Source organism: Monodon monoceros, unplaced genomic scaffold (assembly GCF_005190385.1).
Source record: "Monodon monoceros isolate NGI ecotype Baffin Bay Population unplaced genomic scaffold, NGI_Narwhal_1 Super_Scaffold_7, whole genome shotgun sequence".
Taxonomy (NCBI): Eukaryota; Metazoa; Chordata; class Mammalia; order Artiodactyla; family Monodontidae; genus Monodon; species Monodon monoceros.
In genome coordinates this window covers 45,474,180-45,618,358 of record NW_021703784.1, presented here as the reverse complement: position 1 = coordinate 45,618,358, position 144,179 = coordinate 45,474,180, and the positions used below count along the sequence as shown (strand labels likewise).

At 41.2% G+C, this 144,179-nt stretch overlaps 5 protein-coding genes across 22 annotated transcripts in view; 1 reads left to right on the top strand and 4 right to left on the bottom strand.

Annotated features, from left to right (window-relative positions):
* Nucleotides 1-1,593, top strand: part of TMEM126A (transmembrane protein 126A) — a 7,908-nt gene extending 6,315 nt beyond the window's left edge. For all 3 annotated transcript variants that reach the window (XM_029209641.1, XM_029209642.1, XM_029209640.1), the window contains 2 exons: nucleotides 617-731; nucleotides 1,354-1,593. In XM_029209641.1, the coding sequence (XP_029065474.1) occupies nucleotides 617-731; nucleotides 1,354-1,546 (308 nt within the window). In that variant the 3' untranslated portion in view covers nucleotides 1,547-1,593. The remainder of the gene's footprint in view (nucleotides 1-616; nucleotides 732-1,353) is intronic.
* Nucleotides 1,594-5,477: 3,884 nt separating this feature from the next.
* On the bottom strand, nucleotides 5,478-10,991 carry CREBZF (CREB/ATF bZIP transcription factor). Of its 3 annotated transcripts, XR_003791536.1 has the most exons (4): nucleotides 9,782-10,991; nucleotides 9,494-9,571; nucleotides 8,348-8,416; nucleotides 5,478-6,596 (listed from the first exon to the last, which is right to left on the bottom strand). XR_003791536.1 is itself a non-coding variant. In XM_029208996.1 (2 exons), the coding sequence occupies exons 1-2, from the start codon at nucleotides 10,837-10,839 to the stop codon at nucleotides 9,556-9,558; spliced, it is 1,074 nt and encodes a 357-aa protein (XP_029064829.1). In that variant the 5' UTR covers nucleotides 10,840-10,991; the 3' UTR covers nucleotides 5,478-9,555. The 3 variants fall into 3 exon arrangements, 1 of the variants encoding a protein (XP_029064829.1); XR_003791535.1 differs by having other exon boundaries at nucleotides 5,478-8,416; XM_029208996.1 differs by having other exon boundaries at nucleotides 5,478-9,571.
* A 14,772-nt stretch (nucleotides 10,992-25,763) lies between these two features.
* Nucleotides 25,764-27,159, bottom strand: CCDC89 (coiled-coil domain containing 89). Its single transcript, XM_029207330.1, has one exon. The coding sequence runs from the start codon at nucleotides 27,083-27,085 to the stop codon at nucleotides 25,970-25,972; it is 1,116 nt and encodes a 371-aa protein (XP_029063163.1). The 5' UTR covers nucleotides 27,086-27,159; the 3' UTR covers nucleotides 25,764-25,969.
* Nucleotides 27,160-27,375: 216 nt separating this feature from the next.
* Nucleotides 27,376-132,091, bottom strand: SYTL2 (synaptotagmin like 2). 14 transcript variants are annotated; one of them, XR_003791374.1, is made up of 22 exons: nucleotides 131,951-132,091; nucleotides 89,719-90,216; nucleotides 79,226-79,377; nucleotides 76,561-76,696; nucleotides 69,330-69,411; nucleotides 67,980-68,094; nucleotides 66,062-66,865; nucleotides 60,408-62,849; nucleotides 56,052-56,153; nucleotides 54,040-54,093; nucleotides 52,744-52,791; nucleotides 49,203-49,297; nucleotides 46,204-46,323; nucleotides 44,732-44,901; nucleotides 43,519-43,621; nucleotides 41,342-41,512; nucleotides 39,275-39,353; nucleotides 37,442-37,541; nucleotides 35,544-35,749; nucleotides 34,636-34,706; nucleotides 31,653-32,514; nucleotides 27,376-27,496 (listed from the first exon to the last, which is right to left on the bottom strand). XR_003791374.1 is itself a non-coding variant. In XM_029207321.1 (21 exons), the coding sequence occupies exons 2-21, from the start codon at nucleotides 89,817-89,819 to the stop codon at nucleotides 32,500-32,502; spliced, it is 5,166 nt and encodes a 1,721-aa protein (XP_029063154.1). In that variant the 5' UTR covers nucleotides 89,820-90,216; nucleotides 131,951-132,091; the 3' UTR covers nucleotides 31,234-32,499. The 14 variants fall into 14 exon arrangements, 11 of the variants coding, with proteins under 11 accessions (XP_029063154.1, XP_029063152.1, XP_029063151.1 ...); XR_003791375.1 differs by lacking the exon at nucleotides 27,376-27,496 and adding an exon at nucleotides 27,809-27,860; XR_003791376.1 differs by lacking the exon at nucleotides 27,376-27,496 and adding an exon at nucleotides 29,764-29,782.
* On the bottom strand, nucleotides 59,022-60,357 carry LOC114886618. The gene has a single exon (XM_029207331.1). The coding sequence runs from the start codon at nucleotides 60,005-60,007 to the stop codon at nucleotides 59,336-59,338; it is 672 nt and encodes a 223-aa protein (XP_029063164.1). The 5' UTR covers nucleotides 60,008-60,357; the 3' UTR covers nucleotides 59,022-59,335.
* Nucleotides 132,092-144,179: the final 12,088 nt, after the last annotated feature.

The window sequence follows — 144,179 nt, the reverse complement described above, 5'->3', positions numbered from 1 at the left end:
TACCATAGGTGGTAGTAGGGAGGCAGTCCATTTAAATTCTCTTAAGTGCTACTTCAGATTTGTTTAAATTAGATGAGTATTTGCTTGAATCCCCAAGATCAGTGTGGAAAGAATTTTTATGTGCAGGGAAACCTATTGCACAACAAACTGAACAGAATGAGTGAAAACATACGTTAGCATAGCTTTCTATTTTTAATACCTTGTACTAATCTGGAAATGAATAAACAATTTTATAAAAATGAAATCACACTGCATAATGTAAAAATGTAAGATAAATCAAATTGTTAAATTTACCATGGGTTTAAAAAGTTTCTTAAAGACAAAAATATTAGCTCAGGTTTGTTAACACATGCGCAAAAAGCTAGAAGCAGTGCAAACTGAGTATTATATTCAAGTTCAAAACAAATTAGGGAATTTTTCCTAAGATGGTTTTATCAGTTATTCCTGGCTGTTTTAGATTATCCATATGTGTAATTATACCTTTTAACATGCCTTGTAGAAATGCATTTGCTGTATTACTGCCTGAAAATTGAGTATCTGTGATACATAAAAGGGGACCTTGCATTCTTTAAATGTTTGCTTGACTATCCATTTGCAGAACTAATTTATTTCCTAGGTGATTTACATTGTGAAACCTGTACCATAACACGAGGTGGACTGGTTGGTCTTGTTTTTGGTGGCCTGTACCCTGTTTTCTTGGCTATCCCTGTGAATGGTGGCCTAGCAGCCAGGTAGGATTGCTTTCCATAATTATCGAAAAACTTTAGTAATATATATAAATGATTGCCTAGAAAATGCAAACTTTAAAACAGCAAGTACATTTTCTATTTTTAAGGCAATGTTACCTGTTTGACTTGAAAGAGTTAACAAGACTTGTTTTTTCTGGGTAATCAAAGAATACTTCTCAAGAATTTGAAAACACTTCTAGAAATTTATCACACTACCTCTTGGGTGTGTAGTTCAGGTTCTTAGCTTTATATATTGAATACTAGCTACAAAGCTACAAAAAGTACTGTGACTAGCATGAAAACTACATTATATGCATAATGTTCTTAGGGTTTGAGTACTTCCTCTAAAAGAAAATTCCATCAGAAAATGTCTCGCTATAAGCCAAAATAATTCATTTATTCTCTGATGAACTCTTGTACCAAGCAATCTATACTATATGAGCTTCCAGAGGTGAAACGGAGAAAAGGACAGTTTTTATGACTAATAGACATCGAAGAGAATAGCATTACCTCAGTCTTTACCTAAGCTAGTTTTAAGACTTCTGGAATTAATATGTATTGTACACAGATTTGCCACTTGATACAACTGTCTTTTCTAGTGAACTGTCTCAATGTTTTCTTACAGGTATAACTCAGCCCTGCTACCCGAGAAAGGAAACATCTTAAATTACTGGATTAGGATTTCTAAGCCTGTCTTTAGAAAGATGTTATTTCCCATTTTGCTCCAGACTGGGTTTGCAGCATACCTTGGGTCTAGACAATATAAACTACTTATAAAGGCTCTTCAGTTACCTGAACCTGACCTAGAAATTCAGTGATGGTTAAGCAAATCTGTACACAAAAATAAAACTGTAAAAATAACCTACATCTAAGTATGAATAAATAAGACTTGTAATTTATCACATGAGGTACAATTCTGGGATCTACAACAAAAGGCTGAATGAATTATTCAACACTACCCACTTAGCCAAGAGCCTACTTCTCTAGTGTTCCCAATACCGTCTCTCCCACATTGCTTGCTCTACTCCTTTACATTAGGCAGTTTGGTCTGTAACAGGGAGAAAACCACACAGCAGTTTTCACTGAAAACCTCAAAGAATCCAAACAGGAATGAAAATGGCAGGGGCCAGGGTGGGGAGTATCAATACACTACAGAAACGTTACACTTCATTTTCTCAATTCACTGTTTCCACAGGTATTATTCTTTCATAGAATCTTAGAACATATTTAAAAACATTCCTTACAGAGGGATCAATTCCCAGTATTCTTCACAGATGATTATTCAGGCTCAGCTTGAGCTGTCCTAATGATAGAGTTACCTACTTCAAAAGTCATCTTATTTATATCATTGGAAAGCTATACTCATAAGATTAAGGTAAATTCTATCTTTGAAGCTTTCATCTAGTGTGGTATAGTTCTTTAGAAGCACATAGACCTGAGCCATTTTTTTTGGCTGTATGATGCTAAGCAAGTTAACTGATCTCTCTGGCCCTCAGTTTCCTCATCAGTAACCTCACTCAAGATTGGTATCATATATGTAAGTTGACTTAACGTAGCACCTGTCATCAGGCACTCAAATTTGAGGTAGCCATAGTCTTCCTATTGTTTCTGGTTTTGTTTTTTGAAATATCCTAGGTCTATTCCTCAATTCCTAAGATAGATCATTTAAATTTTTGAAATGATCTATTGTGTTTCCCTTCCTAAAAGTTTTCATCTCAGTTCTTGAAACCATTTTCTCATGTAACAGCATCTAAATCAGCATTGGCCAACAAAACTTTCTGTGATGATGAGGAAATATTTTATATATGACTGATATGTTAGCACTAGCCATACGTGGCTACTGAGCACCCAATATTTGATTAGTGCACCTGAATAACTGAATCTTTTATTTTAATTAAATAGTTTAGCCACATGTGGATAATAGCCTCAGTATTACACAATGCAGAGCTAGACCAACACTTTCTTATGAAACAAGCCAGTCATACCAAACAATATTTGTGTCATCCAAGACCACATTCACAAGCATCTTAACTATTCTTTTCAAATATAGTGATGTATCTGTTAAATAATCTTATGCTACTTAAAATTATATGAAAGGATTTAGCCTGTCACCTAAAAAAGGCAGCTCTGAGAGTGGGGCAGGCTTTCAGTGGCCCTTAAAGAAAGCAGTGCAGCCAAAGATGTAAAATTCAATTAATAAAATACAAGGGAATTCCCTGGCAGTCCAGTGGTTAGGACCCCACACTTTCACTGCTGAGGGCACAGGTTCAATCCCTGGTCGTAGAAGTAGAATCACGCAAGCCACGTGGTGAGGTCAAAAAAAAAAAACAAATTGAAACAGATTATAAAACAAAATTCCCTATCAAACTATGTTTGATTAAAAAAATGATCCCAATTATCAGACAAAAGAATCTGTATTTTACTGTGGATATTCTCTGGGTTATAAAATTAAGGCTGATTTTTCTTTTCATTCTGATTCCTTTCTGGATAATCCCAGCTTTCTGAAATGAATATGCTTTACCTTTACAACTAGGAAAAACATATATAAAAGGCAAAAAAAAAAACCAAAAAACTTTATTTTACAAGCTAAAATACCACGATAAAGCTGTCTGACCCAAAGTTATACATTTTATGTGTGTGCTGTCATTTTTATTTAAAGCAAGAGTTCTACTTATCACAGTAAAAAAAAAAGAATTAAAATTCCTAACTTCAAAAATAAGAAACCCAAATTACTGAATTAGACTCCTTTAAAAAGAGAGAATGGTGTAATGAACTTAGATAATTCAAAACCCACTGATATTACTAAATGGATAATTTAGCGCAAATTGTTTCCTTACTTAAACACTCCCACCGTACTTACTCCCTAGCATACCACCATCTATAAACATACAAAAATTTACAATGGTTTCTGCAACCAAAAACGATTTCTAACATCTGTCTTCTACCATATTTTTCTTAAATCATCTTCCCAGTTAGTAGAAATGGGCAACATAAGCCAAAGAACATGTTACTTTAAACCTGTTGCTACAAACGTACTTTACCAAAACTTTTGGTCAGGGGGCAAATTTGTGCGAGCCTGGTGTGATCTGCATTACAATTTAAGGAAACAGTCATTTTTAGCTAAGACCTGAAGAACACTGCCTCAGTCAGGAAAATAGTTTATTTCAATTCTGTCACAGTAAACAAACTATTTAAACCTGTCTTTCAAAATTTATTCTGTGCAGTTATTTGGCTTTAAAAAAGAAGGTTCATGTTATACTATACTTAAATTAAGATATTAATTTGTAAACCCCAGACTATGGTACATTAGAAGCCAGAGGGGTTTGACCTCAGTGGGTAAAAAGGAAACAATTTTTTTTTTTTTTTTGCGCTCACTGTTGTGGCCTCTCCCGTTGCGGAGCACAGGCTCCTGACGCGCAGGCTCAGCGGCCATGGCTCACGGGCCCAGCCGCTCCGCGGCATGTGGGATCCTCCCGGACCGGGGCACAAACCCGTGTCCCCTGCATCTGCAGGCAGACTGTCAACCACTGTGCCACCAGGGAAGCCCAGGAAACAGAATTTGATGGCACATTTTAAAGGAAGTTGGGCCACCAATAAAATTCAAATCTGTACATATTAACAGCTACACGAATGTTCAAAACACCAAGTGACTAGATTTTTAAATTAGATTAACTGAAAATTGAGCAAAAGATGAATTTCAGCAAATTTTGGGTCAAGAAAACTACAAAAAATTGGGAATTCCCTGGCGGTCCAGTGGTTAGGACTCCACACTTCCACTGCAAAGGGCCCGGGTTCATTCCCTGGTTCAGGAAGTAAGATCCCACAAGCCACGTGGCATGGCCAAACAAAAACTACAAAAAATTATGAAAGCCCACTGTGACCCGGTTTCTTTTTAAAAAGTGGGAAAAACGGCTAACTAAGAAATCCTGAATGTACAAATTGGGGAAAGGTAAAAAACTAGGAATAAAAACACTATGAGTAACCAAAGCAATGAACAGGGCAACTTTCTTTTAACCTTTATCTTTAAAAAATATTTTTCCTCTAATATTACAGGATTTATTGCTAACGATAAAGTAATTTACTTTCTGAATAAAATTTAAATTATCTCCAGTTTAATTTTCCTGCACTTTAAAACTGCATGTAAATGACCACTTGCAGTCTAGGTCAGAGCTCTGAGCTCAGTCTGGTATTATAAGACAATAGGGAGTGACTGGCAGAGAGTATAAGGTATTCAAGTTGAAACATGTAAAAAGTACTGTGCTGGCCAAACAAACACTTTACAAGTTTCTAATGGAGGACCTCCCCTTTGTGATCCCTGGCTTAAATGGTAACTACCTGGTTTCTCAACAAAAAACAGTACAGTAAAATATAAAAATATAACCATTTGGGAAGGTCTCAAAACTTTGTATTGATAGCCTGGGGAAAAAAACTAAACACTTGAAAATATTTAACTACCTATTCAACCTTAAATAGTCATAAGATTGTTTAGCTTAAAGGCATACCTCCAAAATACTGAACTAGGTAATCACATACTTTAAAAGGTAATGACTCATTATCAGTGAATTATCCACTCTATTCTATCAAAGCAGTAGTTATAGTCACCAAATAGTGTTGATGCCTACCTGATTTTGGTTACAATACAACCAGCTGTACTGTTCATACTGTAGGAGCATCCATCAATCACATAAGCATAAGCCACTGGGAATGCGCTTTGCTGCCTGGCATCAGAGACACTGAATACACTTACAAGAAACTGAATGGATTTAATAAATTTTTTGTATCACCATACAATAACCAAACTGTATAGTTATTATGATGAATCATTCTGGAAAGAAGATTAAGAGCCTATCTCCTACCCCCTCCCACTTCTATCATCTGCACACTTCCCAAATGAGTCAGTAAGATAAAATGACTCAGTCTAGACCAGGTGAAAGAATGTATTAACATAATCCAACAAAAATGAAATAAAACCACCAGAGTTTTGAGTGTTTTTTCACACTTGTAATGAACTGGAAAAATGTTTCAATTAAGTAAAACAACCATATTCCATGAAAAAAGCCACTCCCATCATCCAGAATACTAAAGCCCTTACATACTAGAGAAATTTTAATATAAAACAGTAGAAACTAGTATACCATTCATTAGAAACCTCAAAATATTTTTAATAAGTCCTCGGAGAAAGCTCAAGAAGCCAAAAACCTCAGAATCCACACATCTTGGCATTACCCTGAATCGCAATTAACTACCCACACATTTAATCATAATCAATTTTTCAAAGATATACAGACAAATCAATGCATCTATTTAAAAAGACTACTCTTTAAAGACTTTACATTAACTTTTATATTCTACTCAGCAACGTCTGTCTGTACTTCAGATTAGTTCTCATGTTCCAGGAAATAAATACAAACTCATTATATGCCTGTGATCACTGATGGCCTGTTTATGTAATTCTACTCCACTAAATCTAATTCCACAGAATGTGCGCTTGATTATGTAAAGAATCTAATATTCCTTGATGAAATACTATCATTCTCTTCTCCAATGGTTGCAATTTTTAAAAGGTATGCAAAGAACTGAGTATCACTCCCATGAAAGACAAAAATAAGTATAATTTTGTTCCAAAATTAACTTTGTCTCATGTATTTCTATTAAGTCTTTCAAGGATTCCAGAGAATCTTTTCATATCTCCATTTCTGGAAAGTGAAATCAGTATAGAAGTAATTTGGGAACTTGAAAATGGCATTCATTTTTTTTCAGCAGATGCCAAATTTTTGATCGACATGGCTCCCACAATTACTTTGTTACCATCAGTCCAGTCAGTTAACAGGTTGTAGGAAAAGATTCGTTTTTGCAGACACTGCTAAGCTGTTTAAAGAGAAGAGAGAGAGATTAATTTAGTGATTATCAAATGTACAAATATTTAAAATATTTCGAACACTTTTTGTCGGATTATATCAGAGGTGTGACTACATTTTAACAAACGTGGACTTTTTAGTTAGGTTTGGTCAAGGAAGTGCAGAAACATTAAGTCAATATGATGTGTTAGTTCAATTAATGTATAAATTCCTGTCACCATCGGAAGACAAACATTAAAAGCTACATCTTTAGTACTTGCTGTATCATTTTGCCACAGAGGCACAATTAGGAAAAAAAAATTTAAAAATAAAAAGATTCCCCAAACACTAAATTGCTTTCATCCATTACAGTAAATAGAGCCAAACCTGAAAATTTCTAAATCCATATTATATTCCAGAAATCTCCTTTATCCAACTACTAATCATTCAGAACACAATTTTCTAAAAATAGTAAGACAACAGTTTCATATTAATCATAACTTTTTTAATTAACAAGTAGTGAATAGGACACTTTAAGATATTGTTTACTACATACTGAAATAAACATATCTGTTGTAAATTCAGAAACCCAAACATTTACAGTAAAATATGTTTACACATAAATATGACCAAATTTATTTAAAGCCCCTGTTAGATAGGTCCTAAATACATGCAATACCATGTAAAAACAAGACCATGACGTTGATGCAAAAAATGACAAAATCACTAATTTACCAAAATTAGAAAAAAAAGAGAATGAGATGGAAACTAAGAAAAGACAGTTAAAACAGAAGCAACCTAACAAAGCAGCTTTTAAAATAGTCGATACTAATCTCCATTTTCAAAAGTTCTTAATCAAGTATTTCCAAAAACTGCCATTTATAAAATGACATTCTAAAAATCTATACTTGGAATGTCAAATCATCCCAATTCAGAAAGCTTTGACTACTGTTTCTCCCCAGCCCCAAACTTCAAATAATGCAGGAAAATCATTGACGTTAGGAAGAAAATATTCCAAGGGAATGGTATAATTTTTAGAAAAACGCACTTACTGCTTCCAGAACCTTTTAAGACCCACAGCATTAACAACAAACATTTTTCCTATTTTCATCCGTTATTTTCTAATGTCATGTTAGAGATGAATAAATTATTTGAGCCCATGACTGAAAGATCAACAAACCTGGTTTTATTATGACATCATATTTTTGTCATTGGTACTGCACAAAATTATATACAAAGAAATATATACAAAATGTTCAAGTATTAATTAACTTTCAATTCAAGGCTTCTGTTTCAAAAAGCTACATTAACATATTCCATAAAGATAGCACAAATTAGTCATTTCAAATAACTTTTCCAACTACTTTTGGTTTTTATATATATTTATATATATAATTCAGTAGGCACTAAAAATCCATGCAGCTGCATTGTGAGGGGCTTGCTCCTGCACTTAGGTATAAGCAGGTTCATCACTCCAGGTTGTGAGTTTGGCTACTATCCATTCATGCTCAAGTGCAGTAGATGATTTTACAAAATATGCTGTAATGCACTGGAAACCAGAGACCAAGTTAGGTCTCAAAAGTGTATTATCTAGCAACAAAACATTTACAGTTCTTCAAGAACAAGTTCCATTTTCATAACCAAATAACAACAAAATAAAACATTTTATATGTAAGATAACTTACATCTTTGGACTGCTGGAAAATACTTTTTAATTATGAACATTTTAAAATAAAAGCAGAAGCCCTGATATTACCTCTTTTTCCTCATTTCTTATACTACCTTTTAAAATAAAGCAGGAAATGTGGCCAGCAGCTGGTCCCGTCTCTTCTGCCCCAACAGCTGTATCCACTTTAGCACAAAGAAAAACAAGGATGCTAAATACGTATATACTTTATCAAACAGTGATGTTTCACAAAGAATTTCTTAATGTCTCTTACACTGAAAGACACTGTGACTCAATCTATACAACTGGACAATAGATAATAGAGTACTTCAAAGGAAGACTATGTCCCAACTTTGGAAAAAGTGTCAATCGTGTCATTAAGTCACTCAATTTTAAAACTTACTTTTAAATAGGACAAATACCCTTAAAATATGGAGAATAAGATTCTTTGTGAAGCCTCACTTTACACGTTTTCATTCACATTTCATAACCTTCAATATCTAATCATACATAAATTTAACCTAAAATTTTAATACAACAAAAATAAAGGTGTTCAACAATTTATTCATACTCAGTGATAGGGTAAATCACTGTGCTGGTCCTCAAAGAAACATTTCATTAACCATTCTTATTCTTCCATTAAGTAACTAACACAGGAGTCTGATATGCATGTTAATTTCCAACTTCTCTAATGGTGAGATATAAAAATCTATTAATCTGAATAGATTGTATATCTAGATCTATGAAAACTAAAAGGCATTCTTGAATATTTAAGAGATTTCTGTCATCTCCACAAAATAACTATCACATTTGTGTTTGCCCCAAGTACTTATTGTCAACCTCTGAAAAGTTGCTCTAAAATTGGAATTCCAATTTGCACCTTGTACAACTCGGAACTTCCATTCAACTTCACCTGTGTCACTTTCTCCAAACTGTATCTCTATTAGCAGCTTTCAGTGTACAGTTGGAACCGATGTCATCCAAGGCCATGTCCACACTGGGGACAGAAGAGCTAGGTACACGCAAGTCTGAACAAGGGGACACATTAACAGCTATTTCAACCAGAAGAAGCAACTTGAATACAATATTGACCAGCACAAGTCTGTTTCCAGGGTGGACAGGGCCCAAATTAGATTCCCCTCCCACCTTCCAAAAAACAAAAGAAAAAAAAAATCACACACACACACACAAATTGAGATGTTGCCCATTAAAGTAGACTAAGCAGCAGAGCATGAGCGTTACGTGAAGAGATGGATCCTTACCAGGTTGTGAGGCGGGAACGACTGTTCTGTAACCCCTACAACGGAGCCTGGCAGGAAGGAAATCACCTAAAAAAGAAACTGTCAGAGAGATTTAATAGTGACATGTTATCATTAGGAGTTGGTTACAGTGTCACATTCATGCTTTTAGCTAAACACTTAAAGATTCAATATTACTTTTTTTCCTCCTCTGAAATGTGTCCAGTGAAGATGTCCCACTAAGGTGTTTTACATGGTGTAAGGGAGTTGAAAGGGGTAAACGCGGATAAAGAGCAGATTACTTGACCCTACATTTTAAGAGAAGACGACGCCTTCCGGGCGCACGCCGAGCAGAACTCCACCGACACCTTATCCTTGTCCACATGAAGACACACTCCTCCGGCTGAGTCGTCCTCTTCCAGCAGGTCCTGCTGCTGCTTTCCCACGGGCAGAGCGTAGTCATGGTCACCGGCGGGCGAGTCTCTGAAGAGCGAGGTGGTCAGCCGCAGTCCCACGCCGCTCAGCCGGCTCAGCAAGCGAGCCAGTCCGGTCTCGTTGGCTAAGACGGCCCGTAGGTAGCGACTCTCCTCCTGCAATGCTTGTACGCGCTTTCCCAGCTCCCGATTCTCGGCCCGCAGCTCCTGGTTCTCGGCTGCCAGACCCCGTACTCGACTCTCCAGCCCCATCACGTACTCCTTCTTCTTCAGCCGATTGAGACGGGCAGCAGCCGCCGCCGCCTTCCGGGGACTCTTTGTCGCCGCCTGGTTGTTGTCGTTGCCGCTGCTGCCGCCGCCTCCTCCCGGGGACTTTCTCCGCCTCTTTTCGCCGCCGCCACTGTCACTGCCGCTGCTGCAGCCTCCGATGCCGTTTAACAGCCTCTGCAGCAGGTCAGAAAAGCGCTGCATCTCGGCAGCCGCGGCCTCGTCGTCGTCGTCCCCTCTCCACAGGCCGCCGCTATCCGAGCCTCCGCCGGACGAGGAGAGAGGCCCGGGCGAGTTGAGCCCGGGCTCCAGATGCCAGTCTGGTTGCCGGGGGTCCAGCAGATCCGCCAGTTCCAGGCCGGACAGAAAGTCCATGTCCTCCGTCTCCTCCCCGGGGACGCTGGCGATAGCCTCCTCCTCCATCTCCTCGGGCGAGGGCGCGCGCGCGGCCACGATGCCGCGGCCCCCCCTCCCGGCGTCCGACTCGCCCTCGTCGCCGCGCGGCTGTTTGCGGCCGGGAGACCCGGCCGCCGCCGTCCCCTCGTCCTCCGCTGCCGCCCGGGACAAGTCCGGGGGCAGCGAGCAGGTCGCGACCGGCGCCGGGCTCTCGCTGCGGGTTGGGGAGTCGCTGCCCGAGGCCGCCAGCAGTTTGGTCAGGCTATGCCTCATGGGGCCCGACGGCGGGCCCACGTAGGCCCCGGCCCCTCAGACCGGGCCTCGCTGGTCCCAAGGACCCAGAGCGGGTAGCCGGGCAGCAGGCCAGAACGAAATGAAGAGGAAGGTCCGAGTCGCCTCCCGCCCCACTTGGCTGGTCGACCCCCCGCGCCGGGGCGGGGGGGGGGGGGCGGTGGAGGGAAGAGAGATGGAAGCGGCGAGGCCCAACGATGACTCGACCGCGCCACCCAGACAACGGCCTGGCCGGAAGTCAGTCGATCTCGTTCCAGCCCCTCCCACCGCATTTCGCGCTCCACCGGGCTCTAGTATCGCGAGAGTTCGAATGAGGTCTGGAGCTGGAGTAGCTCCAGATCTCCGGTGATGTCATAGTAACAGCGGCAAAAATAACAACAAACCTGGGAATTATTGAAAAAGTGGTCGGCCCTCACTTCTCAATACTCTGTATTCTAGCTTCTACCTCCAGTGAAGCCAGTATCGCTCAGAATTGATCTTTTAGATACCTAATTTCTGAATAATCTTCGTTATCCTGGAACTTAAGACTGCCGATCAGATTCTTCTTGGAATTGCTCCTTTCCCCTTTCACTATATCACAAGATCTTTTCACTCAAACACTTATAGAGTACTAGAAGAAAAAAGAGGTGAATAAGTCATTCATATGTAATTTAATTTTTCCAAGTTTTTATTATAAAAATTTCCAAATATACAGAATATGTGAAAGAATATTACAGTATCCACTCTAATTCAACAATAGTACCCAATACCCAGACTCAACAATTCAACAATTAACATTTTGCCATATATGCTTTATCTGTATATAAGTGTTTGTAAAACATTTTTTTTTTTTGCAGAATCATCCCAAAGTTTCAGACAAGACACACCACCCAAACATGCTGCAGTATGCACCTCTAAAAATAAGAACATTCTATTTCATAGTCATAATACTATTATCAGGTCTTGAGAAAATTAACAATCTTGCTAATATCTATTACCCATACCATATTCAAATTTGCTCAGCTTTCCTCAAAAATCATCTTTTATAGCAGATATGTTCTTTTGAACCAGGATCCAATCACGGCTCACTTATTGCATTCGATTGTTTTTTCCCCCATTTGTCAAACTAGAATAGTCCCTTCCACGTTTTAGTTTTTCTTAATATTGGCTTTCTGAAGAGACAAGGTCAGTTGTCTTGAAAAATGCACCACATTCTGGATTTGTCTGTTTCCTCATGGTGTTATTTTGTTCCTTTAGTCCCACAAGGTATTTCAAATTTGAAGCAGTTCACAAATACATTAGAATATAGTGAAACAACTCAAATTTTTACAGAGCAAGGCCAGTGAAAATACAGATGAAATAGGAAGATAAGGAGTTCTGAAAGGAGGAAAAGTTTGTATTATAATAGGATGGACATAAAATCTTACACAATTCCTCAAGTTGAGCTAACAATAGACTAAGCTTCCTGGTAACCCAAACAAATAAACTTTCCTTTATTTGCTTATGAGTAAAGTATACATGAATTCCTCAACTGCTTTTCCAGTTCTCATGTCTTAAAGAAACTTCTCTATGGGATACTGAATAAAGTAACAGATAGCCTCACCAATAGCTACCTTTATATGGCTGTTTCTTAGAACGATAGAAAGCAAGTTCCAGGAAAGCTAGACACTGATAGGTTCCAATTTTCCAGAACAGCACCTGGCACAGGAGAGGCTTCGATAAATATTTGTTGAATGAATGAATGAAGAAGGTCTCCAACTTTTAGCTGAAGGCATTACACAAAGCTCAACCAAATGAAAACAATTCTTCAAGGGGCACAAATAAGCATTACATATGGTATCTAGAAGAAGAAATAAGTGGCCTCCATGTCCTTCTTAACCTTCCCATTAGGAAAGGTTTTGCTAAAGTAGAACAGCAAACAGTTTGAGATAATAAATATTCTGGCATATTTTGATCTACAGGTGTTTTGTGTGGCTGGTAATCCCATCGAACTGCATTTTCTCCTTGGGCAAAATCAAGATCATGGATTGATTTATCATTTTTTCCCTAAATTACAAGATTTTGGATTAAATATACATTGTTTAAGAGCCTCTCCAATTGGATTAAGAGGAAAGTAGGAAACTGAAAGAGAAGGAAGTTTTTACAACGTAGCGTCAGAAGACAAAAAAAGCAACTGAAGCAAGGGTAAAACTCCCAGAAAATGCCTTTCCCTCCCTTTCACTGTTCCTCCCTTTTCTTCTCCTCATTCTTCTCATTCTCTCCTTCTTCAGAGTTGGTTTTTCTTTTTTCTGGTTATAATGATCATTGCAAAAGATTCAGATAGTGCAGAACTGTACAAATAAGTAGAAGGATATTACCCATAATCTACCTCAAAATAGCTGTTATTAAAATTTTGGTGTATAATAGAGTTTTTCTATGTACAGACATAGAACAACACATTGTTTATTTTAGTTCTTTGAACTCTACTCTTTTGGTATGAATACTTTGTGGACATCTTTCATACAACTAAATATAGGTCCACATGCTTATTTTTATTTTTATTTTTTTTGCGGTACGCGGGCCTCTCACTGTTGTGGCCTTTCCCGTTGTGGAGCACAGGCTCCAGACGCGCAGGCTCAGCGGCCATGGCTCACGGGCCCAGCCGCTCCGCGGCATGTGGGATCTTCCCGGACCGGGGCACGAACCCGTGTCCCTTTCATCAGCAGGCGGACCCTCAACCACTGCGCCACCAGGGAAGCCCCTGGCTAAGTTTTTATATATAGGCCCTTATTACATATGGGAAGGTATCTCTCCCCAGTGGTGGTCACGGTATGTAGTTCCTATGCACTCATGAGAGTGGATTTGTTCTTTTTAGAATGTGCCTATCCGAAAATTAAAAGTGATATCCTTTTTTGTGAATGTGCATTTCTTTGATTATTAGAAGGTTGAATGTTTTTCACATGACCAATTGATTTCTAATGTGAATAGCCTTTTTACCTCCTTAGCCCATTTTTCTCTGAGGTAGGAGAAAATGTTTTTCAGGGAAAATATCTGTCTTTTTCCTTCTTGATTTATATGAACTCTTTGCATTATAAGGAAAACATACCTTTGTCTCTTATATATTTTACAATTTTTCCCCCAGTTGATCACTTACTGGGGGAGGAAAGGGGTAAAAACTTCTTGTTTTGCTATAATTTTTAAATGGTCAATCTATCAAAATTTTCTTCCTGGTTTCTGGCTTTGATGTTAAGCCTAAAAAGGCTTTATTAGCCTAAATAATACTGATATTTACCTATATGTTTTAGAACTTCTTTAATTACTTCTATTTATAATTTACTAAGAGTTTTTAACAAGTGATTATTTCATTTAGCTCCAAATGGAATTTATTCTAGTATAAAATGTGACATAGGAATATAATTTTTTCAAAAAGTTATTTGCCACAATATAATTTATTGAACAATTCATACTTGCCACACTGATTTCCCAACATGTATACCAGATATTAAATTCTTACATAAAGTTGAATCTCTTTCTGGTCTTTTTCTTCTATTTCATTGATCAGTCTAACCATTCTGGAAGCAAAATCACTACACTTTTATGCAATTTTATAATATATTTTAATATGTCATAGGACAAGTCCTTTTTGGTTAGTCTTACTTTCTCAGAATTTTTAATCTCTATTTGAATATTTATTCTTCCAGATAACTTTATAAAATTTTCCAAGTTCAAAAAAAAGCTGGAATTTTCATGAAAATTGCATTAAATTTATGAATTTATTTTTCCCAGTGACTTTATGCATTTTTTTCCTACTGGACTAAATTATGTCTTCTTTTATATTTTCTAAATGGTTATTGTTGCTACATAGGAAAGCTATTGTTTTTTTGTTAAATTTTTAACTGACTTACCCACTCAACTTTCTTAATAGTTTTTATTTTTAGCTTATTCATTCAAATTTCCATGGTAGACAATTATATCACCTTATTATATATAATGACAATTTTGGCTCCTTCTTTGCAATACTTATTTCGTTATCTTGACTTATAATGAAACAGCATTTCCAGATCGATATCAAATAATGCTGTTAATAACCAACTTACTTGTCTTATTCCTGACTTTAGCAGGAATGCCTCTACTGTTTAGTTGTTTCTTTGAGATGGGTATTTTTATTTGGTTAAGCTCAGTTGCAGGTAACAGAAACCAATTCAGCTATTTTAAGCAGAAAAAGATGTAATACAGAGAAGGTGTTTACAAAGTAATTGGAAGGACTGGAGGAGTGGGCATTAGGCTGGGTGATCAAGAATGCCTCTCAGTACAGTGTGGCCAAACAGGCCTGATAGGTCACTGCTATCTCTGCCCCAGTTGGGAAAGTTATAAATAGAAAGCTGGAATGTTAGCTTCAAGAGCACTGCTGCTGCCAAAACTCTCAACCTGTTGTATTAATTATCTATTGCTGCCTAAAAAGTTACCCCAAACCTAAAAACATCAATAAAACAACAATAAACATGTGCTTATTGTTGCAGCTTAAAATAACAATAAACATTTGTTATCTCTGGCGGTTTCTATCAGTCAGAAATCTGTAAGTGCCTTGGCTATACAGCTTAGCTCTGGAATTCTCATGGAATTCAGCCAGATTTTGGCCTGGGCTGGAATCATCTGAAGGCTTGGCTAAAACTAGAGGATCCACTTCCAAGGTGGCTGACAGGTTGCTCCTGGGGGAAGCATCAAAAGAAAGAAAGGGGGCTTCCCTGGTGGCGCAGTGGTTGGGAGTCCGCCTGCTGATGCAGGGGACACGGGTTCGTGCCCTGGTCCGGAAGGATCCCACGTGCCGCGGAGCGGCTGGGCCCGTGAGCCATGGCTGCTGGGCCTGCGCGTTCGGAGCCTGTGCTCCGCAACGGGAGAGGCCACAACAGTGAGAGGCCCACGTACCGCAAAAAAAAAAAAAAAAGAAAGAAAGGAAGAAAGGAAGGACTAATTCGAAAAGATACATGCACCCCATTGTTCATAGCAGCATTATTTATGACAGGCAAGATATGGTAGCAACCTAAGTGTCCATCAACAGATGAATGGCTATATACATATATATATACGAATGGATATATAATATATACATATTTATGGCTGGTATATTACTCAGCCATAAAAAGAATGAAATTCTGCCATTTGCAACAATGTGGATGGACCTAGAGAGTATTATGCTTAGTGAAATAAGTCAGAGAAAGAAAAATACGGTATGTTATCAATTATATGTGGAATCTAAAAAAGTAAACCAAACTAATGTATATAACATAACAGAAACAGACTTACAGATACAGAAAACAAACTAGTTGTTACCAGTAGGGAGAGGGAAGGGGCAAGGGGCAAGATAGAGGTATGGGATTAAGAGATACAAACTACTATGTATTAAATAGATAAGCAGCAAGGATATATTGTACAGCACAGGGAATTACAGCCATTATTTTGTAATAACTTTAAATGGAGTAAAATCTGTAAAAATATTGAATCACTATGCTGTACATCTGAAACTAATATAATATTGTAAATCACCTATAATTGATAGATGATTGATAGATAGATAGATAGATAGAACTAGTGAATGAATACTAGGATGAAAACCCAATGTCTTCAAGAATGTGCTTGGCAGCAAAAACAGCCAAAGCAGAGGGAAAGGATCCCTGCCTCATTTGCATCTTCCAAATATAACTGCAGAGGTGTCTGGCAAATATAATTTGGTTTTGTGTTTCTTTTGTTTTAGTTTTTCCATTTGTGCCATACAGGAAAGCACATTAAAAATGATGAATTGGGAGGCTTCCCTGGTGGCGCAGTGTCTGAGAATCTGCCTGCTAATGCAGGGGACACGGGTTCGAGCCCTGGTCTGGGAAGATCCCACATGCCGCAGAGCGACTGGGCCCGTGAGCCACAACTACTGAGCCTGCGCGTCTGGAGCCTGTGCTCCGCAACAAGAGAGGCCGCGACAGTGAGAGGCCCGCGCACCGCGATGAAGAGTGGCCCCCGCTCGCCGTAACTAGAGAAAGCCCTCGCACAGAAACGAAGACCCAACACAGCCAAAAATAAATAAATAAATTTATAAAAATAAAAAATAAATAAATAAATAAAAATGATGAATTGGGAGATTGGGATTGACATATATACACTAATATGTATTAAAAAAATGGATAACTAATAAGAACCTGCTGTATAAAAAAATAAATAAAATAAGATTCAAAAATTCAAAAAAAAAACCACCCACATTAAAAGAGGGACTGAAATACATTATGAGTACCAATCTATCAAATCCTTCACAAAGACCATGACTTTATGGTACTTCATCACCAATACATACATTTATTGGCTTTCCTATAACAGAGAGTTGGTGTAGAGATGGTAGGGAATGCAGCTGAATCAGGGTTGGGATTTTGCTGAATAGATACAGCAGAAGGATAAGAGTGCTACAGAGGCCGGAGTGCTCATTTTAATATAGTTTGCCTATGCACTCATGAAGTATAATCTGTAAAAGGTAGGAACTAAGACCACGAGAGGATTTTTATGATTGGATGAACATTAAAGACTCAAAAGACTGACATTGTCTAGGGTACTATAGGATTATGTTTACAAGTGCTACATATTTGCATGGATTATGTTCAATTCTCAGTGTGCTAGCTGTATTTCCATTCCTTTCCTCTCAAAAAACCATTTCTGAATGTAAATGAATGAGAATTATAGTATTGTGGACTAATCTGGAATCTGATTTATTTTATTTTAAAATGACCAACATTTGTAACCAACTAAAATAGTAACAAATTACTGGTATGCCTCCCAACTAATCAAGCCCCACAGTTGCAGCCCCTGAAGTTGAGATTTGCTGCTCTGGTGGGGAAAGGGAGAGCAGGTGTAGAGGAAGTTTGGGCATTAGAGATTTGGAAGGGTAGGAGCAGAGCTTTTCGTGTTCTGTTGGGAAGGACTCCACTTCTCAGGTGGGAAATTGTCTTATCTGTCACCCCAGGCACCCCAGAGCCAGACCTTGGCTTAGCTGCTCTTGCTTCCCATTGCCAGTTTCAAATAATTTCTCTTCCTCTCTCCTTCACAAACCTGAGCTCTTTATTAACTTTAATTTTTTAAATATTGAAAATCTGCAATCATACAGAGCTAGAGAAAAAAGTATGCTGAATCCCTTGTATGCTCCTCCAAATTTAAGAATTATTAAAATTTTGCCACACTTGCTTCATCCCCCTGCCTTTTTTTCCCCCTGAAATATTGTAAAATAAAAATCCTTGACATATGCCATTTTATCCCTACACACATCACTATACATTTTTCACAATAAGGTCATTATTTCTGTAACCACAATGTCATGATTGCAACTAGTCAAATTATTATGAATTTCTTGGTATCATCTAACCCCAGTCAATATTCAATTGTGTCAAAAATTTCCAGCTACAGATGGCTTGATTGAATAAGGACCCAAAGAATTCTAATACATTCCTTATATCTCTCAAACCTCTTTTAATCTAAGACAGCATTCCTCCACCCCTTTTCACCAATGCCATTTGATTTTCTGAAGAAGCCAGGTCAGTTGTCCTGTTCAATGTCCCATTATTCTATATTTGTCTGTTTGCTTTCTTGTACTGTTTTACTTTCCCCTCATCCCCATATTTCCTGTAAGCAGGAAGTTAGTTCTCAGGGCTTAGTTAGCTTAAGGTTCAACCTTTTTTGCCGGAATACTTCCAAGGAGGCGCTGCTCTTCATGGCGAGTCACCTCAGGAGGCATATAACATCTAGCTTTCCTGTTTTTAGTGATGCTAAGATTGATCAATGTTTTCAAATGGTGACAGTAAAATTCTCCATTAACCTTTCTCCTAATGGTTTCATCTAATGATGACCAGTGCCTGAATACATTATTTCACTACTTTTATTACCTGGGATTCTTTTATTATCTGGGATTTTTCAGTGAAAAGCAACTTTATCTCACCACGTATGGGCCATTTCCCCTGTGAAATACAGGGGATAGGAAAAGTAGGATAAGTGCTCACTCACTGAAAGCTTTAGCTCTCTGATTTCCTCTTCACCCAGTAAGATCTTATTTAAGGATACCCAGTAAGTGACATGATTTGAAACAAGGCAGTCTGATGCCAATGCTCCCCTTCACTCACTGCACTAATACCTTGACTAGTTTGTTGATCACAGATTTGGGTTTCTAAAGGGCGTAGTGAAAGGATTTGAGTGGGGATAGGGCATGGGGAGGATTGAGCTAAGATTTCTGATAGGGATGGAGATAAATATGGATGTGAGCATAATTGGATTAATCTAGCCAGAGTCTCTTGTTAGAGTCTACCGTGAGTGCTTATTCCGCAGCCCTAGATGGTGTGGCTATTGTGAAAGCAGTTTTCTTACCAAGAACAGGAAGTGCTATGAAGCCTTCTGAGCTTCTTTTTAATGTTTTCCTCCTCTCTGCTCTTGGACAATTCTTATACATTATATAGGCTTTAACTTAAATGCCACTTCTAGGAAAAGCTTTCCCTAACCTCTTCTACCTTATGTTAAGAAACCCTGCTATGCACTCCCATGTCATCCTATCCTTTAGCATTTTCTTCTTACCCACTAGGACGCAGATTCAGCGAGGATAAGGGCTCTGCGTTGCTCACGTTGTGCCCAGCATTTAACATAGTGCCTAGACAATAATAGGCTCTCAATAAACATTTGTTACATTAATGAGATATATTAAATAGATTAGTTATTAATTAAAATTGAATATCAGAATGGCTTGGCCTGCCCTACCTCTACATCTTTTTTGTCTGTTAGGGCAAAACCAAAAACCAACACCCAAAGCCTAAAAACTTGAATAGATGAGAAAATAGGCTTTCCAAAATCTAAAATTTAGGTCTCACACAGACATGTGAAAACCCATGAGAAAAGTTAATACATTTAAATCTTTATACTTAGGAGAGAAATAGGAATCATAGGAGGCACTCCTTAGGGTAGAAAAAGATACTGTCATTAGCCGTATGTGGCTGAACATTAATGAAATCAGCAGCTTCCAGCTGAATGGCCTGACCCAGATCTGTCAGGCCATATTTGGCTCTATAGAAAATATGTCTTGTCTACTCAGTTCTTGGGGAAAGAAAAATCTGTAGGCTTTTTGAGTCATCTGCACAGAAATACAGCTTATTGGGAAGCAATTATGCAGAAGATATTTTTTGTTTTTAATTTTAATATACATGTGCATATATATATATATATATATATATATATATTTGGGGGGGGGGGCAGCTGTGCCGTGCACCTTGTGGGATCTTAGTTCCCCGACCAGGGATTGAACCCAGGCCCTCGGCAGTGAAAGCACAGGGTTGTAACCACTGGACTGCCAGGGAATTCCCAATTTTACTATATTTTTAAAGGGGTGATATATTCACATGGTTCAAGAGTCAAATGATACAAAATGGGATAAGTTGAGAAGTTTCCTTCACACTCCCATCCTTTACCAGCCCTGTCCCCACACTCATCCACACCACTAATAAACACTTTCTTTTTAGCATTTCTTTTTTCCAATATTTATTTACACAGATGGGAGTACATATGTTTACATTCTTATCCCCCCCATTCTCTCCCCCTTACACAAAGTAATATATGATAGATATTCTGCACCCTGTTTGTTTTTTTTAATAAATTAATTTATTTAATTTATTTATTTTTGACTGCGTTGGGTCCTTGAGCGGTGCGCAGGCTTTCTCTAGTTGTGGCAAGCAGGGGCTACTCATTGCGGTGGCTTCTCTTGTTATGGAGCACGGGCTCTAGGCTCTTGGGCTCTAGAGCGCAGGCTCAGTAGTTGTGGCACACAGGCTTAGTTGCTCTGCAGCATGTGGGATCTTCCCGGACCAGGGCTCGAACCTGTGTCCCCTGCATTGGCAGGCGGATTCTTAACCACTGCACCACCAGGGAAGTCCCTGCACCCTGTTTTTTTCCCCTACATATATCCTGGAGATATTTCTATTATCAGTGTACAGAGAGCTTCCTTCCTTTTTCTTGCTTTTCTTTCTTTTTTTTTTTTTTTTGCATTTGCAATGTATTCCAAGGTATGGAGGGCCCACAGTTTATTTAATTGTTTCCATATTGACGGTATGTAGGGTATTTCCAATCTTTTCCTATTCCAAACAATTCCATAATGAATCATCTTAAACATGAAAGGGAAGATTATTTTACACTAGTGCAAATAAGAGTGGATTAGAAGCATTAAATAGGGAGAGTCTGACAAATAGCTAGGATAAGTCCCTTTGTTGAACTGAGGAGTGAGGGGGTTGGAGAAGGGGCATTGTAGTTAGTTGAATGTGTAATGAATGACCAGGGAGTTCTGTCCAAGGGGAAATTTTTTTCTTGGATTAGTTTTTGCCAAATGGGATAAACAGAAGGTTTGAAAAGAACAACATCAAGTAGCCCTAGGCCCTTACATTTAATAAGATGTTCTTAATGTTTGGAAAATATCCAGTTTGTCCTTAAGGAGATGGACAAATGATTAGAAAAGTCCATTCTTGGCCACCTCCCAAAATTCCAACAACTTTTTTAAGAGGCTGAGATTGAAAGAAAAAAAGACTCCCTGCCTGATAAAGCCCTGTCAATCTAAGTAGATGTGGTACAGCAGACACTGTTGGTGGCCCACCCAACATCCATCTCCCTTCATCCTCGCTGGCAAAGCCCTGCTTTTGTCAGGTAGCCCCATGTACTATATGCCACAGAGATTGGCTTCATTCCTATCCTATCCAGGATCCAGGCAGATCCTGATTGGTCCAAGTCAGTCATGGTGGCAACATTGCCCATGAAGATGTTTGGTTGGGGTATTTGCATATGGCCCAATTTTGGCCAATGATAATGAAGACAAGTCATCTGGTCAGCTTTGGGGAGAGTAGTTAGGGTCGTGGCCCTTTTTCCTTTATTCATGTGCCAAGAGGTAGTATCTCAAATGTCTGCCCAGTTCTCTTCATCTTGTCATAGTGGGGAACAGAGAATCATTCCTGCCCCGACCCAGCCACCGCTACTCCACAGGTACCTGAGTCAATGAGGGCTGGATAGAACAGCAAGCATCCGCGCAGGTATTCCTTCAAACAATGTTCTTTAAAGGTTTAACTTCAATGTAGTGGAGTTGGGGAGAAATAGATTTTCTATCAATACTTTGTTCATTAGAAACAAATTAACTTCAGTTAATTTTCACTAAATGAAACGGAGACAGTGTTGTGAAAACATCAGACAGTCAGTTCACTTTTCCTGTAGTTCTCCTTCCTTTTCTAGCTCTCTTTGATTTTTTTTTGAACCAGACAAGTTCCTTAGAGGCACACTGAAGGGCTTACAGTGTAGGTGACACAAAAGATCACACTTAGCTACACAGCACTAGTCACATGTTATTTGGTTTTAGAATCTCTGTTCTATGGATTTTCATTTTAGGGTTACTGCTTGTGGATGCCACAGACAAATTCACTGGGGATCTAGGTCTGCTTTAGAAAGTTTTGTTGTTTTGTTTTTAAATTTCTCCTCAAGGGCAGTAATTTGGAGGTGGCTGATTTACATTTTGGCAGTTTGTTCCAATGATAAGCATGGCTTTACAGATGAGCATACCACAATAACTAATCTAGTTGCCCATGCCCTAATCTGGTCTGGGTTACAGATTAAATACAAGATAAGCACTGAGAGTGGAATTACAAAGTGCTGTGGAGCACAGAGGGGGAAAAAAAACCCAAGCAAACAAACAAACAAACAAAAAACGTTGCCCTTTTGTGGCTGGTTAGAAGGTGGTTTGTATACTGGGAAAAAGCATGGGTTTTAGAGCCAGAAAGCAGGTCCAGCTACATAATTTGCTGTGCCCAGCATAAAATGAAAATGTGGAGCCCCTTGCCACACAATTATTAAGAACCTCAAGGCAGCAGCAGTAGAACCAAGTGCAGGGTCCCCGTGCAGGTGGCACGTCCATGAAGCCGGTCCTCCCAGAGGGGCTTGGGTTCAAATCTCACCCCTGCCACCCCAAAACTTGCTGGCTTTGGGCGAGTCACCCCCTCTCTCTGAGTCTCATTTTTTATCTATAAAATAGTGATAACTGAACCTCCCTTGAAGAGTTGGTATGAGGGTGACATGAAAAGCACTTGACACATGATAGGTTCACATTACTCTTACTTTCTTCCTTTGTGTTGTGGGCTCCTTTCCTCAGCTGTTCTCTAGGCATCCATCTTTAACCTTCTATTTTCATTACCCACTTTCTTTTCAATATCTTTCAAAAGGGTATTAGAGTGAGCATTATGAAATGGCCCACATCTAATCATTTGTAACCTACAAAGTGGCAATTTTATATGGTTCAACCTAACACAAACTCCTTAGCATGACTGAACAGTATTGTCCTTAGACCCGGGCAACTGAGACCCTTTCTTTGTGCCCACGTTTTAGGGAGCATGCACCTTACCCACCCCCATGCTCTTCCAGACGCACCCTTCCCTCCTAATGAAGAGCCCAGGTGGCAAGTCCTCTACTAGCCCACACTCCTGTACAAGGATCCTAGAATTCCCTGCTCAAATGGCCCTCAGGACCCGCTTGGTCTTTGCCCAGGAGCCCCTTCCTCCTCCTCGCAGGCTGGGCACAAAAGTTGAATGGGAGAGATCACCACCCCACCCGACAGCTGTTTGGGCGGAGCTTGCACGGGCCAGCGTGGGTGGAGGAGGGGGCGGGAAGAGATGCTGGCACGCATGCGCACCAGTCTCTTCGCTAATCCGCCCGAACCTGCATGGGAGGAGGAAGAGGGCTCGTCTGTGGCTCCTGTTTGTACACTTGCCAGTCTCCTCCCGCCTCTCTTCGCTTCTTTCTATCTGCAGAGATGCTTCTCTGCACCTCCTCCCAACTACTTATGATTTCCAAGTATTCTGGACATTCTTTAAAACCTCTGTGACTTTCTACACGATGCTGTCTGAAATCTTTCTCCCTTTTGAACACCTGATAAAATTCTACTAGTTATTTAAGAACCAGCTTATATATCAACTTCTGTGTTAGTCATCCCGGGCAATCCTCTCTACTGCTCTTTTGCCCCTGGGCTAGACTGTGCGGGAGCTCTTCCAGGGCAGAAAACATGCTTCTTCATGCTTATTCTCAGTGCCCACCCCCAGAGCTTGGTACTCAGTAGACAGTCAATAAATCTTTCAGTGTGATGTTGTCATCAAAATCCCAGTTCCCCAGGGACCAACTGGCCTTGAGCAAATTACTGAATCTCAGTGTCCTCTTCTTTGAAACAGAAATGAACACTATTAGCTTCTTCAGTGGTGCTAAGGATTAAATAAAACAATACATTGAAAGTGCTTCAGCACAATGATAAATACTATGGACTCAGTAAAGGGTAACCTTAATCAGCTCCTATATATTCTGATTCTTGGTAATGTGTAAGAGGAAGTAAATAGTCCTTTCATGCCAGCAAGGTGGATCCTTGGAATGTGTATTTAATACCACAATCTTAATAGAACTGTGAGAAAATAGGTTTTAAAAATTGCTTTAGGTAAGGCAAGTGATGCTTAAAATTGTTTATTAAAAAGGTACCAAGTAATATTTTTTAATAAATTCAAATCATTAGGTAACTCTTGGCACTCTTGGCACTAAATGGGTGAGAAAAATACTACACTGCAATCTATTTTGGGAAGTATTCATAATAATGCTTATATGTCAACTAAATACAGGGAAATAAGGAAGCATAAAGTGTAGTTTTACATCTACCTCTTTAAGAACTTTGCATAAATATAATAACTATTATCTGTTTTTATCATTACACATTTAAGTATTCCTACAAAAATGATGTAAGTATACATATATACATTCCATTTAGATGGGGTTTTTTTATAAAGGAGTTGCAAGAAAATATGTTAATAGAAACACAACAATCACTATGTGTTGCTACAGGTATCATATCCAGTGTGCTATGATCTATTACCCCAAACTGGGGACTTTTGTCTATTAGCATATTGTGCAATATTAAATGAAACCACTGATATTTGCTTTTTTGTACCTCTAAATCCTGTTTTTATTAAGGAGAAAAACCAAGAAAATGGAATGTGATCTAAGCTTGCAGGAAAAATTAAAATGGGTTGATTTTACTTACTTGAATCTTATTGCTCATATAGACTGACTATAATAAAGTTTGCCTACTTTGGAAAAGAATTTAACTGACTATAATAAAGTTTGCCTACTTTGGAAAAGAATTTAATGAGCTCAATTTTTGTTCTCCGAGCTAGTGCGACTAAAATAAAATAGAAAGGATGCTGCCATAAAGCAGGTGAAGCAAGCAACTGTTTGGTCCGTTGCAAAATCAGACACTTTTCTGCAAGTTATCCATGCTCTTAATATGCTATTAACTGTTATAGCTTACAGTCTCAACTACGGGAGATTACAAGCCTACCTATCTACAAGGGCTAATTATGCTAGTTTTTTCTTTTCACAGTAACACATCCCATTGCACTTTTAAGATTCACTCAAAGGGACTTCTCTGGCGGCGCAGTGATTAAGAATCCGCCTGCCAATGCAGGAGACATGGGTTCAATCCCTGGTCCGGGAAGATCCCACATGCCGCGGAGCAACTAAGCCCGTGTGCCACAACTACTGAGACTGCACTCTAGAGCCCTCAAGCCACAACTACCGAGCCTGCGTGCCTAGAGCCCGTGCTCTTCAACAAGAGAAGCCATTGCAATGAGAAGCCCACACACCGCAACAAAGAGCAGCCCCCGCTCACCACAGCTAGAGAAAGCCCGTATGCAGCAATGAAGACCCAACACAGCCAAAAATAAATAAATTTAAAAAAAAAAAGATTCACTCAAGTCCACAATGGCTGCTAATTTTAAAACTTAGGACACATGAAGATACCTGAGGTTGAGAATGAATGAGTTATGGGGGAGGTGGAGATACTGATAGCAAACTTAGGGAGATTTCAAAGGCACAGAAAGAAATTTGGTTAATCTCGTGTATTCTAGGTGGTAGGACTGAAAATTAGTGTTATCCTGACAATGGCAACAACAATGTCATAGTAAAGTAGTTTTTCTTTGAGTGGTCTCTTGTACTTAAAAGTAGAATAAATGGAATCCCATCTTTACTCTCGCCACAAGGCACAAATACTTGATTTCTAAATTGGAGGCCAGAGGAACCAGAAGCTTCCTTATGGAAAGAGATGGCGGAGTTTGGCGTTGAGTTCTCTCTCCTTGCTTAAAAGATCCAGGCTGTGCTTTTTGAAGGCTTCTGACTGCAGCCTGAGTTCATCGTAGGCCTTCTGGATCCCATCTACCCTGCGCTGGAGTTCCCGGACTCTCAAGTTACTGTCCACGGCCACTGCCTCTTGTTCGAACCGCTCTAGCGCACGCCTCCTGGCCACATCGGCCGTCTCCAACTTCTCCTCAAGCTGGCGGATCTCTGCTTGCTTGTTCTGAAGCACCTTGCCCCTCTCCATGGACAGCTGCAACAGCTCGTCTTTCTCACAAGTGACGGTCTGCAGCCTGGCCTGCAGCTCCCGGTTCAGCTGGCTGTGTGCCTGCTCGGCCTTGGCCATCTGCTCCATGGCCTGTTGGTGCTGCTGCTTGAGGCTCTGCAGCTGGCTGCGCAGCTGCTCTGTGTCCTTGGTGTGGGCGCAGGCCTGCTGGCTCTGGAACAGCTCCAGCAGTTCCTTCTCTCGGGCCTGGGCCTGGCAGGCCTCCTGAGCGCTCCTCTGTTTCAGAGACTCCAGCTCCTTGGTGAGGGCCTCACTCCGGGCAGTGAGCTGCAATACTTTGGCCTCCTGGTCCTTCAGCGCCTGGCTGAAGAGGTGGTCATTCTCCATCCTCAGCTTCTCATTCTCCTCTCTCAGCTTGATGTTCTGACTTTTGTGTTCGTCCTTGAAGCGGATCATCAACTCGTGGTTGGCTGCCAGGGTCATAAAGCGTTCCTCCAGCCTCTGGGCCTGCTCGCTCTTGGCCTTCAGCTTCTCAGCATCCTGCATCCTCTTCTCCTCCAGCTCTGTGTTGAGCAGCTCCAGGATCTGGCAGCGCTCCAGGGCCTCGTCTGACCTCCGCTTCAGGATGCAGATGAGCTGGGACTGCTCCTGGATGCGGGAGTACAGCTTCGCCTTCTCACTCTTCTCCTCTTCGGACAGTCCCCGGAGGTTTGCCAAGGCTTCCCTCAGACCATCCAGTTCCTTAAACTCCATCTCCTCTTCCTGGTTTTCTAGATTTTTGTTTTGCTTATCTAAGGGTTCTTCAGAGGGTGGGGTGTCCATCCTGAGAGCCGTCTCTTCCTGAGGCATCAGCACTCTCCTCTACTATCGGCTGACTGCACGGCCTCCCCCTTCCAGATTTCAAAAGCCGCGGTGTTGCTAGGGACTCCTGGCAATGTCTAGCAGTCGTTTTTTCACCCAGTAAGGAGCCCTGTGATTGGTGGACAGGTCTTCAGAATGCTGTGAAGTAACCACAGGGGGACTCCGGTGAGTCCAGAACCAATCTGGTCAGGTTATACTTGCCTATCTAACCAGTCACAGCTCTCAGCCCAGTGTCTGGCCTGTACTGTACAGAGATGCCAAGCCCACCTGATTTCCAGCCAGCATCAGGGGAAGAAGCCTGACTCCACATAATTTCTTGGGGGAGTAAACAAATCAAGCAGTGGTGACATATTCCTCTTCCCTCTCCCGGCTTCAGTGGTCATGAGAATAAAGTCCTCTCTGTGGAAAGTGTTGGCTCCTTAAAAAATTTGCAATCTATAAATACAAAGTAGCAGTAGTACTCTGAGAGCGGTGATCCTAAATGGCTGTGAGTTTGTACCTGCAGTGTTTAACACACCTCAGAGAAAGAGCAAACCCCAGAGAAATTTCTTTTGTTTCCCGAAGCATTGTCCCCAACCGGGAATACATTTTATTAGCTATTCAGCACTCCCTGTTTTACCCACTGGCACAACAGGGTTACAGAGAAAAGCTTAATGGACGATATAGATGTGATAAACATTAAAACAGAAAAAAGATTCAAATGAGGCTTACCTTATACACACCAAAGTCAATTCCAGATGGATTAAACAGTTAAATGTAAAGACTAAAATGAAAACAAAGTATTAAAAATGGAAACTAGAGGAAAACAAAGGTAAGCATTAAAGTTCTGGGTCAGGAAGGACTTTCTTAGCTTAAATGTTATGTAAGAGATGAATAAGGTAACACTCAATTTGACTTAAACATCTAAAGTTATATATAATTTACAAAACTATGTGACTCTGAGGTCTGGAGCCCCTTCTTCCTCAGGACCTGCCTGACGTTTTAGTTTTATTCCCTAGCCTAACACCAGCTATTGACGTTTCCCTAGCAGGCCCTGTGTGTAGGTGTTCCCTCTGCCTGGAATGCTTTTTCCCACTTTGTCCCCTGTCACTCTAGTAATTTACTCAGCATTTTATACTTAGATAAGAATCACCTCCTCTGTGAAGCCTCTCCTAGCCCGTAAGTGTAGACGTGACCACTCACCTCTTTTAGTGCGGCCACTCTAGTCTATTTGTACTTCCAACAGAGCATTTGAAAGCCTTACTGCACTCATCATTTACTCCCCTGCCTTCCCCTGTTAAACTCTGAGATCCTTAGGGGCGGGAACTGTGTCTGTTTCATCCTTGATGACTAGACCAATGCCTTGGGGAGACTCAGATAAATATGTGTTGAATGGATGTTGAAGGCAAAAATCGAATAGAGAAAACTATCCACCATAAATATGACAGACAACAGATTTATATTTTTACAAAGAGCCTGTACAAATCAATAAAGCATTAACATCTTAAAAGAGAAATAAACAATTGAATTCACAGATGAGGGGACAGAAATGGCCAAGAATTGAACCCTATCAGGGATCCAATAAATATAAGTTAACATTAGATATCATTTCATCTATCAAATTAGTCAAAATTTTTCCCCTTCTTTTAAGATGACCCAGATACCTGGTATTTAAGATACCTGGTATTATTATTTAAGATACCTGGTAAGGGTATACCTGGTATTTAAGATACCTGGTATTATTATTTAAGATACCTGGTAAGGGTATAGTGAAATGGGTGCTCTCTTATACCATGGTAAAAGTCAATTGATGTATTGAGAACTTAAAGCACCTTTATGCCTTTTGAACTAATGATTGTCCATCTGGGAGAGATCTTTGCTGAAAGAAAGGCCTTTTTCTGAAAGAAAAAGTTTTGCTCCAAGTGTGGTTTATAACGGCTAAAAGTTGGAAACCAAAATGTCAAAAAAGAGGAAATTTAAAGAAAATTATGATATTTTCATATAATAGAATATTATGTAGACATTAAACATTATCATGTTTATAGGTAATTTAATGGCATGGAAATACTTGTGTTTGAAAGATAATTGAAAAAAGCGAGATAAAAAAGTTAAAATTTAGAATGATCTTAATGATGTGAAAACTTAAACACAGAGCAAAGAGTTAGCTATTCCTGCAATCACTGTTAAGTCTGTGGTCAGACTTAATTTCTCAAGTCATGATGATAAGGAAAAAGCCTGGGGTGTTATTATACATGGATGGATTTTTAAATGCTTCAGGTTTCACTTGGAGCAAAATAGATCTGAAAGAAGAGTTTGAGATTTTTGCTTTGGTCTCAAAGATCAGGATCTCCTCTCCCAAATCCTGAATCTGTCTATCAGGGAAAGCTTTCACCAGCAAAAGGCTGGGTAAATTTCCCGAACTAAAATTTTAATAACTTAAATTATAGGTTATTTAGGGTTTATGAAAGTGAATTTAAAAATGTGAGTGAAACTTACTTTTAATTTCCCCCTCACATCTCTTCTTCACTTTTCCTTAAATTTCAAGCTTCATATACTGAAATGGAACTTGAAAAACTGAGGCAAGTGACTAGAAAATTAGAATAGTCCTCATTTAAATAAAAGGGTCAGACATACATTGAAAATTTTTTTGCTGATTATCATATATGGTTGTCTGATGTAGTAAAGTGAATTCACAGAATATGTTTCCTAAGAAAAGAAAAGAGGAAAAATACTCAAGATGTTAATAGCAGTTGTTTCTTGAGGATGAGCTTATGGATGCTTTCCCCTCTCTTTGTACCTAAGTCCCTTGCACATAATGGATGCTCAATGAAATCTGTTGATTAAATACATTTTCTACATTAGGAATATTTTATATATCTCTTCTACATTAAAATTATTTTAAATATTAAATTCATAGATCACTTGTCAAGGTTAAGAATCTCAAAAGATCCTAATCAGTATTCATTCACTGATTTATTCAACAAACATTTGTAACGTATGATGTGGTGCTAGATGCTAAGTATACATTAATAAATTAGGTATATCACTCTTCTCAGAGAACTTTCAGTTTAGTAATAATGACTTTTGGCTCCTTTCTGGCATGGTTTTCTTTGTTATGCCATTTTCCCACCTACCTTTGAGCCTGAAAGTATCCAGTATATTCCAGAGGTCCAAGTCATGAGCCTTGGCCAATGTTCTCCCTAGTGGTGACCAACGAGTTCCCTCCACTTGTCTTTGTTAAGTCTTTTAACATCTCCTTTTTAAAGCTGCTATTTACAGAGTTCTTCTATATGCCCTACATAGTACTAGGCATTTGTACATCTTCTCTCATTTAATTCTGACAATATTCTTGAAACATAGGCATCATTATCCACATTTTATAGTTGGCAGGGAACAAAGAAACTAATGCACAGAGAGGTTAAGTTGTCCCAAGTCACTCAGAGAGTAAGTGATAGAGACAGAATTCAAACCCAGATTTTTTGATACCGAACCCCATGGTCTTTAGTTCATCATTCATTCATTTGCTTAATCATTCATTCGTTCAATTCACATACTGAGAAACTGTTATGTCCAAGGTTTGCAGTCCCAGTTCTTAAGATAATTACCATCTAATGATGGAGACAAATAATAGAAAAACAGCAATTCAGTATGATAACTGCTAACATAATCATGGATCAATTGGACACATCACTCTTCTCAAAGAATAAAAATAGGGGCACAACGATCTGAAATCTGATCCCACATCCTGACTGAGGTGTTGAATGTGAAGAGTGAGAGTCTTCTTTTTGTAAGGCTGAAGAAGAACCAGTTCTTTAGGAACAAGTCAGCCAAAGAAGTGGAAGGAATGTTCTGTGATTGGATCAAATGTGTGGGAGCATTTGTTTTGTAAAACAAACTAGTGAAATCAGTGAATGAGCCTGCGGGGGAGTGGAGACAGGAGAGGAAATAGGAGAGCAATCCCAAAGGAGAATGGGGATTCTTCTTGGGACAAGAATTCTTCTTGGGACAACTTAACCTCTCTGTGCTTTAGTTTCTTTGTTCCCTGCCAACTATAAAATGTGGATAATAATGCCTATGTTTCAAGAATATTGTCAGAATTAAATGAGAGAAGACGTACAAATGCCTAAGAGTACAAGAGAAGGCAGATGTTCGGGGACTTTTTACTTAAATGGTGAGTATGGATGAGAGATGTACAAAGAAGTCCAAGCAAGTTCCCTGGACGTAAGCCTAGGCTAACAGTAATCATGCTTTGGTGGGCTCCTAGGCCATGTGAACAGGTTATGCAGTTCCCAGGATCCTCACCATCTACTTAAAAGCTGCAGCAGTCATGATGGTCGGGGAAATTTCGGCCTCCCTGGAAACAGTCAGCAGTGACTCTTTGGAATATTATTTCATTTTTTAAATAATGGAATTTTGAAGCATTTTCACCAAAGGGGGAAACAAATTACATGGCTACCTAGCTCTTCATTTCTCCAGTGCCCATGTGTATGATACCCTATTCTTCTGAAAATGGATCACCTCTCCCTGGCCACAGGACGGACACATAATCCACGCAGGGCCAAGCATAAGGTCTTACCCTATCCATTCCTGGCTACCGTGAGTGGTCCAATAGGTGGGGACATGACCCAAGCCTGGCCAGTTTCTCCCAGAGCTCTCTCAAGCTGAATCCAGGAAAGAGAGGTGCTTTAGCTGAGAGCTTGTGATGCTGGAGCTGCCTGTCCCTGAGGAAGAGGAGAGACAGTATCTGAGTTCCTGGTTCCAGCCCACGAGTCCCCAAAGTAATCTAGTTCCTGTAGTACTTCCTTAATTCTCTGGGCTAACAGTTTATTTCCAATAAATCCCCCTTTTGGGCTTATTTCTGGTTTGGTTTCTGGAAAAAGAAAAAGAGCCCTAAAACATGCAGTTCAAGGAAATGCCTCCAGTTCAAGAAAATAAAAGATTTCAGCAGGGACTTCGCCTAAAAATCCCACTGGATGAAAAGTCTGTCAACTTGAGTTCACCAAAGAATTCAGGTTGCCTACACTTTATAATGCATGAAAATCCCATTTAGCCTTCCTCTTGTAGCCAGGTGAGATTAAAGCTTTTATAGATTTTTTCGGAAAAACAATGTGACACGACATCCCCTTGGATGACCCGAGGCAGTTGGAAGTTCTGTGGGCAGATGCAAGGATGGTTCTATTGTCCCCTCTGGTGTTTTGGGGATCTGGGGATGGGGGAGGCGGGCATTCCTAGTCCTAGATGGGGAGATACCAGAACTCATCTCATTCATGCTTCATAGCTGGCTGGATGCTGGCAGATGGCTGAGCAGGTAACTGAAAAAAGGGCTGAGAAAGTAGCTTGTACTATGAAGTGGCAGGAGCTGGAACAGGATTTGCACTTCTGCTATGGCTCCAGCCGATCTTGGAGATGTGCCTCCTTTCACCTCATCTTGTCCCTCCCTGCAGCCAGAACAGGAAGAGGAAATACAGCTAGATTAACCACCCTCCTAAAAGACCTTGAGAGACAATGAGGGAAGGGTGTTGTTTTAGGTTAGTTGCTCTTACTGGCCAGTGGGTCGAAGGTTCTAGCATCTGTTTCGGGGAAAGGAGGCAAGCACTCCAGATGTTTTCAATGACGTTCGTTAGATACCTGTTGTAAGATCTCACCCTCCCCTCACCACCCAGGCTTCCCCCAACCTATATTAAATCAGGGCTTGTTTTGAGATGGTGAGCTAGTGGGGTTCTAAGGGGGAGTAATGCTTTATGTATCAAATGACCCAAAAATGTCTTTGTGGAAAACTTTAAGAATAAATGTTAATGTATCTTCAAAGCTTTTCAACTACTTTTTTTTTTTTTTTAATTTTTGGCTGCGTTGGGTCTTCATTGCTGTGTGCAGGCTTTTCTCTAGTTGCGGCGAGCAGGGGCTACTCTTCATTGCGGTGCGTGAGCTTCTCATTGCGGTGGCTTCTCTTGTTGTGGAGCACAGGCTCTAGGCACGTGGGCTTCAGTAGTTGTGGCACATTGGCTCAGTAGTTGTAGCTCGCGGGCTCAGTAGTTGTGGCTCACGGGCTGTAGAGCACAGGCTCAGCAGTTGTGGTGCATGGGCTTAGTTGCTCCACGGCATGTGGGATCTTCCCGGACCAGGGCTCGAACCCGAGTCTCCTGCATTGGCAGGTGGATTCTTAACCACTGCGCCACCAGGGAAGTCCCTCAACTACTTTTTAAAAATAAAAGTTCTACTCTTAATAACACAGCTGAAGCTTCCCATTTAGAGGAAATGATGCCCAGAGTTGCAGTAAAGACTCTGGAGAAATATTAGCCCAAAAGTTCTTTAGCCTTGCTAGGGAATTTAGATTTTAGGGTTCTTAACATAAAGTATTTCATTTAAAACAAGAACTAAGATTAATTTGACAATTAACTCATATAATAATTTATTCTAAGGGTTTTTACAAAATACTTTATGAAAATTATACAGACACAGGAAGTACAGTATAATTTAACAACTTACATTCTAATTAAAACTTTGTTGCAAGGCATGTCTGAGACCACTCTCATGCTCTTTTCATATAGTAGAGTTATAAGAAAAACAGAATCTCATATATGCAAGGCTTTTGTTTTATATACGGCACTCTATTACAAAATACAAGCTTGAGACTTATCTTAGGAGAAAATTAAGCCCAAAACTAAATTCCACCTATGGCCAGTGGGTGGCACCAAAGCACATTCGGGACTTTAACACTGGGAAAAGGGAAAGTCTCTCAAGGCAAAAAATATACGCAGTAAATATAGTCTCATTGCCCTAACATGGAATTCCATTTTCAATAGAGATTACAGAGTAAATAGCTTTCTTATGAACAAATTCTTCATCATCACTGATATTCTGCCTTTTTTTCCCCTCGTAGGAGTATCTTTCAGTCACTCTTCTACAAACCAACATTTCTTCAGTTCATGCAAGGGTTTTCAATGATCAAGTGGCAGGCCCTTCTAACTGTAGCACAAAACTGTGGTTTGAAACACGTGGTGGTGGGACTTCCCTGGTGGTCCAGTGGGTAAGACTCCACGCTTCCAGTACAGGGGGCGTGGGTTCGATCCCTGGTCGGGGAATTAAGATCCGACACGCCTTGTGGCACGGCCAAAAAATGAAAGAAAAAAAAAAGAAAGAAACACATGATGGCAAATTGGAAAACTCTTTTCATTAACAACACCCCACATTTAATTATTTTTGGCAGCTTTTTCTTTGAAGCAGCAGCAATGGTTTGATTTTCTTAACTTTCTCAAACATCTTCTTTAATGTTGGAGTCACAAACACATTACATGTTTTGTTATCATTTAAGTCTCTTGGGCCTTGTAACCAAAGAAGTACATGCAGGTTGACTTTAACATGCTGTGTAGCATTTGTTATGGCAATAGATAGAAGGTGAGGACCTCTGTCTACATAGTAACATTTTTAAGATCAGATTCCACGTATTTAGTAGTTTTCAGTGGAGGAGCCAGTGGACTTTGGGTTCACTTGGAAATCTTGGCAATCAACAGCATTCTAAGAGGCAAGGTTGCTTCAATCCAAGTGTTGGGGGAATTTACCATCTTTTCCCAGAGAGCAACTTCCTCTGAAGTAGAGTCCATCCAATCCACTTCAGTACCATAGCTTTTCCCTGGAAAAAAAGGGAAGCTTTGCATTTAGAAAGGAATAGCTCATTGGGAAAAAACTGAGTCATTCCCTAATTATAATCACCAATGGAAACAGCTAGGAAGAGTTTTAACATCACCAGGAGGGCAGAGAAAGAACTGTTTAACCATCTGAGATATCCAATAATGGGACCCACCACAATTGGGATTATTCTCATTACTCTCAGAGTAATGATTTCTCTTCACATCCATATAAAAGTTAGATGAGAATCTGTCAGGTGCATAAGGGGATAGTAGGGAGGATTCCAGCATTGGGTTGGAAGTGACAGTAGGTGATCTCTAGGGAAGTGTGGTTACAGCTTTAGTGTCTAACAGACTCGATTTTGAATCCTGGCTCTGCCACTTATTAGCTCTGTTTCTTAATTTCTTGGAATATCAGTTTCTCTGGGGCTAACATTAGAAACAACTCATAGAACTGCTGTGAGGATTAAATGAAATAATGCAAATAAAGCACTTAGTACAGTGATCAGTGCTCCATAAATATTAGTTACTATTATTATGCAAAGCACACTTTTAGCCATGAAGGGCCATAAATGTTTTTTCAGGAAAGAGTAATGATGAAGGCTTTTCTGGTTTCCCCCACAATAACTTAAGCTCTGTGTGGACAGACATTGCATCCTGTTAATCTTTGTATCCAGAGTCCTTGGCACACAGCCTGACATTCCTTCACTCATTCATTTCATTATACTTAACAGAAACAATATCTGTTTTCATTAGGAAGAAGCAAAACAACAAACCAACCAATCTCTAGTGTCTCCAGAAGCATTTGACTCATGGAGAATTAAAAATGTAACAAATGTTACCTGTTCCAAAGCCAATCCGAAGACCTCCCAAAAACTGGTTGGTTAATTTGTAATGGTCCCAGACAGTAAGCTCGACACAGGCTTCCGTCAGGTCCTCGGGCCTGAACCCATCATACACCATGGTGTGGTTGAAGACAGGGTTGGTGGTTTTCCCCACAGCTCTTGTCTTCTGGCGACTTTTCCTACTTGTATCTGGAAGGATGGTACTACGAAAGGAAACATTATTGTGAGAGCATTTTAATAAGACAGTAAACTCATGCTTTCAGTGTGCTTCAGCTACGGGACTGGCGAGAGGAAATGGAAGAAAAAAAGAGTGTAGAGAGATGGTGATGGTGATGGCGATGGTGGGGCATCCTGCAGAAAGACTCTCTGCACCAGAGTGGACCACACTTGCTTGGAATCCTGACTCTGCCACTTAGTGGCTGTGTAGTATAAGAAACTGACTTAACCTCTTAGACACTTGCTTCCTCATCTATAAAATGGGAATGGTGATGCCTACCTCAAAAGGTTAATATTAGAACTACATATTAAGCAAACAACTTAGTTCAGTACCTGCACTTAGTGTTTACTATGTAGCAATTGTTTGAGGATTCCTCTAAAATCTATTCCTGATTATCTGTGATAGCCTAAGAAATCAGTCTTGTACAGAACTGCAAAAGAAGAGAAACCTCTCCAATTTGCTAGATTTGACTTTGGGAATGAATTATATTACATATTTGCAATTATTTATATTTACTTTATGGTAATAAGTGAAATTAATTTAAGCTACCATGTCTCTTGTGCAGACAAGAAGGGCCGGGACTAGTCTTGGAATGGGAGACTGACCTGAGCTGAAAAACTTATCAGTTGACATCTATGAAGAATATGTATAGGGAAAATCATAAATAAGGTCATATAAACTTAAATAGCTACAATTGGTCTTCTGGTAGAATCTATATAGATAAAATTAGTCAGAGAGAGTTAGGACAGCACAATAATATCTGTTTAGTTAAGATGCCAAGCATTTATATTACAACAGAGAAAAAGGTTGCAACTTAAAAACCCAAATTGTCTTAAACTCTTATGAGCTAATTATTAGTATGGGTCTATTTAGCAAATAACTTCCCAGATATTTACAGACTGATGCAAAAGGCCTTTTGCAAATGGGCCACAAAACAGGTGCTCCACAAAGGATCCAAGAGTTGTGGCATCACCATTAGCCATTTCATAAACTCTTTAGTATTGAATATTGTCCTCATCAGCAGATGTATCTCCTAGAAGACATTACGTATCTGAGTATGTGATCTCTGGTTTCGATTGTATATATTCCCTCTTATCTTTATGATTTTAAAACTAAATGAAGTACTTCCCTGGTGGTGCAGTGGTTAAGAATCGCCTGCCAATGCAGGGGACACAGGACACAGGTTCAATCCCTGGTCCGGAAAGATCCCACATGCTGCGGAACAACTAAGCCCGTGCACCACAACTACTGAGCCTGTGCTCTAGAGCCCGCAAGCCACAACTACTGAGCCTGTGTGCCGCAACTACTGAGGCCCACGCGCCTGGAGTCCGTGTTCCGCAGCAAGAGAAGCCATGGCGATGAGAAGCCCGCGCACCACAAAGAAGAGTAACCCCCGCTCACAGCAACTAGAGAAAGCCCGCACGTAGCAGCGAAGACCCAATGCAGCCAAAAATAAATAAATAAATTTATTTTAAAAACCCAAAAAGCAAAAAACTAAATGAAGCCTTGGAGAGGGTTCATGTCAAAGATCCCTCTAGCTCAAGTCGCCACTGTCTCAAGTTATTTTATTTATACTACGAATGATGACTTTCAGCATCACAGATATAGAAAAGTAAAACCAAGCAGCAAAGGCCAGGCTATTGTAGAACTGAGGGTGGAGAGTTATCAATGCTGTTACCATTTAACAAAAGAATTTAGATGGCTGCCCCTTAGCAGTGGTAGATCAAGGCATTCCTTCACCCAGATGTGCACTTCTCCAGTTGTAGGAAGCTTTTTACCTGTAACAGAAAAAAGAGAGAGAAAATGAAATTCCACTGCCATTCCTCTCTTGGCAGTACTGCATCCAAAGATGCCAACCTAAAAATGGTCTGACATAGCGATGCTAGCTAGTGTTTGATCATATGATCCTAATTGATTATATCTGTTCTTAACTATATCTTTCATAGTCTGGCTGTACTGAGCTCAGATAGCTCTATGAAAATAATTGATTCCAAGTACAGAGTATTACATCATTCTTTTTGGGTTTTGCTTGGCTCAATGAGATCAATTATAGATATTAGGTATGTGAATCATCCATTTACAGTTATATTCAAAACTACTCAGTGAAATGCATATACCTTTCAAATATTAATACCAATATCAATCGGTGCTGATAGGAGGCATTTTAAACATATTTGAGTATAGAGTAAACGAAACAGGTACTGGTTAAGGTATAGTCACTCTTCTTGTTAAAAGTAGTTACAAATTTTATAGGACTATTGTATAGACACACATAACAGCCAGTATTATGGACAGGGAATTACTGAGAAGTTGGCTTAGTCTGAAGTTGTTGTCTAGGTTGGGTGCACATGGGTGGAGGAATACTACCGTATATTTCTGGATGGGTGGGCCCAATCAGTCAACCAACCAGTATTTAATGAGCATCTATTATGTGCTCAGCCCTATGCTAGGAACGTCATTGGACATACAAGGAATACAGGAAATCTATGTCCTTGGGAGATGTTTACAGTTAAGCTAGAGAGAGAAAATCAATAAAAACTATAAAAATGTAATATAAGAATGAAATGCAAAGTTATTACTGTAATGTTCTAGAAGATGATGTGATCAGTGAGAGTAAAAACATTCAGGAAAAGCTTTAGGGAGGAGATGGGACTTCATCTAAGACTTGGATAGGCTACTGAAAGCACCTGAGTTTGCAACCCCTGATTTCAGTCCTAACATTCATATAGATGCTTAAGGAGGACAACTTGGGGAAATGTGTGGGAAATGAGAGGGGGGTTAGCACACATTTCCTGACAGTCTCTTGCTCCTTAACTGTGCTGGAGAACTGAGGCCTTAACATGAAGGATGCAATTAAAAATTGTGAAGAAAAAGCTTTCTCCCCTAATGAGACCTTGAGAGTAGAGGGCAAATGAGCTCTAATTTCTTAGGGGCTTCATATGAATTCTCCCAGTTCCCACCTATGGGGGAAAAAAACACACCAGTTCCATTTGTATCACAGCACTATACAGGAAAGGCCATTCACGCTGTGGAGATACAAACTTTTGGGAGAGTGAGGTAAAAGTTAAAACAAGGGCTGTAAGCTGGTCTGAAAAAAAAAAAATGAGAATTTTTCTCATAGAAACAGAAAATAGAATGGTGGTTACCAGGAAGGGGAACCTGGAGGGAAGGGGAAGAAGGGAATTGTGGTTTAATGGGTATAGAGTTTCAGATATACAAGATGAAAAAGTCCAGAGATCTGCTTCTCAACATTGTAAATATACTTAACACTACTAATGGTACACTTAAAAACGGTCAAGAAAAATTTTATGTTATGTGTTTTTACCACAATAAAAAAAAGAAAATTTTGTAGTTTACAACTGTGGATTGACTCATTCGGTCTATACGATTACTAAATTAGTAAGTTTATTTAGGGCTTCACCTTTGAAAAAATCATAGAACTCAAAGAAATCCTTGAAGAGGGGAGACATAAGGTTAAGGACATAAATCTGGACAGAAAATCACTACATACCAGGCATTGGCTCTGGGACATACTGGAGAGCTAACTTCATTTCACCTCTGTTTTCTGCTTCAAAGGCAACTGGTGCTGTCTGGAAAATGAAGGAATGTCAGCAGGTATGAGACACAAACCATTTACCCTGTTTGTTGGTGCTCTGTTATGGGACCATATCTGCCTCATTTCTCGGATTAGGTATCACTCATGAGTGCCCTGGATTAAAATTTCCCTCCTCATCAGAGCTAGACTGTTGCTTTTATATTGTGTATCTTTGTGGGGTACCCAGAAAACATTTCAAGGCCTTTAGTTCAGAGAAATCAGAATGGCTTTCTTGGAGGCAGGAGAGGTGTTCTGGGATTCTTTGGTTTTTATAGAAACACATACATTTTTTCAGTCATTCAGCCAGCACATAAAACAACTTATTTGTATTCTCTTTCTTTGAAGGAGTAAGAAGAGTGGGGGTGGGGGCAGGGCGGGGAGGAACCAATATTACATTTTCAAAGCTGCATTAACCTAATTATTTTAGACCAAACGAGGAGATGCCTGTAATAATAACAAAGACTGAACAATAATTTTAAAACATATCTATTATAAGAGAGAGAGAGTTCTACTTTCAAATTCTGGTCTTTTAGAGCCTTATTTCCAAAACATGGCTACATGTCAGAAACATAAGGGAAGTTAGTTAAAAATGAGATGCTTTTGACAACTGAGGAATTCTCATCCAGCAAGTCATGGGTAGACCTAGAAATAAGTGCTTCAGGTGATTCTGATGTGATATTTTGGAACCGTTTCTTAAGTGGAACTGTTTTATTGTGTAGATACTCAATAATAGTTCGTATTAATTGTGTGTATCACTTGCAGCTATGATGGACTAGCTGGGATCACACCAACCCTCCCGATGAGGATAAAAAAAAAAAAAACTGGATTAAAAGAATCTATCTGAAGGTGATGAAGAATTATTTCGTTAGACAGGACTCAAATGGACAAGATGTTGGAGCCTGACATTCTCTGCTTTCCACTTTGAGGCATTAGCTGATTTTCGAGTAGTGCCAACTGAGAGCACAACAAGCCTAGCAGAAAGAGACTCAGAAGCTGAGCAGGGCTTCTCACAGTGCTGGGGAGGCAAAAACTGGCCAGCTAAGGAGAGATGGTCTCAGAAAATACTCTAGACCAGTAGTTCTCAAAGTATGGTCTCCAGGCCGGCAGCATCAGCAATGCCTGGGAATTTGTTAGAAATGCATATTCTTGGGCCAGATCTTACCAAAACAGAAATCCTCGGAACAGGGCCAGAAATCTATGATTTAATAAGTCCTTCAGGTGAATTGGATACATGCTAAAATTTGAGTACTACCTAGGTTTTCAGTTGCAACCCATGAAAGACCACAGTCTAGGAATATGGGCAAAGAAAAACTAGATCAGACCATGTGGAAGCTGAACCCCAGCTTCTAGTCATTACCAGACTAGATTAAGGCGATGTGTCCCTACTCTGTGTGTCAGATGCAAAAGTAAACCCTCTCAAATTATCCCCAGAATTTTTTATATGCAATGTCCAGCACACAATAAAAAATGAACAGGCATATCAGAACAAAGGACCAAATGACCAAACTAAGATAAAAAATTAGATAAGAGGGACTCACAAACGTTTAAGATATTGGAGTTTTCAGATACACACTTTAAATAACTTTGATCAATAAATTCATAAAGATAATGTGAAGATGGAGAATTTTAGCAGAGAAATGGAATCTATAAAAAAGAATGAAGTGAAAATGTAAATCTGAAAAGTATAATTGAGGACCTGTAGCTGGGTGTAACAGCAGATTAGACACAGCAGATAAGAAAATTATTGAACTAAAAGATAGGTTAGCCAAAAATAGCCAGCCCAAAGAATAGAGAGGAGAAAAAAAAAGAATAGAAAATATAGAAAAGAGCATAAGAAACATATGGGACAGAGTGAAAAGACATAATGATCCCAAACTATGGGTAAGCATTCTGAATGAAAACGCAATTATACAGCAGCTCTCTCCTGTATCCTAGGCCCCAAACCAACCAACCAACAAACCAAACAAAAAACTCTGCACTTACCTTCCGCTTTAGAGGGTACCACTTCAATTGTTTATTCTGTTTGTTATCCCAGTCCCAAGTTTCCAAATCAAGTTCCACTTCCCCTAGAAAACTATTGCGCTTAAATGTATCTCGATGCCAAACAGACAGGTTCAGTTTCTGTGTCTTTAAGATTTGCCTGTCGATTTTATACTGCAGTTCAAAGAAGGAAATTAAAGTGGTAAATAATATTATTTTATGCCAAAGTTATGACATAGAGATGAAGAAAAAATTCATCTGTGTAGATCAGATTTTCTCATCTGTTAGGTTTCAAGTCTCAAGAATATTGCAAAGTCATCTTATTCTAAGTGTCTTGTTTCAAAGAGCTCAAATTCATCTTTCACAAAAGCTCATTTTTCTTTCCCCCTCTGGAAAAGCAAATGATGGCTCAAATATCATAGCCGGTAATAGCTCTCTAAAAACAAAAGCCAATTATTCAATTTTTACTGGATGTTTTTAGTTCTAACTAGATATAACATAAATCAAATTCAGTCTAAAAATACAAATGAAGTTTAATCCAATGGTCTGTTTTCTACCTAAGGACAAAGTATTTTTTTCAGTAGACTTTATTTTTTAGAGCAGTTCTAGATTCACACAAAATTGAAAGTACAGAAGATTTCCCATATATCACCTGTCCCATATACATACAACCTCTCCCACCATTATCTTGCAAGGACAAGATATTTTTCAACCTGTTTTTTTTGGCATGCTAATAGTTTTAATCTAAAATGTAGTCAATCCTTGATTATATATAATCATGGAAGGGATAATAGTCTTTCTAATCTAAAAATAATCTCTATTTGGCTTTATGATATACTACCTGACTGTCCATTTTGGTTGTAGCAGACTTGCCTTTCTCTGAGTTTACCATTTAAACTAGCTGGCTTTTCCTGAGTATAGGGTTGAAGTAGCTGACCTAGAAATAGCTAGGGTTCTGAAGTATATCATAGTCAAGTCATAATTAAAAACTTGCTACAGAAAATTCACCCATGGATGACTGAGGGTTAATTTAATGTTGCTCCTTTTCTCAGAGGATAACCAAATACTTGGACAGAATTTTCAGAAAGAGGGAATGAATAATCCTTCTCATATTTGTAGTTTTAAATAATCTGTTACTCATGACTAAGGCAGCATAATAAAGTTTGAAGGAAAAAGGAATATGGGCATTTGAGCCAGGTATATTCTTCATTAACCTATCCATCCATCTATCCTTCCATCTATAAACATTTTTTAAGTACCTATACCAGACACTGTGCTAAGAGCCAGCATTTACTAAGTGTTTAATGCATACTAATTACTTCATACATATTGGTAGGTAGGTACTATTCTTGTCTCCCTTTTGTAGATCTGAAGTGTAGATGGGTTAAATCATTTGTGTAAGGGTATGCAGTTTACAAGCAACACAGAGTTGGTCCCTGCCCTCATGGAACTTACAATTAAACCAGTAGTTAAAGTGCGGAATGTTAACACAGCCTATTGTAAAACAAGGAGACTGAGGCAGCAGACAGCAGGGAAACTTAGGGGTTAAGGACAGCTTCTCATAGGAAGAGGCATTTCAGGCTGTGGGAAGTAGTTATGGACAGAATGTGGGGAAGAATATCCCAGTCTGAAGGAACAGAAAGTCCCAGCAGTGTGAGAAAATGTAGTTCCTCCAAAGAACAGAAAGGAATCAGGGTGACCTGAAGAAAGACTATGAAAGTGGAATGATGAAGTTGGAGCTCAGGTTATCAAGGGAGCGGTATGCGTGTTAGGATGGGTGTACTTGACCCTAAGAATAATGGGAATCCTCAAATATTTTAAGCAAAGAAATAACATGATCAGAATTAGGCTTTTATAAGATTGTTTTGGCAGCAATGCTCAACTTTATCAGCTGTGTATCCTTGAGCAAGTTCCTTTATTTCTCTAAGCTTCATTTGCCTCATCTGTGAGACGCAGATAATACTATCCCCCTGGCAGGGTATGGAGGACATGCATGAGATAATGCATACAACAGTCATGGTGTATCATCTCATACAAAGCAGATTCTCAGAAAATGGTTATTCATTTCCTTCTCTCTTGGTGACTGACTTCCTCTGTAGAGACACTACCCAAGATGACATGGCCTTTTAAATGCATAGGTCACCATTTAGGATTTTCCTAGATAGAGAGGTCATAGATACCCGCAGTATCTCATTATACACAGGATTCAACGTTTTCTTCACTACAAGCGTTTTCTTCTTGCCCATTTTGCCCTTGTCTGGTAACAGATAAGTCTTTACATATCTATAAAGAGAATTGAACAGACAAGAAGGTCAGAGAAAATAAAAGTGATGTGTCTAACCTCAATTTTAAAAAATGCACTGGAAATTGATAGAAATAATTATTTCATGACACTAGGAAAAGCAGTATGTAATAAATGCTCTCACCAACACCTTTACGCTTAAGCTTTTAAAGTGATTTCAGTGGAATTGATAATTTTATATTGTTTTGAAGATTTTTAAGGGAAATTTCCTGAATTCCTTTCTTCCTTTGACCTTAACTAATGTGGGGCAGGGGGAAGACGACAGACCTCTAACGAGATGCTTAATTCTATTGGCTAGTTTCCTATTAAGAAAAGGCTTTGATGCTTGCAGAATTTAAAAAGTTTTTGTGACTGTCTTTTGAAAAAAAATAATCTGGTACATACCTAATCAAGCCATATGAATGTTAAAAAAAAAAAGAAGAAAAAGAAAAAAAACAACAAAAAGGCTATTAAGCCCAGTTCCTTTTAGGATTGGGCTTATGCTAGCAAAATAATTAAGAATCAGACTTCTGCATAGGGATAAGTAGGGAATACCATTCAACTTTGTAACTAAACTGAAATGCAGTTAAACCTGTGATTTCAAAGATGAGTTGGTAATTCCCCCTAAAGTTCTATAGAATATAATTTAAATATGGAAACTACCTTATTCTAGAATCTTAACTATTTCTGCACCGCAGAGCATTATAAAGTACGTCCCACGTGTCCCTAATCTTAGAGAAAGTTTGAAAGTGTGTGGAGAGAGACTGGGGCTCAATCCATCATTCCTCATTTTGCTGCTGAATTTATGTAAACAGTCGCTTATCTTCTCTGTCCCTTGTTTCCTTATCTGTAAAAAGAAGGAATCAGGACAAAATGACCTCAAAGGTCCCTTCCAACTTGAAACGTTTTGTGCTTCTCTGATATTTTTATAATTTAGTAGGTTTGGCATATGAATCTATAAAGTAAACAGCATTTCCCCCCAACTTTTTTTCCCAAACGTTCCTTTTAATACAGTCACACACATACCCTCCCTTCAATTACTTTCTTTCCTTCCCAATTTCTATAAGATTAAGAGTAACTAAGAGAAAATAGTGACTCCAAAATGTACTTACGGGTCCGAACGCTGTTTTTTAATATCTGCTGCTGCTAAGTCTTTACACTGGGCCACAAACACATGCAACTCCTTCAGTGAGTCCACATAGTCGATTGCAAACTGAATATTTCCCTTCACTTCCAGATTGCCAAAGTCTCCACTATAAACACTCATCACACTGCCGCTCACCTGAAAGCGTCGGAAACACGCAGTGTTTGTCTCTGTCTCATTCTTGAACCCAACACAAGGATCATGGATATAATCTTTGCTTGCCATTATTTCTCTAGTTTGCACATAAAAGCAGTTAATTTAATATGGCATCAAAAAAGCATACCAACACAGACAACTTGACATGATATACATGACATGATGACTAGTGTTTAACAAAAATTGCCTCTAAGAGACATAGATGAAAAGTGAAATGCAAAGTTTTTTAGATGCTGACTCATTTCAAAGCAGGGTGATTTTATGGTAGGGGGCATTCAGAGTTCCATTTTTAGGCATGCTTAGAGTTTAAAGTGTTAAAGAAAGAGGATGTGAGAAACCTCAGGCACACAAATCACAGTGACACATTGCTCTATCAAATTTCCAAGGCACTAAAAAGGAATTTTACTATGTTACCCATCCGCTGAACCTAAGAAAATGCTTACTGAGCCATACACTTTTAGAGGTCAGGAAGGGCAGAAAATGGATGATTGATGAAGGAAGTTTAAAGCCTTCCCAAGGCCATATATTTGATTGTCATCAGCAGAAATTCAATTTAAATAGATTTTTTTACAAAGCAAGGCTAGTAAGAATTTAAGCACAGATCTATCATTTGTTTAGCATACCTGGTGAGATATGTGCATGTGTATATATATCAGAGATATTTGGATAAGTGTCTGCGGACATATTTACGTATATATTTCTACACACATCTTACATGCACACACAAAACTACCTCACTTTATGAAAGTTCTGTGTAAAGTCAAATTCTCTAAATCAAATCTGAGCAACTACACTTAGGGAGCTTTCTTTTGAAAACTCCATTCTGAATCCCTCTATGGGGCAAAGAATCGCCTCTCCTATTCTTTTATGTGAATCAGTACTTTCATTCATCACAATAAAAGTCTTGCTAAAAGACACGTACAATTCTATACCTGCACACAGTATATAAAAGCATATCAGATATAAGCATACTTTGTGGTAGTTACCCCATTTGTTGCACAGAAAAATTTAGTGGTTCATTTTGTTGGTAATTTAGGTTTATTTTTTAAGTACTTACATCCAAAAAGCCATATTTATTTATTTTGGATATGAATTCTCTTGTGATTAAAACAGAGAAAAAGGAAGATTTGGCTAGCCAGAAGCCAACTGTGGGTTAGAGAAAAAGCTCTCATGCCCCTGGAATCTGAGAAATACAACAAAAGGCCCTTTTACAGTAGCAGGAGCACGGTGGAGCAAGGTTCGCAGAAGCAGAGGGATATTAACATGAAGCCTTTGTTTACATACAGAAGACAAGGACGTCATGCCAGAGGAGCTGCTAAGATTGGTTAAAGAGCTCAGGCTCTTCTTGTGTCTGCTGAGCTGGTAACTGCCTTCTGATGTTGTATCTGTTTCTCTGTCATCATTCTACAAAACATCATACAATACATACAAAATTTAAATTCAGAATGAGTCAAGATCAAAATCTGTTTAGATAAAGATAATATCTTGGTATCCCACTGATCTATGACATTTTCCAAGGTCAAAGTGCTAACTGCCAAGGAATGGTATTCAAGACGGGGTGGGTGGTCTGCCTTGGACCTCATCGTAGGAGGAGAGCAGTGGTTAGGTACTGAAATAACAAAGCGATTTGTTTCACCTACAAGGTGGCCCCAAGGTGCATTCTCTTAATATTATACATTTATATTGCTTGGAAAACTTTGTTGATACATATGAGAAATTAACTTTACCTAGACAATAAATGGTCTAACATTTACTATCAAATCATAAAATGTCATGTCTCATTCCTCTCGTTAACATAGGCTTTAACTTCCCTAAAAATCAATAGTGTCTCGTTTTACTTGAGACACTATTAAACTAGGGGAAACAAATGCTAATCTGATCTGTGTTTCAAGTTTTTTATACATATGTATATATGTGTGTATATATAATTTTAAACCACCTCTTAGGTATTTCTATAGTGCTATTGTGCTTATCTTTTGTGTTGCTATAGGGAAGTATACTGATTTGTACATTCTGCCCACATTAGATTTTAACAAATTAAAAAAAATAGCAACAAGATACTTATTTTAAATATGTCCCAGGAAATATTTACCTGGGTCAAGAAAGAAAAGTGACAGTAATAAATTTTATTATATTTAGATCTATAGTTTATTAGATGGTAGCTTTAAGAATTTATGCTTCAGAATGAGTTCCTTTTGGGGTTAGAGAGTTTATGGAGCAGTTCAGTGGCTCCTGGGGTTAGGGAAACACCTTTATGGAGGAGTGATTAGTTCATGCCAACATATTCCAGGGCCCATGCAATTACATGTCAATGTAACAGATGCCAATCCTAACGCAGATTAAGAAAAGGGTTAAAAAATTATGATTTATATGGATGAGAAAAGAATCCTTCCTCAAGGGTGAAAAAAAATCCATACATTTTTCATGTCTCTATTATCATACTCCCTTCCCACATGCTTACAGACCATTTCCCCCTATCATAGCCGTAATACATTCTACCTGGTACATCAGATCATTAGTGATTATTGGAAGGATAGGACCTTGTCTTGATGACCTGGAACACTGATTTTCATAAAGTTGGTACTCAACAAATGTGACTGACACTAAGCCTCAAAGGGACAGTAGACAAAGAAGCAATGTCTGATTTCATCCCACTTCCTTTAACATTCAGTCCAACCCCAGGTACTTTGAAAGGTAAAATGATGCAGCTTAATTTGGTATCTCTGATGTACAAACTCAAACGATTTGGACTGTCTTTTGTGTGGAGCAAGTGAGGCAGCAGGTTAAAACTGAAGGGAGGAGAAAAATAAAAAATCAGGCCAATCAGGTATCATTGGCCTCTCAAATTATTAGATGGTTCATTCATATGACCAACAAAGACCAAAGCATATCTACAAAGGTATAAAACCATAGGAACTCCATGAGGTGCCTATGCTGGCTTCCAGCTAATGAGTTAGTTTCAAAGAATGAGTGATTCTTTCCAAAGGAACTGTAATGTGGGCTCTTAAGCAAATGCAAGGGCTGAATACTTGCAGATATAGTTCATCTAAGGCTCAAGAGTAGATAGAACGGTGCCCAGGCGGTGGGGGAGGAGGGATGTAATTTATATATTGTCCAGAGCTTTCCTTACACTCCATCTATTAAGAGAACACTTAAGGATGAAGCTTTTATTTCGCTATTAAAAATCAGACCAAAACTGCAAACGGGAACAGCTAACATTAAGGTACTCTGTGACAGCACTGTGCTATGTGTTTTCCCTGCACTATCTCACTGACCCCTCACAATCTAATGAGGTAGGTACTAGGAAAGCACTCAGGGAAGCTAAGGAAATTGTCCATAATCACGTAACAAATTAGTAGCATGGCCAGAACTGGGAGTGCCTAACCTCAAAGCTCAGGCTCCTAACTAGCTGGTGGCAAGAACATGGAATCTTAGTTAAGTCACAGGACCTGAGTTCAAATCCTAGATCTACTTTTTAGTAGCTGTTGGATTTGGGGAAAGTTATTTAACCTCTGTGAGGCTCTTTCTTCTTTTATAAAATGGAGAAATTTGTACCTACCACACTCTGTTTGTGAGAGCTAGACATCAGAGCGAATATCAAGTGCCTGGTACTTACTAGGTACCAAATGAATAATAGGTAATAGTCATGTTCTTACTTGAGACAGTAGGTATAGTAGTTAATAGCATGGGGGTCGGATCTGGGATCCAGTGCTGGTTTAACCCCTTTCTAGCTGAGTGAGGTTACCTTACCTCTCTTACTCTCAGTTTTCTCATCTGTAATATCTGGGGATAATGATGGTGCCCACCTCCCAGGGTTAATGGAGGATTAAATGAGATAATGTACGTAAAGTGCTTACCCCCAGTTGATATCCTTAAAGTTTGCTATGTCATTGTTACTTTACTATTTTAACATATGCTTTCAAGCTAGTCATGCCACCTAGACTTAGCTTTCACAAATCAACTGTACTCTAAACTACAGAGGAGCTCATGCCAACATTTTTCTGCTGGATTTCTTATTTTGTACCCACTTTGAAACAAAAGTCACATTCCCAAATCTATGCACTTTGACTTCACCACCAATAAGAGTTACTGTATGAGTCAAATGAGATGTGCCTTGCCTTGTTCCAGGACTAACAACACTACCTCTATTGACATGAGAGGCAAAGGTCAGTCCTGCTGACCTCTTCGGTCTCTGCTATGGCTGAATACAGACACACCAACCTTGGCATAGCAAATCCACCTATTTGGTTCCATTTTTCGGAAGGTACAAAAGACAAACTTGCCTCATCTTGGAGAAATGCTGGAACAGACTTGCTCATCCTTTTGAGTTTGTCAGGGTGGGAAAACTGATTATCAGGTCGTGAAGGCACTGTGGAAACTAAACAGTAGCATTTCCATTCAAAATTATCCTCACAGTTGTCAGACAAACATAAGGCATAAGTTGAAAACACACTTTTCTTTCGTCTATGAACAGAGATGTTTTTGTAAATTGGTTAAAGGAATAGTAGTTCACATGCACAGGACCATGAGGTAAGCAACATGCAGTTATAGAGAGAGAACTAGCAAGGAGTTGAACCAAACAGAAAACAAAAATTTAAAAACCACTAGGTTTACTGGACTGCAGGACTGGATTTGAATTATACTGAAACCTACAACCAATGTGAATTGGTTTTAGCTGATATTTTTTCACATTAGAGCTTTGAACCGCAAGATCTGTACTTTATTGGTTCATCTCCTTGAGATATATTACATTTTTAACATGCTGCAGGCTGAAAAACTATTTCATCAGATAGCAAGGATCTTTGTACACAACTCAATCATAAAAGTTTTCTGGCTATTGAGTGTCTAAAAGGAGGTTGGTTTCTTTAGTGATTGCTGGGATTACCTGTAAGAGTGTTTCGCCCTCAGAAAGTCGTGAAAGACTACAATTTCAAAACGAATTATTTTTTGAAAATAGAAATTATTTAGATACCTTTCAATTCAGAGAGTTTTCAATAGAGATATCCCAAGGCAAGTCTGAATGGTTCAATTTAAGATACTCTAAGAATTTACTATGAAAATGTAGCATATGGTTTCTTTCTGATACAGTAGGTATGTGTGTGGAAGTCACAATAAGATGATGAATTCGCTTCCTCGTTTGTGTAACTCTAGTTAGAAAACTTTCTTCTTCTTTGCCTAAGAATGACAATGTCTAAGCTTTTCTTATGGTGAATCAGAGCTTCTATATTGAATGGCTTAATATTTTTCAAGGCACTTAGAACAGTGTCTGGCACATATTAGGCCTTATGTAAATATTTGCTAAACAAATAAACATTATCTGATAGGAAATCTTTAAATTATCTTTTCAATGTGATATAAATATACTGACTTGACTTTCTCATTGAAAGAGATACCAGGAAAACAGATAAATAAAAATCAAATTGTATTTCTACATATAACTCAAAAGGCCCAAATTTAGTCCTGAGCATTAGCTAAATTCATCTTTAGTTAAAAGAAATCTAATGAAGGAAGACAGAAACTTGAACTACACATATTAAATATTTGCTCATTCACACAATAGTTCTCACCTAGCTTTAGGCTCACAAATGCATCAAAATACATTTATGGTGTCTCACAAGATGAGACCTACTTTAATTACTTCCCATTAAACAATAACACATGTGTGTGTGTATTCAGGTGACTTATACTGAAGCAGTATAAAAGTAGATCCCGCAAGGGCACAATGTAGCCCAATGAGTGTGTAAAACTTTTTTTATCATAACACTACTCCCTATTATTTTCAAAAGTATGTATCTGTTACTCAAATGTAGTCAGTTTTACACTTATTGGGCTTTAGTTATTTGTGTTTTGATCACGCTTTTCATTTTGTCTTGTGGTAAGAATACACTCTTTACTAGAGAAAAGGAATAACCCCAGCCCAGACATTAAGAGTCATCTTGGAAAATATCACAAAAAAGAGAAATTAATTTACCCAGAATTTAGCACACGATTAGCCTATTTCCCTTGACCAATAACTAAGCTAATTAGGAGGTCACATATGAAGACACAGACATACAGGCATACATTGTCTATGCCTATGTTTTGTTTTCACTCCTCAAGTTAAATGTTGAACAAAACACAGAAAGATAAACTAGGATGCCCAAACTTAAGTATTCAGTTGCCAGTTCAGAAGCAACTGGAAAAGCCTCTTTACCCAACACCCCTGAGGGACAGAAGTCTTGTTTCCTCTGCAGCAGCCGGACAGAGAACACACGCCAAGGGCTGAAGCCTGGATTGCCTTCTTTCCTAGGTGGTTCTTGAGAATTTGTCAGGTCATGTGCCAAAGCTCAGTTCCTTCATCTCTGGCAGGAGAACCTCATGAGCAAAGTTTCAGATTTCAGATGAGATGTCACAGCTTTCAAGCATCAGCATTTCTCTACCTAATGGCTCCTTCCTTTGGCTGCTCTTCTCTTTAAGAACCATCAGCACTTCAAAGACTGTTGGGAAACTTATTAAAAATTATGTGGACTCCTGAGGGCAGGTGTGTGTATCATTATCTTCAACCCTCCAGTGCCTAGGATTATGAAACCACCTCAAACAGGGACGTCAAGAAGACACACATGCATATCTGCATGCTTTGCTAGCCTCCACAAACACCTTTTTAATGCACTATTTGTACTCAAGACAATAGTCACAGTTAAGAACAGCAGTCTTAAGATTGAACAGAAAATGGTAAATAATCATTATCTTTTCTTCATGGTGGATATTAATTAGTTGATGCATATTAGCTACCACAAGTGTACATACATTTCTTTCTTTTTTTAAATTGAAATATAGTTGACATACAATATTATGTTGTGTACTAATTAATAACTTTACATTTGCATATAAAATGATCACCATAAGTCTAGCAACCATCTGTCCCTATACAAAGTTATCACAATATTATTGGCCATATTCCTTATGCTGTATATTACATCCCCACAGCTTTTTTATTTTATAACTTAACCTTTTAAGGTTAAGTTATAAAATAAACTTAACCTTTTCCCACCCACCATGCCCCCCAGCAACCATCCGTTTGTTCTCTATATCTTTGAGTTTGCGTTTTGTTTTGTATTTTTAGATTCCACATATAAGTGAGATCATATGGTATTTGTCTTTCTCTGACTTATTTCACTTAGCATAATACCCCCTAGATCCAACTATGTTGTCACATACATTTACGACTTGAGATTCAGATGTTCACTTGCTTTATATTGAACTATACTAGAGTTTAGTTTTGAACCTCAGAGCTTAAACCCTGTGCATTATAAAATTTGCTCCTATAGATAATGTAGAGAGGCATATATAACCATACTACATACTAATCGTCAAAGTACAGTTCTTTCTTAGGTCCAGATACATTATAAATTGCTTCATGTCTATAGCCTTGCGTAAAGGCCATAAGAGATCCAGTACTCCAGACCATACTGCAACATAAAAGCCAAGTGATATTAGAAGGTGCCAACTTCATTTTAAGTAAAGATTCAAAAAGCAGAGAGACTGGCAATAAAGTATAACAGTACTGAGCAATAACGTGTGTATGTATAATACATATACATATGTATACATAAAAATTCTAAATATATATAACTATCCCTCAGTGGAATCATGAATTAATCTTTCAACACAGATAGTAGTAAAATATTTTTAATAAAACCCTTGTCAGAATGAAATAGTTTTGTAAGCTGCAAGAGTTTAGTATAATAATAAATGCTACATTAATGAGGTTAGTTATTTCAGCACATTTAACACCATGTAGAGCGGCAACATTCAGTCATTTGTGAGAAAGATCCTGCTACTCACTTCCTGGAATGCATTCATTTGTATCTGGTTCCTGATCTGCTTTTTGATCTACTCAGAAGAGCAACATTGAGAATAAATACCATTTTAACAGAAAGATGAAAGAGACACGAAAATAAAGCTCAAATGTCAGTTTCACTACTAAGACTGCAGAATACATCTGACAGTTTTTCAGCTTGCTTTCCTCCATTCCCCAGTGCAATTCTTCATTAGCCTCTTTGAGGTCTCCTGTTCAAGTAAATATCCAACATCCAGCACAGGAGATGTGCAGTGTCTTTCCTCTCACTCAATAAGCCACAGCATGGAAAATGGAACGAGCACTGTACTAGGAGTGGTGAAGCTGAGATGCCCGTCCCCACCCTCCCACTGACTGACTAGCTACAAGAGCTTAGACAGATCACCTAATTTCTCTGAGCTTTTCTCATCTGTAAAATGCAGATAAAAATCACTGCCCCACCTACTTCAGTGAGGAGGTTGTAAACATAAAATGAGAAAGACAAAATGATTACATAAAAGTAAGGAATGACCTTTGAAGAGCTCTGTTGCTGCATTTTACATGAGAAAGCTCAGTTAATATACATTTTTATCATTATAGTGCAGGCAACTTAGAAAACAAAATTCTAGCATACAAGTATAAATTATATTTATGTTTGCATAAATGCTGAACCATAAAAATCAGACTCATTTCCATCCCTCCCACCACTATTACCCTATTCATTTTATAACTGAACCAAGTAACACCTGATCCATTGACAAGCTGCAAGACCTTCTGGCTCCTAAAAATTAAGAATCAATTAATTTCACCCTTGGTCTATACTTAGTTATTTACTTGAGCAGAGGCAGGATCCCCACTCTTGTTCTGGGACCCTTTCCTTTGACCTTAAATCTTTACCAGTTATACCTAGAGAGATCTAAATGCTGAGACTTGAGAATCAAATATAGGAATAACTTAACCCAGGAACCCACTCCACTCTCCCTGCCTTCACAAGGAGTTTTGCAAGTCAGAGTAGCAAAAATCTGTTCATACCCATAGAAATACAATTTCCTATTTTTAGAAACCCTCGCTTCCCAAGGGTCTCTGATGAGATCCTCACAACAGTATCACCAGCAGAAACCTTAAGAATACAAGCAGTATTAAATGCACCAAGTCAGAACCATTTTATAATAACTTAGGCACAATTCATCACATAGCAGCAAATGACGTTCTTCTATTTCTCTAACAGCTGCATCCCGGTGACTGCCCAAACCATCCCAGAACCTAATACACAGACAGACATGCAAATACATAAAGATATTTACCATCTTCAGCACTACGCACTAATTCTTCTGGCAGATTATCTACTTTTGCTTGATCTGTGCAGGAGAAATTAACAAATGGTTAAAACGACTGACCCTTGCCGAGAAAGAACAGTGAGATTGTCCCTGGAAGCCCCCGGAGTTGGAAGCAATTAGTCAAGATGCGGTGAGGGGTGCAACCAAGATGTCTTCCCCAAAATACTTTCTCTTTAGATTAGCTAGTTGAGCCAGTGCCATAGCGGGAGCTCCCATTTCAGCCCCGATGCAGCTTACATCAGCACACTGCTGCACACGGACTCCCAAGGGTTAGAGGGTTAGCTCAGAGCAAGCAATCGGCTGGCAGCAGGAGAAAGCACAGGGCTGCAACAGCCTCTTTATTCTTCTGGAAAGGGTAAGATGCTAGCCATGACTAACACCTTCTCAAACCCACGGTCATTAACAAATATTTCTGTGCGTGCATCATCATTTGTGTATGCCTCTGGGAGCCTTGCTTGGGAAGTCAACTGAAGAGATGTAACTGGGGACCAGCTGCTAAGTGGAATCTTGGCAGGCTCGTGTGAGAGTGGGTATCGGTATTTGGAAAGGAGCATGCAGGAATACCCGTCAGCTGATGGTGTTTTTTATTTTAACTCTATGCATTCCTGAGTACTTTAAAGCTGCACCATGGAAATAGCCACATGCTTCTTAGGCAAGAGGTCTGCCAAATTGGACAATTGTTGCTGAGTTTTGGGGGTTTTTTTTTTCCCCTCAGGGCCCATCACTAACATCAGGAAGAACAATCAGGGCTGTCCAACAAAGGACTGGACTCGCCTTCTCTGGAAGCATTCAGGCGGATGTGGGGGGTTGGCCACCTGTTAAGGGGGCTTTAGAGGGAATTCCTGCACTGGGGGGAGTTTGGAATGGGTGACCTTCAAGGTCCCTTCCAACCCTGAGATTCCAAGATCTTTGGTAGGGTGAGGACTGCATTCCAAACTGGGACTCTATTGCCCCCAGAGCCCTGAAAATCTCTGAATTTTAAGAATTGTTTAGTGGCATAGTTTTTTAAAATCTGAGTTTTCAGTCTCAATTGCAGATGCGTAAAAATATTCTAAACATGACAATGGTCAATTTTAATCATATGAGTTTGGCAGTGGTTAACTTGCACTCAGTAAATTTTCGCATGACCATCTGTAATCCGAGGGGTGCATTTTAGCTTAAAAATATTAAGAACAAACTCCCAAGAAGTCACAATCTCTAAGGCCCTATATACATTATGCTGTATGTTAGTACTCTAGAAATCCTTCACCAGTTAAAGCAGCAGCCAGTGGGGAATAGTGTGCCTGAAGTGTTGCATGTCAGATAGCCTTTGGGCTTATAATTCCACTATCCAAAAGAAATGCATGAAAAGGGATAAAAGAAGAAGCGAAGTCCTTGAAGCCAGGGACTAATTCATCTCTATATCATGCAAAAATTCATCAGCCATCCAACACTGTCATATGTAACACGGTCTCTTCATAAATGCTCTTGTTAATAGCCTGTTGATTTTGAGTCCCAGCTCTGCTGTATGATAGGAAGCAAACTACTTTACCTCTGTGAACTTCACTTTCCTCATCTGTAAAATGGGAGTAACAATCTGTCCCTCACAGGGTTGCCTATGCCAGTTAAACGGGAAAATGCATGTAAAACACTTAGCCAAGTCCTGGCACACAGTGTTCAATCAATGTTAGCTATTACCACGAGAACCACTAGCTACCACAGTCTTTTAAAACTCACTGTACTTGAATAAACACTCAAACTGGGATTCTTCAAGGAAACCTAGTATTCTAGTAACCAAACCTCACGCGTTATTTTAAAAGCAAAGTTCCAGCCACTTTAGGCTGAGCCTGTTCAGCTCACTTGGGAAAAGTTATTCTCATCTGTTAACCCCCCTTTAGGGTTTTCAGTGCACAACAGCATGCAGTGAGGCCACAGAAGAGCACATACGCATTTTTAAGCTGAGATGGGGGCATGAACAGTGGGGCAAACTTTATTCTCACTTGATGAATCTGATGCAACATCTTCTAGACTTTTGGAAGGCATTTTCCTAGCAGCACTCCTTTCCAAAGTTTTCAAAACAGGACTGGGTTCTTCTCCTGAACCTGTTGCAAGACAAAACCGATGAATACTGCACAAAAGAAAAAAGAAAACAACCAAACTCTTAATAATCAACGGACACTGAAATGGTAGGTTGAAAGGAGGCATTATGCCGTAAGCCTCGATACTTTTATTCACGCTATGAAGCACTCCAACAGAAGAAAATAAAATTTCTCCACTAAAGAATATTAGTATATTCTTTAACTAACTTTCCTGGTCAAGAAATATTTGTAAGCATAAATGATACAGAAACAAGATTAACAAGATTCCCACATTAATAGAAACGTGCTCTCTTAGTCTTTTACACCTCTATTTTAGGCACATGACTTGTTCTGTGCCAGACTTTGAATCTTTCCCCTTCACTTCTAGCTTTTGAAGACAGCCACAAAATGGTTTTACGAGCATTAAAATAATTAGCTGAAAACCATAGAAGGCAGGATTCAGATGTTTTAACATCTGTGTATAATTGGGTACACAGATGGGTGAATTCTCCAGATCAACAAATGTAGGCTTTTTGGGTTTCATGAACTGGTGAAATTTCCAACAAAATGTTGGGTAATGACATGAGGTAGTCAACTTTTTATTTTACTAAGGCATTTGTGTGTGTGTGGGGGGGGGAGGTCTCTATTATCTACTAATGCCTTTATTTTATAAAAGGAAAGGCATTTTAGGACCACAAGGGAAAAAAAAAGGAAGAAAAAGCGCATAACCGGAGAATAAGAACAGTTCTTTAAATACATCTAATTTTATAAAAGTTTTTCTCTAGATAGTCCTTAATTGTTCCATTTTGACAGTGGAAACTCCATCATGGATAAGCCCTGGTCTGAGTACTCTCATTCATCACTGTTGTAGTCTCAGTGACTAGAACAGTGGCTGGCAACAGGCACTTCGAAAATGTTTGCTAAATCAACGAATGATTCCATTAATGAGTCGATGAATTTGGGAACTACTTCTCTAGACAATACTTTCCTGAAATGCATCCCAGTTCTGCCCAATGTTAATAGGCATTCTCCAGTAAATGGATCCTAAGATGAATTAGATTTGGGACGCTCTGTGTTCAAACTTAAATGGTTTCTTACTGCAGACCTTCTCAGTGACTTTAATATGCTTTAGTGTACTAATCATGTGCACGATCTCCCAGCATTCCCTCCCCCTTTTTAAAGGAACATACTGAGGTATTGGTTGGTTAAGAGCTCAGCCACAAGTCAAACATGTTAGGCTGCTCATCAAAATTATGGTGCCTTGTTGTCAGGTTCTTCCCTACTCTCACTCCACCCCCACCCATTTATTTAAAAAATAATAATTTAGGTTAGAAGATACAAAACTATGTACTATTTTATACCTCCTACTTGGCTTATAATTTTAAAATATCTTCTCTGGGCTCTGTCTGTCTGGGTGGTTATTTATATTGATTATTTCTTTTTTAGATAGGCTTTTTTGCTGTTCAATCAGTTATGCTGGTATACTTTAACACAGCCATATACATTAAGCAATAGTCTGTAAAGTAAGTGCAAATTTACAAGCCCTTCACCTCCTATAGGTCAATTTGGCCTAGTAACTCATGGGGTAGCTTAGTAAAAGTCTACTTCAACAAGTTTAAGATGTTGCCTTAACACTCTTGCATATGTCTGGTTTGAGAGACTGGTATTTCATTTTCCTTTTCTCACCAGTTATAAATGTTAAAGGGGCTTCAGCTTGATTACTTAGGATTAAAGGTGGATTCTTTGGTCAGTTTTCAATAATAGGCCCTACAGCTACTTGCAAAGGAGCCCAAACCTCACAAATCAGCCACTCAGTAAAGCTCATTTGTTCTCATTGAGACTGAAGGGAGCCAGAAAATGACAAATTCTATTAATTTTCTACTAAGGAAGGTGATCAACATTAGTCGTTGTGCAATTTTGGTTAAAATGTTCCAGCCAGAGAGCATCCTTTATCGTTTCATCATTCTAATCAGCTAACTTCTAATCCCTATTTGTTCCTGGGTTTCTCTCCCAAAATAGCCAGGTTGCTCAGAATAGCAAACTGAGACAAGCCCTATCTTTTATAGCCTGGCAGAAACCAGAAGCCCAAGTCCACTTAGGTGAATATGGTAATTGATTAAGATCTCCATCCACTTAGCTAAGGCTGGAGCCAAAGAAATGCAGCAGGCCAGGCAATGCCCTTATAGGTGGAATCAGGTGAGGTCATCAGACTGAGGCACACCCTAGAAGGGGAGGATCCTGCAGATAATCGCAAACAAGAGGGAGAGAGTGGCAACAGAAACACCACAGCCCAAGGTATCTCAGGGAAACTTCCAGCCTTGCACTTTGTTCCTGGTACTTAGCCACTAATGTGGTAAACTACTGTCCTTAAAAGGGAAATGTGTGACCAGTATGGGAGTTTCTTGCCACAAATCTTACTAGAGACTCCTGTATGGACTGCCAATTAGGAAATTCTAATTAGCTCCAAGAGAAAAGCACACTTGGATGTTTTAGAGGTACTCTCTAAACCCCAAAAGTTCTTTAAAAAATATTTTTGAAACCTAAAAATTCTATCACTGATCAGTGAGAATAAAGTCAGATTCTGAAACACTGCCTGATGGGTAAAGCTATCTCTATGTAACTCATCTGATTAAAGAAGATAAAAGGAAATGTAGTTTTTTATTAAGAAAATCTAGGGAGAACTGAAGTACAAGGAAGAATTTAGTACTATTTGGGATTGTCAAATTAATCCCAATTCTAAAAACTACACCATCCTTTATGTCAGCATTACATAAATCAACTCATTAACCAATCAGTTAAAAACCTCAAAATGCTCACTGGAGGTATTTCTGCAGCTTTCTGCCTTAGAACTGATGTTTCCATCTGAAATATCAGAGTCAGAGAAACCTTCTTTTTCTTCCTTTTTCTCTTGTCTCTTATATGGTGATGCCAGAATCAATTCAACTTTACTTATTTTTGTAGAGTTTTCTTTGTCTGTCAGGAGAGGAATGGGTTGCCTATTTCTGGGCACGTTCATTGCTTCAGGAGCCTCTTTGAAACCAAGCTCCTGAAAAGCCCCTTCTCAAACTACTGCAACCTCACTTTCACAATTCCTGTCTTCTGGGGGTTTTATAGTTTCAGTGGTCCCTATTTCATGGTCCACAGAAAGTTGTGAGGTTCCAGGGATCTCAACCCCACTTTCAAAACCACAGAGATCTATTGGTAAATCAGTCAGCTTTGTCTCTTCCCAACACTTTATCACATTGCCTGACCTGAGATTTGAAAACATTACTCTTAAGTTTCATTTCCGAGGCCTTTGAGGCTGTCCAGTAAAAAGAGGGCACTTTCCCCAAGAACCTGGCCTGCTTTGACTGTGAAGGCTCCTTCTCAGGAGTTTCTTCCTTCACTGACGCCTGGAGCTGATAAGAAGGACCGTTAGATGATTCTTTAAGGAGTTTCTCAAAGCCAATCTCAAAAGCACTCCCAGTAATTGATGGAGCCTCAGACTTTTCTGCTGTTTCTTTTATTTCCTTAGGATGGAATTCAGAAGCAGCCTGCCTGGGCACCTCAGTACTACCTATTAACTTTGATGAATAAAGAGTCCCTGTATCACTGTCATATTTTGAGCACGGGGTTTCAATTGTTTCCTTCAGTAGTTTTTCTAAGACAGCACTGAATTCAAGGAGCTCTGATTTAGGTTGAATAATTGTTTCCCTCACAGTTTCTGTCACTTCCTGAGATAACTCTTTGCCATCCTGAGCAACAGTAGAAGCAGATGAGCTAAGGGTTTGTTCTGATGGAGGCATTTGGGCAGCTAAATAAGATCCAACTTTATGAGTTTTATCAGGAACTACACTGAAGGAATACAAATCCTTTCTGTCTGGAACTATGCTGTCCATTGTAGTCTGTGATGGGATAACTCCCAGAGAATTTGAGGGGCTACCTTCTACCTGCACGCCTTCAGGAAATTCTGCTTTTACTTCTCCAGAAACTACTTCCCTCCCAACTGGATAAGTCAACAAAGCTTCTCTAAGTAGCTTTTGTAATACAGCCTTTACATCATTCAGTGCAGGTTTGGGTAGAAGAAGAACTTTTTCTACAGTCTCAGAAATTCCCTTTGAGAAGGTAGTGCCTTATTCTGAGGAACAAGATGAGCATCCTTAGAAGAAGGCATACCTTGGGGAGTGTTGGCCACATCCCCAAAAGAACCCTTTCTGTGGTGATAGGAAGGTTGATCCAATGGGTTAGAACCTTCCGCAGCCATCTGAAACAAGTTCTCCGTGTTTAGCTGGCACTCACCGCTTTGAGCTTTCTGGGAGAGAGCTGAATTTCCCAAAGTTTCTGCCTCTGGAAAAGAAGCTAGTATCTCTCTCTGATAGGCTGATGTGTTCTGACTCCATTCTATCCCTTTTTCATAAACTCTACTCTCTTCAGACTCAGAGTCGACCCTAGTGGTTGCCGGTTCACATTTGGTTTGCGAGGGAGAGGGTGGAGGTCCAGTTGCTTCCTTCAGGAGTCTGTCTAGACTAGCAGTCAAAGTGTTCGAATTGACCTTTGGAGGAGCTACTGGTTTGTCTATATGCTCATTAATGATCTCCTTAGGTCTTTTGGCTTCTTCCTCGGTATCAGCAAAATCTGTCTTTCGAGGCCATGTCCTATTTTCAGAAATACCTGGTTCAAGCCCTTGTTTTTTATGAACTTTTCCACCAGAGGGCTGGATGACTGGTGATGAGGCTTCTGAAAGCAGCTTCTGTAAGCTGTCATTAAACGCGTCTCTGTAGTCTTTAGAGAAAACACTTGTTTTCACAAGGGATTCTTGAATCTCTTGAATCTCTCGGTCAGAGTAATCCTTGTCTTCCTTGAACACTGGAGTAACAAACCCTTCTGTATTTTTTCCCATGTTTTCCTTTGATGACTCATATCCTGGCAACTGATGAGTGGACTTTCTGGGTGGTCTCAATGGAAATGTGCTTTCATTTGGTAACACCTGGAGTGTGCCCTTTGAATTTAATTTCTCTATTTCCTCTCTTTCCGGAACTTTTTTCTGGCTTAGAAGCGTCTCTCTTTCATGGGTATTTTTTCCTGATGATTTAATGTCACTGAATTCTTCGCGTTTCTGGCTATTAAAAGGCACAGAATTTTTTTGGCTTGTGGTAGTATTCTTCTCAATATTATCTTGACTGTTTGGATTGGCTCCTAAGTCCCAAAACTTTCTCAAATTCTCAAATTGAGAGTGATTATAGACCTGTTCTGTATTGGGTTCATCCATTCTTTCTTTTAGGGATATAACTTTAAAGTTGGGATTCCATTCACCAATTAGAGATCTGTCTTTCTCCAAAGAGGTATGTATTTCGCTCCCAACATTTGAAGGAAGTTGCAGTGGTGGAAGAGTAATGTCCTTTTCATAATGCAAACTGTCTGTCACTGGTAATCTTCTTATAGGCTCAGTTGTCTTACTCTGAAACAGAGACACTTTACCTGGTTGGCCAGCTGAAGGATCATTTTTGGATGGACCTGATATTTGGGGCCTGGTCTCTTTAGATTTATTTGAGGAATAAAAATGGCAGAGATGGGCTGCTTGACCATCCTTATCTAGGACCACTTGTTTGGCAGTGACTTGATTATTATATTTACTACAGCCTGTAGATAAACTGTCCATGGACCTCACAGGCTGATATGCTTTAGCAGAAAGTCGTTCCTGACAAAATGAAGATGTCGGTTCTTTATGAGTTAAGTTAGCAGTAGCTTTCTCACCTTCCCAAAAGGATATTCTGTCACTCACTCTTTTGTATTTCTCTCTTTGCACTTGGTTTTGGGGAACCTCACCTGCTTCTTGTAGTTGGACCTTAGGCTCCTTCCAAGGAGATTTATTGTTGGTAGCCTCAGGGGGTGACTCAATAGTCTCTGATTCTGAAGAAGCTTTTAGGATGTAGCTATCTCTTCCTTTGCTCTCTCTCTCTGCCTTCACGTTGTCTTTCAAACTCCATTGCTCGAAAACTGTTGAAGAGTCAAAATTCACTTCTGACTTTCTTCTATTTTTTTCATAAACACAAAGCTTGGGCTCTTCTTCACCTAAACTGTCAACATCCTTAGTGTTGCATGGAACTTGATCTTCTGCATGAGATCCTTTGCAAACACTGTAGGAGTAGTTATTGGTTGGAGGAAGTACCCCAATTCCTTCTCCTACGTTTTTTGAACCTTGGCTATAGTCCACAGTTTTACTCTCTTGATTTGGACTGGAGATTTCGAATGGTTGCAGTATGCCTGGACTTTCCTTGCCTTGTGGGGACAAATTAATAGATTTGGGTTTGATATTCACATTTTTGCCATTTCCAAAAGGCATATTTTCCTCTACCTGGAATGTTGAATCAGATCCCACAGGTGTCAATTCAACTTTGGTGGATAACAGAGCCTTTGAGCCATTTTCTTTTTGACTGGTATCACCTGTCACCAAGGCAACAGCAATCCGTGACTTTGAGTCTGTTTTTTCTTTGGGCTCTATTTCTTGGGAATATTCGAGAGATGATTTCTTGTCATCTGAATGAGAACTTCGGTTAAACCAGTCTAGGACTTTAGATATGGAATCATCGGTTGTCTTCCTTATCTCAGTGGCATGTGGACCAGAGCATGAGGACGTCTTAGCTTTTAGGGACTTGAGAAGAGGGGGCTTACCTTGCTGATGGTCTCTAGAACTGAGATGTGGCACCTGAGATGACTCAGGCTCAACGTGAGACAGTTCATCTGCAACATAGAAATGCTTTTCTAAATAAGAGAATGCTTAAAGAATTATTATTCAATCACTCACATTATCTTTTAAAAAGGCACTTTGTATTTACATTTTCTACACCATTAGCTGTTTATATCAGCATTTATCTGGAGTTATAATGTAAACCATCCTAATTAAGATATTCTACCAAAGATGCCCTATAACAGTAAAGGAAGGTAAACATAGGCCCCTGGAAGTATGGGATGTAAGCCGAATTGGGGAATTTCTTTCAAGTGTCTGTTTTATTCTAAAAGATCAAGTAGATTTTGTATTCTGACCCATGTTACATTTTAAACATTAATTTTTCTCAAAGCTTTGCATAAAATAGACACTCCAGGAAGATACATCATGTTGATTTTATGACACCACCTATCTACTGGCCCACTCATAAACCCTAGAGAGGGCTTATACTCAAGTTCGAGAAACACAGACTTAGGAGATTTCAGAAGTTAGAAAAACAACGTTCAAGGAAGATTAAACAAGGAGCTCCCTCCAAAACATCAGAATGGCACAAGAAGGATATTTGCATCCGAGGGCCTTACTCCTGGTATACTGAACCAGAATCTCTGAAGATGGGGCCCAGGAATCTTTCCTACCAGCTATCCCAGTGATTGTTTTGCATACTTCAGTTTGAGGACCATGGTCTCAAGAGGCTCCTCCATGATCCCCTATTTCCCTTCTACAGTCTGTAAGCTGGAGGTAGTCTCTGTGAGACAAAGTAAAATGAGGACTGATGGAGAATGGGATTTCTACCTGTTCCCTGATGTTTGCCAACCAATGGCTAGGAGGCTAGGGAAGGACACTTAAATTCTTTCTAGTCTACCAAGAAAGTAGGGAGAAATTATACTCCAATAAAGATGTTAAAAAAAAAAAAAGAAAAAAGAAAAAGTAGGGAGAGACCTTTCTGAGCTTTATTCACAGGGCACATGGCACATGTAGATGAGGGAACTCAGGCATTCTTTCCCTTTAGTTAAGACTAAAGGTGTTTCAGCATTTCTTGCTCTTCCTTATAAATGCTAAGCTACACAATACATGTTCTTGAAAATTACGTGAGCTGACTTTTTATGACATTAGCTACATCTGAAATGTACCAGAGATGTCAGTTAATAAAATTATCTCTTTGATTTTAATCATCAACTCTGGCTAAATGCTAAAACAACAAAGGCTTATACAATAATTGGCACATAGTGGATATTGGTTTCCTTTCATAACTACACATTATACTATTAAATATATGTCAGTAATGATAAAGTTCCTTTGAGAAATCTTTAAGAATTCTTTGTTAGTCTGTTTAACAGAAGACTAATAATGAAAAAAATGCTTGTACTACAGTTAGTGAAAAAAAAAGCAGTCTGGACAGTATAAACATAATTTAAATTATATCCATGCCTGAAAATTATTGGAAGGTCCTACAATTAAACATTAGTGATAGTTAGTGCTGGGTGATATCACAGGTGATAATTGTTTTATTCTGTATGCATTTCTTCTTTTCAAATGTTTTTACACTTTTCAAATGAAAGTATATTACTTAAAAATAAGAAGAGTTTAAAAATTTGATGCCAGATAATGTTTTGTTTCCTTTGAGGAATTCTTTTGTTTTCTTCCAGTATAATATAATGAGTGTGATAATGACTGTCCTAAAGCTCAGAGCTAAAGTCAAACCCTTATAATTCACACAATTAGAGTTTACCATTCTTTTTTGGTCCTGGTTTTCTTCTTATGCTCCATTATTTACTTGTATGTATTTCTGTGGTAAGCAGGGGGGAAAAGCAGGGCATTAATGAGTAAGCAGAACTTTGTATATAAGCTCTGAGACCAGAAGGCCTGTCTGTCAACCAAAATGGGTTTAGCTGATGACGGCTTCTCCCCAGACTTCACGGTGAGCTGAGATTGAGATTTAAAAATCAGAAAGCAAAAATAAATAGTTAATACAAAATTATAAAGGTAGTCTGTGGGAAAGCAGGTGCACTTTGAAAATCAGGAAAGGTTTACCATTTTTTTCCTATGGATTATAACAAAGGAAAATATTACCAAAGAAATATTTTTCATCTTTTGGATAAACATTTAAGTAAGCATCACCCAATTATTTGCTAGTGTTTATTCAAACTTTAGTAGTTTCCTTAAAATGAGTTCCTTTATATCTTGAAGAAGCTAATTTTTAATTTTTTTTAAAAAAATATTCTCTTCTGTTCAAATGATTTAAAATACCCAGGGAGAGGGGTGATGGAAATGCTTTGTCCTTTAAGAAGTGGATTGAATTGAATAAGTATGAAAGTGTACGGCTGAGCAAAAGTGACTCAGGGTCAACTTAGTATCGACTAATAAGGGAGGAGGAGAGTAAATGAGTTAGAAACTTGACTGTTGCTACTGTAAATTTTCCTGACTATAAAAATTATCATAGAGTTAGATTAGGACTTAGTGAAGATGGGAGAGAGTACACAAAATGATTTTTCCCATTGCTTCTGTTTTAAAACATAAGAATTGTGAAGTAATCATGTAGGCATAGGAAAGCAGTTTGAGGCATCCCCTGAGAGTTCTAAGATCTTCAAGAGAGGACTAGTCAGCCAGTTAGCAGGAAAAAGCAGTACTCTCATTGCCTCTCAGCTCACACCAGCTGAAGGAGAAAGTTCCTCCAGAGCATTTAAAGTCTAAGAACAAATGCATGGAGGCCCTGGGCAGGCCAAAGTATGAGGCTTTTTCATAGTCAGAATTTAAAGTCTAGTTTCCCATCCTTTGAGGCTAAGAAAGTGACGGTTCTCCTGAAATTAAAAGAGAAACCGAAGTTTGGTTAAATGGTAATTGATAAATTTGCATTAGGTGAGTAATAATATATTTACTCTGTACAAAGGTATTAGCATATGTTTATTTCTCACTCTGTATATACACCTTGATTTAACTCAAAGTGCTATAATTTGTTTAGTTAAATTATTGATATGATTTTTTTTTTTTTTTTTGGATTAAGCATAATGTGCCGGAAAGTGTGCTATCCTGGTTCTTTTAGTTATTGGCGATTGAGGAAAACATGCAAACCCATTAAGAGGCATAAACATTCCCCGGTGGCATCTGCTTGAATTTTAGCGGGAATACCTAGAAAGCAAAATGGGTTTCTACCAGGCTGGCTGGCTGGCCTGGCCATTCCAAGCCCACTGGCTCAGTTTTTAGAGCCTGGTAGTGACGAATCTCTTACCAGCAGGGCTTCTGGACAATTTTGATTCGAGCCTTGACAATTCTGATGAGTTAGCTTTGTGTTCATTGATGGTGTGTGAATTCTCAGTGGACTGTGCTCTTGTAGTTAAAACTTCTTTGGGAGAATGGTGCTCATTAATTGGAAAGGAACCAGAAGTCGTTGGCTGATGTGTTTCATTTTTTGATGTACTTGGGCTTGAGGCTGATGGCTGAAAAAGCGAAGGCTTTCTGTATTGGGAAGGCTTAGGATCATTGCAAAACTCATCTATGTCCCCTGCATCTTCTGTTCCATTCTTCAACCTGTCAGATTCTAAAACACTAAATTCTCCTACTTCCCGGCCATGGACTAGCCCCAGACTCTGTGGGAGTTCATCCTTCACTGCAGAGAATCTCACGTGCTTTAATGGCTCCAGTGAGTTTGAGGAGGAGTCATCTTCTAAAGAATGCTCCTTCTCAGAAATTCTCTCATGGATGGTTAGGCCAGGTGACACAATTTTGCTTTTGGGTTCAACGTTCTGAGGAAAACGAACAGTTTCTGAGTCTGTGCTACTGGAACTGGAATTGCGTTTCAGGATCCCTCTTGGAGCCCCTCTTGTGTTCAGGGAGTCTGTCCTTTGTCTAGGAAAAGACTGGTTATCATCTTGCTTTAAGTCATGCGATTTATAGATCATTTTCCTGGCATTGGGGATTGGAGCCTTGATTTGGGACCCATTCTCAGGGCCTGGAAAAGTCTGCTTTGTTTTCTCTAACTTTTGGCTTGAAATATCCAGGATAGATGACTCTTCTTTGGACTCTGACAATTCATCTGAAAAGTAAAACATATTAGATGATATACCAAATGCAGAATAACTCTGTAATTTGAAACACCTATCATAAACTTAATCTACATTTAGCAAAAACACTAAGTATTAAAGACAATGAAGCATGAAGCATAAATACAGACCTAATTAAAAAGCCTTAAAAAATTCATGCATGAACTTCATTAAATTTAAGATTGCTGTGCTTTACATAATACATAGTTTGTGGTATTTTATACTCAATAAAAATTTTTTTAAAAAAAGAAACTTTAAAAATTCCTCAAGGAGGGTAAAGAAAAAACACAGAAGTCACTTTAAAAAATTCACGTATGGAAACCAGAAAAGGGAGCTCAATTTTTTAAAATCTCAATACCTAAAACAAAAATTAATTTTGTTAAAAAGTTAAAAAAAACAGGTAATGTTCCAGTGACTTCTTTTCTGTAAAGTATTTTATGCTATCTAAAGTGTACCCAATGGAGAGGAAAACTGCACTAATATTAAAACAGGCTAATTGAAACTCCTAACTCTACTGTTTGTTAATTTTCTACCCCTTGTCCAATCTTTGATGCTTGTGGAATCTTCTTACAGTTGCTTTTGAAGAGATTAAATTGTCTAATGTTTCTTCTTAATGGTGAGAATGGTAAAATTCCATAAGAGGCAGACTTCAATCAGTTAAGCAACAAATCTGATCAAATGCTCCTGGAAGACTGGGCTGATAACTACAGATTAGAGGACTGTAACATTGTCAAGTGGTCTTTTATCTTGAGGCAAACTCTCCATTTTAAACAGAGAACTGCGTCTGTACCTGGTAGACATCCAATAAAGACTGTTAAATGAATGACTGAATGCCTCTGGTCAAAAAATTTCCCAGGTCACCGTGGGGGGACCCAAGACATGGAGGTCACACAAGTGTCAGCTCTGAGACTGGAATGCATGAACTTCCGGTTTCTAAAATTTCTGCTTCCTTCCCTCAGGCAGGAAACCAGTGGGCAAAGTAGAAGAAAACCATCAGGACTTTTCACTTTCTCTTGAAAGCTATTTTGGTTAAAGGAACTCTGAGAATTTCCCTTAGTCCATAGATAACAAAGATAAAAATATCTAGCCCATAAAAATAATATTTACCCTCTTTTGAAGTCTGAAAGAAACCAGCCCTTCCATTTTTTGACTGCTCATTTTTGATTTGTTGAGATAAGTGATCTTCTGGCAGCATGGAGCTATTAAATGGATTCTTCCTTTGCTGGGGAAAAATATTGTTTATTAAACTCATTTTAAATGTCACAGCAGCAACTCAGTGTCAGCAAATGCTTATTATCTCCAATAGTTGGTAGCTTTATCCAGTAAATTCTATCTGGCATGTTTGAAAAATGATGGTCTTAATTAATCTGGTTAGCAAAGAATTACTATATGCCATACCAAAAAAATTAAAAAAACCAACCAAAAAAAAACACAGGACAAAATTTTATAAAGTATACTCAATTCCAGAGTCCTCCAAAGTTAAACCAGAACGAGGCATTCAAATCTAAATCTCACAGAAGTGAAATTTTTACAGATGTGAGAAAACATGGGCCTGAACATATCAAAGAGGTGGTCAAGGTCGGGGTAAACCTGAGACTCTAATTAGGGCAGATTCCCACCCGTGCTCTTCCTACTGTATGAGACTCACTGTGATAGATTAAAGCTGTACTAAATATAATTGTAACTGACCTTTCCTATAAGGATTTAAAAGACAAGGTATCTTGAAGTGGTTCATAGTCACTATCATGATCATCAATTCTAATGACAGAAAAGCGTATCAGTAAATAGAATTTTTTTCAATTGAAGTATAGTTGATTTACAATGTTGTGTTAGTTTCAGGTGTAGAGCAGCGTGATTCAGTTATACATACATACATATACATATATATATTTTTTTAATTCAGATTCTTTTCTCCTTTAGGTTATTACAAAATATTGAGTATAGCTCCTTGTGCTATACAGTAGGTCCTTGTTGGTTATCTATTTTATATATACTAGTGTGAATATGTTAACCCCTAACTCCTAATTTATCCCTCCCCCCCAGCATTTTTTTATTAATGTAAGACTGAATATCAATATCTGCTATCTGTTGTTTCATAAATTGACAATTCCCTCCCCTAAGCAGACCTCTAACAGAGATTCAGGAAGCCATGAATAGGAATAAGGACTGATATGGAACCAACAAGCCACATTCTTATGCTTCAAAGCAGCAGCCCCCAACAGCATTAGACTTTTCATTCTTTAGGACAAAAAATCTAGGTCTTCAGCAATGCAGTAACATGATATTCATAAAATTTTCCACCACAAGAGTGATTTCTTATATTAAACAGTAAAAATTATCTATGTTTGGTAGGAAAAAAGTACTACGAATTTCTCTTTATTTCACGGTGCTTTGATAAAATGAGAAAAATGGCACTCCTTCCCCAAATGAGATTTTCAAAGTCTGAGCTCAGTCTACCTTGGCTGGAGATACAGCTGACTTCCTTGTGCTTTCCTGGGATGTATCAATCATGGTGGAAGCTGGATTTACCACGCTGGAACTGCAAAAGAAACAATTCAGCGAATAAAAACTTACCCTTCGAGGAAGCTTAAATCACGCCTCTGAAGCCAGAAGCTATTAAGGCAGGATAGGAGAGGAAGTTTGTAAAATCAAACTGCCAGGAAGGTAGAGGGAGTTGGAGCCTAGAGAGGATTAAGCAGCGAAGCAAAGGCAATGGTAGAACAGAAATGAAAACAGGCATGAGACAAGACAAAAACCATCCATCAGAAGCCTTGAAGTTTTTATCACGGTACCAGGCACACAGGAGGTTCACAGTTTAAATCTGTACAAATAAACTCACCTCAAAGTCAGGACCTAACATCAGATGCAGACTAGAACAGTGAGCAGTTGTTCTCAAGAAGGGAACATCCCTGCTGAAATAAGGCCCCAGAGCATTTTAGAGATTCCGTAGGCCAGGACCAGAAGGGCACTGCTTACTCTAACTCGGGTAGAAAATAGCTAAAGAAAAGACGCAGGTGAGACAAGTGATTGGGCAGTAGAACGGAAGAAACAGCAGATCTAAGAGATGCTGTGCCGGGAGGATGGTGGATTGGGGAAACTTACTGGGAACTTTCAACCCAACTCTCCAGGCTGGCCAGGTGAGTTCTCGTTCGAATACAAGAGGAGTAAAGACAAGCAGAGCATCCAGAAGATGGTGGGAGGTCAGAAGCCTGGAGCTGGCTTAGAAGGGAGAGGAGAATTCTCTAGACCATGATTCCCTACCTGAGGGACAGGGCAGCCCTAGGGTGAGAGTGCAGGGAGGGTGAATGGAGAAAAGTGAGTTGAGCCAGCTCCCTCCTGAACAACTGCTCCCTTGGCTGTTGAGTAAGAAGGTCAAAGAGGGTCATAGTGGCCCCCGAGAGGGAGGAAAACGACCCACTCAGACTTCCTGCTCCAGTGGCCCTGCCTCAGGCATAAGACGGGAAGTCACTATTGGCTGAAAGCACCGTGCCTGGTTAAACTCCACCAGTTCTCCTAGTAGCATCACAGAGTCAAGGACTTGGAAGAAGCACCTCGGAAGGTGCTGGCTTTTTACCACGAAGCTAAAGAACTGGAGGGGGGGAGGGGAGCATTTTGCCCCAAGGCCACAGAGCCTTGCCCAAGACAGTTGTCACTAAAATTATGGACTAGATGTTCTTGCAAATTCATTTCCTTTCCTTCTCTCTGCACGTTGATTGCTACTTTTGTAGTCCCAGGAACAGGCTGAACACTTGAGGAAGCCATGCTCCCTTCTGTTGCCTTCCTCACTGTTCCAGAAAGGAATTACAGCAGATGAGGCAGCTGTATATCGAATACAGCCTGACCGCAGGGTTGTGAGAAAGGGGGAGGAAAGGGATGGGGAGGGGAAGGGCAGGGAACAAGAGGAGGAACTTATAATGGAGCCAGAATTAAGGCTAATAGAAAAACACATGGCAGGAGGCCTCTGTTCTTGAAACAGGTGAGCACAAACTTGAATCAAGTTATCTAGCGGCCAACGTGAGAAAAGAATCCTGGTCACTGATAGAACTCACAGTAAAAACAGCCAATAGCTCAGGACTAGAAAGCAATGTCTCTTGAGTGTCACTTTAAGAAGCCAGTGAGTGATACGAGGAAGCTTATAGCAGATGCCATGTTCAGTTTTCTCACAGTGTTTTGTATCATCTCCTTTAGTAAATAAATCAGTCACACAATGAGAGGACCTGGGCCAAATGCTGATGGTTGGGGTCTCCATGGAACAGCCATCTTCTCCTGTCATCTTCCTCCTTTCTCCTTCCCACTCACCAAGAACAAAGGACAAGCAGAGTCTCTACATTCTCCTCCCTCTGCTCCCTGGAAATCCAGTTCCTGCGCCTCTAGCCACCAGGCCCACAACTGTCCACACTGCATATCATGTTGTCCCCTCCTGCCCAGAGATGAAACCAGTCTCTCTCTACTAAACTCTACTAAACTAAATCCATGCAGCTATGGATTTCATGTCTGCTATGCAACCTCATTCTGTGCATACATATCTTATCTCTCATAGTAAACTGGGAGATCCTTAAAGAGTATCTTGACCTTTTTTCTATTCCCCACGATGCCTTGTACAGTGCCTGGTACACAACTGGTGAACAACTGAATAACTGAAGGCCAACTGAGCCAGTGCCAGGGAAGGCAGCAGCACACAGGTGCCATGGTTTTTAAAAATATCTATGTTGTTTGCCAAATTACAATGAGGCACATTATTTAGGTTTTAAACAAAATGTCTTTGTTCCTGCTATTCAGAAATCAAAAGAGAAGAAGAAATGAGGTATTCAGAGCACGCGATCAAACACCAGAAACATACAGTATTCACTGGGTTACCTTGTGGTTGGGATTGGCGGGAAATGGGATGAGGGTGAGATACTTGGTTAAGTACAGTTCACAAGTCTGCTTACTAGAAAAAAATAAAACAAGAGTCTTATGCCTCACACTGTCTCTGAAAATACAGTTACTTCCTCAGTTAAGCTCCGGCTTTGCTTCTCTTGAGGAATGCATCAATGTTTTGTTTGCCTGTCTTTTATCTCACAACCATCAATACAGCAACCATCTTATTCTCAGTTGATCTTTGCAACATCCCTGTGAGGTATGTATGCTTCTCCCCATTTTACTAGCGAGAAAACTGAGGCTTGGAGAGCTTAAGTTAGTGAAAGAGCTGGGGATTTGCACCAGGTGTGTCTGACCCTGACTCCAAAGACAATCATTGTAATGGCTGGGCTCTACTGCCTCTGATTTCTCACACGAGTAAAGCAGTGGTTTATGGCAAGAGGACTGGAGTGAAGTCTGGGCGATTTCTTCCTTCCCAGTTACTCTCACATCTGTCACTTCCTTTCCACCCCTACTGATTCCTCCTTTATTTCTGTCATCTGTACTAGCCTCATATCCGACCTCCTGACACCAAAGTTCCACTTCTCTAATCCATTCAGCATTCCACCTCTAAAATGGGATGGTCTAAAACAGAACTTTGATCATGTCCCTCTTCTGCTCGTTACCTTTCCTGGATCCTCAAGGCCTGTGGAATGAAGCTGAAGTCTGAACTCCTCAGGAAGGAATTGGAGACGCTCCACCATCTGACCCACTGTACCCTCCCACTCCGCCTTCCTGTTGACCCTCATGCCAAACATGACTCACTGTCCCTCTTTGCTGTCTCCCCCAACCTATCCCCAGCCCTTCCCTCAAGTGTTTGCTCTACTCTCTTGACCCAAATCCTCACTATCACCTCCAAGCCCAGTCCAAATCTCACCTCCCTTGTGATGCTGGTCACCTATCAGCTCAGCTGGAAGTGGGTCTCCTTGTCTCAAGTCTTACTGCACATTTTATTGGTACCTTGGGATTGGGATTTGCTCCCTGCCTGGTACTATTTGTTATCATGTGATCAGATATTCATATATGGAAGCATTATTTTTCCTAAGAGAATATAGTCTCTTTATAGCCAGATACTGTGTCTTTTGTTTCTTAGAATCCCTCTCAGAGGGATCAGATTTCTATTCGCAGGGTGTGTCCTGCATATATAAGATATTCAATACATTCCATGTGATGAGTTCTTAAAACTGTACAGCAAGCCAAGGTTCACACCTTGAGCTCTGTGATCTCTTCCCTCAGGTACCCTTCAAAAACTACCTGCAATACTAGATGTGGCACTTAGCCAAAATGGGTTTACTTCCGTAAGAAGATTATTAAAATATTAGACTACGAAACTACTGTTAGGGTTCCCCTCCTAAAAGTGTTTGCATTTTAATACAAGTCTTTGAAGACTTAACTAAAAAGAAAAATAACGTTAGGTACCGTGGTAGGGACATCTGGGGAAGAGGGAGGGCTTTATAGCAGTCTTAGAACTACGCCACGTGGGCAGTGGGACAGTCCATCTGCTTCTATGCCTAGCCATAAAATGTTTCCAAGCACATGCAGCAACTTTTAAAGCTTTTGAACCTTAACTAGCCTTTCCCTCTAAAGCAGTTAAAAATGAATTCCCTGGAGGTCCAGTGGTTAGGACTCCGAGCTTCCACTGCAGGGGTCACAGGTGTGACCCCTGGTCGGGGAACTAAGATCCCACAAGCCTTGTGGCACGACCAAAAAATTAAAAATAAAGCAGTTAAAAATAACACCAGACGTACCCTCTTCTGAGGTAATTTTCAGCTTAAATATTAACTGTGTCTGGAATCAGAAGCAAATTTTGCAAGTGCTTTTTTTTTTATAGATAGATTCCTATCTATAGTTAGGGCAAGTGGTTGGTTTCTCCCGTTGGATTGTTGATTTCTCCCTTTCTCCTTGGCAGCTAATGCTGTGCCCATGCCCAGTACCCAGCGCTGTGCTAACACGTATTACACTCAATGAGGCTTCAACACATCAACAAACACATGAAGAAATGGCTCAGGGATTGAGTGAAGCAAATTCAAAAATATGCTATGCCTTTTGTTAAGATCCCAAACACTGGTCCTTTACCACTGTGTGTGCCAATACCACCATGCTGAAAATCAGTGACCAGAACTAGAGCTGGGATCACTTGTACTTTTCTTTGCCACTCGAAAAGGAACCTCATTCTCTGCTGCTCTGTTCATCAAACCTCTCTCTGCTTCCCCGTGCTACAGATGCAAACAAAGATGAGTTCCAAAATAACGCAGGTAGCTTCCCATGCTTGAATACACACTGAATACCCACAGTGTTTTAACTATTCACAGGCAGAAGCCCACAGAATTGTACCCACAACGGAAGAAGGACTCTTGCCCCAGACTTTATTAGAAAAAAACTCCTTCAGAAGCTCCAATATCCAGTCACTGCTGGCTTACACTCCCCAACTCCTGACTCCCGGCTAACAAAATATTGACAGGTATTGAGTCATTCTATTGAAGTTCACTTAGTCTAAAAGTACAGACCCCAAAATATACTTAACACACCCAGTTCCCAAGTGTTAAAGTATAGGTGAAAAACATGCTGGAACCTGATACTGAGTAAAGCAGTAGTTTCTGACACGGAAAGGAGGAATTAAACAACAGCTCCTTCTACAGTTCTGGGTGATTACCACCCGTGCCACGTAATGAGCAAGGCGTGCTGGATACATCTAACATTTTTATTCCTGCCTTCTCAACCTACCTCATCTATGTTATAATAACATAATTATAAGGCCACCTGCAAATTGCCAATTTTCTTTCTCCCTGAGAAATGCCAAGTGTTTCCCATACCTCATTTCATTCAGTCTCATAACATCCTGGTGAGGCAGCTTAGTTCTGATGTACATACAGATGAAACCTGAAAGACTCTTCTGAGGTCACGCGAGAAATGTAGCAAACAATGGAGATGCAAATGTGGACACTGTATGCTCTAAGGGCAGTGACACCTCGGTCCCTTAGGTCCTTTGAGATGAGATGAGGTCCTGGGAGAAGGACAGGAAGTCTGACCCAGATAAAAGAGTACAATGAGCTAAGTTTGTGTCTGACACCCTCAAATCTTCTCTTGTCCACCTCTTCCCTCAGTCAGTCAGTGCTCTGGTGTCCCCATCAAACCCAGCTCTTAGGAGCTGCTCTCAGTTCCTTGAAGGGGAATCTAAATGCCTGTGTTCTCACACCCAGAGTTTCTAATGTTTAAGGTGTCCTCTTGCTGTATGGAAGGAAGGCAGGCCTTCATCCCATTAGGGAAGTTGCAGGCAGCTGGAACATGGGGAGGCACAAGAAGAAAGAGGTAACGTGTTCTCACATCCTTTCCTGAGCTCCCTGAAATACCTGTATGTATGTGAGAGCCCACACTTCCATTCATTAAGCAACTACTATGCGCTATGAACTATGTGTTAGGAATTCTACATGTACTAGCTAATTAGAGTCTCAACAATCCTGCTAGCAAACTATTTCATTCCCATTTTACAGCCAAGGAAACAACGGCCCAGGAAGTTAAGTCACTTCTAGTGCAAGGTCACAGAGTCAATTCACAGCTACTGTTAAGGTGTTTCAACCTCTAGCCGACATGGCCCCTACAGACATAAGAGAACATTACAAATCATCCTAGAGGGGAAATAGTGCCACCTACCACCCAGGAAAACAAAGCAAGTCCTCTCCAAAAGGGAAATGGATAAATAATGGGAAACAATAGAATCAGTACTCCATCATCCATGTGACATAACTTTACTTATATTTGACTCTGAAATGCCTGTTGGTGCCTACAGTATAGACCCTCTCCCTCACCTGTAAGTTATGTTGGAAACATCCCTATTCCCGAGGTACCTCAGCCTTGGATCCTGGATCACTGACTGTCCCACCAGCAAATTCATTGACTTCATTCCAGTTGGAGACTCTGAATTGAGTTGTCTTCATTGAGGAAGTAGAGATAAAATGCAACTGCTCTCCCACCAAAGGGTAACAACTATACTGCCAAGGGACAGACGCCAATGGGAAGATCCTTAAATACCTAAAAGCAAATCATCATGGTTCCAAAAGGTCTGTGGCAACGAAACCCCATAATCAGCTATATCACAGGAACCATGTACTGTACAAATGTACGTTTTGATTGGCCAGATGATAAAAATGTATGGAAAACACAAAAAATCAAGACTGAAATACTGAGGACAATCTGCATCCTTAAGAGACATCTATTGAGTGCCTACCATGTGCCAGGTATTCTACATACGTTACCACTAATTCTCACCATAACCTTTCCTATATAGTATGATTCCTATCTATAGTTAGGAAAAGAGATTCAGAGAGATTAAATGACTTGCCCATGGTCAAATGGCTAATAAGTGGCATAGTCAGGATGTGAATTCATGTCTGCCTGGTTCCTGTGCTTGAGCTTCTTCTACTGCACCAAGCTGTTACAATTTGATCATCATTCATCTCTTTCCTGAAATGACTTATTCCTCTACATTCATTTTGGAGTATCTCTTCACTGACTCTATGGAGATATCCTTAGCACAAATAAAAAACAGCTCTTGTTGGTGCTGGAAGAAATCACCACTTAACATTTTAGTTTTATTTACTATGCAGATCTGTTAGAAATTCTGGAAGCTGAGAAGGAGTACTGCGCAGGCTTTGTCCACATCAGGGCCCAGAATTCTCTCGTACATGCCCCCTTCCCATGCCCATGAGACCTGTCTGGCATTTGCACTCACACAGCAGGACCAAGCCACGAATCCCACGTGCAGCAGCGCTCCCCATGAGCTCAGTCTTACCTTGGGTTTGCAGGTGCTACATCTTCTTCTGGCTCTTCTACAACACCGGTTAGCTCTGGGGGGAGGAGAGCATCTTTGTTGACATTATTCACCCAGCTTTCCTTTGCCCTGTTTACTCTGTCCTTACTCTGCTCAGCTGAAACAGGAAACGATAAAGACAAGAAGGTTATCTATCTCTTATCTCCACGACCTACAACTCTCATATCAGCTCTTATCACTGAAGGCTGGAACCTGAACGTCAGGCCTCCTCTGAGTGCCCAGGCAGTCACTAATGAATCTGAGCACTTGGGATCAGAATTGCATCTGCAAGAGGAGTCAAAACACAAAGACCTGGGCTTCCCTGGTGGCGCAGTGGTTGAGAGTCCGCCTGCCGATGCAGGGGACACGGGTTCGTGCCCCGGTCCGGGAAGATCCCACATGCCGCGGTGCGGCTGGGCCCCGTGAGCCATGGCCGCTGAGCCTGTGCGTCCGGAGCCTGTGCTCCACAACGGGAGAGGCCTCAACAGTGAGAGGTCCGCGTACCGCAAAAAAACAAACAAACAAACAAAAAAACACAAAGACCTGTATACAAGACCTAGTTATATTACTAAGTGGCTCTGAGGCAGAGGGAATGTTTTTTGAGTTCTATGAGCCTAATATTCCTCTTCTTAAAAAGAAGACACTTGTGAAAATTAAAAGAAATCATGCAGGACTTCCCTGGTGGCGCAGTGGTTAAGAATCCACCTGCCAATGCAGGGGACACGGGTTCAAGCCCTGGTCCAGGAAGATCCCATGTGCCGCGGAGCAACTAAGCCTGTGCACCACAACTACTGAGCCCACGTGCCACACTACTGAGCCCATGTGCCACAACTACTGAAGCCCACGCGCCTAGAGCCCATGCTCCACAATGAAGAGGAGCCCCCGCTCGCCGCAACTAGAGAAAGCCTGCGCTCAGCAACGAAGACCCAACGCAGCCAAAAATAAATAAACAAATAAATAAATTAAATTAAAATAAAAGAAATCACGTAATTAAAAAAAAATTACATCTGCGAGAGAAGTCAGTAGATTCCCATGTTGTTACCTCCCTACAAGTACCGTCTCCAGAGAGCATGGGTGCACCTTTAAATGTGCAGAGATGACTAAAGCAAAATTCCGACTGCCCTGGGTGATTCTGACCTGAACTGGGCTCAGGACCAAATGTGTACGGCCAGGGGACGCTCAGGGCAGGGAGTCCTCACTGGGACAGACACACCATCATTACCAAGTATTTACTGAACAGCTACAATGGGCCCAACTTGAGGCTGGGTTCTGGGACACAAAGGGGAACAAATGCTTCTATTCTGGAATGTCCCTCTCCACCGCCTCCTCCTCCCCCAACCTCTAGACATCCCAATTCTATATCTTCCTTAATAGCCAGCTCAGATACCAGGGCCCCCTTAAAACCTCTGTGATCCCTCTTCAGAAAATAACCTCTTTTGCCTCTGAACACCCAGAACTCTTTACCTGAACCTCTTAGATAATCAGCATCAACTGAGTGATGACTGAGTGCCAGGCATAGTGCTGAGTCCTTTGCATGCATTATCCTATAAGGAGGCAACTATTTTCCAAGTTTACAGATTTGGAAATTGAGGATCAAAGGGTTCAAGAAACTTGCCTAAGGCCACATAGCCAGTAAGTGCCAGGAATACTTTCATCAGTGTTAAGAAGATGAAGCAACATAAGGGCTCCCAATTTCCAAATACTCACATCCACAGGTCTCTTTACACATAAGTCTATTTTCTTCAGCTGCAAAACGGAGTCCACAGTACTAACTTGCACCCTTCAAGATTTCTGAAGGTCTGGGTGGTTTTGGAAATCAAGAGGGCTGTGAGCAACACATAGCACATCATAAGAGGTCAGCCCTCATCTGTAAGGAGCGTGGCTCTGAGTCCGAAAGACTGAAATCCCGGAGTTGTCATTTGCCAACTATATGACCTTGGGCAAGTTACCTCCCTTCTCTGAACTTCACATACCCCACACATAGAATGGGGATAATAAGACCTACCTTACAAGATTGCTACTACAATTAGAAATAATAGGGACTAAACGCCTATCATATATTAGATACTGAAGAGGTGACAGCTATTTTCCTTACTGAGTACAGGCTAGAACTAGACAATGGCTGTTCTTAGGGATAAAGATTTATACTGGCTAGTGCAGAGTTAATTAGAGAGAAGACACTCGGTTAATATTTGATGAACTCAACAGAATTCTAAAGAAGCCCTCAAAATGCTGTCTTTACAGTCCCTTAAATGATGTACTTGGTTTTTAAAGAAGTACCAGGTGTCAAGGGCATTGAACAGGGAGGCTAATCTCTTCCTGTCACCCTACTCAGGAGAAAAGGTTCTGAATTTTCAGAATTAAAAGCCAAAGAAAGAGGAGGTGGTAGATCCCTTATAACCCCCAATTGTCTAGGCTACTCCAATTCAGCATGGCATCTAAGGGGCTTCCCTCATCCTTCTTCACCACAATAAGTCACTTAGCCCTGCCCTCATCCATCCAAACCCAGGGCAAGGAGATTACGACCTAGAGGACTATGCATGGTGCAAAGCACACCCCTAAATGATTGACACCCTTCCTCTCTCCCAAGGACACCTTCTCCCAAGGACAAATGCTGGCTCTAAAAGTACTAGCCCAATCAACTCACCTGCTCCCTGGTGCCTCTTCTTTCTCATGGATGCTCTGATGATATCTGCTCCGTGGATTTTCTCTCTGTGCCTTTTTGCCTTGGCTTCATAAAACCATTGGCCACTCATATTCTTCAGCTGCTGGTCATCCTTAATTTTTTCAGGCAAATGTCTACAGAAGAAAAAAAAGCTTTACTTTGCTAAGAACCCACAGTAAATCAATGAGTTTATTATGACACTGCATAAAGAAATCTGTAAACATACAGCCAGAATGAAGTTCTCAATATCTTACAAGATCCCACAAACCTTCCAGATGACTAACAAACGTATGCTTTGACTGAAAGGTCAGAGAAGCCAAGGCCAACACTTTTTAAAAATTCAAAGATTTACGCCACGATCCCCAGATGATGCCTGAAATTTCTCAAGAGCAAATTCACTCTTTGGCTGCAGCCTTGTTGTTCACTGTTCAAATGTAAATACCCCAGAGAAAGATGACATATTAAGCTTCCCTAAGCTTTGGTTTCTTCATCTTTAAAAAGGGGTTAATAATAGTAACCCACCTGACGGGGTCGCTATAAGGATTAAATTAGCTAATGCATGCAGACCACCTCTGCACATGCCTGGCACCTAATAAACACTCAGTGAACAACTGGCTCATCAGTTCTTGCCATTTCACTGAAATGAGCTTATCAGAGACTCTCCTGGAAGCTTGTAGGGGACAGTGCATGAGGTCCCTGGTTCTTAATGTTATGAATGAATTGACTTCAACAAGAAATGAATTCAACAAGACTGGCTGGGATCAGGAAAGATAATATTTATATGGGGTGGGGAGTGGAGGCAGACATAAATTCCATTTGTGCAGATACTGCATCTAAGTGTTCCATGTCATTCATGCTCATTGAAAAGTTAAAACCTAAAGAACAAGCCAAGTACCACCCTCCTAAAATCTCCCTCATTTACAGTGAGGGGAAAACACTGTTCTACATGACAAGTCTTATAATCTCTGCATCTCTCTATCCACGTCAATAAAATGAGAATCAAAAAACCCATCTTTTCTTTTTGATAGAGCTGTACTTACAATAAAGTGGAATAAAAGCCTTAAGGGGACTTTGAACTCTTGGAGGGTAACGTGTCACAAAAATCCAAGAGGGTTTTAAGACTGTCATTCGAGCCAATATGCACGCTTCCTAAAGTAGCCAATCTAAGTGTTTTAGCCAGAGAACGTGTATGGCAGCCACACCCAAGGTGGTGGCAGGGCTGTGTGTGAGGGTTGCACGCAGGCCTACCTGGGAACGGGGAAGGCAGGAGGGGCAGTTACCTGGGTTCTGGCAAGTACGTTTTCTCTCTCCCAAGTGTGCCTGGAGAGATCTTTCCAGCCAGAGTCCCACTCTCTGCTGGAAACTCCTCTCCTCCCCCAGTTACCTAGAAAGAAGTGACCCTACGCCAAACATGTCCAATCACAACCCTTGGACACACCTTGTTGTGACAGCCCATCATCAAATCCAGACAGGGACAGTGTCTTCACTTCATGGTTCTGAATCACCAGAGAGGTCATGGTTCTTATAAAATGTTTCTAATGGTTTCCCATTGCCTAAATTTTTTTTTATTTTTACTGGAGTATAGTTGATTTAAAACGTTGTGTTAGTTTCTACTGCACAGCAAAGTGATTCAGTTATAGATACACATATATCCCACATAGGTTATACAGAGTATTGAGTAGAGTTCCCTGTGCCATACAGTAGGTCCTTATTAGTTATCTCTTTTATATACAGTAGTGTGTATATTTACAATAGCCAGGACATGGAAGCAGCCTAAATATCCATCAGCAGAGGAATGGATAAAGAAGATGTGGTACATACGTGCAATGGAATATGACTCAGCCATAAAAAGAACGAAATCGTGTCATTTGCAGCAACATGGATGGACCTAGAGATTGTCATTCTGAGTGAAGTAAGTCAGACAGAGATAAACAAACATCATACGATATCGCTTCTATGTGGAACCACTGCCTAGCTTTTCAGCACAGCAAAAAATCCACCCTGAGCTGCTGGTGGAGCTTTTTGCCTTCTCTTCCCAAAAGGACCACATTCAAGTTCAATTCCAGAAAAGAGAAGTCCTTCCAGCTCTCCTTGACTAGACAGTGAGCCCCTAGGGGCAGGGCCTGTACTCAATATGGCTTTTCTTGGTGTCTGGAAAACAGTGGGTGTTTATTCAGCGCTTTTGGAGTGAAGGGATATCATATGAGGTCCCTGACCACCTGGCTTCAGGATACCTGTTCAGATTCATTTCCCAGCACTTGCTCCCATGCTCCCCCACGTGCCAGCACACTAGACCTCTTACTGATCTCCACATTGCTCTTACATGACCTCTGTAGACACTAAGGGCAGGAAGGTGTGGCAGAAAGACTATGGGCTTTGATGTCTCCCCAGATTAGGTCCAACTCCCCGTTGTGACCCTTCCTAAATGTGATCTTTGGCAGGTTACTGAACCCCTCTAAGCTTCAGTCCCCTTGTTTATAAAGATAGGCAAAAATAAGACCTACTCTGCAGGACTTCTGGGATGATTAAATGCGGTATTTACCTGAAAGTGCCTAACAGTGCCCAGATCCTGGTAAGAGACCATTAAATGTGAATTCTTTCCAGATGTCTTTCCCTCACTTCTCTGTCCAGCACGTGGCCCCTCATCCCTCAGATCTAGGTAGCACCTCCCCAGGGAAGCCTTCCCTGATCCTTGAGGGCACCGTGTGGCTTGCCCTTCTCCGTGCTCCCACAGCTCCTCCACGACAGCACTCACCACACTGTGTTCCAATGATCTATTTGCACATCTGTCTTACACACTAATCTGTGAACTCTGCAAACTCCTTGAAGGCAAGGACTACCTCATAAACACCTTTGTAACACCAGCATCCAGCACGGAGCCTGGCACAGAGCTGATACCCAGAAACTGTTGAGTGAATAAATCAGTTAACAAATAAATGCTCAGCAGCCAACCTAGTCTGAGTAAAGACAAGAGATAAGAGAGAACCTGTCGCTGCTGGGGTTAAGTGAACCACGCTCCATCACAATGGCAGTGCCTCCTCCTAATGAGGCAGGCCACCTCATCTCTTGGTGGATTAGGGAAAAGCATGATGAAATACGGCATCAGCCACCATCGTGTTGAAGAAGACCACAAACCCTCATAGCATAACAACTCCCAACTTCTCTCCATGAGATTATTTATTCACTTATCTTTGTTGTTCAACGGAAAGGCACTTTGGAAGGGTCCTTATGCAACTCTTGATCTGCTTCTGCCTAACTGACTGTCTGCAAGCCTCTGATCCCATTAAGCTTTCAGTGCACAGTAAGCCCGCACCATGTGAGTCGGGCTCATTGAAGCACATGGCCCTTCATAGTAAAGCCGTTACAGCAAAGAATTGAGGTTGGGTTTCTGGCTCATTTCTTTTAAAGTGGCAAAAGAATAGGAAATTCTTTCAAATTCAGTAAGTGCTATTTATATATCTCCTATCATGATAATCACTACTAGGGTAAATCAATCTCTTTTTCTAGCTTAGTCATTTGGAATATTTTACAGATGAACCCATATGTATGACATCAAAGCCCAAGTTTTATAAAGGTGTAGATTAAAAAAAGAAATCCGACCATGTAGGTGGTGCTGCCAAAATCTTCTCTGGGGCTTCCCTGGTGGCACAGTGGTTGAGGGTCTGCCTGCCGATGCAGGGGACGCGGGTTCGTGCCCCGGTCCGGAAAGATCCCACGTGCCGCGGAATGGCTGGGCCCGTGAGCCATGGCCGCTTAGCCTGCGCGTCCGGAGCCTGTGCTCCCCAACGGGAGAGGCCACAATGGTGAGAGGCCCATGTACCGCAAAAAAAAAAAAAAAAATCCTCTCTGTACCTAGAGAGTATTATGCTTAGTGAAATAAGTCAGACAGAGAAAGATAAATTCTGTATGATATCACTTACATGTGGAATCTAAAAAAATAATACAAATGAATGTACATGCAAAACACAAATAGACTCACAGGCATAGAAAACCAACCGGTGGTTACTAAAGGAGAGAGGGAATGGGGGAGGGGCAAATTAGGGGTAGGGGACTAAGAAATATAAAGTACTATGTATAAAATAGATAAGCAACAAGGATATATTGTACAGCAAGGGAATTATAGCCATTATCTTGTAATAACTTTGAATGGAGTATAATCTATAAAAATACTGAATCACAATGCAGTACTAATATAATATGAAACATAATATTGTAAATCAACTATACTTTGATAAAAAAATTAAAATAAAATAAAATCTTCTCTACCAGCCCATATTGATCTCTCAATTTTCTTGAACTCTAATTGTGCCAACCAAATTAGCACTTGATTCTCTCGTTGTTGTACCATTTAGTTGAAGTGGGAAAAAGGTAAGTTTCTTGACACACTTTTTATACCTTACCATCCTCTCCACACGTGCATGTTGTACTTAGTAGAGAGCTAAGGATAGAGAAGATGCTCAATAAACACCCATGGGCTGCCACTGGGCAGAAGTGAAGGCAGAAGAACACTCAACCCAGAGAAGACACTGTCCAGTTGGTCCTCCAGGCAGAACATGCTGGTCACACCCCATTCTTTCAGCTAATACATACAAAGCATGTGTTCGGTACTGGGCCTCACGCGTGGCACTTAACATGCATCATCTCATTTAATCCTCACAATTTCACCATGATGTACAAAGAATTCAGTCAACTGCAAAAGATGGCCATCTTGCTTTCTCTGTATGGTAAAGGCCATATCTGTTCATTTTTTCATTCAACAGTTCATTAATTCCCTATCATATACCAGGCATATGCTTGGAATTGTACATAAAAAAGTTAGTCCACAGCCCTAACTGCTAACATCAACTCCTGCGGTGCAGAGAGAGTGTGAACACTTTCAGAGGAAAGCCAGAAGAGCAGTGGCGCCCTTCATCCTGCGTTCAACATTTTTCCTGCTTGTACTCACGTAGCACACCCCAGCTTCTAGCTATTCATCATGATGAGGCAAAGGCCTAACATCATAGACAGGACCTGGTCGATATTATCTGCTCAGCTATGCATAATAAGAATCAGCAGACTGGCCAGAGAGGTTGATTGATCCACTCCCAGATTTTTTTTTTTAACCTCTCAGTATATTCTGGGCAAGATGGTTAGACTACGAGATTTGAAAGTACTCTTAGATGTCTGTTTTGAATGAGAGAATGTTTGTTTTGAATGGACCTTAGATAGTTACAAATGGCCTCACTTTATAGATGAAATGAGGCCCAGAGAGTTTAAGAGGTTTGCCCAAGGTCACACAGAGTGGGGACCGGAAGCCAGCCTGACTCCTAGCCAACGTTCTTTCCACTGCCCCATCATCCTGCCTGAGAGAGCCAAACATGATTTTGATTTCTAAGATGGCCATCACACTTCACTCTTTCTACAAAGGCATTCAACCTTTGATAAGAGAATCTGAAAACAAACACGTGAAAATGAAATAAATTGCAAAAGTTCTTTACAGCGGAAAACAAGAAGAAACATGCATCACTTGTGCTGTGGACACACCACAGATCCCCACAGTCTGCTGCGAGGCAGCACAGTGCGTGGGAAGCACAGGCTTTGCAGTCGCATAAGCAAGGTTTCAATCTTACAGGGCACTTAACCTCCTCCACTCTATTTCCTCCCCCTTGTTGAGTGGATTCAGCTACACTGCTGTGCGGATGAAAGGGGAAAACGTGAAGCTCTGTGTACAGTGTCAACCCTGGACAAATGTTGGTTCCTTTCCCCTTTGCTTTCACAGAAAATGCCATCAGAGGTCCTAGAAAGCAGTTCTTCAATGACAACTGCCTTTGTTTAAAAGAAAGTAGATCTTAAGGCAGCAGCTGAGGATCATAAGATGTGGTCATGGGCTTCCCTGGTGGCGCAGTGCTTGGGAGTCTGCCTGCCGATGCAGGGGACGCGGGTTCGTGGCCCAGTCCGGGAAGATCCCACATGCCGCGGAGCGGCTGTGCCCCTGAGCCATGGCCGCTGAGCCTGCGCGTCCGGAGCCTGTGCTCCGCAACGGGAGAGGCCACAGCAGTGACAGGCCCGCGTACCGCAAAAAAAAAAAAAAAAAAAAAAAAGATGCGGTCGTGGTTGACATGGTGTCTACTGCAAGAACGCCCATCACCCTAGATGTGGTTGTGTGTTTATGGGATGGGGGACGTGGTGCTGGCAGTGTACAGACACACAGCGGCAATGATTTCCTGCTGGCAGTGTGATGCAAAGCACAGGAAATACCACCTCTAGAGTGTGTCACTTTTAAACCCTAAGAGACTAAAGTTACATCTATGTATGTATGGTGGTGTTTCTTTAAAAAAGGAGGACAGAGAGGGAGGAGGCAGCGGGGAGCGAGAAAAAGAATCCATCCTGATGTCTGCTTCACTGCTGGTTTGTGAAATGTCTCCAGCTGGTAGTTAGGAAAGCAAGCTGGGTAGTGAAGCATGGTAATAACCGGGCCTAGCACTGTGGTACAGGTAAGGAGGCAGCATGAAAGACAGTGACCTGGAATTGCTTTCTTCTAACAGAACCCCCAAGATACCACAGTAGATATTCCCTTGGGTTCAAACCCACATTCTACTATTAACAGGTTGAGTGATTTGGGAACTGGACGCTTCCCTGTTTGACACTCATTTTCTCATCCATGAAATCAGGATGGGAGGTAGCATAAAGGATAAATCGTCTCCAAAGTGCCCTGAAAGAGCTTGGATGTGAACAAGTCAAAGCACTGGATAAATCAGGAATGGCAAACAGATTTCAATTTAAATCCAACTCTCATCAACAGCCATATTGTAAAGGACTCTGAGGCAGTGTCTGGTCTTAGTGGGCAGCAGTGCTATCATCCATTAGTAATGTCCTCACGGCTACAGGAGGGTTATACTCCAAAGCCCGTAATGAATTAGCATTTGAAATAGCAGTCTGAATTTTAGTGGCAGATTTGCCTTTCTAATGATGTTTTCCTTAGGCTAATATTAGAATTATCTAATTTATGTTTCTAAAGCCATATACTAACTTGGAGGAGGACTGGGGCATTGTAAAATCACGTTAGGGAAACAAGGTTGAGATTTTAAATTTGCGATTGATAATCCATTAAATGGTTAAATGGTAAATTCCTTGAGCACTGGGACCATGTTTCAATTACCCTAAAATTCCTTCCATTTGTTCAGAGAAGTTCCCTAGACTTAATGAGTACTCGATTAAATTTCATTGTGTTAAATATTTGAGAGTTTTAGGAGTAATTTCCTTCTAAGGAATCAGACCACTGACCAGAGAATTCTGTCCTTTTTTAGAGGCATAGGTGGAGTGGTGAATAAGGGAATTAAAATGTATCAATCACCTACTATGTGCTAAGAAGATTAAGAATTATCTTACTTAATCCTGACTGCAATTCTTTGAGTTTGGTACTAGGGTCATTCCCAGTCTCTGAGTTGAGGCTCAGAGAGGTCAAGTAACTTGCTGAATGAACCATAGTTGATCAATGGTGAGGACAGGATTCAAACTCACTAAGTTTTGACTCAAGGTCCACGCTAGGGCCCTTACTGTTCTTCTGAAAAAGCAATACCAGTGTGCAACATGGGGCAGAAGGAAAAGCAGTAGACCAAGAGCTTTTCTTATCATGGCTTTGGCACTGACTAGCTGTGTGACCCTGGGAAAGTCACTTCCCCTCTCTGGGCTTTTCCTTCATTATCTGTAAAGTGACTGATATGGACCCCAAAAATCTTTCCAGAGCTGTCAGGCTATCACTCTGATGGAAGAGCTAGAGACAAACAGCTGTGGGATGGTGATGGGGCTGAAAAGCAAAAGCCCATAGAATAGCATTTTCAGAGACCAGAAACCTAGTCATGGTTCTACCAGCCCAGGAGCAGACAGCCTCAGAACCAACCCGGGTTCCATCAGTCCTAAAACCAAGGGTGCCAGAGCTCCATTCCTTTTGTGTGGAGCAGGTTACAGGTTGGGCCTCTGTCAGTGTCCATAGGCTATGGGCCTCATGCTCATCTGTGCCACCCGCACACAGTCACTCAGTCCTGGACCTGCCTGTGGCCAAGTCCACATGAGCTGCTTGGTGCCTAATTAGGAAGGCCCCCAGAATGGTAGCAGTAAACAGGACTTGACTCACACCAGATTTTCACCACCCCAAGCCTTCTTCCTATCAGTTTACAAAAGCAAGAAACAAGGGCAGCACCAGCAGCAGCTTCCGAGGCATCCTCAGAAACAGTGCATGGAAGGAGAATCTGCAAAGTCCCTGCTACAAACGGACTCACAGCATTCCTGCTGTGGCTGTAGACTGGCTGGTGCTAGTGGCTACACACACACCCCTTACAAGGCCCAGTTCCAGGCAGAACTTTGATTTTTTTTTTTTTTTTTTTTGCGGTACGCGGGCCTCTCACCGTTGTGGCCTCTCCCATTGCGGAGCACAGGCTCCAGACGCACAGGCTCAGTGGCCATGGCTCACGGGCCCAGCCGCTCCGCAGCACGTGGGATCTTCCCGGACCGGGGCACGAACCTGTGTCCTCTGCATCGGCAGGCAGACTCTCAACCACTGCGCCACCAGGGAAGCCCGGAACTTTGAATTTTTAAGTATATTTTCAGCAATTACTGTAGATGCCTGAGAAACACCTCCACTCATCTCATACAGAATCAGAGAACTACAGGGAAGACCCAGCAGCCTGGAATCTCTGGGGTCAAGTAAATACAGAAGGGAGGGAGAATGAATCTCTCTTCGTAACCTGGCTAGATAGAGGAAACAGAATTACAGACCACACGTAAGGTCTTGTAAGTGGGAGGAATCAAAGATCGCAGCTCGCCAGGATTCAGAGTCCCCACATCCTGAGGCAGGAAGAGGGACAGGACCCGGTGCAATCCCAGCTCCACTGCTTTCTTTCCCATCTTCTCCATCTTATCTTCCGAGAGACTAAAGGAATTCCCATTTCCCAGTATGCTTGAAAAATCAACTAATATTTTCTCTGTGTTGCCCCCTCCCCTTCTTTCTAAAATGGGTCTAACGGTCTTCCCAGGATGTCCTGTCTGCTATAGTTTTCTTAGGGAGGGGAGGTGGAGTTAGTGAATGAGTACCTGAGGGCCAGGATTTAGTTCTCACTTCTGACACCTACGGACTACATGAGCTTGGGTGAGTCACCTGACCTGTCTCAAGGTCAATTTCCTCACACTTCAAGTGGGTGTAATTACATCCCACCCTGCACCCCCAACTGCACGAGTGTTGTGAGCTCAGAAGGAATAAAAGTCATATAAGCTCCTTGCAATCTGTTAAGCACTATCAATATATGAATTGTTAGTAGCCATAGTTAGACACTCTGGAGTGCTTGAAGTGAATTTCAGCATGTTCTTTTATAAAGCACCCATGTTCAAATTAGGGTCAAAATATGGATAACGAAATATGGGCACAAATAACTCCATTATTCATGATCCTGCTATCCTAAGAAGTAAGAACAGGCCTTATGTTCCTTTTGCATAACTCCTAGGTTGGGGATCATGCAGTTAATATGACTCACATTCAGGAAACCTTTCGCTGCCTTCAAGGCCCCAGATTACAAAGGCAATAGATGGCAGGGCTTGGACTCAAGCCCACTTCTTCAGCATTCTGACCTCACGCTCCTCCAGCCCCACAAGTGAGTGAAAGTGGTGGAAATGCTGATGTGGAACATTTGGGTTCCTCCCAAAGTGAATAGTGTGTCAAAGTTGCCACTCCTTCTTATGGAACACAAATGAAAAATTGGCTCAGTCAGAACTAATTTCAATTGCTGTTGAAACCATTTCAAACATTTCTGAAGATGTGCAAAAATGTGAGCTACTTCTCAATTTATTTCCTTCTGAAAAGTTTAGAAATCAAAAAAATTTTCTTATTTCATACATGATCCATTTTTTAAGTAGATTCAGTTTAAAAAGTCGATATATATGTGTGTGTTTATATATATGTATATATATATAGAGAGAGAGAGAGAGGGAGAGAAGTAGATGTATGTATGTGTTTGTATACATTATTTCATTTTTAATCCAGTGTTTAACAATTTAAAGGAGTTTAGTTAGGTTTTTAATCAAAACTATTTCTGGCAGGAGTCCTATGGGATAAATTAAGAGATATGGGGCTTCCCTGGTGGCGCAGTGGTTGAGAGTCTGCCTGCCGATGCAGGGGACGCGGGTTCGAGCCTCGGTCTGGGAAGATCCCACATGTCGCGGAGCGGCTGGGCCCGTGAGCCATGGCCGCTGAGCCTGCGCGTCCGGAGCCTGTGCTCCACAACAGGAGAGGCCACAACAGTGAGAGGCCCGTGTACCGGAAAAAAAAAAAAAAAAAAAAAGAGATACGGAGGAGAAAGTTCTGTCCAAGAAATAAACTTAAAATTGGAATCCGTTAAGTCAGGCTCCAAGTCAGAACTACCACTTAAGGTTGAGGAAAGAAAAGTGTCCCATCTTCTTACAGACTGCCCATCCTCCCATGCCCGAGGAACTGTCCGGCCTCTTACCTGACTCTCTCCTCTTCAGCCCTCTTCAGAGCAGCATCCCGCTGCAGAACCTTCATGATGACCTCTTGCTCTTCCTCTGTCAGGAAGCTTAAGTCGATCATTTTGAAACGTGTACACAAAAATGACAGAAACAAATATGGCTTAAAATTCTCAAAGCTAAACAACAGTTACTGTAGCCCAGATGATCAGAAGATGCAAAAATGAAATGAAACGATATCTTGTTCAGTTCTTCAGCAAAAGTCTTCTATTGGCTGGGCAAAAGTTTTAGGTGGCTGATAGCAAAATCCTCAGCGCCCTTTCCCTCGAGGAAGCAGTGGTCTGTGGGATGATGTCAAGAAGAGGCTCTCGGGATGCTGCATTCCTTGCCAGACAGGTCACTTGTACCTACAGCGGCATTCCTGCTCACGCGCCCTCTCCTGGACCAGTCTGAGCACAGTTTATTCTCCTTCCGTCCAACGTCAACTTGATGAGAGGCAACAGCATCTGAGCATCACCTACCTGCAGAATCGTGAGACAGTAAACACCACACAGTGAGAGGCAGTTCCTACAAGCATTGCTCATTATTTTAAGATTTAAAACATGTCTGGGGATAGAAAACTGACCATGTGAGATGGTGTCTGAGATCAGGGAAACCAGTTCTGCCAGCTTCTTGAGCAAATAGAAAATGGATCATGAAACATGCTTCAACTCAATTCGGGACCTCCAAGATGGAGAGTGCACAAAAACGCCTGTCAATGTTTAACCATCCACAGAGGGAAGAGATGGTTGCAAAAATGCTCACTTCTTGCATAGGGACATTCCACTAGAGTATATCTGTGCTCTGTAATGACAAGAGAATTAGTATTGGGTAGAGGTAATCTGCACAACAATAGGAATTGTTATTCTCCACTTAGTCCCACCTCTAACTTTTGCTCAACCTGGAGCAACTCACCTAGCTTGTCTCCCTTCATTTCCAAGGAGAAAGAACGCTTACTGGTGTTGTGTGTATAATCTGGGGGAATGGAAGAGGCAGAATTTCAAAACTCCTCAACATTCAAAGTGAGCATTTTTGCGTAGAACCATGGGCAAGAATCCTATTTTCTTTGAGGCATTTTAAATCCATGAGCAGTGAGAAGATGAGACCTACAGAATGCCACAGCCAGGTGGAACTTCAGAGATACTCCAGGATCGGGGCCCTTTAAAAAGCACAGTACTGCATATACAGTAGACACTAAAAAACATGGGTTTAGTAAATTTTAAAGCAGCCCTACTTAAGAAAATACAGTGTGTGTACACTAGTAATTTTTATGAATAAATTCTTTGCTCTTTGGCAAAACAGAATTACTAAGAAGTACTCGCACCACTACTTGCTAACTACAAACCGTTAGGCAAGTTACCTAACCACTCCGAGGCTCAGTTTCTCATTAGGACATCCTTCACAGGTTGTCAGGATTAAATGACATAATGAATATAAAAGAGCGCATAGCTTGCATCCTGTACCAAAAATAGCTAAAAATATATTCTAGCTTCCTTTCTGAGTTCACACTTTTGTCCCATCCAGCTGAATAAGAGTGTACTGGTTACATAATTTCCTTTTCTCTTTTGTATCTTTCTGATCTCCCCCATGAAGCTTGGACTTCATAGGCAGGTACTCAGGTGACCTTTATTTTATCTTCCTGTAGCTCTTTGCATATTGCCCACAGTGACGACTCAAATAAATATTAAGACAACACTTCACACATATTTTTTTTAATTTGCACGCACTTGCATATGTTACTGCCTGCTTGTTTGTCTTGAAAAATAACTCATCCTTCAAGATGAAAGTCACCACCTCCAGGAAGCCTTCCCTCACTCCCATAGCCAGAGTTAAATGCTGTAGTAGATTCAATTATTCCTAACTCTTCACTTCCTCCCTGAAACAGAACTATACAATCATGTTGCCACTACAGTAAGCAGAGTATTCATCCCTATCTTTCTGGAGGGGGGATTGGCCTGTGACTTACTTTGGTCAATGGAACGTTATAAATGTGATGCAAGTATAGTCTGTGGATATGCTTGTGTGGTTTGGCTTGGCTTCTTGTACTCTGGCCATAGACCACAAGAAGAGCTTGCCCCAGGTAGCCACTGCCTCTTCAGTCAGGGTCTCAGAAAAAGAGATACAAGAACAGACCAGAACCTCATCCACCTGAAGCAGGGCCACCTTAGCTGGTCTGTAGGTATTGAAGCAAGAAGTAAATATTTTTTGTTGGAAGCCACTGAGGTTTGGGGTTGTTATACAATAAACACTTTTGTAGCAGGAACTTGACTAACACAAAAATTTTCTCCTCCACCTACGTATCTCCACTGTTATAATTATCTGTCAGCTCTCCATCTCTCCCATCTGACTGTGAGTCTCTCAATGTGAAGAAATAAGTGGATGAGGTGGGACTTCCCTGGTGGCGCAGTGGTTAAGAATCCGCCTGCCAATGCAGGGTACATGGGTTCAAGCCCTGGTCTGGAAAGATCCCACATGCCATGGAGCAACTAAGCCTGTGCACCACACTACTGAGCCTGCACTCTAGAGCTCACAAGCCACAACTACTGAGCCCGGATGCCGTAACTACTGAAGGCTGCGCGCCTAGAGCCCATGCTCTGCAACAAGAGAAGCCACTACAATGAGAAACCTGTGCACCGCAACAGAGTAGTCCCTGCTCACCGCAACTAGAGAAAGCCCATGCTCAGCAATGAAGACCCAATGCAGCCAAAAATAAATATATAAATTAATTAATTAATTTAAAAAAAGAAAAGAAATAAGTGAATGAGTAAATGAATTAGTGAACCTAATCCAAATAGACAACTTCACCACGGGATGGCTATCTCAATTCTTTCATGCACAGTAGCTTTCTTTCATGTGCAGTAACTTCCTTAGATCTCAAAGGCTGGCAAGGAAATAGATTCAGGCCACATTCTTGGAACCATGTCCTTCATGAGGCATCACACTGCCTCCCAGGTTCAATGGGAGATTGTTTTTAAGTTCAGTGAGTCGAGGACAGGAAGAGAACAAAGGAGAAAAACAACTTAAATTTTCCAGCAGTGGTAATTGGCAGGGGGGCCTAAAGGGAGAAATGCTGGTTTCAACACCTTCAAATAGAACGATAAGCTAACCAGTGCTTCTGTGTAAAAGCTTCTAGGGTTAAGTTTTTCCTAAAAATAGCCTATTTGGTGAGGCAAAGGGCAATGTCCTTATTTTACAAAGAAGTGAAGGGCTCGAACCCTTGATTCCTAATTGGGTAGTGGGGAGTTACTACCCAGCCAGATCGTGGGAAAGCCCTCAGATGGCAATCAAGCCTCTTCAGTACCAGGTGACCCCCAACTCCCAATATTCTGGATGATATCTATCATGAGAGCTAGTCAATTTCATTCATTCATTCAACAAACATTTATAGAGAGCCTATTATGTGCCTGACACTGTTCTAAGCACTGGAGATACATTAATGAATAAGACACTAAAAACTTCCTGTCCTTGTAGAGTGTATATGTCAGTTGGAAGGGATAATGATCAAACTAAATAATAAAAACATAAATAAAAAATAAAAACAATTATGTAACTTTTGGGAAGGTGATAAGAGCTCTGGAGGAAAACAAAGCTGGGAAGGGAATAATAAGGTGAGGTGCATTGGAGTTTTACAGAGAGTGGCTAGGGTAGGTCTCATTGAGAAGATGATATTTGAGCAAAAACTTGCCAGAGATGAGGGAACGAGCCACACAGGCATCAGAGGGTCCTGAGGTGGGAGTGTATTTGACATGTTCAACAAACTTCAAGGGAGCCAGTGCTGGAAGGCCAGTGTGCCAGGAGGAGAAAAGGATGGAGCAGGCCAGAAAGGAAATAGGTCAGACTATATCGGGCTTTGCAAGGGCTGTAAGATTTCTGCAGCAGCAATAAGGGAGGGCAGAAAAAAAAGAAGGTAATAGGGCTTCCCTGGTGGCGCAGTGGTTGAGAGTCCACCTGCCAATGCAGGGAATGCGGGTTGGTGCCCCGGTCCGGGAAGATCCCACGTGCCGCGGAGCGGCTGGTCCTGTGAGCCGTGGCCACTGAGCCTGCGTGTCCGGAGCCTGTGCTCCGCAACGGGAGAGGCCACAGCAGGGAGAGGCCCGCGTACCGCAAAAAAAAAAATAAAAAGTTTCTTCAGATGTGTTTAAACTCAATCAGAATGTTGTTGTTGTTTTTAATAGAAATGTGTTTATGTGAACAGCAAACTTTGTCCACAGCACTGTCAGGAAACAAGGCTATGTGAATATTTTGTTCACAGAAAAAGAGATTTATGGTTACCAGAGGTGGGGATTGGGAGAGGGGCAATTGGAGGAAGGCAGCCAAAAGGTACAAACTTCCAGTTACAAGATAAATAAATACTAAGGAGGTAATGTACAACCTGACAATTATAATTAACACTGCTGGGTGTTAAATATGCAAGTTGTTAAGAGAGTGAATCCTAAGAGTTCTCATCACAAGGAAGAACACTTTTTCTATTTCTTTAATTTTGTATCTACATGAGGTGATGGATGTTCACTAAACTTACTGTGATAATCACTTCATGGTGTATTTAAGTCAAATCGTTATGCTGTACACCTTCAACTTATACAGTACTGTATGTCAATTGTATTTCACTGAAACTGGAAGAAAGCAAACAAAATATTTTGCATGTGTCAGCCCTGCTATGCCACATCTGTAAAAGCCTATACTCTTCTCTTTGTCAGCTGTCCAAAAGGCCTCAAACAGTTGGTGTTTGCTTTTGACAGCAGCAAAGAGAAGAGCTAGGCTTGCAGGCCTAATCTCCAACATTCCGCCAACCAAACCCAGGTTAAAGTCTGGTTAACAGCAGCATTCGTTCCCCCAACTCTCTCTGCACCTTCTCCTTTCCCAGATGGCTGCTGCTGTACCAAAGCCTGCGGGCCTCAAGGAAGGGAAGGAAAACTTAAGTAGTGACTCTCACATGATGAGGTTTTCAGAAGAGAAGCAAATTGTTCTGACAGCCCCATGACATCACAACAGTCTGAAAGCAAGACAGCGTTCATGTTCTCCCTGAGTCTGCTTTGTTGAGAGAAAGATGAACTTCCCCCTTCCCTCAGGGCTTCCTCACATGATGTTTTCTAAGCCTCTCACTATCTTGGTCATTTTTCTCTGGGCTGAAAAGTGAGCAGGTGGTGTTAAGACCCTTCATACACAGGAGGTCAGTTAATCACTCTGCCCACCCAGTACGGCAGGTCTTCTCCACATCATGCAGATAACACGGGGCTTGAGGAGTTAAGTAACTTGTCCACAGTCGTTCAATCAGAATGTGATTTGGACCCAGGGCTGTAGGATTCTAAAGCTGCCGCTTTTAATCTTTCATTACACCCCTCCCCCCCTTATTCTCTGAGAAGTCACACAGCTAGTTAGGCACGAAGATGAAACTAGACCCCCAGGTGTCCTGATGCCCAGCCCAGTCCTGTTTTCACCCAGCTGTCCCTCCTTCTGGACGCCCTACTTTCTTCTTTGTCATTTCCTATGAGTGAACTGCACTGGCCCTCAAAGCACGGCCTGCTCTGCAGAACTTGTCAGCAACAGGAAAATGATTGGGCCCTTTGGGTTTGTTATACGGATAGACATGGAAAAGAAGACAAGCATGGATAGAGGAAAAAAGGCACCTGTGTCAATATGCGGGTGTTTATATGTGCTCACTAGACTCTGAGAATGGTAGCAATCCCAGGAACCAGAAACTATCACTAAAAGAAGTTTCTTCAGGGCTTCCCTGGTGGCGCAGTGGTTGAGAGTCTGCCTGCCGATGCAGGGGACGCGGGTTCGTGCCCCGGTCCGGGAAGATCCCACATGCCGCGGAGCGGCTGGTCCTGTGAGCCGTGGCCGCTGAGCCTGCATGTCCGGAGCCTGTGCTCCGCAACGGGAGAGGCCACAGCAGCGAGAGGCCCGCGTACCGCAAAAAAAAAAAAAAAAAAAAGTTTCTTCAGATGTGTTTAAACTCAATCAGAATGTTGTTGTTGTTTTTAATAGAAATGTGTTTATGTGAACAGCAAACTTTGTCCACAGCACTGTCAGGAAACAAGGCTATGCGAATATTTTGTTTCTGCATGGTCTCTGCTTTCATCAGTCTACTAAAAAACATGTAAATTATTTACTCTAAATTGCCTAAATTGGGCTTCTTGAGAGGAAAGAACAATTGTCTTGTGACTGGTTCAAAGTAGCTTCTCAAAAACAACCTGAGTTGAATGGATAAATGAAATGAATCTAGGAAGAAGTGAACAAATGAAAAAATATAGATGGAATAAGAAAAAATAATTTATCCAATAAGTTTGTTTTACTTTTTCACAGGGGAACAACTGAAAGTCAAAACTGACAGGCACCGCAAGATACAAAGCTTTCACTTTTGTGAGGATTTTTCCAAAAGTGGAAGAAATTTTTCTACTTCAGTCACCGCCTTCAGCCCCGGGGCTGATGCAACTGACAGGTAACATTTCCCATAGACTGACTTGGTGATCTCAAACTAAGGATGAAGAAAGTGCAGAGAAGGAAAGACTACTCATATGTGACAATGCTCCCTACACCTTAATCTCCTCTTGAAACCTAATGATAATGTCTCTGGATTTCTAGAAAAGCTCACCTTCTGCCATTCCTAGGCAAGTTTAGACTTATGGTACCCATAGGAATCAAAGAGTTTAATCAAGTCCCAGTCAAGGGTAAGATAATGGGCCACGTGAAGAAGACAGTATCACACACAACCTACCTTCGTACAAGTACTATGTCAAGTACTAATAAAGGAGGTACAAACCAAGTGTCAGGGGCCACAGGGATTTAGGAAGGAGATCAAATGATAAGAGCCTTGGAGGCTGAGAAGAAGGGAGCGGGCATTCTGGGCAAGTGCACTGGCCATGAAACCATGAAGGTAGGGTGTTCAAAAAGAAGGCTGGTAACTGGAGTGTAGGGTACAAGTGGGGAAACAGTGTCTGGGGTCAGACCCTGAGGGGCCTGAAATGCCAAGAGAGGGAACTGGAACTGGAATTTTTTACATTTTTCAGTCTCGATAAATGTGCCTGGACTACCCTTTTAATCTGTATTGTCTTGGAATATCAGGATTTCAAAAGATAAAAACAGTAAAGAGAAAGGAGCTGGGGAAATGGGTGGCTGAAAATTCATATTAATCTTCACACTTGGGCTGACATCTCAAATCTAAAAAAAGGGACGACAACCTACAAAAGGGATGACTTACAACACATCCAGAAGCTTTAAGACAGTATGACAAGGTTCATCGGACATCGCACGGAGCTGCTGTAAAAGCCAACACAGTTATGGGCTCTTATTGGTTACACAGCTTGGGAAGCACCTGGAGCCCTGCCTCAGTTCAAAATGCCAGACGGAAACTTCCTCTCCCTTTGCCATGGCAGCACACATCACAGATCTCAACTCTGGAAGAGATTAGGTCGTATGTCCCAAACGTTGGAATAGTGTACACCGTCTCTGCCCTTAGAGAACTTATATTCCAGAAAGGAAGACAGATACTGAACAAGCCTGAGAAGTCCTACAAAACAGAAGGGCAGGGTGCCTTAAAACTTTTAACCAGGAGGCTTATAATGTAGTTTCGGGGGGCCAGGGAAGGCTTCCTTGAAGAACTATGATCTCTGTCAACGGTCAACTCTATAGTGATATCTAAATTGGGAGTTCTACCACTTTAATCAAACTTATCATTGCTTGTATCAAAATATGGCTGATGAGCAGCAGATTCCCAGACATTGCTTAAGACCCACTGAATCAAGATCTTCAGGGACAAGGCCCAGGAATCTGCATTTTCTAAAATGTTCCCACAGGATGCAGATGTTCGGCCAGGTTCGGCAATCACAGCTATAAAGCATTCCCAGTAGGTCAGAAATGGCTGACAACTGGTTAAAGAGTACAGCAAAATTAAGCATGTTCATTTGTACATCAATTGTTTTCCAGCTGTAACAAGAGCAAACGCAAAAATGAAGTAGTGGCTGAATCATGGAGTCATAACCAGTCCTCTGTGCAGTTGAGGAAGCTGAGACACAGAGGGGTTAGACCAACTGCTTAACGACACACAGCTACCTAATGTGAGAGCTGGGACCCTCAGAGGAGACCTCCTTTATCTTCCGGGACAGATACAGATTCAACCCACGTAAGGATTTGCAAACGGGCTAATAAAATGGGTTGAGCTACATTTCCCAGCACCCCTGAAACCAGCACATTGATGATAACAACAGGCATTGCAGATGAATTCTAGCTTTAATTATTTTCTAGGTTTCAAATTCAGAGGAAGGGAGTGGAAGAACCAGCTGATTTATTAACCAGGCTGGAATTAAACCCAGGATCATAAAGTTAACTGAACTGTAGCAATCGTCAGCTCTGGCTTTAAAAGGACTCTACATAAACCCTCACTTTTGGTACAATCAGGTACATTCCTACTCAGCCTGGCAGTGAGGGACTCTCTCCAAATGTACAAACTCAGGGCTTCCCAAACCTGGCTGTATATTAGCATCACCTGAAAAACCTTAAAAAAATATATCCGTGCCTAGGCCTCTTTGCCTTCCTTCCACCCCGTGCCGGTGATTCTGATTTAACTGGTCTGTGGTCAGACCTTACCCGAGATATTTTTTTTAAGCTACTCAGGGGGTTTGAATGTGCAGCCAGCACTGAGGTCACTGAACTCACTGGTCCTCTCCTCTTTCTGGCCCCTGCTCAAATTTAAGACCTAGGGTGAGGCAAGCAAGATGCCCAGGGCCCAAAATTCAAGGAGGCAAGGTTGTGTGAGCACAGCAGCACCCTGAGAGTGAGGCCTCCTTACCAGTCAGGCACCCAGGCACACGATGTAAAGAGACGCTCACTCGCAGGGTATGGCAAGTGCAGTGCCAGTGCTTGTGTGACCTTTTCTCCATAGATTTGTGCCCTGGGTGCCCTATGTGCCTCACCCTTGCCCAGACCTGCTCAAATCTCTCTGGTCAGGCCATTAATTATCCCATCAAAGATACATCAAGTTTGTTTTTTTTTCATTGAATGTATTACTAATACTATTATTATCATTAAGTAACATATTTTCTTTGTTAAAAAAAGTTTGAAAATCACAAAATCATACAAGATATAAAGTAAATGACCTCTTTTTCTCTCACACTTACCAACTTCATTTCAGAGAAGTAATCATTGTTTTACACTGTATTATATGGCAATTCAGGCATTTTCTATTCAGATACTCATATCACATATCTCAACAAAAAAGTGGATATTGTTTCTGTGACTTGGGTTTTAAAAATTTAATAATACTCTTTCAGTATTTTTGTTTCTATGTTAGAATAGATAGATGTGTGCCATTTTTCTTTGGTTTTTCCTTTTCTTATTCTGAAATGAAAAAATTAATTTTAAGCTCATAAAAAACTGCAAGAATGGCACAAAGAATGTCTATATACTCTGCATACATTATATTAGTTTGAAAGTGCTGCTATAACAAAATGCCAAAAAAAAGGGCGACTTCAACAGTAGAAATTTATTTTCTCATAGTTCTGGAGGCTACAAGTCCAAGATCAAGGTGTCAGAGGGTTTCATTTCTTCTGAGTCTTTTTCCTTGTCTTGAAGATGGCCACCTTCCCACGATGTTCTCACATAGTCTTTCCTCTATGAAATACCAACCTAGTGTAAGATATATCATGTTCTTAACTGTGTGCAAGGTCTTTCTTGCTCCTCTCCGAGAGACACTTGTTTTTGTTTTTTTTCTTTTTTTGCGGTACGCGGGCCTTTCACTGTTGTGGCCTCTCCCGTTGCGGAGCACAGTCTCCGGACACGCAGGCTCAGTGGCCATGGCTCACGGGCCCAGCCGCTCCGCGGCATGTGGGATCCTCCCATACCGGGGCACGAACCCGTGTCCCCTGCATCGGCAGGCAGACTCTCAACCACTGTGCCACCAGGGAAGCCCGAGACACTTGTTTTGAAATGGATACAGGTGAATAATGCCGACCACATGCATTAAATGTACCCCTTGACATAAGAGGCTGCTGTGATGGCGTAGGACACTCTGGTTTTAGGGTCAAAAGATGCTTGGAAAGAGACTGATTTTTCATTAGTTCTTTGGCAGTTCCCCTACGGGCTCTGGGTTTGTTTCTTGGTCTGTGCTACATAGCCAGTTAGGCCTACCTTACAGGGTTACCGTGAGGATGACACTGGGCTGTAGGTTAAATGGTCTGGGATGTAGTAAAGGCTTCAAAAACACCAGCTGACAATAAATCTTCAACATGTCACCAACTGAATCACCTTACTATGCTACCTTGAGGTTGGAATGTTACTGCTGCTGCTTTTTCTATTTTCTTCATTAGACTTGTCTCCCTCTTCTAACCTCCCACCCTATTGTAAGGAGTCAAATTCCTGGTTTCTGCAAACACCCCCATCCCCAGAGGCCTTTGAGTAGATAAAAAAAAATCTAAATTGGGGTTTGGGGTTTGGCAGTAGAGAGGTTGGGTGGGAGGATCCCATTTTGAAATTTTACCAAAATTCTTCTAAACCTTCTCATTTTAGGCCTGGACCTCCACTTTAGAAAATCAAGAGCCAAGAGCCTGACATTTTGGTCTCTGGTTCTACATTAACAGCCCTTCTCTAATTCTTCTTCCTCTAGAGGTGGGCAGCGAGGTGCCTCGGCATCCCCCTGTCCTCAGCACCTAGTATGGTGCCTGACTTACAACAGGTGCCTCATTGATTGAATAAAGGGAAGAAAAAAGAGATTACAGGGACAAAAAGCTTTGTCAAGTTATCTTCCATAGATGTGTTTGTTAACTCCCTGGTAGGCAGAATAAGGGTCCTCCAAAGATGTCCACATCCTAATTCCTGGAACTTGTGAATATGGTAAACGGTAAGAGGGACGTTACATATGTGATTAAGGATATCGTGATGGGGAAATTATCCCGGATTATTTCAGCAGACCCAATGGAATCACAAGGTCCTCATAAGGATGCAAGATGGTCTAAAAGAGAGAGAGGAGATGTGAGGATGAAGACAGGTTGGAGTGACGAGCTTTGAAGATGGAGTAAGGGACCATGAACCAAGGAATGCAGACAGCCTCTAACAGCTGGAAGGGGAAAGGAAACATTCTCCCACCAGAGCCTCCAGCAGGAACTCAGCTATGCCAACTTCTTGACTTTATCCTGTAAGACTCATTTCGGATTTCTGACCTCCAGAACTGTAAGATAATAAATTTGTGTTGTTTCAAGCCACTAAGTTTGTGGTAACTTGCACTGCAGTAATAGGAAACTAATACAGCCTGAGGATAGATAATGTGCCTCATTCATCTCTGAACCCCCAGTTTGTTGCCTGGAACTCTGTTGACTAAATACATCTTTAAAAGCAACACTGAGAGTGGATGCTTTCCTCTCCTTGCCATATAGCCAATCAGTTTCCAGGTTCAGTTGACTGAACCTCTGCACTCTCCCTCCAATTCAACCCCTTCTCTCCTTTTCTACCACTCATTTAGAAGGGAACATGAACTGAACATGGCTTCTTTACCTCCTGGTTCACCCTCACTTCTGGCTACCGTATACAGTCCAGCTAGACTCATACTCCAAAGCCCCACTTCGAGCATGCCGTACTCAATTTAAAAACCTTCCCTAGCTCTTCCCTGATGGCAGAGTAAATCCAAATTCCTAGTACTGACATACTTCTCATCCCAAGCTCCCTATCTAATCTTATTTTCCATGGACCCTTTCTCACCCCATGAATTCCAGCCAAATCACTCCTCAATATCAGCTCTACACTATCATCACCAGACCTCTGTTCTTGCTGTTCTCATCGCCTAGAATGTCTTTCCCTTGTTTCTGCACACATCCAAACCTTACCAATCACTCAAGCCCCAGCTCCTCCATGAAGCTGCTCCTGCAGCCCCCTGCCCCTCAAAAATATCCCTTCCACAAGCTAGCAATAATTACTTCTTTCACTGAGCCCTCATAGGCTCTTATCTGTACATCTGTCATCTGAAGTAGGAAAGAGCACAGGCTCCAGAGTCAGACCTGGGTACCTGGGTACAGTTTGACCCTCTTGTGCAAGTTACTTAGCTTCTCTGAGCCTCAGGCTTCTCATCTGTAAAATGGGCATCATACCTGTCTTACTGGGTTGTTGAGAAGATTTAAGCTCATATCTAAGTGCCCAACACAATAAGCATTCAACAATTACATAAACATTACAGAAACTTATATCAAATTCCCACTTCTAGACTCTTTAAGGGAAAGATTTAAGTCCACTTCATTTTTGTAGCCACACAGTACCTTGCACATAGTAATAGTAAAAAAAAAACAAAACAAAAAACTCTTAAATATTAAGTAACTCACTGAAGTTAACTCACTGAAGTTAAGTTGGGAGTATCTCCTCAGGCTTCCTGTTCTGTGAATAGTAAGGATGGCCTCATTTTTCTCCATTTAAGAGAGAAGGGGAGAAGTATTCTGGTTCTCTTTCGGATCATCTGTGTTAGACAGAATTCTTAAGATAGAAATTTTGTAAGACCTACTCTCTTTGGTTAATGCCTCTCAACTACTCTTCAACCCTACCAACGATTTTAAATGAGTACTGTTTTCATTAGCATAAGTTATACATTGTTATTTTAATGTCACTGAGTTCTAGATCAGAAAATAGCGGTTATTCCGGAGCCAGCGGGACAAAGTTCACTTTTACTCCATCATGTCTAGAAATCCCATGCTGGACATGATCCTTCATTCCTCAGTTGGGTATGCAACAGTTACCTTCCTTTAAAGGCATTCTTTAAACCACTTTTATGCTAGAGGAGAAACTTGGCCCTTTATTTCTCAATCTAGTTGGCAGCATCATGAAGAGGAAAGAACATGAGATTTAAAGTCATACGATCTGGTTTGAAAACGAGTCACCCACTGACTAGCTTGGTGACCACGAACATAGCACTTACTTGAGTCTCCATTTCCTCCTTTCTAAAATTGATTCTAACCACTGCCCACCTCCCTTGCTGAATTACTACAGGGGGCCAATGAGACCACACATGGAAAGACAGTTTGTGAACTGCAAAAATGCTTTACAGCTATATTTATCCATTTACCTTCTAACACAGCGTGAGCTCCCAAAAGACACCCATATGATTAGATAGGAGTAAGGGTTCACAGAGCACTCCAGAAGAAATGAAGAATACTTTCACTTCACCTGCCTTCATATAGTCCCTGAACCACAATAGAGAGGTAGTATTGTAACTGTAGATGCCAAATAACCACGGGCAAGTTCCCCTCACAGGATTCTTAAGGAATATCTGACTTGATATCTGTAGAGTGTTCCAAGGTGACGGTCCTGAACGAAAGGTGCTACTCAGTGTACTAGGATGCAATTAGTCAGAACTCTACCCAGGCATCGTGTCAGGCTCTACATATATGGCATCCCTGAATCCTCAAAACCCCACAATCCTTTGAGGTATTTGCTGTAATCCGAATGTGACTGAGAAGGTATGAGAAATAACCAACCACATCTAAGACAGCACTTAACATTAATTAGCACTTAATATTAGTTAGTGCTTAACATTTTAAAAAAAAGGGCAGCAGCCATCCCAACTCCAGTCTAGTTTTCCCCATACTCTCGTCCCTTATTTCCCAGGACAGGCTGACTCAGACTCAGTACAATGCCTCACTGAAGGGTAAAAGCCCTAATGAGCAAATCTCATGAAAAATTCAGCTGGTCTTTTGGAGAAAAACAGCTGGAGCTGACCTTAAGAATTCCACTAATTCCCCCTACCACACAGCCTAAAAATAGTCAAAGAGCATTTCTAGCTCGTGACGGCCTTTCCTTTAAAGGACATGATATGCAAAAAAGGCATGCTGGGGTCATTAGCCCAAATCATGCAGTCCCCATGATAAATCTTGGGATAAATGTTCCTATGAGAATCTGCCTTCACAAGGTCAACACTGGAATTTCATCGTGAAGGCTCCCCTCTATCCTACTCCCCAGGCACCACTGGGTCTATACAAAGATGTACGTTATCAGCCACTGACTAGCTGTGTGGCCACGAGTACGTCAATTTCCATTCGTCGGCCTCAGTTTCCAAATCTGTCAAATGAAATGCTAGACTCTGACCTCTAAGGTCTCCTTCTGGTGTAAGACTCCCTGGGAGGTCCATTCAACGGCTCCTCATTGCTTTCAGGATAAAAGTCAAACCCCTCAGTGTTACATGGGCCCCTCCAGATCTGGCCCCTGCCTTCCCCTCCATTTTCCCCAACATCATACCCTGATGGTCCTTAAATTTACCTCTGACACTTCCGTGCTTTTAGAACACAGAACTCCCTCTGCCTGCAATGCCCTTTCCCAGCTTCTTAGACTCCTCTTCATCTTTCAAGTCACAGTCCAATTGTCACCTCCTCCGAGAAGGTGAGTCTAGCCCTTTCCTCACAAGTTGGCTACAGTCTTCTCCTCTGTGGTCTCACAGGACTGTACGATATAGCAACGGCCTGCTGACTTGTCAGTCTCCCTTACAAGGACCCTGGGTGCTCCCTGAAGGTAGAGACATCGTGTCCATCTCCTCTGTATTCCCACTACCTGACCCTGTGCCTGCCATATAGTGTTTGCTGACACTGGACCAAATTCCACTGAAGTACCACATGCATTTTAAAGCGTTGTTACAAAGGACCAGAAATTGATTTTTTTAAAGGAATGTTTTCTCTATTCAAAAAGCAAGAAAGTAAACTACCTGCAAGCCTTTGCCTTATTAGGAAAAAATATATATAGCGGTTTGGAATTGTGACATAATCTTCGTGGAGACGAAAAATATACACTACATGTGTTTCTGAGAAACCTCTCTTTAAACTAACTGAACCAGTTTTTTTAAAAGGAGATTCAAATTTAGAAATGATGTCCAACTTGGTGGGTTTTGGTTTGGGGTGGGGTTTAAAAAAAATTTTTTTTTTAGCAAGAGGAAGGAAAATCTCCAAAAGAGATAAATTATACACTAAGCCTTCTGAAAATTCTCAGCCAGACCCTGGAAAAATCAGATGAAAGGATGTGATTTTGTATAGAAAAGCAAAATGCCTTATTAATAATGTTGAAAGGTATGTATGTGTGTTATAAAAGATAAAAACTAAGTTAATGAAATTAATAGGTAGAACTTGGATTTGACGGAAAAGTTGGAGAAGAAACAGACATTTTATCTTCCTTCAATACCTTCTTCCATCTTTACACACATTACCTCTACACCATAAGGCGAACCAGCAAAGCAGGCAGTATTGTCTGTGTTTCACAGATGAGGAAATTGAAGTTCATGGCGGTTAAGGGACTTGCCTAAACATATCTTGCCTCTAAGCTACAGAGTTGGAATATGAACCCAGGTCTGCCTGGCTCCAAAGTGCTGTCCGACACACCAGGAAGAGAGTGGTAAAAGTGGAAGGAAGGGCCAGGCACACAGGTACCTATGAAGGAACTCAAAGATGCAAAAAGGAGCTGCGTTTCCCTCAATGCCCACACACCCAAGACACTGAGCTTTGCAGTACAGAATGTTGTTAAGCCTGACGTGTAATGCAACTAGTTACAAAGGGATTTTTATGCTTTATGTGATCCAGTTTATCAGCATATATAAATAAACTCCTAAAGTGTGGACAGCAGGCAGGGAGTATGATGATCCAGCATTAGCAAATCTTTTTTTTTCCTAAGCCCTCCTGAACAACAAAAATTCATGCACTGGGCTTCCCTGGTGGCGCAGTGGTTGACAGTCTGCCTGCCCATGCAGGGGACACGGGTTCGTGCCCCAGTCCGGGAAGATCCCACATGCTGCGGAGCGGCTGGGCCCATGAGCCATGGCCGCTGGGCCTGTGCTCTGCAACGGGAGAGGCCACAACAGTGAGAGGCCCGCGTACCGCAAAAAAAAAAAAAAAAAAAATCCTTGCACTGATCCGAGAAAGAGCTTTATAGTGTCAGTCAACACTTAAGATACCCTCCAAAGGCAGGCAAAAATGATCACTGATACTTCATTATTCAGAGTCAACCTGGAGGAACAGCTAAAAACCAGTTCTTTCTCTGCTGCTAATGACTGAAACTTTTGGTGGTTTCACTTACCTCCCTGGGTGATATCACCTATAAAATGAGGCATTTGATCTCTGATCTCTCAGATATCTTCCAATCGTATAAGTTTTTTTCTCATGAGCGTAAAATCAAATGATCAGAGTAAATTCCAACACCACTACCCAGCTAGCTGAGGGAGCAAGAGATGTAGAGGAAGAATATTGGAAGAAAAAAAAAAAGTCATCCTTCTGCCCAGTGCAAAATGTCTTTTTAGGAAAAAAAAAATCTTTCATAAGATACAGCTATATTGAAGGAGAGAATGATAACTAGTAAAATAGGGTATAAAAACTGACAAAAGTCATCCTTCCCTTCTTTCTGCCCCTCCGTCCTCCTTTCCTCTCTCATTCAGAGTGTCCCCTGTTTGGGACTGAGTGAGGCACTACAGATACAACTATTAAGTAGTAAGACCTGGTTCCTGTTGTCAAGAAGATTTGGCTCCCAGCAATAATAACAGCTCCCTTTTGTACAAGGTTGGGGGTTTACACTATACTCTGGCATATGCACTCTTCATAACAACCTTGGGAGGGCAGGAGGGCAGGTAGGAACAAGTATCATCATAATCCTTCTTTCATTGATGTGAAAGCTGAGGTTCAGCAAAGTCAAGTGGCTTGTCCAAGGTCACACAGCTGCTAAGTGACAGAGCTGGGCAGACAACACATCTGCAGAGGAGGAAAAGGACTACAGACAAAGGGGTATATTTGTGACAACTGTGTGACGAGTGGGGAAGTGAAGAGGGCAAGAACTGGGAAGTGGTGAAACTTGAGTGGAGCCTTGACTATGGGATAAGATTTAGACAATTCACAACCTACACTCACTGAATTCAATGCAGAAGACAGCATAACACTACTTTAGAGAGGGTGGAGTGCAGAAAAACAAAAGGATGTCTATATTTATACACACACAGAAGCACACTGTCTTTCATTTAAGAAGTGGACATTCTTTAGCCACCATCAGTAATCAGCGTGTGTGTGCTCTGAGTATTTTTCTCAGGAGCAGAAATGGGTGGCTCCGAGCCTTTTCCCTTGGCACTCGCAGTGGGCATCAGGGAAAGGGCCATGTGGCGTTAGGGGCATGGGATCTGTACCCAATGAGCTAGGGTGAAAATCCTTGAACTCGGCACTCTTGACCATTACAATAGCTACCTGAGTGAACTGGCCTTCTCAGTCAGGTATGCTTCTCTGTCAGTGAGACTAGTCACATGCTTGCTTGCACAGCCAGCCTACCTTCCCAAACTGCCTTCGCTGCTACCTAGGCTCAAGAATGTAATTAATGAGCAACCTGGACCCGGTCCTGAAGTGGGAAGCAAGAGGAGGAGAATGTCTGAGAAAGATTTCAAGGTGATGATAGAGCCTCAAAATTACCTAAGTGTGTAATAACACAGGCCCAGGCTCTGTATATCAGAGAGAGTGGGATTTAAGTCAAAAAACAGGAATTGGGGAGATTGTGGATTCAGGATAAAGGTCCTTGAGAAGGGAGACTTTGGACACAAAGAAGAGTGAGATTAAAGTTAAACCACAGACCTATTTCGGGTAGGGATTTAGGGGACAGGAATTCTACAGTTTACTCTTTGTAGAATTATAGATCTTATTTCTTACTAGTAAGACTTTAGTCAATCCTCCAGAATTCTGATTCCAATTTTATTTCATCAGGTAACATTTCAAACAATACCTATTTCATCAAGGGCTCTGAGATGGAATTCACAGGTGTAATTCACACAATAGAGGATATTAAACAAATCCCCCCTCATCTCCAACCCTAAGCAACTGGAAAGCAGTGGGGATGGGATGGAGGCTGGGACTATATGATGATGGTACTCAGGAAACGGTTTTGGAGTTTTGACTTGAAGCTGAAAGTGACTCTTTTCCAATCAGAGGGAATTTAAACCTTCTCTTCCATCACATGAACCCCGTACTATTTTCAGAGTGGATACAATGACCAAAGACAAACAGAGCTCCAAACTGGACAGCAGAACCAGTGCCAGCATCTTTTCAGCCTTTCTGGCATCTTGAGGAGCTCATCAGAAGGCGGCAGAGCCTTCCACAGACATCTACCAGTGGAGTCTTGAAGACCTGTCCTTGAGCAAGTGCCGAGTAATGACTAAGCTTAGTGAGGAGGAACAAGAATAGACACACATATACTCTTATCTACCTACCTATCCACCTATGTAAAATATAGTGTGTATATATACAGATATTTTCAAATATACATACACATTTGAATATAACAGCATTTGTATACATGAATATATGCTATAAATATATATATATACACATATATATATTTACTTCTCAATCATTTGCAACCAATTTATGAAATTCTGAGAACTCCTCATCCTATTGTTATATAAAGAAAACTGTTGCTAAGTGACTATAAAGCCAGGATTCTGATGCCCAGGTAGGGGGTAAAATCAGGCACCTCTCCCCAGTAAAACAACGTCCTAACAAGGTTTATTTTGGTTCAGATGTAGTTGGGTTTTTTTTGTTTTGTTTTCGGGGAGATTAGCAGGATTATATGTGAAGTTACTTACTGCTGTTGTAAGTAACTATGTAAGTAACTATGAAGACCCACCATGTTAGAAGACGTACATACACTGTAAGGAAAGTATCATTATCATTCCTATTTTACAGAAGAGGAACTGGGCTCAGAGGAGTGGAGGAACTTCACCCCCGTTTGTCTTCTTAAATACTAATTCACACACAGATATGGGTATATGTGTGTATTTTATAGATAACAGTTACCTTCTACAAACTGATAATAGAATTTCAAGTTTTCATTTCAAAAACTACAAACAGGGCTTCCCTGGTGGCGCAGTGGTTGAGAGTCCGCCTGCTGATGCAGGGGACGCGGGTTCGTGCCTCGGTCCGGGAAGATCCCACGTGCCGTGGAGCGGCTGGGCCCGTGAGCCATGGCCGCTGAGCCTGCGCGTCCGGAGCCTGTGCTCCGCAACGGGAGAGGCCACGGCAGTGAAAGGCCCGCATACCGCAAAAAAAAAAAAAAAAAAAAAAAAAAAACCCCTACAAACATATGGGTCAGGTAATACTTATAAATTCTTATTATACTGGTTTTTCTCCTAGCGGAGGTAGATCTTAAATAAATGGTCAAGCTATAATGGAAAGCTGAAAATATTTAGGTAAATCAATCTTACACATAACTTTGATTACAGAAGAAGATGAGCACTCATTTTATAAATTCTTAATCAATGAAGACTGATCAATAAATACCTCCTAAGGACATCTGTGTGAGAGAGACTTATCAGGTACGTTACACTTCAGAGGAGGGCTGTGATTGTGGAAAACCTGAATGTACTGGAAAAAGAACACTGTCATGGGAATTAAGGTCAATCTCTCTCCCAGCTCAGACACTCCTGACCTATGTGATGTTGGGCAAGTCACTTAACCTTCTGGGTCTTTGTTTACCTCATTTGGAAAACAATGGCACTGAAAAAGATGATCTTTCTTTTCCAAAGAGGGATTTCATAGAGCCAGCAATAAAATGCTCTGATTCATACTGGTGAGAAGAGCAAAATTCAGACCACAGCAGAATTTGGCTACAATAGGCCATGTCCCCAAAACTCACGAGAACACTTTTCATCTCAAAGCCCAGAATGACGCCATCCCAATCTGGCAGGAGCAAGTTTAACATAGTCATTCAGTTGTGTTCAGGCTCCTCTAAAGAGTAAGATATTTTACAACCGAATTAAATAGCCCTTATTCTTGACAGTAAATAGCAAACTAGGCAAAATTCGTTATTATTGACTAATAATAACTATAAGAATATCAAAGGCTTAGGCAGCACTTACCATATGACAGGCACTGTTCTAAACATTTTATAGCATTAATTCATTAATTTCTCACAACTGTATGCCAAGGTAAGCATTTTACAGATAAGGAAACAGACTAAGTAACTTAGTAAGTGGCAGTGCAGGACTCTACTCAGCTGTTCAGCACCAGTGTCCACACACTTGACCTCCATGCCGCCCTGCCCCTCTTGGACAATGGTGTCACCCTCTGGATGCCTGGATTGTAGCCTTAGAAGTCTTTGGCTCTTCCTGCCCCTTTCTCTCTGACCCTCGCGGACTCTCCGGCTTGTTTCATTTTCTAGTCTCCGGCAGATTCTGCCCACAGGTTTCCTCGGACTGAACTTTCTGAAGCAGCCTAAGGACAGGAGGAGCCAGAAGGCCTCCAGCAGCCTAGTGGACGCTATTCAGCCACAACAGCCATGGGTCACGTGTCCCAGAGCAAACTTCTTGGTGTGACCTGACACAATGTCCTAAAATCAGCCTTCACAAGGTAACTGAAAATTCATCTTTCTTAAACCCAGGGAGAACTCTCACCTTCACCAAGAGACAAGTCAGAGGAGAAAAGAAACATTTCCCCAGGAAAAGCATTTAATGAACTCAGATAAATTAAGACTAAACTTTGTAAAAGTTTAATGGTAGAGATGGTGCAACACAATGGTCTGAAAATAGAGCTTGGGCTTTAAGGGCAGGCTTAACCACCACATGCCTCAAATTCCTTCTGCCTTATTCTTCCATTTGGAAGGCCAAAGCCACCAAAAAGAAAAAAGGAGTGTGGTGAACCTCATGAATGCGTTGCATAAAGGAATTAAGTAAATTAATAGAGATGTGAAGAAAAAAAATCTTATCTAAAGATATGATATTCTCTGCCTGATATTTTTTTTTTCATCTTAGATACAAGAGAAGAAAAAAGAATGGAAGAAAAGACTGAGGAGATCAGAGAACTAGTCAGCCTGCAACGCTCTTTCACTTCAAATTCTGGGTCCATAATTATATTATTCCCCAAAATAATAGCTTTCAAATGCCACCACTATAGGCTGAGATACAAGGGAAATAAATGATATCATCATGGGGCTTCACTTTATTACATGTTCACTGTATTACATTCATGTACCTCAGAAGCACAGAAAACTACCATCCTTCAACATTCATTAAAAAAAGAATTATACAAAAAAACCCCACCACCTTAAATTTTAGTGTTTCATTTCTTCCCACAATCCCACAGAGCTGGTAGGGGGAAAATGTTTCCATCATCTACATTTACAAACTAGTTTCTATCAGCCCTTGGAATCACTAGTTACTCACATCACAGCCTTCTGCCTGCTACAACACACCAGTATTTGCATGTATTTCATGCAGTATCTTCTTATTTGGGTGTTACTTCTTACTTGGATCAGTCAGAAGAGGTTTCAAGGTAGGGAGGAAAGAAGTAGGAGGTGAGGAAAGGGCAATTTGAGTCAAGAGAAATCCCACACCCACTCCACATTGAAATCACAGCTATATATGATGTATGGTCCCCACTAAAGGGAAAAGCACCTGGGGGCCCCTAAAAGCCAGAAGACAAAACACCAATGAGGTCTATTCCGTGGGACTCAGTCTCACCTGAGGACAGAGGCTTCTGTAATTCTGAACAAAACTCAAATGAAATGACATATGCTAAATAACAGAGGGGATAGAACAGACTTTCAGTATAGGCTCAAACTAACAACACAGCTCATTTGAGGGCAGATGGAAATAAACCCCCTTCACGGATGTAAAACAGAAGGAAAAGTGGGATTTCAACTTTCCCCTTAACTAGCTTTTATCTGGCAAATGTCTAATATCTTCCTAGGAGTCAAAGTCCTTGTCTACCAGTCTTATAAAAAGAAAAGAAGAATTTTTAATTAACTTTTTAAATTGAAGTACAGTTGATTTACAATGTTGTACCAATCTCTCTTGTACAGCAAAGTGACTCAGTTATACATATATATATATATGTATGTGTGCGTGTGTGTGTGTGTGTGTACACACACACACACACACATTCTTTTTTTCTTAATATTCTTTTCCATTATGGTTTATCCCAGGAGACTGGATATAGTTCCCTGTGCTATACAGTAGGACCTTATTATTTATCCATTCTAAGGGTAATAGTTTGCATCTACCAACCCCAAACTCCCAGTCCATCCCTCTCCCTTCCCTCCTCCCCCTTGGCAACCACAGGTCTGATCTCTATGTCTGTGAATCTGTTTCTGTTTTGTAGATAGGTTTATTTGTGCCATATTTTAGATTCCACATATAAATGATATCATATGGTATTTGTCTTTCTCTTTCTGACTTACTTAGTATGATAATCTCTAGTTGCATCCATGTTGCTGCAAATGGCATTATTTCATTCTTTTTTATGGCTGAGTAATATTCCATTGTATATATGTACCACATCTTCTTTATCCATTCATCTGTCGATGGACATTTAGGTTGTTTCCATGTTTTGGCTATTGTGAATAGTGCTGCTATGAACATAGGAGTGCATGTTTCTTTTTGAATTAAGTTTTGTCTGAGTATATGCCCAGGAGTGGGATTGCTGGATCATATGGTAAATCTATTTTTAGTTTTCTGAGGAACATCCATACTGTTTTCCATAGTGGCTGCACCAACTTACATTCCCACCAACCGTGCAGGAGGGTTCCCTTTTCTCCACACCCTCCTCAGCATTTGTTATTTGTAGACTTTTTAATTATGGCCATTCTGACTGGTGTGAGGTGATACCTCATTGCAGTTTTGATTTGCATTTCTCTAATGATTAGTGGTGATGAGCATCTTTTCATCTGCCTACTGGCCATCTGTATGTCTTCTTTGGAGAAATGTCTATTACAGTCTTCTGCCCATTTTTTATCGGGTTGTTTTTTTTTGTTGAATTGTATGAGCTGTTTGTATATTTTGGAGATTAAGCTCTTGTTGGTCGCATCATTTGCAAATATTTCCTCCCATTGTGTAAGTTGTCTTTTCATTTTTTTTTTTATGGTTTCCTTTGCTGTGCAAAAGCTTATAAGTTTGATTAGGTCCCATTTTTTAATTTTTGTCTTTAAGGAAGAGCAGATTTGTAAACAATTTTTGCAGAAACTTCTTTTATTCTTCTGTTTCCAAAATAATTCTGAAGGCTGACTGGTAAGATTTTCAATTAAATTTTTAATCATTAAATGCTACAGAAAGTCTGACTTGGTCCAGGAGAATTCAGAGAGTAAAACCCTGAAAATTGAATTCTTGAGGCCTGTCAGAGTCCACAGGAGCTTAATGAGGTCCACACCCTGGACTTCCAGCTTGATTTTCCAAAGAAGCCATATACTGAGAGCCGTAGGCCACTGAAGTCCAAGAGTCAACAAAGGTAATTTTCCTTCACCTACTTCTTAGTAGAATGTAAGTTGTATAATGCTTAGCTCAAAAAAGTACTCACTGAATGAGTGCTAAATGAAAGAATAAAATATCCCCAGGGAAGGCACGACAGTGACTCCCACTTCATGCTCTACCTGAGGTTAGACCCAACTATGCTACATAAATAGTGTAAAAAAAAAATCTTGTTCACAGCAGCTTTATTGTAATAGTCAGAAATTAGGAATAATCCTGATGCCCTTCAAGAGGTGAAGAGTTAAACTGCAGTATATCCACACCATGGGATACTACTAAGCAATAAAAAGAACAAACTATAGATACACACAACAACTTGGATGAATCTTAAGGGAATTATGCTAACTGTAAAAAAAAAAAGCCAATCCCAAAGGTTATATACTCTATCATTCCATCTATGTGACATTCTTGAAATGGCAAGATTATAGAAATGGAAAACAGAAGAGTGGTTGCCAGGGGTTGGGAATGGGGATAGAGTAGGCAAGAGGAAGATGGAGATGGTTGTAAAAGGAAAAAGGGAGAGATCCTTGTAGGGATGGAACTGATCGGCCTCTTGATAGTGGTGGATACACGTGATAAGATTGTACAGCACTTAACACACCCAGGTGAGCACTCTTGTGCTCACACACGTGAGTACATGTAATACTGAGGATATCTGAATTGTACTGATGTCATTATCCTAGTTGTGATTATTATACTATAGTTGTGCAAGATGTTACCATTGAGGGAAACCAGGTAAAGCGTACACAGGTCTCTCTGTATTATTTCTTACAACTATATAAGAATCTACAATTATCTTAAAAGTTTTTCTTAAATCTTAAGAAATCTCTCCTCTGCCACCATAAGCACCACCATTTGAGACTGAATGTTTAACACACGAAATCTTTCCTCACCACCTACACAGATCTCTCCCGCCTCTAAATGCACCAACTGTTTTTATCACATAATCAAACTCCTCTTCTTACATTAAGGACAGGTGTTTCAGGACTCTTATCTCCTTATAGGATAAAAGCTCCTGAGACAGGAGCCATGTCCTCTACCCCTTTGATACCCTCTCAGTGCCTAGCACAATGTTGAACCAAGAGCAGAGACTGAATAAAAGTGGTTTTAATAAATATGTGAATGAAGGAATGTACACATTTTCTACTCCCTATAGTAGAGCTGGGTAAACCAGTAATTCACAATCCTTTTGCTCCAATTTTCTCAACTCTGAAAGGCCTGTAAAAGCTGTGCTCCCCACCCCAGCCTTACAGGCCTACAGTGAGGTTAAAGATCACCTCCCACTGAGGCTGCAGTAGTAGCTGCATTGATTATTTGCTGTGTGATCTGGTGCCAGCTAATTTCTCTGAACCTCAGTTTTCCCATTTGTAAAATGGGGGATACTGCTTATTTTTGCAAAATGGTGGCCAATTCTTAGTAAGTTTCTGCCTTTTCAATAAATAGTGTTTTATTCACGTAGCACGTTTCTCTAAAGATCGAAATTTACTTCCATTTACAATGGCAAAAGAAATGTGTGCAAAGTAAATGGAGATAGAGGATGGAGAAACGGGAGGAGACCAGTTCAAGTGGAAGCTGACAAGGGAATTTACCGGTAGCTGTTAGGACAGTGCACCGCAAGTACCCCTCCCTGCAAATCACTGTGGAAAAAGGCTTAATTCGGGCATGGCCTCCTCCCCTTGGTTTCATGCCTTGGTCCTGTCTAAAGGCATCATAGACACTAGGGCAACACACCCCAAAAGTCTGCGGTCCCTAAGAATAGTGGGCTGGTGGTACTGAAGAGAAGGAGAAAGGGCTTCTGTTTATTTTCTCTGCCAGGGAAGTATTTGTTTTCAGGGTAAGTCTACTGCTTCCTTCTCAGGGCTGGGAGTGCCTTAGTACATTCTTACCCAGAGGGTGATAACTTTTCCCCTAAGTATGCAGCTGTCTGAAAACATATTTGCTCTGGATGTGTCACTGGGTTATGAAGAATTCTATGAGAAACACTTTACACATGGCTGTTTCCAAGCCCAGGCAGTAGAGATATTTGCTGACCCATAAGACAGAGATGGACAAACATTGGATATAGTTCCAGGGTCCAGGTTTTAGAAGAATACACTCAGTCGGCTGGTCAGTCATTCTGAGCCCCGACTATACACCTGGCCTCAGCTAGAAACTGAGGAGGAATCATGCATGACTGTTACAGAAGAGACCCCGTCCCTTAATGGAGATCCTGGTCTAATTTTGCATATTCACACATGTTTGCTTTACTTCTACCATGATGATCTTGCATGGAACAACAGCACGTTTTGTCAAAGCCAAGGTCTTAAAAAAAGAACATCATTCCAAGCATATTCCCTATAACCAGCAGAAGTGTATGAAATAGAATAGAAAGATATGTCCAAGTTAGACAACAAACGTATGGCATAACCCACAGATTTCAGAGAAAAAGAAATGAATGTGCTGTCTAGAAGGATTAAAAATCTTTAAAACTTTATGAGTTCTATTCTCTTCCTTATTAATGCAATGAATAATAGCATATACTCATTAAGTAATTACTACGTGCCAGGCACTATATACTAAGCCTTTCAAAGAATCAGTTCATTTAACCTTTAAAACAATCTCAAGAGTGATGTGCATAATATTTTTTCTATTTTATAGATGAGGAAACTTCAGCTTAGAAAGACCAAGGATATAAAACCAGGATCATCTGATTCAGAACCAGCATTCTTGATCTTCACACTAAGCTACACTGCTCTGGGCTTGTTTCACAGAGAAGGCCAAGGTTGTTATTGCTATTACTGAGAAGAAAGTATACTTAGTATTGGTCCTTCAAACATATTAGGTGGAACCACACAAAATTGCAATATGCAAATGCTCTGATCCACAGAAATGACAATTTCACTTGGTTCAACGTAATACAATATCAAGACAGAGAATGGCATGTGCCTGGCCCCAGCACCGTCCCTAACTAGCTGTGAGACTTTGGGCAAATCACTAGTCTTCACTTGTCTCATCCCATAAAATGAAAAGGTTGAGCTGAATTTGTCTTTAAGTTCCCTTCCCGCTCTATAATTACAAGGGAAGGAAGAGAAGCACCATAATTCATTTGTTCAATAATTATTTCTTAAGTGACAACTACATGCCAAACGCTGTGCTTTCTCTTTCATTCTAAATTCATCTGCATTTCAAGGACAGCCTCCCAGCAGCTTCCTCTGATCCCTGGGCTCTCACTTGTTAGATGTAAAAACCCAGCTTGAGGATTCTTGCTTGCCTTCTATTTAGGGAAACTGGCAGGTGCCATAGGATGCTAGCAGCTCCTGCCCCATCACCATTCCACAGCATAAGGGAAAACCAAATGCCCTAGAAACTACTTCAGGGTGAAGAGATAAAGTATGGCGTGGCAGCGAAATGGTACATGTGTACAAATGTGCATCTTCCAAAGCAAAGAACTCTCAGTAATTATACTGGCTCACAGTGACCTCCAGAAAATATTCTTTTTTTCTGGTCTTTACTTGCACACCCCCTCCACCAGGAAGACAGCCATCTAGCCTTTTAACTTTAAAAAAAATCCAAAAAGAGACCTCAGTTTTGCTGGGTAGAGCACTTGAACATCTAGTCACAGCGTTTGCAATGATTAAAGATTGGGAGTAGAGGATTATGGGAAAACAGCAAGCCTGTTTTGGGATTATGGGAAAACGGCAAGCCTCAAGACATTAATTCAACACTGACTGTGCTGCTCAGTAGCTTTGTGAGCCTGGATTCATCATTCAACCTGCCTTTGCCTCAGTTTCCTCATCTGTAGAATAAAGACTGGGATAGACAACTTCTAAGTTCCTTTCCTATCCTAAAGGTGGACCAGCCCTTTATCATCTAAGTTTTTACCATCTAATCTGCCATCTGTTCCCTTTTGCACGTCCACTGTGGACACAGCAAACAGCTGTCTTCCAACACGCCTACAACAGCTCTTCAAATACATACTTGAAGTCTCTCATGTGTGCTCACTTGAATCCCTCTCTTCTGGCTTAAGTCGTGTGGTTAGCAAGATGTTGGGAGTAACTCATGTGGAGTCATATAGCTAAACTTTGAGCTCATAAATAAGGGAATATACGCAGCAAATAGATGTTTGCTTTCTCAATTTCTTGAAATTGAGAAAGACCTATAACTCTCAACCTCATTCCCTGGGAATCCTACCAGCTGTTACAGGAATACAAAAGCTGCGGGAGAAGGGGATGAATAACCTTGACATGCTGACAGTCTAGCTGAGATCGAACCTACACACAGTATGTAACTGGTGAATTCTATAGGAAAGATAATTATTATGTGCTAAATTTGGGTATGTACCCAGTATGAGTCAAAAGAAGCCAGATGAGCAAGGTCCGATGTGAGGTATAGTCTGCTTCAGCGAAAGCCCGTTGTTCTATAGATCGGACTCTGAATCATTGAAAAAGACACAACTCACCAGGGAAAATGACACCAACCCAGCCTCTAACCTCTTCAAATTAGGGGTGACCCTGGGCTCTACCAATAGAGCTCCCTCAAACCCTTCTGGGATAGATCAGAAAGGATTATCTGACAGGGCAGTGGAGGCCATTGTCAGCCACATGTCCCTTGCCCTTCTGTGTTCTATTCTCAGTCAGGGCTGCTCATTTCTCTCTTAACCTGTAGCTTAACTTAATAGTCCATTTAATGCAAACAATTGCCACATGGGGCTCCTATGAAATGTGTCACTTTAAGTACCTTGAAGTCTCCAGAAGGAGTTTTCCTCCTCCTCAAACAACTACCTTTTAGAAACCAAATAAATAAACCAAAGAATCAAAATGATTTCACAAGAGAAGTAATCACAAAAGCTAATTGTTTGTTAATAAACTGCTACTCCACCTGCCCAGTTTCTTTACAAAATACAAATACCTATAAGGAAGAAAGTAATTTGAGAACTGTTATTAATCAAATTCTATGTTTTAGAGATGAGCAGTTTTCTATTTTCTCTTCAAGGATTTTGAATTATAAACTTTCTCCAAGAGACAGACACGGAGAAAAGTTTCAGCCACATCAAATTTTGAAAACATCCATGAAATGTAAGCTGATATATCTCATAACTGATGTTTTTATAAACCTGTCCTTAAAAATCAAGGGCATGCTCTCAACACTTTCTGTCACGGAAATTGTTCCAACAGGCAAATAAATAGGCATTTCCATGGTTAAGGCCTCACAGCTGTCATATTATTTAGTTCTGCACAAATGAAAAATCCTATTACCAAAAAAAGGTTGGAGGATCTGTGGCTGGAATCTGGCAAGCAATTGCATTTCCATTTTGTTTTGGTCAGTACGCTCCCTCAATGCAAATATGAACACCACAAAATATTTAATTAAAACTAACTATGTGGTCTGACAAACAAGTCCAGCACAACTGGACACATGTCCAAATGAGAAGTTAACGCTTTGCCATCTTTAATTAATGATGCTATGAAACTCATTAGAGAAAAGAGCTCACAGTTCCTCAACCCCCATGCTCCAATGACTCAAAAATGCACATTCAACTCTAAAAGACAACAGAACAAGCAATAAAATTTCCCATTTCCTCAAGGTCACAGAATAGACTTTCATATCACAAAACTCAAAAGAATCCAAATTCCCAACCGGTCATCATGTTTCTCCATGAACTGGTCTCCCAGTGGGGGAACTTGAGTTTATAAAGTCTTTCCCGCTTGTTTGAACTTGATTTCTACTATTTGCCTGGTATTTGAGGGAAGAAAAAAACAACATTATGTTAGGGGGAAAAGTATGAAAAGACTCAAACATGAACTTTCATTTCTTTCTGATAAAAATTTAAAATATTGTTTAAGGTTTATATAGACCTAAAAGAAAAGCAGAATTTCCAGAAATTGCTCCAGGAATTCATGGAAAGAGAAGCCTTTCACCTGTACTATTCTTTTAATAAATAAAGCAAAGAAATAGCAAGAACTAGATGGCCTTTCAAAATGCCTAGGTTGCCTCAAATGATTTTTGACAAGGGTGCCAAGACCACTCAATGGAAAAAGGACAGTCTTTTCAATAAATAATGCTGATAAAACTGGATATCCACATGTAAAATAATGAAGTTGGCCCTTTACCTAACACCATATACAAAAATTAACTTAAAATGGATCAAAGACCTAAATATAAGACCTAAAACATACAATTCTTAGAAGAAAACATAGGGCAAAAGCTTCATGACATTGGATTTGGCAGTGACTTCTCGACTATGACACCAAAGGCACAGGCAGCAAAAGAAAAAAATAAATTGGAATTCATGAAAATTTTAAAGTTTTGTGCATCAAAACACTATCAACAGAGTAAAAAGGCACCCCACAGAATGAAAAAAATTTGAAAATCACATATATCTGATAAAGAATTAACATCCAAAAGTTATAGAGAACTCCTAAAACTCAACAAAAAATCCACCCAATTAAAAATGGGCAGAAGACTTGATGTTTCTCCAAAGAAGATATACAAATGTCCAATAAGCACATGAAAAGATACCTGACATCACTAATCACTAGGGAAATGCAAATCAAAACTGCAATGAGATACCATCTCACGTCCATTAGGATGGCTACTATGAAAGAAAAAAAAAAACAGAAAATAGCAAGTGTTGGCATAGCTCTTATTATTACGACCTCCACCACTACATCTATTCTCAGCATCACAAATAAAATCTCATCCCACCAAGGAGAAACCATTTGCATTTCATTCTCTGAAATGATGATGGCCTGGCCCCAGGTTCAACATCTCATCTAAAAAAAGTGAATCTTCCCTTCCTCAGCAGGAGCACACTAATGGGAACTGGGGCCCAAGTTACTCTGTCCTTTGGGCAGCAAAAGAGGTAAGACACTTACCCCCAGTTGCATTTATTCAACAAATGTTCATTGTGTACCTAGTCTGTGCTAGGCCCTGGACCGGATGCTAAATTTATTTGCTCACACCCAGCACTTCCCACTGTACTCTGTGGAGCCCAAGGCCTTGTTTCCTTACTGAAATATGCTTATCATCTAAAAGCAATGTGGTATAAAAGCATTTCCTAGGATGAAACTAATAAGAATAGAAGAGGGCACCCCAAATCACCTATTTCTATTTTCCTCCTTATAGTTCTGTTCTTTAAAAAAAACACAACTCTCCATTTACTTTCAAATTTCATAAAGCAGATTGTTCCCAGACAAGCTTTATCCAATATTATCAGGAAGAAAGATTTCAGGCACACTTGCTCTGAAACTGACAAAATGACAGAGCAGGCCATTCCTGCTTCCACCCACTCATGGACTGCAGCACACTCCTGGGCCCTGTGAATAGAGCCAGGACCCTGGAAAGGCAATACACAAGCCTAGGGCATGCACAGGAGCCACCATTGCCAGGGAAACTTCCTCCTTCTCTAAACCTTCCAGCTAGGCACCAGAAGATAAAACTTCTGAAAACTTAACATTTACTGAGGCCCAGGTAAGTCTTAGCCACTTGCAAAAGAGCTGATATAGTGATTGATTATTAATTATTTTATGAAGTCACACCATTGTGTTCAGGCAGCACAATGGGGAAAAAAAAAAGCACTGACTTGGGAGTTTGGACCTAGGCTTGAATTCCAGGGTTAGCACTCACTAGCTGTGCGACTCTTGACAAGTATTTCACTTCTTCTAAGTTTCATTTTCCTTAACTATATTTGTACAGCTTAAAATTCCTACATTTGAGGACCTTTGTGAGGACTAAAGGAAATGATTCATGTTAAATACCTAGCTGATGTCCGACACAATAGAATCTCAACATTATGGATGCCCTCCTGCCCACCCCTTATTTTCAGGCAGGAAAAATGTCCCAAGGAACTCAACTCCTGATTTAGAGGAATAATAAAAATGCGTGGATCCCAGGCTAATACTGCCCCTAGTTTTTCTAAGAGCCTAGTTCTGATAACTAATATTTTTAGGACTCTGACAGTACTTGAGATGTTATGAAAAATCCAACCAAGCCTCCTCCAATAGCTCTTTCTCACCCAAATTTTACAGAGAGCAGTCAAGAAGGCTTCAGCTTTATCTCACAGAGCATTATGTTCATTCACATGCCCATATGCATACAGTCTTAAGAACTGGGTTCTTCTCTTATGTGAGGACCAATAACCTCTCCAAAACTTTAATAACTCTGAAGTCTTAGCTAAAAGAAAAAAGAAACAAAAAGGATTGGGTCTGCATTTGTGGCATTTCATGGTGTGTTGAGTGGATCCCCAAGACCAGCCCCAGATTTCTGATGGTTCAGTGGGAGGACTCATAGGACAGCATACAATCATACAGCCGTGATTTATTACAGTGATGAATACAAAGCAAAATCAGCAAGGAAAAGAGGTAGATGGGGTGAAGTCTGGGGAAAACCAGGCATGGGCTTCGAAGAGGCCTATCTCAGCTGAGTCATACACACAAGTTGTGACAACATGTGTGAAATGTTAACAACCATGGAAGCTCATTAGAGAGTAAGCGTCCAGGGGTTTTTACTGGGGACTGGTCATGTAGATACCCCCTGCCTGGCATGTACCCAAATTCCAGACTCCCAGAAGGAAAGCAGGTGCTGAACATAAACTGCATTGTTTGCACAGTTTAGATGCAGTGAGCTACTGGTATTACTTAGAGTGGTGGGAACCCTTCTGCAATCCAAGTTCAGATACCAGTCAAGGACCAACCTTGCAAGCAGGCATTTCTAAGGACAAACAGTCTCAGGCTCACTATGTTAATCCCTTCCCGCACACACAAAACAAAAACCCAAATATCTAATTAATAACTGCCCTATGACCACTAAATTCTTATAGCTAATTGACATGTTGAAATTCGTATATTAAAAAAAAAAGATAGTGAATATAACTCAGTGCTTCAAAATATATTCATTCAGCACATTTGTACTGTGTCAGCCTGCTGGGCTCCAGACAATAAGGAAATAACAGTAAGTGCCTGCCCTCTAAGAAATTTCAGACCAATAGAGACGATAAGATGAGTACACAAAGAGCATTAACACAAGGTGGTATGCGATGATGACCATAAAAGAGGTATAAGCCAAACACTAAACCAGTTAGAGAAGGGAGAGGAAACTTCCTGCTGTGATGAACCAGGAAGGTTTTGATAAGAATTACCACAGAGCTGCAGTTTTAAGAACAGGTAAGATTTTGAGAGTAAGTGGCAGGGCAGGGAAGAGCTCAAGAAGGGGAATAAAAGTACCGTTCCAGGGTTTCCCTGGTGGCGCAGTGGTTGAGAATCTGCCTGCTAATGCAGGGGACACGGGTTCGAGCCCTGGTCTGGGAGGATCCCACATGCCGCGGAGCAACTAGGCCTGTGAGCCACAACTACTGAGCCTGCGCGTCTGGAGCCTGTGCTCCGCAACAAGAGAGGCCGCGACAGTGAGAGGCCCGCGTACCGCGATGAAGAGCGGCCCCCGCTTGCCACAACTAGAGAAAGCCCTCGCACAGAAACGAAGACCCAACACAGCAAAAATAAATAAATAAATAAGTAAACTCCTACCCCCAACATCTTAAAAAAAAAAAAAGTATCGTTCCAGGCACAGACAGGAAGCTATGTAAACAATGCACAGAGGCTGCTATAGGGAAAGGGGAATACAGTTTGAATGGAAGACTGAGTTCATAGAAGGGGATAGTGGAAGATATGAACCTAAAACACAGGTCTCAAATGTCAAACTAAGGAGATTGTGTTTCATGCAGTGGGTAATGGGGGAGTCTGTGAGTTTTTTTACTTTTCTAAACATGTTACTTTAGCATGAATGAGAGGAGTCACTATAATCAAAAGGACCAGGGCTTTTGCCATAGATGTCACAAAAGCCGCAGAGAGCTAGAAGGTGCAAAGAGGTGAAATATAAATGTCATCTGGGAACAACATTGAGAAGGAAGCAGTAACTAACAATGCTCCTCAGGAGATGCAGGAATCAAACAAGACTCAAAGTTCTTAAGTCAATTGCAGGATTAGTGCATTCAACCAGAAGTGCCTGGAAGGGCAGCCAGGTTAAAGGTAAAAACTAACAGCAGGGCAGAAAATTCAGTGGCTGTGTCTAGAACTCCAATGGAGATGAGGAACCAGTGCTCAGGAAGGAGGTGGCGACTTGAATGGCAAATGTGGAGGAAGCCAGCTTAGAGGCTCAGCTGTAGCAGAGGAGAAGCCAAACACTACACACGGCAAGTCAAGAGCTATGCACTTCTTCTGCCTCAAGCAAACATAACTAGGCTCTTAAGCTTGACAGAGAGATAGCATTATAAACATAAGCATGCACACACACGTGCACGCACACACACACACACACACACACACACACTACTGAGAAGTGCTCTGTGGCCAGAGTGCCTCGGTTCAGATCCTGACTCCACCATGTATTAGCTTTCTGATCTGAGACAAGTTACTTAACTTCTATGCCTCTGATTTCCCATCTATTAAATGGGCTCAATAATAGTACCTTATCTCATAAAGTTGTGGTGAGGATTCAATGAGTTAATTCATGTAAAGAGCTTAATGCAAAGTCTGTCTGGCACATAGTGAGTGTTCAGTAATTGTTGGCCACTATTATTATCTTGAGTCTCACTATAATGTCATGAGATAAAGCCAGGCAATCATTATCATCTCCATATTACTAATAAGGAAACTGAGACTCAGAGAGGAAATACTTGCCCAATTTTCACACAGTGCAGAATACAAGTTAGGGGTTTATAAAGTCCAGTCTCCTTAATGAGATTTACAAAGCTCTCCATGTTCCGCCCACCCGCTACCTCCCTGGCCTCAGTTCCTGCCAACCTTGCCTTGAATGTGAAACTGTGCCCGCCACACTATTTCTTGCCCCTCTTAACTTTCTGATCCCTATTCATCCCTCAAGTCTCCTCTCAAGTGTCACCTCTTCCAGGAAGCCCTTGGCACTTGCTCCCTCTTCCCTCTCACCACCCCACCTCCTTCTATACTCATATCTGACTATTAACATCACACCATGTGTAATTATAGACATCTGCTTTCCCCACTGGACTCCAAGCCTAAAACAATTTCTGGCACACAGTAAACACTGAGTATTTATTGAATGAACTAACTCTTGTCTCTAAGTCTGATATTCTTCCCCCCAGAGCATGCTGCCCCTTTATCAACAAACGTTTGCTGTTTAATAATAGCTTAAAAAGAGTAGCGACAAAATTTCACCAAAGATCAACCAGTCATACTATACTTAAATATCAAACTAAACTTAAACATGTGGTCATTGTACCTATAGGGAGTGAAGCACACAAACACACCCTTCAAAGAGCTGACCATTCCCACCCACAGCTCATCTGTCTTGGTGCCTGTGGTCTCAAAGGAGAGAGACCAAACCCGAATCTATCAAAGGATTCCTTTTCCGCTTGATTAACCCACTGAGAGGGACCTGGGCCTTGGCACGTGAGGAAGACAGGTTCAAAGGTCTCACATCCAAAAGCCCAAGGTGAGGTGCCTCCATGAAGTTAAAGGGTACATCTTGCAACCTGTGTTCCACCTGTCAGCCTGAGACTAGCCTTCAGTTCCCGATGACTCAGAGTGATCATGGGGAAAGGTTACCAGAGAAGGGAAAAAGGGAGCACGTCCACTCCATCCGCAGTTCCTCACACACCAAGCAAACACCTGTGCTCCATTCCACGAACATCTGTTCCCGGAAGCTTCTGACAGGTGGAGCCACATCTCCTCCACACCCTTGGCTCGGGCCACCACCCAGTTCATGTGGGAAGCGGGTGATCCTCTCCACATTTAGGCAACTCTAGCAACGGAGGCTGATCTCCCCAGGGGCTCTTCCTTGAGGAACTCCGGGTATATGTCAGGTTTTCCCGTTGGTCTGGATAAAGCCGACAACACTCAGGGAAACAGAAACACAGGCCCAGAAACATACAAACACACACTTGTGTGTACTTGTGTCTGACGCTGACGGCTTGGGGAAAAGGGCCACTCAGTTTCTTGCGATTTGCCCACAGATGAGAGTTTTGTGGCCCACGCCTCCCTGCTCCTCCCCCGCCAGGAAACTCAGAGACTGCTAACCGCAGCAGTGCCTGCTGAGCATGAGAAATTCTGCAAAGCACGAAAAAAATTCAGCACATACTGGGTTTCAACAATTCCCAGAACTTCAATTCTGGAAATACGGCCCTTACACATTCTTACTGGGTCCAAGCCTCAATCGTTTTTGCCAGAAGGACACCTGGGTCCTTATTAAAAGTGGTAAATATGCTTAACTCCAAGGCAGGCATAGTTATCATCTTGGAATTAATCCCCAATGTGGTCCAGTCCATAAATTAGTATATGGAGCCACCATTTTCCAACACATGTGTACCTTCCTCCAGAAGTCTTGAATTAAACAGCAGCACCATCTCTGCTCCTACAGGTACCTTTTACCAAAAGCTTTAAAATATCTTATCTGTTCCCACAAGTCCAAACAAGCGTGCCTTTGATCAACCTCAAATCCACCTTCCATGCTTTGGACAGTGTTACTGTCCTAAAGTCTAGTTATTTCACACACGATATTGAGACACTTCCATTAGTTCCTTGCTGCCTTCAAGATAAGGGACAAGTTTTTAGCCTGGTTTCACCTTTGGGCATCAGCCCCCCACGTTAAATATATGACCATTAAATATACGCCCTCATTTAATCCTCTGAACAAACTGTGAGGCAGGTCTGATCTTTCCCATTTTACAGACACATTGAGGAAGTGATATGCTATGGTGATAGTTGCAGACTTGGGGGACAACCAAGGTCTCAGGAGGCGCCCTTCAACATGTCCCAAGATGGCAGACCTAAAACAACCCTAGAATCCATTCTATAAAGAATTAAAGAATTAAACTGAAAACCCAGACCCTTTATGTCTTTTTTTTCAAATTCTTTTTCAAATTCTTTTCCCATTTAGGTTATTACAGAATATTGAGCAGAGTTCCCTGTGCTCTACAGTAGGTCCTTGTTGGTTAGCCATTTTAAATATAGCAGTGTGTGCATGTTGGGCTTCCCTGGTGGCGCAGTGGTTGAGTCCGCCTGCCGATGCAGGGAACACGGGTTCGTGCCCCGGTCCGGGAAGATCCCACGTGCCATGGAGCGGCTGGGCCCGTGAGCCATGGCTGCTGAGCCTGCCTGTCCGGAGCCTGCCCATCCGGAGCCTGTGCTCCGCAACGGGAGGGGCCACAACAGTGAGAGGCCTGTGTAATGCAAAAAAATAAATAAATTAAATTAAATTAAATTAAAAAAAATATATGTGTATATATATATACACACAGTAGTGTGTGTATGTCAATCCCAAACTCCCAGTCTATCTGTCCCCCTCACCATTCGCCCCTGGTAACCATAAGTTCATTTTCTAAGTCTGTGAGCCAGACCCTTTATTTCTAAAACTCAAATGATTAGTCTAAAACCAGCAGTGGTGAAGATTCTGACCTAAAGAATCTAACATGCCAGAGTTCAGTCTTCCTCCTAGCGCAGATGGCTGGCAGAGGGGGCAGAGTGGTTGAGGCATGGATTTGACAGGGCGCCTTGGCTTGGCCTGGGATCCAGCCCATGCCCTCAGCCTCAGAGCCCTGTGTTTTAATCAACTGACTCAGCCAGTGGCAGGAGAGACCAGGCGCCTGTGGCCGTGAGTAATGGCAGCACAAAACACATCTGTCTAATCAGAAGCTGATGGTGTCAGTTACACCCGGAGTTACAGTAAAACAATGCTCTACGAGGGAAAAAAGAATGTCTATTCACTCAGAAGTTCAGCAATGCCTTTCCTTCTCCCTCTAACTCACAATGCGAACTTGTGGAATTGTTTACTAGGTCTTATACCCCCCTCTCAAATATTTCTTGATGCATTTATAGAAAGAAGACTTATCTATAAAGAGCAAGCCAAATCTGTTCTACTAGTTGCTGCAAAATATCTGGAAAGTATGACATTAGGAAATGCTTTTATTTTGGCTTTCTTTAATCTCTATCATCATTTTGAGGGATAATGCATAGCAACATGTGTTTGTAAGTGGTAAGTGCTTCACATATGTAAAGTCACTGCAACCACCTGAGGATCATTACACCACATTTCAGCATAGACTTCATTTCAGAAGAGTGATTCATTCATTCTTCCATTTGGTCATTTATTAATTCATTGAAAATACTAAGTTCCCATTGAGTGCCAGGCAATTGGATGCAGAATTAAACCAGAGATTCCAAGCCCTTAGAGCCTCAGTCTTTTCCCAAATTTGCCTTTTCATCTCCAAGGTGTTCCAGCCACACCTGGCGCTCTCTCCTCTCTCCGGTCTCCTCTCTCCCTCCCTCGTCCTAGCCTATGGTTCTAAACCACTCTAGAGTGTGCTCTCTCACGTTCTGCAAGGGTCCCAGCACAGGACCAATACCCAGTGAGCACTAAAGAAAAGTACTGTAGTTAGTGATTTCAGAAGCGAGTACTTTGTGACACACACAGCCTTATTAACATAAATAACCTGCTTTCATTATGCTTCCGTCAACCTACCTTCCCAAAAGTTGCCTCAAAGCAGTTCTCCCTCCTACAATCTGAGGATGTTCTAGATTAACAGTAACAAATAGATGAACAGAAACAACTCTCCTCTCAATGATCTATGGATCATGTGTTCTGCATGAGGGCAGTCAGCTGGGGAGACCCTTAGAAAATAATGAGGGCGCACTGAAAGCAACAGGAAGTGGGAACATTTTCTGACACCTGATTCATTTAGATGCTCTACCAAACTTTTATGTGGGCAAATGTGAATGAAAAATAACCCAGAATCATAGATTTTTAAGACTGGAAAGAACTTCATCTGGTCCAACTCCCTCTATAGATTAAAAAAAAAAAAAACAAAACAAGGCTCTGGGAGAGGACATGACTAAACCCAGAGCTCACAGCCTATCTGTGAGACAGGAGTAGAAGCCAAGCCACCTGCCTCCCAATACAGGGCCCATTCCTCTCCGCAGAGCTGCTCCGAGCTGGGTGAGTGCCGCCAGGGGGTACATCATCACCTTTCCAGCTGCTCTCACTGCTTCCTCCCAGCATGCTTCTGCCTTGATTTAGGCAGCTAGAGACAGCCCTCAGGAGCTCTGGGACTCCCTGTGCAAAGGAACAGCTCCCTTGAATGGCAAGCCTTTTTATTCTGTGAAATGGGACTATTTTCTGTCCTTTTCTTCGCTTCAGGATTGTGATGAAGATCAGTGAGACGCCAGCCACGTAGGAATCCTATATTCTTTGAAGAAAACAGAGTAGGGATCCAACAGAGCATCTGCATCATAATTAAGTCCTACTAACGTTAAGCCCAGGAGTTAGATTTCAGCATTTTTATAAAGACCGACAATGTTTTTGTTTTATTCTACCTTTAAATTTTTTTTTAATTGCATACACACTGACATGCGCTTCAAGTAACAAACAATAACACCTGCCACTTGGTCCTCCTAGTGACTTCGGTGGAGAAAAATCAAGTAGGTGTCATTATTTCCAATTTACGGAAGGGAAAACTGGTTCACAGAAGCTACCCAAAGTCACACAGGTACTAAAATGCAATGTTGGAGCAAGGACCTTATCTAAGGCTCTCTCCTCCTCACTGTGCTATTTAGCTTTAGAACTTTCTGCTCACGTTTTGCACATCAACAACCCTTTTTGTTACATCTGAGACATTTAAGATACTTGAGTCACTTTAACAAGGAGCACAACTTGACCCCGTAACTTCAGTAGCAGCCCCACTGCGGGCACTTCTTTCTGCTGGAAACTAAATGACACAGGGGAACTATAGGGCGTGAACTTTGGGGTTCACAAACAGGATTAACCTTTATGATGTCTTTAATTATTCATGATTTACTCTCAACAGTCTTTCAAAAGCAGCCTGAGATGGTTCTTAGCCCTGACAATAATACAATCAAAAGTAAGGGTTATATTCATTTGTTCTTTTTCTTTTTAACGTACAGATACAGAGAAAAGATTTGGAAGGCTGTATCCCAAGTTTTGCATTAGTTGTTTCTGAGTACAGATGTATTATTATTAATGCTAATCTGTATTTTATCTTTTTCTACAACAAATAGGTATAGTTTTGGTAATAAGAAAACAAACAATAATGATATCACTTACACGTGGAATCTTACAAAAGCTAAACTCATAGAAACAGAGAGTAAAACGATGATTGCCAAAGGCTGGGGAGTGGGGGAAATAGGGAGATCTTGGTCAAAGCAAACAGATTTCCAGTTATAAGATGATTAAATTCTTAGGATCTAATATACAGCATGGTGACTATAGTATGTATTACATACTTGAAAGTTGCTACAAGAAAAATAGTAGTGATGTATACATGTATGCATGTATGAAATCATCATGTGTACACCCTAGACTTATGCAATGTCATTTATATCTTAATAAGTCTGGGGGGAGGGAAAACAATAATTGTTTTTATTTTTTAAATATGTTCTTCACTCTGAAAAATGGGAAAAGAGGTTATCACCACAGGAGGCTGGGAAGCTCTATCACTATGAACCAAGTGACTAGAAAATGCAAACAATACTTAAAGCTCCCAGACCAGAACCTTTGCCCTGTTTCTCCATTTGGGTACTCTCAGCCCTGCAAAAATATAAAGCAATATGCCAGGACACCAATTTTACACAAATATTTTGGGGAAGAAAACTATATATAAATATTTATCAGAAAAACTAAATTTGACAGACATATGGAATCAAATGAAAAAACCTGCATAAATCCTTAAAACAATTTCCATGCTCGCTGGGGCCAATCTGAACTATAACCCAACCCCCAGGAGCACTTGTCAGGCTTCTTTTGCTATTAGAGACTCTTCTAATGGAGAAGTTTGGGAAGCCCTAAGGCAAATAGTACCATCTTATTTCCCCCGCTTTTTGAGAGAGCAGAAACCTGATTAAAACTAAGTCACTTTTCCTTTTAACTTTTTTCAAAAGTCAAATTTGTCTTCATCTACTATCTTTAAAAACTCCTTTATAAAACAGGTGGCAGCCAACACATTATCAGGGAAATCTGTTAAGCCCACAGGGGCACAGTTCACCCTACCTTCCTTGCCCGAGGGGGAGAGCTCTCTGGCCTGGCATCCTGGGTTCTGAGGATGGTGAGGGCCCAGGCTGCCCCAGGGGCCGCCTCACATTTCTTCAGGACAGCAGACCACTCTGCACAAGGTGCTAATTCATTCATTCCACAAATGTTTATTGAGCGAAGCCTGAGAAAGGCCTCTTAGGGGACAGTGGGATCATTCACAAGCCAACGGTCAGGTCTAACGGATCAGCTGTGGACAATCAATCTTTCATGAGCCCTCAAACCACCTCTAGGATAAAGCAAACAGGGCCCTCACCCAACCCACTCACCAGCAGCTGGGTGGGATCAGGCAGGCGTTCTGGAACGGGACTGCTGCTTGAGAGAGGCTAAGGCATCACTGATGCCCACCGGAATGACTGAAACGCCTGCACCATAAATGACATAACACCTCTAGAGTGCTTTGAATGGAGTCTGTCACCTCGTGAGAACTCAATAACAATCATTTTTGCTGTCACTATTCCAACTTGCCCTTACTCAAGGAGCACCAAAAAAGGGAAAAGAACACAGGTTTTAGAGTCAGAGAGATTGGATTTGAATCCCAGCTCTGCCACTTACTAGCTATGTGACTAAGGGAAGCCATCTTTCTGAGCCTCAGTTTCTCATTTGTAAAATGGGGTAAATATCAGGATACCAGCCCTCACGTGGCTTTGTGAGAACTAAGGACGTGTTACATGCAAAGAAGAGTGTCTGGCCCATAAGTGCCCCCCAAAAAAGTCAATATTGCCACTGCCCTGCCCCCCTCCTCCGCTGCTCTTGATGGACCCTGGAGTCTACTTTCACCTGGATCCCACACTAAGGGCTGAGGGAAAGAGAAGGGAGAGAATTGCTGGAGACCTTCCATAGAACCCACCAAAGTCCTCTGCTCCTTTCAAGCACCCTCCTCTGACAGTTGGCTGCCTAGCTGAGAATGGCTGCCAAGAAGGGGACAGGAAGCTGAACAGCAGTTGGCATCCATCCCACCTTCCAGTGTTGTCTTTCTGTCTGTCTGTCTGTCTGTCTGAAACCCCATGGGGCTTCCTCTGCACATCCTTGCATGGTAGAGGCTGACAGTATGATTCATAGTCTGTTCTTATCTAGGCTTCCATCTCAACCCAGAACCCAAAGCCCTGGAGGCTGCTGGTCACAAACCAGCACTCCACGAAAATGAGGACTTTTCATTCAGGCAGGAAGTGGAGCCCCTCAAAGTCAAAGGGGATTTATAAAGGGAGGAGGGAGGAAAAGGAAGAGGGAGGAGGATGGCTGCAGAGAGAGAGGCCCACTTCCTACATGCTGGGAGAGCCCTATGTCCTAGCTGCTGAAGCAGTTGGTTTTCTACTTTGAAAGATAATAAATCTCATTCCTGTAATTTATAACTCACCACGGGACAAGGTCTGGGTGTAGGAGAACTCCAAAACAAATCTGCTTATTTTCCAGGTAGAAATCATCGGCACCCAACTCCCCCTTCCCAACCCCCCGCCTGCAGATAGGTCCTAACGCCCTACCTTACTCCACCTGAGCAATCTAGGGACAGTTACTCCGTAGTCAGGGCCACCCAGCAGCCAGTCCCAAGCCCAGGCTCAGTCCTCGAAAGCCCCAGGAAACGCGACAGCCCACGGAACCGCCGCCTACCCAAGCACCTCGGCTTCCTGGAGACCGCCCCCTGGGCAGCGGAGCCGGCTCTTTCGTGAGTGCGAAATTGAGAAAGGGCGCTTGCCGGGTGTCAAAACGAAGTTCACGTTTTAGAACTCAGAAGACCAGAAAAGCATCATCATTCAACACCAACTCCCTCATTTAACGGAGGAGGAAACACAGACCCAGAGAGGGAAAGAAAGTTGCCCGAGGTAACACAGCGAGTGGGCAGATTAGTCGAGGCTAGAGCCGGGCGCGCTGACAGCATTTCGCCGCCTCCCTCGTCCTCTTGGCCGCAGACCCCGGCCGGTTGGAGCAAACCCCGCAACCCCGAGCGCGGTGCGGCGCGTTACCTTCCTCCGGACTGGGCGCTGCGAGCCTCCTCTCCCCCGGCGGGGTGCTGGCGGCTCTCGCCGGCTCGCTCGCCCTGCGGTCCAGGTGCCGCCGCCGCTGTCAGCGACGGGAGGCGCGTGCGGGCTCCCCGTTGAGCGGCGTGCGGGCGCTCAGGGGCCACTCCCCGACGCACGGGCCAATAGCTCTGCGCCCGCGCCCGGCCCGCCCCCGCGCCCCGCCCCGCCCCGGCCTCAGCTCCCTTGGACTCCAGCCCTCTCTCGGGTCCTTCTCCCACTCCTCCCCGCCCCCCTCCTGTTTCTTCTCTTCCCCTTAGCTCCCCATCTTGGCTTCCTTCTCAACAACTTTTACCCCGAAACAACTTTTTCACTGTGCAGATAAAGAATGCAATACATTTTTTGACCACTCTGCTTTAGGGGTCCTTGGAGCCCGAGAGCGTGGAGCGCCGGGACCTCTTCCACTCAGAGAGCGGGGTCAGCCCCGGCGCAGTGGAAAGAGGCGCGCAGTGGTACGGAACAAGGTGCTTTCAGCACCCCGGACGTCAGTTTCCTCACGAGAAAAATAAACAAAAATATCTCACAGGTTGTTGAGAGGATTAAACGAGCTGATGATTTTAAAATATCTAATACAATAATACCTGGATAAACGGTGAGGGTGATGTGTACGGCCTGAGCCACCCAATGGGTGCGGAGTGAGGACTGGTAAACTGCTGGAAGGTGCTGGCTGGTGGAAAGGCAGGCACGCATATAAATAAAATATTGTACCAGGGCCAGCTGAAAAAAAAGTTACCGATGGTGGAGCCAGACCCGGCAGATTTCCGAAATTGGTGAACTTTAAGGCCTTCTGCTTCCTCATCATCTCCCCAGTTACTGTTGAACATCCAGTGGAGTGTAGCCCAGGTCTGCCTTGGGTCCTTCCAAAGATCTTTCTTCTCCCGAACTTACAAGTGCTGATCCCCAAGTGTCTTCGTTTAGCGCTGGGTGCAGGACTGCTAATCGACCTAGGAATCCTTGCATCGGGTTAATGTGCGTATTTTGGCTTTCACCCTAGCTTTGAGAGCCTAGTGTGTCCCCCGTGCTGAGTGAGCACTCCGGGTGCAAAAGAGGTTTAAGCCTTTGAAGAGACAAATTTGTAAACGATTTCAATTTAGGGTAATAACTGCTATAATAGGTGTACAAAGTGTTATAGAGTCGCATACACTGGGGAGAGGAGAGCAGTAAAAGCTTGAATACAAGTGCGACCAAGATAAGTCTTGAAGGAGCGCTATAACTTAGGTCAGGTGGACGCAAAGAGGACATGAAGATGCCTGTCATATGCCTGGCTATTGCACAGAGTGAGTGACAGGGGGGGCAGAGATGAAGCTAAGAAGGAAGACAGACAGATGCAGGAGGAGTAGCTGTGCCTGTCTTGCTGAGGGAAGCAGGCTGTCTGTCATCATCCTCTTGGGGATGACTGCTGATGAATGATTTTAAGCAAAGGAGTGGCATGACTTCATTTGCTTTTGGTACCTCAGTTTCAGTGTCGATTGCACCTGCCTTGTTTATCTCCTTCCTGCTCCTCTCCAGCCTGGAGGGCAGGCACTGGGTCTTGCCCTTCCCGCTCCCCCGCCATCGTTGCCTTGCATCACCTGGTACAGGGCTTTGAGGGAAACCGATGCTCACTACTCCCAGTGTCACTCCTCTCCAGCAAACAAACAGCAACTCCCAACTGCAAAGGAGGATCTAAGGCTTCTCACTTCAAGTTCTGGGGCAGGCAAGTGGGGGAGAAATTCTGAAGTAGGGTCTTGTCAGGGACCCTCAACTCATCCGAAGTGGCCATATCGCTCAGAGCTTAAAAGCTAGAGCTCTGACATCAAACGGCCAAGGTTCAAATACTGTCCCCACCACTTTCTAAGAGGACCTGAGCTCAGTTGCTTAACCTCTCTGTGCCTCAGTTTGTTCATCTGTTAAAGAGATGATAATCATGCCCCTCTCTAAGGCTACTGTGAAGGTTAAAATGAGAAAGTGCCTGTGTTTAGCAGAGTGTCTTGCACATAGAGAGTGCTGAATAAATCTTAGTTAACATGATCCTAGCAAGTCAGGAGCGGCTTGTTCCTCTTAACCTACAGATTGCCACCCTTCAAAATGGTTTGCATACAAGTGACACTTAAGTTTCACAGAATTCTCTGTTGATATTGAAGAGAAAGACAAGTGGGTAGGGATAATACAGTGCAGTGGTTATATGTGCGTGTCCTGATTCCACTGGACTCCATCACTAAACTAGCCAGGTGACTTTGGAAAAGTTACATAACCTCTTTAAGCCTCTGTTTCTCTGCAATTAAATAGAAATAGTAATATTACCTGTCCTGTGTAAGGGAGATGCTGTAATACGCATAGCACACTGCCTGGCCCAAGGTAAGATCTCAATAAATGTTAGCTAATAGTATGATAATAGTATGGTTAGAAGAGAGTTCTTATACTTTGGGGAAAGGGAAAAGTAATCTAACAGTAATGAATTGGAAGGGGAAGTGTAATCCCTCCCCCCAAAACTAAACTCAAACATAAAGGTTGTTGCTGGATCTGTGAAAACTGACTGGGACACAAGCAGAAGTTAGCTTAGAAACAAGCAGGTGGAACTTAGGCCTGGAGAGTTTTCCAGCTGCGCGTGGGTTATTTAAATTTGGAGCCTCCGTTTGAACAAAAATTAAATTCTTGCAACTCTATGGAACTGAAATAAAATGAAGTATTGTTTGTAGAGGTGTGTATGACTGCCCTCTGAACTGGCCTCCTGAGATGGTGGAATTCCAAAGGCGCTTGCTTTCAAATGAGAATCTGGGATTTAACCCCTAACACCACCCAGCTGTTACTTTGTAGAGTCACAGGCACATTGCCAAGTTGTTTAGTTTTATCAGCCAGTTAGCGGGTAAATATTTACGGGATAGGCTAGGTGTGGGCCCTGCAGGCTCAGGACATCTTCACCTCTATTTCTGACCCAAGGAATCCTTCTCAGGCATCAGGACCAGGGACAAATCTCACAAGGTTCTGCTCTCCTAGTTGAATGAATCAATCCTTTGAACATCTCCAACCCGCCTGATGTATTACTTAAGTCTTTTCTTTTTTAAAAAATAATTTATTATTTATTTATTAGCTGCGTTGGGTCTTTGTTGCTGCGTGTGGGCTTTCTCTAGTTGTAGCGAGCAGGGGCCACCCTTCATTGCGGTGCGCAGGCTTCTCTTTGCGGTGGCTTCTCTTGCTGTGGAGCTCAGGCTCTATGCACGCAGGCTTCAGTAGTTGTGGCTCACGGGCTCAGTAGTTGTGGCTCGCTGGCTATAGAGTACAGGCTCAGTAGTTGTGGCTCACGGGCTTAGTTGCTCCTCAGATGTGGGATCTTCCCAGACCAGGGCTCGAACCCGTGTCCCCTGCATTGGCAGGCAGATTCTTAACCACTGCGCCACCAGGGAAGCCCCTTAAGCCTTTTCTTGGCATTGATTTCATTGTGCCTTTATAGTCAGTTGTCACAGGATATGCCACTCCCCACCAGTTTTAAATCTCCCCCAATTCAAGGACCCCTTTTTGCTTTGTGTTTCTTCTCATGACCTCCACCCTTCCCTCAACCCCATCTCTACCCCAAATGACTGTACACCATAGACATTTAATTAATGCTTGTTAAATTGCATCTCATAGTAGACATGTTACAGAGAGCAGCACTGTTGCCACCATGGAAAAGTAAAAGAAATTAAAAACCAGATCTTCTAGTGAAGACATGAGTTTGTCTTTAAGCTATGTTGATTTATAACCTCTTACCCACCAAAAATGGAAGATATTGCAAAATGCTGTACAATTACATCTAGTGCAGTAATGTGGTTATGGGACTTATAGCAAGCAGTAGGTATCAAATGTACAGCATTTAGCATATAATTCAGTCATAGTACTGGGTCGCCACAGCAGGAATTTGGTTTTCTAAATAATTTGCAAATGCTGAATATCTTTTTAACTTTTGGAAGTACAAAACTTTGGCCTTGAATCAAATTGTGTTAGCAATCTCTCCACAGTCTTTAATAATGCCTTGCATTTCTACAGGGCTTTGTATTTTCAAAGCTCTTTCACTCTGATTATCTTGTTTGATCTTCACATCAACCCTATGATGTAGGAAGGGCAGCTATTAGTATCTGCATTTTACAGATGAAGACAGGAGGGACTTGAGAGAATCAGGTCCTAAGCTTAGGCCAAATGGCACACTAGTGACACAGCCAAGGTTGGAACCCAAGGATCTGTAAACCAGAGAGATTTCTGATATTCATGAACATTTTAATTATTTATGACATTTATGAGCAATGGTCTTATGCAGACGTCTTAATTTACATTCATGTGCATATATTTTCATAGAGTTCCTTTTAAAAAGTAAAGAAAAACCTTCATGGTGATCATCTCCCTCAGATATGTATGTGTAATAGTCATAATTTGTTACTTCAGTGCCTTTCATCTGCACATATCAACATGCATTCCAACATCAATTATTCTTTAAAAACATTTCTTGGTTTACTCTATACATAAGAACAAATTTTCTTACTTTAATGTTTAAAGAAATAACATGTTACTTCAAAAAATAAAGACCTCCAGGGACTTCACTGGTGGCACAGTGGTTAAGAATCCACCTACCAAGGCAGGAGACAGAAGTTTGATCCCTGGTCCAGGAAGATCCTACATGCTGTGGAGCAACTAAGCCCACGTGCCACAACTACTAAGCCTGCACTCTAGAGCTCGCGAGCCACAACTACTGAGCCCGTGTGCCACAACTACTGAAGCCTGTGCGCCTAGAGCCTGTGCTCCACGATAAGAAAAGCCACCCAATGAGAAGCCCACGCACCACAACGAAGAGTAGCCCCCACTCGCCGCAACTAGAGAAAGCCCGTGTGCAGCAACAAAGACCTAACGCAGCCAAAAATAAATAAATTTATTTTAAAAATAAAATAATAAAGATCTCCATTTATATGAAATACCTAAAACAGTCAAACACAAAAAGACAGAAAGTAGGCTAGTGTTTACCAGGGACTGGGGAAGGGGGTAATAGGAAGTTATTGGATACAGAGTTTCATTGCAGGATGTTGAAAAAGTTCTGGAAATGAATGATGGTGATGGTTATAGAACAGTGTGAATGCACTTAATGCCATAGAACTGTACAGTTACAAATGGTTAAAATGGTAGATTTGTTACCAAACACAAGTTTGTGTGCCCAACACACAGTGAGGCCAAACAAACCAAAAAGTTGGAGTTTGGAGCAGAGAAGGGATTATTGCAGGGCTCGTGCCCAAAACCCCCCCGAACTCCCTGAAGCATTTCAGCAAAGCATTTTTAAAGGCCAGGTGAGAGAGAGTCATCCCAAAGGGTATGTGATCCACTCCTGCACAATTCTCTGGTTGATGGTGATCAATCCTTAGTCACCAGCAGGTCTGGGGGCTGCGTGCTCATGATCGTCAAGTAGTTAATTTCTTCCACATGGTGGTGGTTTTTAGCAAATGAAAAACTCAGGAAATATGCATGAGATACTATTATCTGGGGAGTCAGAGAGGAACTACAGCAGAGGATATGGGGGAGGGGTCTGTCCTGGGAAGGCCCCATAGGGTCCTGCTCCATTACAGATTTTATGTTATGTACATTTTACCACAACTTTAAAAAAGTAGAACACCATCTTATTTTATTAATATGATTCCCTCTAATAGAAGAAATCTAGTCATAATGCAACTCATGACCATTTTTGTTTCTTTACTTTTTTTTTTTTTTTTTCCAATTCACCTTACCTAAGAGCCCCTTTCCACTTGCTGCGAAAGAGACGACAGCAATCTGTAGGGAGCCCTACTAACCTTTTAATAAAACTCTAAAATGAGGTTAAGGTTTGTGTGATAAGGTGGGATCCTAGTAGATTTTTATAGCTACTACTAATCCAGTACTTCCTACCTGCCAGGTATTGACTAAATGCTTTTACCTATGTAATCATCTGAGCAGCTCCAAGTGACAACAGATGAGAAACTAAGTTATATGAAGGTTAAGGTACTTGCCCAGGGCTGAAGAGCCAAACATGAGGTAGTAGAATCTCCCTTCAAACAGCAGTGGTTTGGGTTACATGATTGGACTAAAGCAGGGTAACTTCCTCAAGTGCTCCTTAGGAGACTACTTCCTCTGTGTTGTGATTACTGTCACCTTCCTTTTACAGAATCACCATGTCCTGTGTGGCTAGGCCTGTGCTGTCCAAAATGGTAGCCACTAGCCACATATGGCTACTAAGCACTAGAAATGTGGCTAGTCTGGAGTGAGATGTACCCCAAGTACATCTCAGAAAAACAACAAAAAAGTAAAATATCCCATCAATAATTGTTGTGTTGATTCGATGTTGAAAAGATAATATTTTGGACATATTGAATTAAATAAAACATGTTATCAAAATTAATTTCATCTGTTTTCTTTTATTTTACTGTAGCTACTAGAAAATTTTAAATTAAATACGTTGGACTTCTCTGGTGGCACAGTAGTTAAGAATCCATCTGCCAATGTAGGGAACATGGGTTCAGTCCCTGGTCTGGGAAGGTCCCACATGCCGCAAAGCAACTAACGCCGTGTGCCACAACTACTGAGCCCGCACACTTAGAGCCCGTGCTCCACAGCAAAGAGAAGCCACTACAATGAGAAGCCCGCGCACAGCAACGAAGAGTAGCCCCCGCTTGCCGCAACTAGAGAAAGCCCACGCACAGCAACAGAGACCCAACGCAGCCAATAAATAAATAAATAATTAAATTTTATTTATTTATTTATTTATTTATTTATTTATTAAATAAATAAATAATATGTTGCTCTCATTCTCCTTCTACTGGACAAGGCTGCTCAAGGTTGCCTGGGTCACTTTTGCTACCTTAGTTCTTCACTGGGAGAAGGGGAGTAACCTTCATTTCCCGATGGCTCAGTAGAAAGTTCTCCCTTCACCTCCTTCCCATCATTGTGCCATGTCCAGAGAGGGCCTTTTGAGTTATTATGTACAAAATAGGAGAGACATATTGAAAGAGCTTACCTTTGTGTCTAATACTCTGCTTTCGAATTCAAAGCACAATAATTACAAAATGTTGTCATTACTACTGACTGGGGGTTTTATCCCCTATTCCTTTTCAAGTACAGAGGGATCTTGAGTAATCATACATTTCAAGAATGGAATGTCTGGTTAAAATGAAACATAATCCTGGTCTATCCTTTGTTTACTCAGTTGTTCATTCATTCATTCATATATTCATTTCATATTACAAATATTTACTGAGTGAATGTCTGGTTAAAATGAAACATAATCCTTGTCTATCCTTTGTTTATTCAGTTGTTCATTCATTCATTCATATATTCATTTCATATTACAACTATTTACTGAGTGAACATTATGTACATGGTATATTGCTATGAGGAATTCAAAGATGAACCAGATTAGTGTCTGCTGCTGATTCTCTTTCAAAAATATATTCGTTTATTTCTTTGCTTATTACACTGGACATCACAGGCAGCCTGATATAATAAAAAAGCCCTGGACCAGGGGTCATAAGGCCCAGAATCTAGTCCTGGTTTTATGAGTTATGTGAAATGAGCAGGTCTCTTCAAATCCAAATCTCAGGTTTTTTCATTTATAAAATAGGGAAGTATAAATATACCAGCTCTGCCTATTGTGAAAATAAGATCATGAAAGTGGTAATCTACAAATGAACATTTCTTACTTATTAAAAGACACTGCATTAGAAGCCAGGAGACTTGGCTTCCTTTCTGGATCCTACTAACAACACACTGTGTGGTTTTAACCTCTCAAACCTCAGTGTCCTTAAATTAAGAGGTTAGGCTGCATAGATTCCAAGATGTCTTCCTGCTCAAAATCCCATGTTTTAAGAGTTTATGATTTAAAGTAATCATTCTCTGAAGATCAGCATTTAAGTTTACCAGAGTCATAATTTTCATATCAATTCTCTAGCCATAGATCTTATAGGATTTAAAAGTATGAAGCACTAGACACTTCCCTGGAAATTGTGCCTATTTGTTTGCAGAAAAATCTCTGAATCAGCGTTTTTTTTTTTTTTTTTGTAACAGTGTTTTGTCCTCTTTTTTTTTTGTTTTTTTTTTTTGCAGTACGCGGGCCTCTCACTGTTGTGGCCTCTCCCGTTGCGTAGCACAAGCTCCGGACGCGCAGGCTCAGTGGCCATGGCTCACGGGCCCAGCCACTCTGCGGCACGTGGGATCTTCCTGGACCGGAGCACAAACCCGCGTGCCCTGCATCGGCAGGCGGACTCTCAACCACTGCGCCACTAGGGAAGCACGTCCTCTGCATTTTTAAAAAGCCAAATGGAAGTGGACAGAAAGTAAAGAAATTAAAAACAACTGTTTTGGGCTTCCCTAGTGGCGCAGTGGTTAAGAATCCTCCTGCCAATGCAGGGGACATGGGTTCGAGCCCTGGTCCGGGAAGATCCCACGTGCCGCGGAGCAATTAAGCCCAGGCACCACAACTACTGAGCCTGCACTCTAGAGCCCGCGACCCGAGCCGCAGCTACTGAAGCCTGTGTGCCTAGAGCCCATGCTCTGCAACAAGAGAAGCCATGCAATGAGAAGCTGGCGCACCACAAGGAAGAGTAGCCCCTGCTAGCCGCAACTAGAGAAAGCCCGCGCGCAGCAACGAACCAACGCAGCCAAAAGTAAATAAATAAATAAATTAATTAAAAAAAAATAAAATAAAAACAACTGTTTCAATCACCAATTGGTGTGTAGCAAACCACTCCAAAACATAGTGGTTAAAACAATGATTTACTACTTCTCATTACTCTGTAGGCTGGGCGGTACTGCTGCTGTTCCCTCACTACTACCTGGGATTTCTGAAGTGGCTGCATTCAGCTGAGAGCTCAACTGAGGCTGGAACATCCAAGATGGCCTCCCATCCTCTGGGGCCACTCTCCACATGGCCTTTCCTCATCCAGTCTTCTAAGTCCAAGCTTCTGAAATGGCAGCTGAAGCCCAAACATTACAAGAGACAAGCCCCCATGTGCAACTATTTGTGTCATGCTTGGTAATATCCTCTGGCCAAAGCAAGTTTAGTGGCCAAGTTCAGAGTCAATACAGGGGATCTGAATATGTGGAGGCATGTTTCATCAAGGACCACCGAGGTAATAGTCTACCACTACAACTTCCATTTGACCGAGTTCTAGATCTTATCCCCATCTCTCACACTTCTGCATAAATCATTCCATTCTTTACTTCTGTGCCTTGTTCATACTTCTATTTCTGCATATGTCACACTCCACTTTAATCATGTTTATATTTCCCACCAAAATGGGAGGTACTTGTACAGAGAAGAGACAGTGTCTTATTCCTCTCTGAATGTCGATCATCTATCAAAGTGTCTCCACATAGGAGATACTTAATTAATAATACTGAACCACCAAACTGAATTGTTTGGAACTTCACCAAATGTCAAGAGTAGAGTGCCCCTTGGGCTTCCCTGGTGGCGCAGTGGTTGAGAGTCCGCCTGCCGATGCAGGGGACACGGGTTCGTGCCCCGGTCCGGGAAGATCCCACATGCCGCGGAGCGGCTAGGCCCGTGAGTCATGGCCGCTGAGCCTGCGCGTCCGGAGCCTGTGCTCCGCAACGGGAGAGGCCACAACAGTGAGAGGCCTGCGTACCGCAAAACAAACAAACAAAAAGAGTAGAGGGGCTTCCCTGGTGGCACAGTGGTTGAGAGTCCGCCTGCCGATGCAGGGGACACGGGTTCGTGCCCCGGTCCGGGAGGATCCCACATGCCGCGCAGTGGCTGGGCCCGTGAGTCATGGCCGCTGAGCCTGCGCGTACGGACCCTGTGCTCCGCAACGGGAGAGGCCACAGCAGTGAGAGGCCCGCGTACCACTAAAAAAAAAAAAAAAAAAAAAAAAAAAGAGTAGAGCGCCCCATTTCAGATTGCACAAGGGTGAGTATTCCTAACCTAGGTTCTTTATTTTCACTAAACTCTATCTGAAATTTACCATTTCTTTCAACTGGAAATGTATGCAACAAACCACAGTAGTACTATCGGTAGATGTGGGAGTTTTTCACCAACAGACACCTCAAATTTTTTAATATCACATCACAGCTGACTTGTCACAAATATTGTACATATTACAACTTTTTAAATAATTTGAACAATGCTTAATATAATTGGTTTTCTTTGTAGTCCCAAGTACTTTACTTTATTCCATTTAGAAATATTATTCTAGGGAGTACATGGGCTTCACCCCATTGCCAGGGCTTTCAGAAAAGGTGAAGAACCCCTGATTAGAATGAGCATATGACTAGGGAGAATTTAATACCTTTGGAAAGACAACCCCCCTCCTCCATCCCACTAGAGCCACGTCAGCACTACCTTGTTAGAAAAGCAAATTTTCAGGCTTACCACAGACCTTCTAAATCAGAAACCTGGGGTTGGGGCCCAGCAATCTGTGTTTCTACAAGCCTTCCAGGTGATTCTCCAAATTCTTACAAGTTTGAGAACCACTGAACTAGGGAAAACAGTAGTGAGTTGAAACTGAGCAATACAAGGGTAGCTGAAGACCATTTAATCAATCAATAAGTATAGACAGATACCTCCTATTTCCTCAGCACTGGGAAAAGTACTGTAGGAAAATGTTCTATATCTTAATTTGAGTGATTATAATGCAGATGTACACATATATAAAAAGACTTTAGGCTCTACACTTAAGACTAGTGCACTTTACGTGTTACATGTCAATTTTAAAAATAAGTATACATAAGAGTGTAATACATAATTCTTGTCTTCAAGGAACTTTTTTCTGTTCACTTTAGAAATCTACTTATGCAAACATTTGTTGAGTACCAGAGGTGAGCTGGATAGTAAGTGAATGGTCAGGCATGAAATCTGTCCTCATGAAGTCCTCATTCTAGTAGGGGAGTCAGAAAATAAACAGCGATTATGAAACAGTGATAATGTCCATTATAATAAGTACCACTAAATAATTACCATATTTCATTGATTCTAACATGTCCTTTTTTTATAGCTTAACATTTCTGAAATCAAAAGGTGTCTTACATTCTCTAGTTGCCAGTTTAATTAGAAGGGTTTTCCTAATGGCACATAAAATAATGGTGCATCTTTAGTTGATGGCATCTTAGATTTTGTGTAATTTGATAAATTCTAAACTATTAAGTATCACAGGTGTTCAAGGATATGTAGATCTATAAGCATTCCAGGATTCAAAAAGGGTTTCAAGAAAGAAATCAGATTTGTGGTTCCCAGAGGTAGGAGGTGGAGTGAGGGGAATTGGATGAAGGAGGTCAAAAGGTACAAACTTCCGGTTATAAGATAAACAAGTACTAGGGATGTAATGTACAACATGATTAGTATAATTAACACTGCTGAATGTTACATGTAAATGTTGTTAAGAGAGTAAATCCTAAGAGTTTTCACAAGGAAATAACATTTTCTTTCTCTTCTTTTGTATGTATATGAGATGTTGGATGTTCACTAAACTAATTGTGGTAATTGTTTCACAATGTATGTAAAGCAAATCATTATGCTGTACACCTTAAACTTATAATACAGTGTGGTATGTCAATTATATCTCAATAAAACTGGAAGAAAACAACAAGAACTAGAAAAAGGGCTTCAAGGGCAAGGAGACTTGAGCCTGGTTGAAGGAAGAGTAGGATTTTAGAGAGAGGAGGAACAGCAGGGGCAGCTGGAGGTGAAGCACCCAAGGGGGAAGGAGAAGCTGTGATGAGAGACAGCTCTGGGTGAGACAGAAAGGGGGAGCGTTAGGAAGCAGAGGGAGCTCAGTGGCTAAGAAACTGAAGTCAGATTCTAAAAGGCCTAGAAAATTGAACAGATGCAGTTAAAAATAAGGAGCAATTGGGCTTCCCTGGTGGCACAGTGGTTGAGAGTCCACCTGCTGATGCAGGGGACACGGGTTCGTGCCCTGGTCTGGGAAGATCCCACATGCCGCGGAGCGGCTGGGCCCATGAGCCACGGCCGCTGAGCCTGCGCGTCTGGAGCCTGTGCTCCGCAACAGGAGAGGCCACAGCAGTGAGAGGCCCGCGTACCACAAAAAAAATTAAAAATAAGGAGCAACCGAAGATTTCTGAGCAGAACAAACGGTTAAGTCCAACACTGGTATACAGAACAGACTCAGCAATAGAAGCCATATGTATATGCCCATTTTCAATGTTGGGTCAATGTTGTTTGAGTTTAAAAGAAGGAGAC

Coding starts and splice junctions, on each gene's coding strand:
- CREBZF (XM_029208996.1), bottom strand. CDS start 10,839: ATGAGGCATAGCCTGACCAAACTGCTGGCGGCCTCGGGCAGCGACTCC.
- CCDC89 (XM_029207330.1), bottom strand. CDS start 27,085: ATGCCTCAGGAAGAGACGGCTCTCAGGATGGACACCCCACCCTCTGAA.
- LOC114886618 (XM_029207331.1), bottom strand. CDS start 60,007: ATGGACAGCATAGTTCCAGACAGAAAGGATTTGTATTCCTTCAGTGTA.
- SYTL2 (XM_029207318.1), bottom strand. CDS start 89,819: ATGATCGACTTAAGCTTCCTGACAGAGGAAGAGCAAGAGGTCATCATG. Junction 79,378..89,718: donor GCTGAAGAGGAGAGAGTCAG/GTAAGAGGCCGG, acceptor TTTCTTCTGTAG/ACATTTGCCTGAAAAAATTA. Junction 41,513..43,518: donor TGTATAATGAGATACTGCGG/GTATCTATGACC, acceptor TTTGAACTGCAG/TATAAAATCGACAGGCAAAT.